Source organism: Tursiops truncatus, chromosome 16 (assembly GCF_011762595.2).
Source record: "Tursiops truncatus isolate mTurTru1 chromosome 16, mTurTru1.mat.Y, whole genome shotgun sequence".
Classification (NCBI taxonomy): domain Eukaryota; kingdom Metazoa; phylum Chordata; class Mammalia; order Artiodactyla; family Delphinidae; genus Tursiops; species Tursiops truncatus.
In genome coordinates, this window is record NC_047049.1 from 44,814,901 (window position 1) to 44,938,295 (window position 123,395).

The window sequence follows — 123,395 nt, forward strand, 5'->3', positions numbered from 1 at the left end:
TCACCATGGAAACATCTCCACCTCTGGGAAATAATGAAAATGGCTGGTATAGAGTGAACTAGATTTAAAAAACAAGACAGAGTTAGCGCTGAGAGAGGAGTGATAAAGGGATCATTTTAATTAGGAAGTAAGAGGTCATATCACCCACAGGGGTTATGCGGATGTACGTAGGCACCATTTACAAATCTAATATTGAAGTTGAGCTCAGCAGTTTGGAGTACCTATTAACCACACTCCCGTGACATGCACCTACCTGGTGTACATACATTGAATTTTGCTACAAATAAGGGCGCTCGTCCTGCACGGCTGTTGTTAAACGTTTACCAGCCAGCATGCTATTGTCCCAGAGCCCTGTGTACCTGCAGGAACTGTTGACCTTTACACTGGAAAGTGGTATGGTTTAGTCCATATCTCTGAACGACCCCCTGGCTGTAGTGTGGCATCTGGAGTGGCAGGTGGAGGGGTCAGAGGGGGGGAGGTCAGCTGGCTGTCAATGGCACGCATCAGAGGATAAGCAGGCAGCCCTGCGGTCAGCCACAGACACAGGGGTGATAAAAGGAGGCAGATGAGGGCAACGCCAGGAAGTGGGAACAACAGGGCTCCTGCTGACCTGGGAAGAGCTGAAGGAAAACTGGAAGCAAAGTCTGCTCTGAGGTTGTGAATCTGAGTGATGGGTAAATAGTGATGTCATAGAAGGAGATTATACTGGGGACCAGGATCGAGAAAAGATGAGTCTCTCTGAGCTGTTTTGAAATCAAAGTAATGGGTGGTACCCCATGACCCTGAACATAGGGTGTCAGCCAAGCAGAGATTGGAGGAAAGGTGTCCGTGTCCTTCGCTAACAGATCATCTCCCCTGCTCAGCATGTTTTCACCTTGTTTTATGATCTGAGCATCAGAGCTGGAAGAATGTTTGTGACCCTCAGACCCTCTCACCTCATTGAGCAGATGAGATCATTAGGAGGTAAGCAGACCCCAAACCTGTCACTCCCAGGCCAGCTCCACAACCCTGACACACCCCAAACCCAGGGCTGGGACAGGGGTCTGTTAGCGGCAGGACTTGCCCTGTCAGCAGAGGGCAATTTGATCTGCCATCAGCTTCGACAGGACAGGCCCTTGTGCTGGACACAGGGGTGAAAGTGGAGGTAAAATGTCATTCCCAGGGAGCTCCAAGGGCAGGCAGGAAGCACCAAAGGGAGAAGAAAGCCACTGCGAGGGGCCCGAAGGTTAGCCTGGAGCCGGCTCTCACCTCCTGCCCAAATGTGCCCGGGCTCTGGCTCTCAGCCACCCTGAGAGGGACAGGGCGAGCTTCCACTCAGGCCCAGGACTGAGAGGCAGAAGAGTCTGGGTCCAGCGGGAGCAAAGTAAGAGAAGAGGCCACATCTGTCCAGGTACCGAGGTGTGCTGGGGCGGGGTCAAGGCAGGGCGAGGCAGCAGGCTAGGAAGAATCCAGCCACTTCGAAACAGGTGACTCCAAGGGGGAGGCCCTGCAGCCACCAAAAGAGTGCCGGTGCTCAGGGGGTGGCTCTCCTGCGGCCATTTATCCTGGTTTGGAGCATGAAAGGCTTCCAATTTGTGGGGTCCCCACTCGCCCATCCAGGCTGAATACAGGGTGGCAGAGCCAGAAGGAAGAGAGGCACATGTCCTGTGTCAGCCCCCCACCAGCTCAAAGAGAATAGGTTGCATCTTCATTTGTTATAAATGTCTCTTGTGTGCCAGGCACTGTTCCAGGCGCTAGGAATACTGGGGTGAGGGACCCCACAAAGTCCCTGCCCTGAGAGAATGCATATGCTAGTGGAGGGGAGACAAATAGTAAGCAGGCATACAAATGAGAATATGTATGTATGTGTTAGGGAGAAACTAAAGGAGAATAACAGACCCTGGACAGATTCCTCGCACCCTGTTTACTCACCCGTAAAATGGGACTGATGTCCCCCCAACAGGACCGTGGTGAAGCACAGGTGGGACGTGATGGGGTCCACCCCAACCCTGGAGGGAGGGTGAGTGAGGCAAATTCAACCACTGGCGCTTTTGCCCTTTTTTCTGTGGTCAATATACATAAAATTTACCATTTTAAACATTTTTAAGTGGCTTTTAGTACTTTCACAATGTTATGCAACCGTCACCACCATCCAATCCATCCCCAGAACTTTTTCATCATCCCAACAGAAACTATACCCGCTAAACAATAACTCCACACTTCTGCCCCCAGCCCCTGGCAACGTCTATTTTACTCTGTCTCTATGAATTTGCCTGTTCTAGGACCTCATAAAGGTGGAATCATACAGAATTCGTCCTTTCGTGTCTAACATTTCACTTAGCTTCACCTACAAGAGGAATCACTGGATCTTACAGTAATTCTGTGTTTAGCTTTTTGAGGGACTGCTGTTTTCCAAAATGACTCCCACCAGCAGTGCACAAGTGTTCCAATTTCTCCACATCCTGGCCACACCTATTATTCTCCATTTTTTTTAGTAATAGCCATTCAAGTGGGTGTGAAGCAGTCTTTTGCTCTCTTTTATATAATCACCATAATTATTGTCAGAATGTTTCCTGCATATATGTTCGTGACATGCCTGCATTGCTCTGTGCACTATTCATTTATAGTACACATGTTTGTCCGGGGTTGTATACACCAGCCTCTGCACTCTATACCTTATGGGCAATTTAAGGCATCGTCAAAGGTCTTCCCAAATGTATAACTGTCTCTATGCTTCTTTCCATGGAAACAGAAGTGTCAGGGGACTGGCAGCCTCTATAGAGAGCTTGGTATTGTGTCACTTTCAGACCTAGGATGTTGAAAGCCAGTCCTAGCCCTCTCCTCCCCCATCACCCTGCCACTCCTGTGCATGCTAAACCCTGTGCCCAGGAGGAAGGCAAGGCCAAGGGCAACTCACCCAGGCTTCACACTTATATTTATGAGCCATTGCTCTTTTTCAAAACAACTGGAACCTACGTGAGTGGGTAAAGAACAGGGGAAATAAAGAGCCTTTAAACAGTCTCTGGCCAGACTCACCTGGTCCCCCAGATCTGATCCTCTGTGATCCTCAAGCTCAAACAATGAATAACACAGGTCCTGGAGCGGGACAAACTCACAGGTGTAATTTATATCCCAAAATCCAAGCAAGAGCCAAAGAGCAGCCAGGCCTACAGATGTAAATCCCAGCTCATTCATACGCTGACGTTCCAGGGTCTGAAAAAAAAAGCAAGAAGATGCTTTCCTGGGTAAGAGTTCCACACAGCGAGGTCTTGAACTCCCAGGGAGGAGCACTTCCCGGCCTTCAGCGAAAGCGAGGCAGAGACTGGGGGAAAGACGTCCGTGTCCTTGGCTACAGGTCGTCTTCCCACTCAGCAAGTTTTCACCTCGTTTCACAGTCTCAGGGTATCAGAGCCAGGGGGATGTTGATGATCCTTAGACTTCTCACCTCATCACACAGATGAGATCATCGAGGCCCAGGGTTTCCATGCAGTAAGAAGCCCCAAGCCTGTCACTCCCAGGCCAGCCCCTTGACCCCAACACGCCCACCAACCTCTGTGAAGGGCGGCACCTATCCTTCCTCAAATGGGAGACTTTGAGATCATTGTTGACACATCGGTTTTGTTTTATTTTTTAAACTGACATTTGAGTCCCAGCTGATTCTTTTAGCAAGAACAAAACGTTGACATGCCAATGGGTGGGTTCAGATATGAGACCCCCTTCAGTGCAAATATGAAATACATCATTATGAATTATGTATTTCATAATGATGTATTTCATAATGATGTATTTCATATGGCAGGCTCAAAAGGAGAAAAGCCAAACACTGATCATAAAGCGACTAGAAACTGAAACTCCTCCTGTGAGGCAGGAGAAACTTCCTTGGAAGAAGACAGGGCCAGCTTCCTGGAAGCACACACACACACCCCCCAAGCTCTTGGGACCAGAGAGATGGAGTGACCCCACTGGGGAGGCCCACAGCCGTCCTGAGTAGCAGCTACACCTCTGCTCCATGAGTCCCCTGTGTTCAGGGATCCCTCCCAGGTCTCATATTGGAGGGCCTTTCTTCTGCTGCACGTTTCCTTGCTGGACAAAAATAAGAGCCAGTTTAACAGAGACAAAGGAATATTCAACTGAGCACTGCCATGTGCCCAGGCTGGGCCAGGAGCTTCACGCCTTGAATCTAAAAGGTGAGACCCCCCCACCCCACAGATGGAGCTGAACCTCAGACCACACGCTGCCAGCAGAAACACCTCCGTGCCCATTAGACCCTGGCCTCCAACCCTGTCTGAGTTCTAATGCCTACAAGGCCCAGGCTGATCTCAGGAGCTGGTTTAGGGCCCTGAGGCTGCCTGCTCTTTGTTGTTGCTGTTTCCCAGTTGATCCTGATGTGCAGTCAGGATTGAGAGCCACTGTTGGACCAGCGGTTCTCAAAAGTTACCTGAGGAGCTTTAAAAAAGGGTACTGAGCCTGAGTCCACCCCCCCATCACCCCCATCCCCGCACCGACGTTCTGACTGAATTGGCCTGAGGTGCGGCCCGGGCATTAGGATGTATAAAACTCCCCAAGTTGATTCCTCTGTGCAGTCAAGAATAAGACCCAACGTCTTAGGTGACACTTCGGGAAAGAGAGTCTAGATTTCTCAGAAAAGTCCAAGGACCCCATCCTCTTGGTGCTTAACCCCATAGGGTTCTGCCCACCTCATTCTCCAGGGTCAAAATCTCTGGTTTCACCTGCTCCTCAAACACCCTCCCACACAGAGAAACCTGCAGCCGGGGCTACAGAGGTCGGGTTGGCCTGTGTCCTGCACTGGAACCGCCTCTGAGGCTCTTCTGCATCCTGACTTCCCTCAGCCCTGTGTGAGCTGTGAGCCCAGCTGGCTTCCCAGAAGACCCTGCCAGAGGCCTTTCAGCTCCTTCTGGTAGATTTTCTGGGTTATGTTACCCTTGTAAGGCATTAGCAGCCTGACTTCTGAGGCAATCAAGTTCCCAGTCTTCCAGGGAGGCCCCAGTGACTGGGAAGCGCTGGCAGCCTAAGAAACCTAAGCACAACGCAGAGACGGTCCAGCCCAAGAGCACAGTGAGGCAGGGAAGGATGGCTGATCTGGAGCCGGAGGTCTCATCAGAGTCACCCACAGGGCTTGTTAAACCCCAGATTGCTGGGCCCCACCCCTAGAGTTTCTAATTCAGTCGGGTGCCCGGGTTGGGGTGGTGGGGGCAGGATTTGCATCTCTAACAAGTGATTCTGCTGCTGCTGGTCCAGAAAGCATCCTTTGAGAAACACTGGTCCATAGGCTGCTGCTTTCTACCTTTCTCGCAATTGCAGTTTTCCTCTAAGGACTCCCTGAAAGGCTAAATAAAATGCGCCAACTTCTTGTGCTTTGGTTCCTCTCCCCAATCTTCTGTAGAAGTCAGAGTATGCAGTGGAAGGATGGACAGTGTAGCAGGCAGAGTAATGGTCCCCCACAATGCCCATGTCCTAATCCCTGGGACCTGTGAGGGTTATGTTACACAGAAAAAGGGAAGTAAGGTTGCAGATGGAATTTAGATAGCCAGAGCTATCCAGGTACACCCAGTGCAATAGCAGTGGAGCCATTTTCCCATCTGGGAGAGAAATGAAACAAAAGAAGAAGAGATTCAAAGGTGAGAGGGACTGGACCACATTTGACGGCTTCGAAGATGGAGAAAGGGGGCCACAAACTAAGGAATGTGAGTGCCTTCTAGAAGCTGGGAACAGCCCTCAGCTGACAGCCAACAAGGAAATGGGGCTGTCAGTCCTACAGCCACAAGGAACTGAGCTCCGCCAACAACCTGAATGAGCAAGGAAACAGATCTTCCCACAGAGCCCCCAGAAAGGAACCCAGCCCTGACAACACTTTGATTTTAGCCCAGTGAGACCTGTATGGGGCTTCTGACCTCCAATACTATGAGGTAATAAATTTGTGTCGTTTTAAGACACTAAATGTGTGGGAATTTATTACAACGGCAATAGGAAATTTTTACAGAAGGGGTGGAAACAATAACTGGAACTAACACTTATTGCATGTGATTTAGTTATCACAATGGCTCCCACTGGGTTCAGTAAGGAGAACCATGTACCTGGGTTCCCCACATGTACTCAATAATTGGGCTCCCATTGAAGCCTCAGAACTTTGTGGTTTTACATCAGAACCACAAAGTGTGCTGCTTCTGTTCTGTGTGTGTGCCCTGGTGCAGTCTCCTCTGTCTCAAAGTTTCCAGAACCCCATTCCAAGGTAGTATTTTGGACCAGATAAAACAGGTGGGAATTATACAGGTAGAAACTGTAGGTGGAAGGAACAGAGGGGTGAGGTATCACAGGAAAAGCAAACAGAGGAAAAGTGAGGCTAGCTTTTAAACTTGAGAACATATAAGTAAGGAGCTGACAAAGGAAGAGGTCAGAATGTGAGACTTGATCCCAAGTGGAAGATTATGTTGGCATCCCCACTGCCTTAATGCAGCCTCTCCCTGGAAGCCTCCAGTGATGGGACCTCGCCGTGCTAAAGACAGCTCGGCTCACCATTACGCAGCTCACAGTGTGAAAACTGATGGAAACTTCCCAGCAAGGAAAAAGGGATGTGGGTCTAGTGTGGTGAGGCACATGGTGAATGTCATCACCGAGATGAGGAAGGAGCCTGACTCCACCCACGCTCCTCCCCAGCCAGGGACAGAGCCCCCTGTAACCAAGCAAGGAGTTTCCTGTCCCTTGGCCTCTACATGGGCTACAACCATGACTGATGTGGGCCCAGCAAGTCTCACACACGTGCTTCAATATCTGTGGATGGCATGGGGCTGGCATCGTCTGGAGCACTTTGTCCTCTCCGTCACTGAAGCCTCCACATCTGTGGCTTCAAGTGCTTCCTGGAAGCCACTTCTAAGGAGCCTCCCTGGATGGGCTCAGCTCTGTAGTTTCTCTCCCATAGCACTAAGTTCATGCAGCTTTTATACAATAGTTTTTAACTATATACAACTTCATTCTCTCTGTACCACCTAGCAGTGGGCCTTCCATATATAGGCATTCTATATATTTTTGTTGGCAGGTGCACAATTCCAGTATATTTTTAGCCTAAAAAATCCATTAGTTAGAAGCATGCATGTTATAATCCTGTTGTGGTAATATGTTTTTCCATATATGCACAACAATATAACTTGAAGGATTTTCTCTAATATATTAGCGTCTGGAGGGAGGTACTTCCTTAATTTTTATCCTTGTTTCAAAATACACTTTTATTTTTGTCTAAGTAATAAAAAAGTAACCAAGCTTAATATGTCAAGAAATAATCAGTCTTAATAAAGCAACAATAACAAACAACTATTTGTTTCTCTAATTCCTCTCCCCAGTTCCACTCCCCAAAGACAAATGTCAACTCTTCTTGCAAATTCTTCTGATATTCACTTTCATATTTTTGGTAATATGCATGTTGCAGTTTTTAACTGATCAGCTGTAGGCATGAACTTGTGACATCCTCCTCACTACCTCCCCTCCCATCTTCCAAAAATATAATCATTCTCGATACTTGTTTTCTTCATTTCTGAGAAACTCTCTTGTGCTACATCTTCAATACTTTTTTTCCCCTTGCTCTGTCTGTCTGGAACTCCTATAGGTCAGTAGATGAACCTCAGCCTTTCCCTTCTTCCTTTGTCTTTTGTTCTACTTGATTTTAGCTTCCAACCGTTCTATCATTTTTGTTTTCTTTGCTTTATTTTGTTTGGGTTCTGTTCGTTTTTCTTTTCAAAATTTTTATGCTCTGGTTATTTTTTCATTGTGTTCTGTCCTTGTTTTATAGATGTAACATATTCCCATGTATCTCTCAAGATGGTAATAAGAGGGTTTATTAGTTTTAAGTTTTCTATGCTTCCTACATTGCCTGCACCTTCTCTCTGAGCCCTCTTTTTCTGTTTGTTTTAGGCTCTCTTTGTCACGTTGGCACCTTCCTCAAATATCTCATGGCCCTGCGCTGTCCTTATACCTAGGACAAGGTACTGCAACAGTAATTGGACATGTTCTGTGGAGATTTCAAGGATTTGTGGGTTTCATCAGAAGGTCAGTAGAATTTTGGTTCCTCATAAGTTAGGGCCCAGGTCTTCCCTGGGGCTATTCATACTCTCCAGAAAGAGTCCTCCAGCTGCCTGCCTGGGGATATAGGTCTGCCTGCTACTATTCTAGAGTTAGGGAGGAGAAAAAGTCTGAAGAGCCCACAATTCAGCACAAGTCTGACTTTAATCCTTGTCTTCTGTCCTCTGCTTTGCCTAGCCTTCCAAGGCCTGACACACTGCTACCATTCAGTTCATCTGGAGAATAAGCCTCTGGTCTCCACTGGCTGGGGAAGCATGAGAAGGGCAGGGCAGAGAGGAGGGATGGGGGTCCCCAGATGATGTGGGTGCATTGGGTCTTCGTTGCTGCGCGCGGGCTTTCTCTGGTTGCGGCGAGAGGGGGCTACTCTTCTTTGTGGTGTGCGGGCTTCTCACTGAGGCAGCTTCTCTTGTTGCAGAGCATGGGCTCTAGGCGCGCAGGCTCAGTAGTTGTGGCTCGTAGGCTGTACAGCACAAGCTCAGTAGTTGCGGTGCATGGGCTTAGTTGCTCTGCGGCATGTGGGATCTTCCCGGACCAGGGCTCGAACCCGTGCCCCCTGCATTGGCTGGTGGATTTTTAACCACTGCGCCACCAGGGAAGTCCCTATTTAGTGACTTTCAACTATCCACTCATTTTTAGCCCCACGCCTGACCCTTGTTCTTTAGTTCTTGGTGTCCCTGGGTGCTGAGCCACTCAGGGATTTGCAGGGTGAAAGGCACACTGCTGACAGGAAAAACCTACTGCAGGCAAGTAGCTCGAAACTTCCCATGTTCTGAAAACTCAGTTGCCATGCCTCCGTCCTTCACTTGAATCCTCCTCTCTGCTCTTACCGTGTGTCCTTGGAGTGAACACTTTTTAAAATTCTCACGCTGCACTTTGATGGGGGCGGAGGGGAGCCAAATGTCTACCACTAAATAGCCACGTTCACCTGGAAGCCCCTGTGTTTTCAAAAATAAACTCTTTTTTAGTTATATCAGAAAATATATTTTTTTGGTATGTGACCAATTGGGTGATGTTGGGTGACTGAACAGAAACAAATGAATAAAACATGATTTAGTATTTATAGGAAGTTACAAATGACTTTGGTTGAGTTATGAACAGAATTCTCATTTTTCCTGACACAGCCTTGAACATCTTTTTGTAATTTAAACTACAAAATCAAAATGTTCAGAGACACAATCATTAAAAGCACTGACACGGAACGGAAATTGTAGCTCTCCCCTCCTAGTTTCACTCCAGCACTTACATTTCAGGGTGGGTGTGGTTTTCTGAGAGAGCACAAGCTGGACTCTCATGAAGGAGCCTGAGTTCTTTCTCCTGAGCCTCCCTTGGGGCTCTGATTGATGAGGAAAGCCCGTTCCTCACAGCAACAGCAGAGGGAGACCCTGTCCGAAGCGACTCTACGCCTTTGACTAAAATATTGTTTCCGCTGCACATTGGGGCCCACTCCAGGGAACACTGGGCATTTAACCTCCTAAATGATACAAACCTGGACTGGTATTTAGTCTCACTGTGTCCCCTGGGAGGACTGATGTCAGAGACCAATTTCCAGAAGTCTGTGGTCATCAAGAAGGCCAAGCCCATGGAATGTTTAAAACCTTCCACAGCCGCACCCCATAAATCTGTGTCTTGACAGATGGTCCCAGGAGCCCAAGCTGCACCAGCAGGGCCATCTGACCACGTCTGATGAGGCTTACTCAGCAAAGCAGGCGGTGCCTGTGTCAGACCCCCACCAGGAATAGCAATCCCTCACACTGTCAGTCCTCTCTTTCAAGATGTCTTCATTGAAATGGACTTCAGGCTATAAAGACGTCAGCCTCAGTGACTCAGAAGGATCTGAAGAGTCCAACTGCTTCATTATAAACACAGAAAAACCAACACCCAAGAAGCATGACCTAACCAAGCTCACACTGATCTTAGAGGCAAGTTGGAATTCACCCCCAGGTAACCTGGCCTGAAGACCACTGTGCCATCCCTCTGCCAGAACCAGGGTGTCAAAATGACAGTTGCCAAAGCCCTTATCTGAGCTGCAGCGGGGACAGACCCATGCAGCTTGGGTAGCCCCTCTCCACCCCATTTCAGAGCAGATATCTCACCCCACCCTGCACAGGCAACGCCTGGTGGACCCTGGGCAGCTCTATCTCCCTGGGAGCACAAGACTTGCAAGAAAATCATTAACACAACCCTGCACGCAAGCTGTGCACAGATTCTGGGTACCCCCTGCACTCTAAGGGAGCAAACACAGACTGCACCAAACTCAGAGAAGGAGGGAGAGATGAGGGGCAAAGATGAGTTTACCTGAAATGTATCAACTGCACACCCTCACACTCTTGGGTATGTGGCTTTGCGTACTTCCTGCTTTTTTGGCTAAATTGATCCTAAAGAAGTAAAATATAAATAAAGGATCCCCTTGAACAAGTGTCCTTCATTCATTCAAGCATCTACCATCCCTGAGTCCACAGAGCTTGTCGGCTGGTGGGAGAGGGCAGCACTAAGAATTAGGGAATAATTCAAACACAATGTGACCGGTCCTGGGGGCCTGGGAGGAGAAGTAATTGACTGTGGAGATCAAAAACAATTCAAGGAGGTGCTACTCACCTGGACTTTCAGTGATGAGTGTAATGGTAATGAGGAGGAGAGACTATTGCACAAGGAAACAAGATATTACAGAGAGAACAACATGAGGAAAGGCAGCATGAGTGTGTCTGGTGGGGCTGGGGCTGAGACCCCAGTCAGTCTGGAGAAAGAGAAGAAGGGAGGGGGCAAAGATTGGAGAAATGGCGTGGGGCAGCTTACAGAAGGCCTGGGATCCTGGACTGAGGAGTTCAGGATTTCTTCTTTAGGCAGTGGGAACTCTTTGAAGGTATTCAGCAAAGTTGTAACTTGTGAAGATCTGCAGTCTCCACCAACAATTCAGGCATAGGATGGAGGCTGGAAGACCAGGCTGTGGCAGTTAGCTGAGCAAGAAATGATGAGGGCGGGCTTCTCTGGTGGCGCGGTGGTTGAGAGTCCGCCTGCCGATGCAGGGGACGCGGGTTCGTGCCCCGGTCCGGGAGGATCCCACATGCCGTGGAGCGGCTGGGCCCGTGAGCCATGGCCGCTGAGCCTGTGTGTCCGGAGCCTGTGCTCCGCAACGGGAGAGGCCACAACAGTGAGAGGTCTGCGCACCGCAAAAAAAAAAAAAAAAAAAAAGAAAGAATGAGGGCTAAGCTCAAAGATGACTAAGAGTAACAGACAAGAGGAGGCAGATGAGGAGAATTACAGTGTAGAATTAGAAGAACTGGGGAAAGCGGGAACCTGATTTTGATGTGTCTAGCTATGGTGACTAGACTAATAATGAGGCTAGTATCCAGGATGTTAAACTCAGGAAAAAGGGAAAGAATGGAGTGGAAATACTAAGTTCAACTTGGGACATAATGAGTTTGATGTATAATTGACCAAATTACAGGTGGAAATTTAGCTCCACAGCTAAGGAAAGGAGGCTTGGGCCGGAGGGCCTCCCTGGGAATTATTCTCATTCTGGTAACACTCAAGCCAGGCAATTAGAGAGAGTGGAAAGCGGATGAGAGAAAAGAGGGTTCCAAAGCATGTATGAGTTAACTCTCGATGAGTAACAGATTACCCTAAAACTTAGCAACTTGAAACAACAAGCTCAGCTGGGGGCGGAGGGGGTGGTGTCTGGCTCGGGATCCTCCTATGATTATAGTCAGACGGGGCCTGACATCTGATGATTCAACTGGGGCAGGGGGTCTGCTTTCAAGCTCACTCACATTGCTGCTGTTGGCAGGAGGTATCATTTCCCCAATATGTGTCTTCTCAGTAGGGCTCCTCAGGAAACGGCAACTGGCTTCCCCTGAGACAGAGAAAGTGGCCAAGGTAACGTCTCTCATAACCTAACATCAGGCTGACATTCTACCACTTCTTCCGTATTCAGTCACACAGACCAACCCTCCCAATGCGGGAGAACACCACACGAGGGTGTGAATACCAGGAGGGGAGATCACTGGAACCATTTGGAGGCTGCCAGCCACAGATCGCCACCAGGGAACCAGCAAAGAAAGAGGACTCTGTAAAGGACACACGGGAAAAGGAAAGAACGCAAGCCCTAATGCACGTAGGATGATTGCCAAAGGATAATGTCATAGGGGGGTTGTCCAGAAGGAAGGAAGAGTTAACAGTGTCAAATGCTAAAAAAATCCGAGAGGTGGAGTTGAATGAGCACAACAATTAGGCCCCTGGGTCTGGCGGCAGCTGCCAGGCCAGCATAGTTGCAGTGACGTGTACCCGGGTAGAAGCCACATTTTAGTAGGTGAACAATTGAACAGAAAAAGAAACAATGGGAAGGAGTGGTAAATTTAGAGCACTTTCAAAAGTCTAGGTGGTGAAGGGAGGAAAGACTGCACGTGGCTTGCAGGGGAAAGCAGCGTCTTGCAGCATAGCTTTGCTCTTAGCTGTAGATGAGTAGATGGGAAAGGTGGAGGCAAAAGTGGAAGACATGGTTCCAAAGGCTCAGGAGACACACAAGGACAGCGACTGAAAGCACAAGTGTGAGGACTAACCCCGCTGCCTCCATCGGAAGGAAAGGACAAGTGAAGGGGAGGATGCAGTTAAGAGGAATGCAAGGGGTTTTGGGGTGCAGGTCTGAGGGTCTATTTTCTTCTGCAGACACTGAAATGAGGAGTGAGGTGACAGGGCATCTGAAGAGGTCAAAGGCTTAGACCAGATCCCGGGATTTGTCTCCAGTGCCAGGCCCTTGCTTGAGTTATGCCCGTGAGCTTCCTACTATTTTGCTGAAGTTTCCTCACCCCCAACAGATGAAGATTCGTATACACCCGCATTTCATCTTTTCCTGACTTATGCTCCCCAGAGCCATCCCAAGCGTCTGGAATTTTTTTGCTGCTCTTAATTGTGCACAATTTATGGCTATCCCATATAGTGAGGAGTATCTGTGAAGTATCCACTTATAGCAATACACAGAAGCCCTAGACAAGACCCAGGGACAGCTGCAGCCCACCACTGGAAGCATTCATTCCCATGGACCACCACTGGGAGAACAAGATGAAGAGCTTCACCAAGCCCACCTCTGCCTCCTGGGATCCAGGAGCAGTGAGGAAATCAACACCAAGCTTCCACCCAAAGGCTTTCTGAATGATCTGCCCAAGGGTACTGGGATGGTGTCCTCTCTTGGGGCAGCTCTGTGACAGAAGCAACTGTAAAACCAGAGGGGGCAGTAGAGGGGACCAAGCTGAGACCACTGGACTCAAAATCTCCTCATTTCTGTTCTGTGTGAGCTTGAGCAAATGCACTTAACCAAACATGACTCAGTTTCCTCGCCTGTAAAATGCAAATAATATTAAGAATAGGGTGGTGTACATAGCATTTAGCACTGCGCCTAGCTATGACAGTCGTCACTGACATCATCACTGGTTCTCACAGCCCTGGAGTCAGGGCTTGGACTATTGTAAGTTTCTTGAGTCAACCTACCTTCCTATGGCTGCAACACAGGGGCTCCGGTTGTTGTAGCATGAAACAAAACAATACAGTAAGTAAAGCTCTGGATGAGCCCTGTCATCTCACTTTACCCTGGTTCTCTATGATGCTGAGGCCAGGCTGTGCCCCAGTTTGGGGTATCGTTGGTTCAGTGGGTGGAGTCCTGTGTTAACAAACCTGCACAGGGTGGGCCGCAGTGCAGTCAGTCTGTTCACTTATGCATTAGCTCCCATTTACTGGCATCTGCTCTGGACAGGTACTTTTGACATGCCACTTCTGACCCAGTAAGATAGCTAGTAGACCCATTTTACAGGTAAGGAAGTTGAGACTAAAAGAGAGTAAGGAACGTCCCAGACCACACAGCTGTTAATGGCAGAAGTGAGTTTGGAATCCATCCCTGCCAATCACCACACTGCTTCTCTTCCCTGGCTGGGCACCCAGGGCCCGCAGGCAGAAACCCCAGCTCTCTTCCTTTGAATTCTAGGTGGCATCGCTGGCACACCTCACAGTCCTTGTCTGGATTCTTTAAGGAATCATAATCATTTAGAATCACAGACTTCCGGGTCTGAATCATCCAATCAGTGCTTGAGAATTGCCCATCATGTCACCTCCCCCCACCAAGTATTCACGTGGGCTCCAAGGAGCTTATTATCTCCTGCAACAGTTCATCCTACCAATGGGGGAATGATGGCTGGAACACCTTCCCCTACTTGGAGCTAAAAGCTTCCCCCCATAACTTCCAGCCGCTAGTGCAAGCTTGGACTCCTCAGGATGCAATAACAATTGAAACAACGCTTTCTATGTATGAGATCCAGGTCACACCATTGTCTGGAGCAGTGGGGTCTCTAGCACTTTGCTTCTTAGGCACTGTAATCTGAGACTCCCTTTTTGTTATTCAGAGTACTTTTCCACACTCTTTATGCAGATTCCTCAGCCCTGCTCGGTCCTTCCTTCTGTCCTGTCCCCTTCTCGGCCTTTCACAAGCTGCCTGGGCAGTCCCCCAATTTCCCCAGGAAACGCCCCTTCTCTTTTTCCTCTGGACCCATTTGCGACTGCAAGGTCAGACTTGGATGTCTGGGAGCTTCTCTGCCTTCTCAGCCAGCTTCTATTTTAAGGTCTCTGGCCCCTGGCTCCTGGCAATATTTTCTCTGAATTCTGAAAGGTCTAATCGGTCCCAACCAGATTTCTCCTTTCCCCGTGGAGCTCCACAGATCACTGAATCGTAGTAAGAGGGGTCATAAACTCTGCCAGAGTCTTCTTTGCAGTTTCTTGAAAAAGGGCCCTCTCTGGGGTTCCTCCACATTTTACCCTTATGACAGGCCCTACACCCCCTCCTCTTCCATCCCTCTTAGGGTGCAACCCCGGTGAAGCAAGGGGACCCTCAGGGATGGAAGAACATTCCTAATGCTCAGCCCCTGTAGTTCTCAGTCTCTCCCAACCTAAGCCCAGTGCACAAAAAAAGAGCTTCCCAAGAGAAAGGCTGTGGAGAGAAATGGAGCTTACGTCAACCGGCTTACCAGCAAGGAACAGGTGAATTTAGCCAGCTCCGTAAGGACATCGGGTGCCCGGTACTGCTGGTTATGCCATTCACCTCATCTCCTCAACACCAGATAGCACCGGCATATCCAAAGGGAGAGAGCGCAGCCCGTCCTCGGGCCGCACGTTAAAAGTCAGAGACGCTTTCCCAGCAACACAGCAGTACCTGCCCCTTCCAGGCTCTTTGACCAGAATTGGGTTACACGCTTATTCCTAAACCAAAGTTGCTAGGAAGGAGAAGCTGTAACCAGGACCAGCGGGCTGAACAGACCCCGCCAACGAAGGCCTGGAAGGACACCGTGTCTCCTGAGCACGGAGGGGCCAGGTTTACAGCATAGTCAGCTGCTTTAGCAAGGAAGAAGCCAGGTGTGCTGTGGGGCACCCAGAGCTTCCCACAGAGCTCAGGAAGAACAGGTGCCTGAAGGACGTGAGCCACAGGCTGCTGACCCCAGGCCCCAGCACCTCCACCTGTGCAATTCAGCCTGTGTCACAGAGGCTCAGGTACCAGCATTGGGGGAGAGGTGCGAGAGTGTCAAGACCTGTCGAAATTGGGAAGTTTGGAGTTGATGAACATAGTCTGCTATTAAACTCAGTCAGCTAACCAAAGAAATAAACACATACGTCAAATCATACATTTTTAAACTTGATCTTAAAGATCACGTGAACACAGAAGTTCTTAAACTCATGCAACGCAGGAAAATTAGTAGTCTTTCTGGAACACTATGAAATCTTGATCAAATTCATCAATCAAATTAAAATAATTTAACGGCAAAGAATATTTATTATATGAGGGCTTACGCATGCTCAACAAAGAAAAAAGCAAAATGGACCATGCCTGAGTTTTCTATTATTAGAATTTAGTTTGGAATTTTTTTCTCCTCCTTTGGTTGTTTTTGATGTCTACCCCATATGGCCAGAGGCATAAAAATTCCAGAAAAATGCCTGGGAGGAAAACTAAAACTTGTTATAATTCAATCCCTTGTGTCAGTTAGTAAAGTAAGAATTAGTAAAAGCCCACCATTGTCCAATTTTAGAGGATAGGCTTCTTGGAGCAGCTCTCAGAACGTGCTTTGAGAACCACCAATCCAACCAAATCTGCTCATTTGTTTTCTGCAAAAGTTACTAAGGCTCACGCATATCTTTGGGTTTCCCCAAGGTCACCTAGTTAATTGTTGACATAGCAACTCACCTCCCAAAGATTATAGTAATTTCCCACATCACATGTCACGGATGCATGTCAGGGATAAAGAAAAGTCCGTGTGTGGCACTGGGCCTGAGCTAAGCATGTCTGGTCAGACTCCAAATCTGCCACAGACTTGGAAGCTTTCTAATCCACCTAAATACAGCAGAATAGAGGCTTGGAACTCATTTCAAAAGTTGTTTCTGCTGGTGATTTAAAGACACATCCCTCTCTCCCATACACACACAAACACAAACCTGCATGTACACTGGGCCCTCCAGACACTGACTCTCAGACCCTGAAGGCCTCAGGTCCAGATGCAACTTTCTCTGCGCCTTTCTGCTACCCAGTAGGGCACGGCCTGGGCTGACTCCTTGGCTGGCTCCCCCCTCCCAGCCAGAAACAGTTAATTGTCAGCTCCACGCTGCCTCTAGCCCAGCCCTGATCTGCCTGATCTCAGACAGCCACGCTGGGGCCGCAGCAGCTCCAGACCAGGCCCCGGCTGCGCGGAGCAGTGGGGACATTCTTCCAAGGTAATGATTAAGCTGAGCACCTGGCAAGCTGGGAAAGTGAGCCCTATTCACACCTCGGCCAGGCTGAGGTGGCCTGGACTGGTTTGGCAAGAGCCCGGAGCTGGTAGCCACAGCCTCCCGCTGCACACAGGCCACCTGGAGCATCTCGGGCCAGAGCTTCGGCTGCCTGCCTTTCTGGGACCCTGCACCATGAAACTGCAGGTGTTCTGGACGGGGCTGGAATACACCTGTCGTCTCCTGGGCATCACCACTGCTGCAGGTAGGACCCCGCCCCTCAGCTTTGGTCCTCTGTGTACTGGGCACAGCAGACAGGACTGTCCAAGGGGTGGGAGCCGGCCAGCGAGGGATGGGAAGAAACACCTGGCCACATATTCGTCACTTTCTTTCCCCAAACCCCAGAAACACTGCTCTTCAAGGCAGCAGCAGGTGCAGTGGAGAGAGCCTGGGGCTGGGATCCAGGGGTCTGGTACAGAATCTCTGCTTGGCAACCCACCATCCCTGTGACCTTGGGAACCCTCAGCATCGTCATCTGTGAAATGAGTTGAAAGAGTCTGCCCCACCTCCTTGGGGGCTGTTGTGAGGTGGAGGTGGGAGCTGAAGGTGAAGGTGTAAAGGGCTGGGCAAATGTAAGAATCGGCTGCCTCACTGCACAGTCAAGGGTCACTGGAGTGCATCTTGTTTTCTTCGAACCACAGCCCCACTTCATGGAGAGAGAATTCCCAGCACACGGGGCAGGCTGAGCTAGAGAGCTGGACACAGAGATCCCAGGCTTCCCTTAAAACACCGGGGGTTTGGGGGGAGAAATGGTTCCCCGTGCTGGACTGCTGTTCCTCACCCAGCCTGATCCGGGGGCTGCTCGACTTGCTGGGAAGACAGATGGTTACAGTAGTACCTGCACAGCTGTGACCCTGAGCTCTGCCTGCTCACTTCCCCAGCTCGGACCCGGACCCTAGCCCGAGCCCCGCACGTGGCCAGGATCTATGTTGGGGAGGTGAGCAGGCAGCATTCTGAGCTGTGGCTCTGGCCCCCACTGTCCCCTGGGGACAGAGAAGAGACACCCACTGCCGATCAAGTCCTTGCCCACCATTACACACAGTCTTACGAATGGGTCTTGGAAAATGGGAAATGGCTCCCAGCTCAGACCCAAACAGTGCTGGTTCCTACTCCAGCCCTGTTGCTCACCGATGTGTGCCATTGGGAGAGCCACCTGGGCCCTCTGGGATCACGCTTTCTAATCTTTATGATAGAGATAACTGAGTCTGCTAGCCAGGTGTTTTGGAGAGTCGAGGATGCATGAACTGAGCATAGCTAAGTAGAACTGAGGATGTAAACCTTTTGGGAGAAGCCCCAGGACATACTTCAGAGCTCAGTGGGGATCTGTGTCATTCCCTGGGTTCAGGGCCAGCTTCACTGCTATGCTGGCCAGTAGGCTCTTCTAGCAATTAGCCCTGACTTGGCACAGGGAAGCCTGCTGTCAATGGTCTAATACCACCCCTCCTGTTACAAGAAGGAGTACCTAAGTTCAAATAGGGGCAGTGACCTTGCCCAAGGTCATGCTACAGGTCAGAGAGATAGCAGGCCTGGAACCCTGATGGCTGTTTTTTGTTTTGTTTTGTTTTGTTTTGTTTTTGTGGTACGCGGGCCTCTCACTGTTGTGGCCTCTCCCGCTGCGGAGCACAGGCTCCGGATGTGCAGGCTCAGCGGCCATGGCTCACGGGCCCAGCCGCTCTGCAGCATGTGGGATCTTCCTGGACCGGGGCACGAACCCGTGTCCCCTGCATCGGCAGGCAGACTCTCAACCACTGTGCCGCCAGGGAAGCCCTGATGGCTGGATTTTTTAAAAGGCCAGGACTCTGCCCAAAGAGCTCCTTCTTCCCAGGGCAGGAAGCCCCATCCAGTGGGCACCAGGACAGGTCTGGAATTGCTCTGCTGAGGGCCCTGAGTAAATGAACGAGTAGGGGAGCCAGGTCCAGCCTCCATCAGAACCACCTTGTCATCTACATGAGCTCCAAGGTCCCTAAATGCCCATCCTGGGGAAGGGACGTTAACCCTCAGTAGGGTTTCTGTGTCTGTGTCTGGGGTTTTAGTCCTCATCTACCACCATTGATCTTGACTACACCCTGCCCTCCTCTATGCCTTGGTTTCTAAATACGTAAAATGCACCCCTTTCATCTGTCAGAAATCACAGTGACACTTCCCCCTGCCACGCTCTGCCCAGAGGGGAGACCTGGCTCCTGTCGGGAAGCTGTTTTAAGAGGTATATAAACTTTTAATGGATTAGCTACAGACAGTTTAAAGTCCAATTTATCCCAGCCAGTGGAAGGGTCTGCAGCCACACACACACACACACACACACACACACACACACACACACACACGCTACACACACAAACTTCTCTGAACTACAGCCCTTATCTCTGTGCAGAGGGCCACTGTTAATGCAGAAGACGGTCCTCTCCCTTGATTTTGATATAGGATCCAGGCTAAATATAGGCCACTATATTGCCTTCTAATGGCCAGGCTTTCCAATAATTGTGTTTGGGCTTTCTAGAGTGCTGGGAGCAGGTGGGAAGCTAGAAAGAGGGGCTTTAGTCATCTTGGGAAACTCTCGAGTTTCTTTCAGCGTCACTGAACTGCTGGCCTATTTCCAATGTGTAAGATTTGCAAATTCCTTATTCTCTTAAGCCTCTTTTTTGTTGAAATCCTCTGTTAAGAAGTCCAGACCTCATTTATAGGGGCATTGCTGCTAGAGAGGAAATCAGACTTGAGACAGAGGCTGTCACTTTGCAGAAACTCTGGGAGACCTAAGGTAGCCCTGGTCTGCCTGTGGGGAGGAGTGTGGGTTGCCTAGAAACCAGGAAAAGCGTGTGACCCAAGGTCACCCAGAGTGTCACCTGCAGGGACCAGGCAGCTCCTGATCCAGCAGCCCCTTCCTGGTTTCCCTTTCCCTCTGCAGATGGATCTGAGGCTGTCAGCAGCTCTAAAGGCGCCAGGACCTGGGGACATGCACCAGGATGGCAAGGCCCAGCGGCTGTGGCCGAAGCACAGCTCACCTCTTCCTCCCCATTCAGCCCTTTTAAATGAAGCTTCATTAGGATGTCCAGTGGTCCCAGGGGTCATTGCTGTCCCACCCCCATGACCAGCCCCACACCATGAGTGGGCGCAGACAGAGCATTGCCACCGCCAAAGAAGGGTAAACAGGCCTTGCAGATTGCCCCCGGGGCAGAAGTGTTTTGAAAATTAGAAAATGAGGCAATTCTCTCCCTTTGAAGTCGTAAGCTTTCCAGGTCATCACAGACCCACTCCTCCTTATCTGACTTACACTTGGCTGGTGTCATTCATTTGTATCCCCTGCCTGGCCATGGAAGGCATTGGGTGTCCCTCTGTTGCTGAGATGTGGCACCAGGAACCACCCAAAGAAAAGACACAACCGGGGAACTGCACTGGAGCAGACTGGAAGCACTGCACACCTGCCAGTAAACATGCCGGATCCCTACGTGCCCATCCCTCTGGCAGGTTCTCACTGTGTCCACCTGAAGACAGGGTCATGACATCCGAGTCAGAGACTCAGGCCCCAGGGGAGGCTCAACCCTGTGTTTCATTCTCATTAACTGTCAGGAGGGGGGCACCTGGGAAAATGGGTTTCAACTGAGATGGGAGCGCTGAGGCCCAGGGCGCACTTCCTCCATAAAATTAGAAAGGGGCCTATCCAGCGAGGTTGGTCCCCGTCCTGTGCTTGGAAGGCAGGACTGGCTTCCCTTTGCACCTCTGCTTTCCTCCTTATCCCCCAGAGTGAATCGCCATAACTTCCTCCCCAGTCCTCAGCCCCTGCCCCAAGCCTGCAGAGAGAGGGTGGGAAGAGCTCCCTGTGTCAGGGTAGATTCTACACCTTGAAGGCCCTCCAGATCTGGGCTGGGGTACGGAGGGAGGTGAGGAGATTCATTTCCCTGGGCCTTGACCCTGGAGAGAAAGCCCTCTCCTCACTGCTGTGTCCTTGCACAAGGACAGGCCTGGGCTTCCCGCAAAGAGGAACTGCTGAGGAAATGTCTCTGGGCCCTGTGGGGAGGCCTCTCAACTTTCCTCAGAGCAAAACTCACTCAAGCTTCTCGGGGGCGTTTTTTCACTCTTCCAGCCTCTGCTCTTGATGTAACAGCTGCTCATGAACATTATTACCTGAGTATCTATCGTGACCCTAGCTCAGGGCTACATGTTTTAAATGAAGTATTTCGTTTCATCCTCATAACTACCCTTTATTTTTTTAACATCTTTATTGGAGTATAATTGCTTTACAATGGTGTGTTAGTTTCTGCTTTACAACAAAGTGAATCAGTTATACATATACACATGTTCCCAAATCTCTTTCCTCTTACGTCTCCCTCCCTCCCTCCCACCCTCCCTATCCCACCCCTCTAGGTGGTCACAAAGCACCGAGCTGATCTCCCTGTGCTATGCAGCTGCTTCCCACTAGCTATCTATTTTACGTTTAGTGTATATATGTCCATGCCACTCTCTCACTTTGTCGCAGCTTGCCCTTCCCCCTCCCCATATCCTCAAGTCCATTCTCTAGTAGGTCTGTGTCTTTATTCCCATCTTACCCCTAGGTTCTTCATGACCTTTTTTTTTTTTATAACTACCCTTTGAAGCACCATCACACTCATCCTCGTCCCCATTGCACTTGCGGGGGAACTGAGGGCTGGTTGGTGAAGTACCTGGTTCAAAGTCTCACACTCAGGAAGCAAAGAGGCAAGATTTCCATTGATGACTCTCTACTCCTGAGACCCTACTCTTCATCAGCATGCCTTCCACCTAAATCAGGCCAAAGGATGTGTCTTTCTATGTCTTGGCGAAATGATGGGTGCAGAATGCAAGACGCACAGAGGGTACCAAAGGGGCTGGCTGAGGCCACGCTATCAGCCTAGTGCCCCCACCATCGGTCAGTCCTGACCATGCACAGCCTCAGGCAGGTGAGGCCATGGTGAGAGTGGACATAGTTACACTGAAGCAAAGGAAGGACTGACCAGACACTTCCTAAACCTAAAGACACTGATATTCTTCTTATCTGCAATATTATATGATATTTTCTTATTGAATGAAATTTCTTTAAATTCTAGAGTGCTTTACAACTTTCAAAAGTTTCACACACATGATTTCATATAATCCCATAATAACCTTTTTTTTTCCTTTCCCCCTACTCCTATATTGCCCTTCTCCCCTTCCATCTCCCCACTGGTAAACACTAGTTTGTTCTCTAAAGCTGTAAAGTCACTGATATTTGATCCAACTGCTAATTCTCTGTCTGTGAATGATTGCCAAGCATGCTTTGACTGGCACCACCACGACCATCTCCAGCCAAACCCACACCTGGACCTCATCTGGGGACAGACAAATCTGCACAAATTTCCAGAAGGAATTATCGCAGTAGGACCTTCCATGTATGGGTCCAGAGGTACATGACTGACAACTTGCTGTAAAGCCATTATCTTGCTGCAGCCCTACCAGTACCTGTGAGGGTCGAGTGCTGAGCTAAATCCCATTTTACAGATGAGGAAACTGAGGCTCAGAATGTTTAGGTAGTTTGGGAGAAGTTACACAGCCAGTAAACAGCAGATCTGGTGTTGGAGCCCCAGTCTGCCCACTCACAGGGCAGTGATGCAGCGGAACATCTGAGGGCTGTCGGCACACAGCTCCCAAGAGAAGGGCACCACTCAGCCAATGAGGACAGGAGCCGGGCTTCAGACAAAGCCATTTTAAGCAAGTCCTGCTTGCCAGAAATCAATTACTTTCGATCAACCTGGGATCACTTAGGAGTTTTGCTTTGTTCCAGGTTTTTGACCCCTTCACCTCTTCTCTACATAAAGGACAGAGCCACATTCCTGACAGCCCCATTCCTTGCCACATTCCATTCAAATGCAGGCTTATTAATATAGTCTAGGATAAAAGAAGCATTTAAACCCAGATGTTCTCATTATTATTTAAAGAGTACAACAAATGCATTGTTTGACTTTAGCCCCATTCAAAGCTTTCAAAAGAAAAAAGAGAATGCTTCTGAGGCAATCGTCTTGGGCCTTCCTTGCTGATTTCCAGCCTTCTTAAATGTATATCTCAGTGACCACCTCCTGCCATCTCAGGAAGCTTCGTGCGCTCCAACACGTCCACAGGTGGGTTTATTACCAGGCAAGAACGAATTGTTTTCAGATCCTGTGAGTGGATGTGGACTGTTTTCCAGTCTGATTGTCCCAATGGGCAAATGAAATACCCCCACCTTAGTTCCACCCTCTTACCACTGGAAGATAATATAATTTACTTCAAGCATTTCTTTCTTTACTTATTTGTGCCTGTGTCCTCCTTCTTAGATTTAGAACAAAAAATCTGGATCTCCACCTAGGATTCATTTATCTGACAAACATTGGCTGAGCCCCCACTTTGTGCAATGTAGACACATAGATTAGGATGGTATGACCTCTAACCTAGAGAAGCGCATGAGGTGACCAGGGAGACAAGCTAGTAAATACATATTCCAGCGCCAAACACTGCAGCCTAGTGTTTGAGAGGGTGAATTTGTGTCCTTCTCTACCACTTAGTAGATGTGTGACCCTAGGCGTGTCAGCTAATCACTTTAAATGTCAGTTTTCTCATCTATGAAATGGGAATAACAAGTGCATCTGAGCTCTGGGAACGTGAGCATTCAATGAAACAATGACTAAAGCAGCAAACTTCATGGCACCTAGATTCTCACTCAGCGCTGGTTAATTTTAGACGAACGTGCAGGACACAGGGATGGCACAGTGTGAGTAATGAGACCTTCTTGCAGGATGGAAAAAGAAGAAAGATCAGAGGAAAGGAACAAGCTAACATATGACCCTGGAGGCTGGAAGGGGAGGAAGGGGCTAGACTATGAAAGGTCTTAACGCTGAGTAACATTTTTCTTCACATTTTGCGCTTGGGTCATTAAGATCATCACACAGCACATTAGTTATTTCTGCATCACATGTAGTGATGAAACCAGAAGAAAGATGGTAGCCTCATTTTATTCTTCATGAGCTGACAGTTCTTTTAAGATTTTTCTTTAGCTCTGTGCAACCATCTGAAGAGGGCTGTTATCAAAAAAGAATGTAGTCAGGAACAAATGGCTGATGCTGGGGAGATGGAGCCCTCCTGGGGCTTTCCCCTGAGCCTTCCTAGCTTGCCATAGGCTAGGTAAAGGTCGGGTAAAGAAACATGTAGAGACATGGATGGACCTAGAGACTGTCATACAGAGTGAAGTAAGTCAGAAAGAGAAAAACAAATACCGTATATTAACGCATATATGTGGAATCTGAAAAAAATGGGTATAGATGGTCTCATTTACAAAGCAGAAATAGAGACACAGATGTGGAGAACAAACGTATGGATACCAAGGGGGAAAAGGAGAGGGAGTGGGAAGAATTGGAAGATTGGGATTGACATATATACACTCTTGATACTATGTATAAAATAGATTGCTAATGAGAACCTACTGTATAACACAGGGAACTCTACTCAGTGCTCTGTGGTGACCTAAATAAGAAGGAAATCCAAAAAAGAGGGCTTATATGTACACATATAGCTGATTCACTTTGCTGTACAGTATACACTAACACGATATTGTAAAGCAACTATACTCCAATAAAAAAAAAAAAAGAAAGAAAGAAACATGGTATGTGTAGCATGGAGAGAGACCATTTGGAGGCACGGTCATTGTTTTCTAGTGCCGGGAAAGCTGCATGTGGAGGAGTGAGCAGATACATTCTCTTTAAATGCAAGAAAGAATAAGAATCAAATACTTCAGCCAAATACTGTGACCTGAAATCAAGACCTAGAAGAAATTTCCCCTTGTGGGTCTCTGCAAGAAGGATGCTGTTCTGCCTGAGGGTCAATATCCTCGATGGCATCAGCAAAGGTCTGCAGAGTCCCTCCACGTAAACGATGTCATCAGCAAAAGGTGGTGTATTCGCCCAGATGGTTTCATAACCTTGAATTTTATAACCTTGAAGGAAGAAATAATATCTATGCTACACATCCTTTCCAGAAACTTGAAAAGGAGGGAGTACTTCTCAAGTCATTCTATGAACTATCATTATAGTGATACCAAAACTAGAAAAAGGCATGATGAGAAAAGAAAACTATAGACTAATACCCCTCATCAACATAAATGTAAAAATTCTAAAAGTTCTGACAAATCAAATTAAAATATATAAAAATATAATATACATAACCAAGTACAGTTTATCCCAGAAATGTAAGGTTGCTTTAATATTCCAAAATCAATTTATGTAATTGACCATATTAACAACTAAAAACGAAAAGCTATATTATTATCTAAATAGATAGTGTTTCCCTGGGAGTGGACGGAAGCATTGGAAGGTAAGATTACAAGGATATAAGGAAACTTTTGGGGTGATAAATATGTTCACTATCTTGACTGGAGTGATGGTTTCCCTGGTATACACACATGTCAATACTTACCAAACTGCACATTTTAAATATGTGCAGTTTGTTGCATGTCAATTATACCTCAATAAAGCTGTTTTTAATAGTGGATGTGTCAGTTATCTATTGCCAGAATAATGCTGTGTAACAACTGCAAAACCTTAGTGGCATAGAGTAATAAGCTTTTATCATTCACACATCTGGGTGAGTAGGTTAGGCATCTCTGCTAACGTAGGCTGGGTGTACTCACCTATCTGAGGGTCAGACAGCTGTTGGTTTGTCTAGAATGGCCTTGGCTGGGATGATAAGGTCCCTTGTGCTCCAGCAGGCTGGCCTGGCCATGTGCCCATGATAATGGCAGAGGCATGAGAAAGCAGGTCCAGTTCACAAGCCCGTTTCCCATCTGTGCTTGCCTGGTACCTGATAACATCCTGTTGTCCAAAGCAAGTCACATTGCTGAGCCCAGATTCAAGGGAAGGGGAAACAGACTTCTCTTCAGTGCAAGGGACTGCAAAGTCATATAACAAAGGGTGTGGATACCAAGGGGGTGAAGGCTTGCAGGGCCATCATTGCAATCTACCACAGGCACTTTGGCCAATCTACAAGGCCAAACAAAATAGTCCTCTTGGATGGTCTACTATAGTCGATAGTAGAGAATCCAGTAGAGAATGAGGACTCTCTCACCTTCAGGAAATTCTCCCTAAGCAGGCTTGTGAGTGGGTTGGAGGGCACTGAGGGCCACCCTATACTCTAAATTCTCTTCTAACTGAATATCTAGAATTTTCTTCTATAAAATCTTGGCCTTTTCTCATAGTGTCTCTGAACCCTGGCGCATAGGTGTCCCCTGAATGGCTCTCAACACACTGGTAAACTTGCCTGCCAGGCTTAGCATCTGCCACAACTTCTCCTGAGTTAAGAAACCTGCAGCTACTACTTCATTGTCTCATTGGATTCTTAGCAACTAGTTCCAACATCTCTGTGTTCTTAGAAATGGTGCAAACCTAGCCTTTGCGTCTACAGTCAGCTGTGACCCCCTTTGAACCATCCGCAGCCATTGTCATCAGATCAGTGTGTCCCTACCTGAGATGTCCCTACAGACACTAAGACCAGTAGGAGATATGCTATAGCTGAGGATGAAGAAAAGCAATAAATACGACGTGGGGAGTTACGAGGTGCCCTTAGCAGCAGTGAATATGACATACTCACCCAGCTCCCCAGTCCTCCAGGGCCAAGACCACTGCCTGGCATGGAAAGTCAGTTAGCGTGGCCTCTAGTGACCTCTGTGAAGTGTCCTATGTTGCCACCAGGGCTCTGCACTGAATGCAAGACAGGTGTCAAAACTCAACCCAGTGATGGAGTCAGAACAGATAAGCTACAGCCAACCATGACATCGGCCCTGAGGCAAAGGTAGCACGAGGCCAGAAGCCTTGGAGATAGCCCTTTAGCCATTAGTACCACAGACAGGCCCCATCCTCAGGAGCACACAGGCCCTTAGCAGGCTGCACAGAGGGGCTTAACACATGAGATGTACTGAGAGATGGGGCTTTGGGCCACTTGTATCAATCAGGCCTGCAGAAGGGACCCGAGACAGGAAAATCAATGAACAACATCAATACATAGAGAAGAGCTCTTGAGCCACAATAAAAACATGTATTAACGGAAGGAAAGGATAAGAATAAACCCTCCCCTTCCCCTGAGACTACTGATGGGAACAACCTGCCTCTCCTAATAACTCCATTAGCCACCATCTACATTCGCACAACTCTCTATAATTTACTAAGCCTGAGGCTCCTAGTCAGTTATGCGTGTTGTATCATCCCCATTTTTCTGGAATAGGAAGCAAGGAAGGGAGTTATCGTTTGCTTGAGGAGCCAGGACTCTGCTTTTCTGATCAAGCCGCATGTTCTCTGTCACAGCACTGCACGCCCATAGCTTTCATCGACCCACACTCTGGACCAGAGCCTCAGGATGCCCGAAAGATGCTCCGGTGTGTGCCTGGCCCAGGCCTGCACCACAGGTCCAGAATCTCTGATCCCTGCTAAGTCTGAACTATAACCAACAGCTCAGGAAGGCAGCTCAGAAGAAAGCCCTGGTCTCTGGGAGAAGAAACTACTGTGCTGTGCTTGGACTCGGCCCAGACAGGAGGGAAAGAAACTAGAGGCCAGGGAATAAGACGCAGAGGACAGGCTTGTCCGCAGATGCTGGTTTCTAACCAGACGCCAGAAAAGATGCCTCCCTGGAGACAGGGAGGGGAAGTGAGATGGAGGGATGGGCCAGACTATGCCAGGGTGGGCTTGTAATATGATTCTGTTGGGTTGGGATGAGGGGCAACGTGATCCTAAGGGACAGACAACAGGGAGGGATGGAAGGAGTCTGAGGCCCCTCCGTGGGGGTGCAAAAGCAGCACAGGTGGCTCCGCCCAGCACCTGCACCCCCCGTGGCACAAAGAACAACGCCGCCCAGGATCAAGGCTCTTCTGGGGCAATTCTTTCTTATGGAGAAGTTGTTATAATGAAGCCCTGATTCTGGGGACATGTATGGCATTTGTCCCCCATCTCCATTCTCAATCTCATCTCCTCTGTCCCCGGGTCCAGCTCAGGGCAAGGGCCACAGCGTCATTTGTTGGGGTGAGTGGCTGTTGTAGATTGGCCCATTTTGCTCAGAGCTAGAGCCCTGTGAAACCGCAGAAGACGAGATGGAAGCACAGTCTAGGAATAGCTGTCAGGAGACACCACGGAGCCTGGGCAGGCAGCTGCGGGCAGAAGCTGGGTCGAGGCCACAAGCAGACAGACGGATGAGGGGGACAGAAGCATTGCCTCAACCTCACATGGTCTGCCTCTGAGAGCATGAGCCCCAGAACTGGGAGGATCCAGTGGGGGACCCTTTGGCCCCAGTGTCAAAGGGACTTATGGCCTCCCATGAGAACCCCCTACAGATCTCCTGGCCTGAGGGGTCATGTCTCTGACTTCACCCCCTTGCCCTCCTCCCCCTACCAAAGGGCATATCTCTATCCCTGGGCTTGCAGAATCCAGCATGTTTACTGTTGGTTGAGAGCTTTTGGAAGAGTGACCCCACTTTCCTTGATGCAAAATGGGCTACCTGGAGGCTGGGAAAGCTGCCCGGGCCAGAGGTAGAGGGAGGAAGGAACTTGTGTGTATGGGCCACATGACATCTATGAACACAAATCCCAGGTTTTCAGACCTGTTTTTTTCCTCCAATCCAAGCAACAACTCTAGGAGATACAACGAATTCTCCCCATTCCACAGATGGTAAACCCAGCTCAGATGAATTAAGTACTTATCCACCGTTACCCACACGGAACTGGGATTTCAACCCAGCTCTCTCTTTTCCCTATTGTTATTCTCATTTTTTAACTGCAAACTGCTTCTAGAGTGTTCCTGAAATGCCCCTTTGACTATTGACCCTCTGTTTCCATCAAAAGACGTCAAAATAGCATTCCATATGCCAAAGGGGTGCAAATCAGGAAAAGGGGCTGAGTTCCCAAGACCCCTTCTTGCCATCTGCTGGTCATCGCCAGAATCCCATGCAAATCTACAAAGATTACGAGGTGGATGAAGGTCCTGCCTCGCCCCAGAAGTGAACAATCACAAGCAACAGCCTTGAGCAGAAGACCCCTTCCCCGGGCTGGACTGGATTCTTGTACAAAAGATTGGTGATTTCACTGAGCACCGGTGATGTGCTTGGCATTAATTAATTTACTGAATCCTCAGAGAGATTGGCTCAGCTATTAACTGGCAAATGGGAGACCGAAATGCAGGACCCGACCTAGGCATCCATGATTGGTTTGTTTGTTTCTTTGTTTTACTTATACTCCCTGTGCCTCAGTTTCCTCTTCTGTAAAGTGAGGGTAACAGTACTAGGACTGCTATGATGATTACATAAGTTAATAAATACTTAGTGCTGAGAACAGGACAGGAGACACAGTGAAAACTAAATACATGAATATTTGCCTGCATAACACACACACACACATACACACACACACACACACACACACACACACACACACACACACAGGTCGACAGTGGAAACCAGGAAATGGCCCATCGCCTGGAGCCAGAAGGCTCAAGTTTGCTCTATCGGTCCTTTGTTTTCTAGATGTGTCCTTGGGGGAACTATACAAGGTAACTGAGCCTCATTTCCGTCCCTATGAAATGGGGAGTATAGAACTCCCTGTGCTGCGGGGCTGCTGTGAGGAACCAGGACGCGTGTGACCGTTGTGTATCAGCCACTGAGTGCTCTACCGGTCACATTAACACTGCAGAGGGGAGTGAGGCTGTGTGGCATCCCTGACTCCTCACCTGGGACAAGCCAGCAAGTGGCTGGGACCTGGAGAGGACAGTGTCCTCCACCGCCCTGGCCCATAAGCACGGGGAGCGCTGGAACCCCCATCGCTAAGAATACATAGGCACCCCCTTCCTCGATGGAAGAGCTCTGTCCCCTTCTCCCTGAAGTACTTCCGCATCCCCCCACGAAAGGAGGGGAGGAGGTGCTGGCACCTGAGTGAACGGCTCCACCCTGCATTTCAGGAGACAGCATTTCCGCAGTGGGCAAAGGGCTCCGGCCACCTGAGCATGGGTGCTTACACAGAGAATCCGCCAGGGAAAAGAGGAGGCATCAGGCCCGGGGAAGCAGCCCCCCGCGCGGCAGAGATGACGGGCCACACACGGGCAGCCGAGAACAGAAGCTCAGTCCCGCCATCTTTGACTCTCTGGGAGGCAGACGAGCTAAAGTCACTGTTCGGCAAATACCAGCGTGGGTCGTCAGAGCCCAGAGGGAGAAACGTAGGGTGCGTGGGCTGTAATCAGTTAGGGCCAGAAAGAGGTCTGAGGGGTGGGTCACCACGGCGGGAGGAACATCTGCGTGCTGTCCGTGGAGCGTTTCCATCAGCGGGCGGATGGGTCAGGGCTGCGGCTGGTTGAGTGAAGCCCTGAGAGTCAGGAGACAGCCAGGACCCAGCAAGTCCACACACGTGGGTCCAAGGTGGATTTACACGTACAAATGCAAGGTCAGGTATTTGAGCACAGACACCAACTGCCAGGAAGAGACGGGCGGAAAGATGAGGCTGAGCCGCATCTCGTGTCCCAGCAAAACCCCAGGGGCTTAATCCGCCCGGGGTCCGAAGTGATGAACCAGGAGTGCGTGATGCAGCCGCCAAGCCAGCAAGTGAAAACGAGGGCACGGAAAGAGCAAGAACCGTGATCTGGGCAAAGGGAACACAGGTGGGGGCAGGTCCCATGGCCAAGCTCTAGGGCCCAGAAACACAGCCCACATGGGCCTACAGGATGGTAAGGGCCCTTGAAGCCGCTGCATGTGGAGGACACCGGTGGAGCCCAGGGCTTGGTGGCCTGTCAGTGTGGGCTGTTTCAGGGGCACTAAAGGGGTGGCAGCATGACCAATGTGGACAGAGAAGGACAGGCATCTGCTCTGGGAAGACTGGATTAAAAGGCCTCTGGGGTGCTGCATGAAACCCCTCTGGTTTCCAGAGACCAATCCTGAAGGCTCCTTGCTCCCTTGCACCTTCCCAGCTACAGCTCCCTGTGTCACATGGAGAGGAGCCTACCCTGGTGCCCAATCCCCAGGAGAGGGCTCACTCCATGTCCAAGGAGCCTGCACAAGGCAGTGCCGTGGCTGGAGCACCTGGGCCCACTCTTCCCTCCTCTTCTTCTCCCCTTAGTGTTGATCGGCGTGGGCACTGAGACCTTCCTCCAGGGACAGTTTAAAAGCCTGGCTTTCTATCTGCTGTGAGTATGTGTGCATGTGCCCTCCCTGCCTGTATGTTCTGTTCCAGCTCACCCCAAGTCCATCTGCTGAGACTCACCCACAGCATCCCCCCATCCCACACGAGCTCCATTCCGTCCCAAAGGTGAAAGGAGTAGAGGTGGCTTCTGGAATATCCCTTTGTTGGGAAGGACTTTAGCCAGATCATCTTGTAAATCAACCAACTAGCATCCCATCCATCCATCCACCCACCCATCCATCCATACATCTATCCATCCATCCATCTCTTCAATCATGTCTTTATTCAGAAAACAATAACCAAGCTCTTGTTTTAAAGATTGGGGAATCAGTTCAAAGGACTATCTATTTGAGCTCCTCTACACGCCAAGCACAGTTAAATGTTTTATTTACCTTATGTCCTTTACCTTTGACAGCATTACAGAAGAAGTGCATATAGTCCGTTTTGCAGATTAAAAACAAAAAAAAATTCAGAGGGAGTAAGCAGCTCAGCCCACATCACCAAGCCCATGAACAGCAGGGCCCAGATTCATCCACCTGGGTCCCTTCAGTGTCTCAGCCTCTGTCCTTTCTCCTCTGCCAGCTGCCTCTACAGACGCCCCCTAGTGGGAAAAAGATCGCTGTGCAGTGGTATCCCAGAGGGATGAGGAGAGCCTGGGGTCCCTGCGGGCTCTACAGCCCAGCTTCTCAGCAGCTCCATCCTAAGGGAGCCTTGGCCTGCCTGCAGGGTCACCAGGCTGCATCCTCTGCCCCCCAACTCCTCCCCTCCATACCCACCCTCATCACGGTGGCCTGGTCTATGTCCTAAGGAGCCCTCCTGCCCCAGGGAGCCTCTTTGGTTTGCTACATGGATCACACCCCATCCACAACTCCGTTCCACCCTTCTGGCCCATCTCCACACTGCCACCTAGAAACCTGGTCCCTCTGTCCACCTTCAAGGGATCCCAGAGTCTCCAGCCCACACTCCTTTGCCATCTTCTGGCCTCCACCTTATTTCTTGTCACTCAACTTACACCCCAGGAGCTTCTGTCTTCTTCTCAAACTCACCCACATCACCTCCCCTCTAAGCCATTGCTCCATCCTGTAAAGTACACGAGTGCCTTCCCAGCCACTCTGGCATTCCCAAAGCCTGTCATTCCTCCCTGCATTTCACCCTGGGAAGCCTCCCCGAGCCTGGAGCCCCTGCTGGCTGGAAGGGGCTTCTCCTTGCTCCGAAGGGCCTCCACATCTTACAGAGCCTGTGCCTGGCCACGGTGCACTGTCTGCCTCGAATCCAGAAGCAGGGCGGGCCTTCCTCCTCTCCACATGGCTGCCTAGTTCACCCACAAACATCCACTTCGGGTAAGAGGTGGAGGGTATTATCCTATGGAACAGTCCAGATCCATGGCTGGTTAATGCAGACTGTTTTCTACCCAGAACCCTGCCTCTTCCTGACTGCTCCGTCCCTGTGCTGAGGGGACACTGTGCCCATCTGGTCACTCTGTGGTCCAGTCCTAGACGATGTTTCTTCCACCCTCAAGACCCTTGCCCCTTACTGTAAACTAGTCTATGTTCTCCACCCATGCCCTGCTCTTACCCCTTGGGATGGGCACCCATTGCCCACCTGGCCCATCCCTCCTGCTACTCACACCCCACTCACTCCGCAAGGGACACCCAAAGGCCCAAATGTCCCTCCCTCCTCTTTTCACTCCTTCTTCCACTTATCCTCCTCCCATACTCACAATCTCCCCCACCCCTGCAGATCTCAGAGTCCTGCCACTGTGTTCTCTCCGTCTACTGGAGCATCTCCCCATAAGACTGTCACTTCCTGCTCTGTGTCCCCAAGGCCAAGCAGGGGCCATGGCCGCGAGTAGGCACCAGTAGGAGCGGACCTGTCATTGGTTTTCTCCGGGCTTTTCTCCACTTCTCCTCTACCCCTGCTGCCTCCTGTCTTCCTCCTTCCAAAGAGGCCCCTCAGCACCTTCCTCACACTTACCCACAAACGGTGGCTGAAGGGTGCACATGGGTAGCATGGAACCCTGAGCAGAGGCCTTCGTGTGTAGGATGTTGCTACAAGGGCAGGGCTCCCTGCTTGGATTCACTGCCTCATCTGAGTGGCCCAGCATCCCTGGCCTCAAGAGGCACAGCCTCTGTAGCACCAGTTGGGAAGTCTGAATGAGCCACTCTATTCCCAAAGCCTCAGTTTCCCCCTCTGCTCCAAGACATAGAAAAAGGCAATGTCACTTGTTTATCAAAGCACATGCTCTGGGGCTTCCCTGGTGGCACAGTGGTTGAGAGTCCGCCTGCCGATGCAGGGGACGCGGGTTCGTGCCCCGGTCCGGGAGGATCCCACATGCCGCGGAGCGGCTGGGCCCGTGAGCCATGGCCACTGAGCCTGTGTGTCCGGAGCCTGTGCTCCGCAACGGGAGAGGCCACAACAATGAGAGGCCCGCGTACCGCAAAAAAAAAAAAAAAACACATGCTCTGGTGCGCTTGGTAGGCATACAGGCTCTGCAGTCTGAGTGCTGGGTTCGAATCTTGGCCCACTACTGATCAGCTATGTGACCATAAGCAAGGGGCTTGACCTTCCTGTGCCTCAGTTTCCCCAGCTGTAAACTGAGGGTAATCACAGTGATTTAACAAAAATCATTAAATGAATTGGTATTTGTAAAGCCCTTAGAAATGTACGCCATGTATTCATTATGTAAATTAATTATTACCATTTAAAAGCTGAGGAGAAAGAGCTAGGCAGATACTGGGAGGCACAGAGAAAGTGGGAGAAGGTAGGGATTAAGTACTAAATGGTCAGAGGGAGAAAGAGAGAAATAACTAACATTGTCAAACGGACAAGAGAAGAAAGGGGGAGACCTCCAAGAGGCACTAGCCTGTGCAAAGGCCATGTGGCACCTAACAGCTTCATGTAGGGCTTTCAAAGGCGTGCTAAGAAATTTCATTTCTATAGGCCAGTAAGACCCTCCAATAAAAAATGTAAGTTCCCCTCCAAAGATTCTGATATATACAGTCTGGGGCTGGCCCAGGAATCTCCAGGAGATTCTGACTGCAGGATCCCCAGACCACACTTGAAGCAGAGGAGCCTTTGAAGAAGTCTGGATGCGGAGGAATATCAGATTCAGAAGGAGCCCTCGGGCAGCTTGATGGTGATAGATTGGAGGAACAGAGGCCAGGAGGTGAGGGTCAGGGAGTCAGGGAAGCCAAAAGGGGAAGCTGGTATAAGGATTCAGGGGGCAGTGTCCAATTCAGTACAGGTGAGACCAGAAAGAATGGGAGTGATTCTCAGGCTGTCTAAGGAACACAGTCAGCCCCTGCTGGTGACTGTTTGGATGATGAGAAGGCAAGGGACCCAGCTTTAAGGCTCAGACAACCAGCAGTCGGTGTCAGCCCTGGCGACACTGGGTAGAAGGATGTGCCTGCCGGTGTCCAAGCAACAGTGTAGGGGACAAGTTTGTCTCCCCTGCTGGCCTGCAGCTCCCTCCTCTATCTCTGGGCCCCGGCCCAGCCCAACCCAGCACAGGCCCTGGCGTCCAGGCAGCTTCTGGTGCCTGTTGACTGGGTGACAAGATTAGGTCAAGAAACTCCTGGTCAGTTGTTCGGCTACACAGAGGCCCAGGAGGCCAAGGCGCTGGGAGAAGACAGCCGAGGGAAGTGAAGGGAGGGTCAGAGGGTACCCGGCCTCCCTCACCTGCCTCCGCCACAGGTTTACAGGAGCCGCCGTCTCCGTGAGTGAAGGGGCCTACTTCGTGGCTCAGCTGCTGGCCATCTGCTTCCAGTAAGTAGCCTCCAGAGCAGCCCCACTCCCACCCCCAGCCCCAGACACTCCCAGATGCCTCCACCCACGAGACCACGACCCGGTAGATGTTCTGCTCCCGAAGCAGCCACGGACAGGTTCCCTCCCGACCCTGCCACGAGCCCCAGCCTGGACATGGGCTCAGGTTCGTGGAGCTCAATGGTCCCCTTTTCCCTTCTCACAACCAGGGAGCGGACTGACTCATCCATTCAGGGCCTGACCCCCCCTCCAGAGTCCCCCGACAGAGTCCATCCCCATCCTCAACCAGTCACTGTACCCCCCGTCTGAGTCATCTACCACGGGGCGAGTACCTTGCGGAAAGCCAGCTTGGAGCAGCCAGAGCTGGGTTTGAGAACTGACTCTGCCTCCTGCTGGGACCCAGGGACAAGTCAGGGCCTGCCTCCATGCCCGTTTGTGAGGCAGGAATGCAGATTTTTCAGAATCTTGGGAAACCACATGGCCACAGAGGCCTATACCTCTGCCCAGTCATGCTCCGTTCATGGAAGCTGTCATCAGGGTGGCCAAGGACTGACCCCTGGCCACAGTTCTCAGAATCTAGACAGTTGGGTCTCTAGGTGGTCAGCTAAAAAGCCAGGCTTCAAATCCAGCTGTCCTGGCATCGTGCAAGGCCGCCCTGAGGCAGCAGGCCTCCCCCATTTCTGCTGAATGTCACTGCTAAAGGACCTTTGCAATTTCTCAGGGCAGGGCAGGGAGGTGCCCCGGGCCTGAAGGGGCAGTTTACCGTCTCTGGAGTCCCTCCACTCCCAGCCAGGGTTTGTTACAAAATAATGACCACCAGAGGGCACCAATGAGCCGTGGCCGCAGAATGTGGGAGGAGGGCTGTGCTCTGGTCCAACACGTCATCCGCCAGCCCACACCACTCCCCCAAAGCCAGACTGGGCAGGAGGTGGTGTGCAGAGCCCCGCTCCAAGCCAATTCAGAGGATGAAGGAGATGGACCTAAAGGCAAACACTTTCCTCCTTTGCAGCCTGGAGATAGCTCCCCTAAGGAAAACTGCCCAGCATCAGGCCTCTGCCAGGCCCACGTGTGGTCCTTGCATGTCAGTTAACAGAGAAGCCCCCTTGGGACAATGCCATCTCATGCCTAGCCAAGGCTCCTTTGAGTAGGGTGCAGCTGGATTCCAGCCCTCTCACCCATGTGGCCAGGCCCTTTGTGCAGTGCACAACCCTTACAACTGTCCCAGCCAGGTGTCTCCTGTACTGCACACTTTCTGCACTACACTGTGGACTTCCCAGTGTGCCCCTGAGTCTCCTACTCTTCTCCCCACTGCCTTTGCAGCATCCTGAGAGCATTTACCTTCCTCCCCCCTGGGCCAAACAGGCATGTCTGGGCTGCATTTCACAAAATTGCTGGAGACCCTCTGGAAAGGCTCAGGCAAGGCCCCTAACTGTGGAACCCACAGTGAGGTCTTCAGCCTCTGGGGGTGTTCAATCAGAGGCCACTGCAGGGAACATGGTCATAATAGGACCCAATCCCAGACTCTGATGGCTTTATATATTGCTGGGGCTTTCCTGGGTCGCTGCCTACTCCCTGCCAATCCTGGACTTCCTCCCCCCAGGTGTCAGCCAGGGTCCCTGGCCTACAGAGCAAGGGAGAAGGCCCACTGGCTGGGCTGCTTCCAGAGGTTCCTGGCCTACATGCTGCTCTCTGTGGCCTGCTTCCTCCACCCTGTCCTGGTCTGGCACGTGACCATCCCAGGTAGGAGCTCCAGGAGGTAGTGGAGGCAGGCAGCCCCCACTGCAGGTAGGCTCTGAGCAGAAGGGGCTGCATCCCGCTCTCATGGACCTGCAGTGATGCTGGCCCCAGGGCCCCACTAGCCCCTCTGCCCTTTCTAGCATAGAGCATAGGGATGAGGAACTGATCAAGTGGTAGGAAAGTCCCAAGAAGTGCACCTTTCCTATAGGCGTCCAGAGGCTCTACCCACAAGAGCGAACTGACCTTTTCTCCAATGCTTGTGTGCGGTCTGAACTTTCAGAGGGAGCAAGATAGTCACTTCTCCATCCAAACCCTTCTGTGCCTCCTTAGCACCTACCCCTTCAAGTCCAAACTCCTCAGCCTGGTTTGAAAGGCACACCAAATGGGATCCCCAAAGACCCTTGCAACTCCGTCTTCTTCTCCCACCCCATTCGCCCTGCTCGTCAGCCCAGGTTCTGATCTCAGAAGCCAGCACTTGATGCTTCCACCTCCTGTGCTTTGACAATGATTTTTTCTGCTAGGACCCTTCTCCCTCCTCCTTAGCTGTGAAAACTGCACCCCTCCTCACAACCCATCTAAAAGTGCCAGGAAGCAGACCGCCCTTGGAGATGAGGTGGAAAGGTGGAGCCTCCTCTTCCTTCCTGCTGTTTCTCTTAAAGTACCTGTCGTGGCCTCTCAGGGACACCCCGTGCAGCCTTCACTCCTGAGCTGCCGAGGCCACAGCGAGCCACGGCCCCCCACTCCTTAGAGAGCGTGAGATGCATGGGACGCCCTGGCCCTGGCAGGCAGGACAGCCACCTTCACCCCTTCCTCTGGAAGACAGAGGGACCCCTGGCCTGGAGGCTGCATGAGGGGCCAGGAGGGGAGCCAACACTGTGCCAGCTGTACCCACAGGGATTTGCCATTTCCTCCATGTTTGTAGGGCAGCGGGCAGTAAAGCGGGATCTCCCCACTCCTGGGAATGGAGGGAAGCCCAGTTCAGCAGTTGGGCCCAGTATCCAACATAGAGTCCAGGTGTGTCGAAAGCATTGCAGGTCCAGCCCCAACAAGCCGCCCCCGAGAGGGAGGCTGAGCGTGGTGATGGGAGGACAGGCGGGCAGCACCAGGATCGGCTGTCAGCAAGAAGGGGGCCTGGGGCACAGGGTCTCCTGGATAACTGTCAGGGTGGGGGCCCCAGCACAGCACTGGCCCCACTGACATCCCCCGGCCAGGCATCAGGCCTGCCACACGGGTCTGATGTGGGTCTCTGAGGACAAGTCAGGCGTGAGGGCTGCAGCACTGGGGACCTGAGTGTGGCCACACAGGCGTGCCGCAGTGGCCCTCTGGGACGGTGGGCGTGGACAGCCTCTGGCTTTTCTCCAGGACTCGTCCAGCATCCTGACCTCCCAGATCTCTTCCAGGCTCTATGCTCATCATCACTGGCCTGGCCTACTTCCTGCTGAGCAAGCGGAAAAAGAGAAAAGCTGCCGCAGAGGTGCTGGCCCCCCCAGAGCAGTACACGGACCCCTCTGGCAGCGCCGTGAGCACCACCGGCTCTGGGGACACTGAGCAAACGTACACCTTCCATGGGGCCCTCAAGGAGGGGCCTGGCTCCCTCTTCATCCACATGAAGAGCATCCTGAAAGGGACCAGGAAGCCCAACGCCCTCCAGCACCCAGATGCCCTGACGGAGCTGACTCTGGAGCCAGCTGACCCACTGGCCAAGAAGAAGCAGGTGCACTTTGAGGACAGTACGGTCAGAATGATCCCGGACCTGGCCGAAGACCTGAACGATGGGGACAGCGAGCCAGAGGAGGTCACCTCTGATACCGCCCCCATCATCCCTCCCCCCGAGGCCCCACTCTTCCTATCTTCCCTCGCGGGCACCAGCCTCTTCTGAGCTGCTTGTTCCAGGCTGGGGGATGCTCAGCAAGGGGTCTGTATAGATAGACAGCCCTGCCTGCAATTTCCTGATGTCCAGGGGCCCTGCGGGGAGCTCGGGGTCTTCACAGGTCAGTTCTTCAATGGCTGACCAGACATCCCCACGGTAGCTGGGCCTCTGGGACCATCGAGCAACACGACAGGTCCTGCGGAGACCTTGAGGGTGGCTCCAAAGAAGCTCGCACTGCCTCGAACCCTCACAAGTTTCTCTCTCCCAGACATGGAGCGGAGAAATCCTTGTGCTTTCCCTGAAGGAGAACATCATTCCCACTTCACACAAGGCTGCGTCAGTCCAGAAGCCCTGGGGCTTCTCTTGCTCCTGACACAGGACCCAGCACTCAGCAAGGACTCACGGCCCATCTCATCTCTGATGTAACATTTCAGCTCTGAAAGGCCAGGGACGCTCTGGCAGCTTACACGTCTCAGAGGCAGGTGTAGACTACAGCTATGGGTCCTGAACTCCAACCGAGGTGGTTCAGGACGGGAGCAGGGAGAAAAGGCAAGGCTGCGAGCCCTCAGGACGGGAGCAGCGCCGAGCAGTGGGCCGAATTCTCTGCGCGCTCTGGGGCTGGCGCCGGGCAGCAGGAGTCACAGAGCGACTTGAGACAATGCGGCTCTGTGCTCACTGCAGGGAGGGCCAGGCCAGATGAGCAATGCTCCTTCCAGAAGCATCGCTGAGGGCTCCCTACATCCTCACTACATGGGCTCTCAAGATTCCAAGTAGATGATGTAAACTGAAAGAGACTGAAATCTGACAGTCCTCAGCCGTGAATGCCAACACACAGGACAAGGCGCCTGCTGTATGCAGGGACCGCAGAGGTGGTGCCCTGGAGACTCACACAGCACGGAGACATCGCTCTGCCCTGCTTGGTGACTGTCGGGAGGATAGGTGAGAGATCTATATTTGTTGAAAATGGGAGCGAAGGAAGGAAGAGATGGGAAAAGAGGGAAGACAGGAAAGTGGGCAGGCAGCAGGCTAGGTCTCTGCCACGGGGCCACGGAAGTGACAGTTAACCCAGAATGAACAAAGAAAGATGAATCGGATACTCAGTGAAGGATGTGCAATATGTGTTTCTACAAAGTGTTCTGTGGTCCGTGGGATCGTTACAAGGCAGAGCAGACACATTATTCTTCACAGGCAATCTTAATTAATCAGAAATTACAATGCTTCTTCATTCGTGCGTGTGAGCAAACACCAGGGTTCTGTAGAGCAAAACTTAGAGCACATGCTTTAAGGTCTAGATTAGAAACGTGTGCTCATTCTTGTACACTTTTCAACATTCCCTACAAGTTATTTTGCAAATGTATGGAAATAGCCAAGCAGGAGCTTGTATCAGTTTGGTGCCTAAATGCAGCAGGTATCCCAAACAAGTAGGCTCCTCCCTGCAATAACCCAGTTCTTCTGTAAAACCAAGTGAGAAAAGACATTCTCACAAGCCTTCAGAGGTGGAAGCAATAGCGTTGTTTCTTTAGCCGCCGCCCAGGAGGAAGTTCAGGGGCTGAGAGTCACAGCTGGGGGAGGATGAGTAATATGGAACATGGGTCTGGGTAGGCAGGGATGGTACCTGATTCCGAATGGGCCAGGTGTCCCAGGCTGGCCTGCAGTGCACAGAAGGAGTCCCAAGTGGGGAGGAGCCAGGGTCCCCACCTGTCATGTGGAGAGGAGGATACGATGGGCACAGACATCCTCGTGGCACAGGCCTCTGGGGAACCTGACGGTCCTGCCCCATTCTCAGCCCGAGTCAGCAGAGCTGGATAGGTGAGTAGGCTGCAGGAAGCAAACTGGGAAGCATAATGTCTGAGCTTTCAGACCCCTTTTAATAAACACCTCTGCTATAGCAGCGTTTGGGATGTGTCTTAGAGGTGAGGCGGGCATTGGGAGTTCTGGGTGATACGCGTGTGATTCTGAGACATCTAGGCTTCCTGGTGGCTGCCGTCAGTTAAGGGAGGCTGCTGGGTATGCTGCATTAGAGGCTGAGGCAATTATGAGTTTACCTAGGTTAACAAAGTAAAGCTCTTCCACACTCTTACTGCTGACCCCACCCCCTCCCCCGAAAAAGGGTCTGGGTGAGATCATTCAAGAGACCAGAGCCCTCATCTCTGTCAGTGGACCAGGCAAGAAAGTGACACCTTCCTCAAAAGCAGGCGACTACCACGTGTCTCCATTTGATTCTCAGCCCAAGACGCTACAACCACATCCTTAGCTACTGCTGTCCCTGCAAACGTGTAATGACACCCATCCTTGCTGAGAAACAGAATAGAAGGGCTGACCTTGTTGCAGCCCGCCTTCCTTTGTCAGCAGAAGGCAGAGCAGATGTTGCGTAGACGTAGAACAGAGCTATTGGAAGTAGAGCCCTGGGCTGGGGATCATGAAATCTGCCCTTAACACGTTGATTGACCTGGGCCAAGCCCCTTCACTTCTCTGGTTTCGGGCTCTCCTAGTAAGTGGGAATAACAGCACTTCTCTCAGGATGGGTGCAATGAGTCCTCCAAGAAAGATGGGGAAAGTACTTTTCAGATTACAAATCACCCAAGTCGGTGTGAGCGCATGTTCCTATTGCTGTGGGGACCTCTCAGTGAGGAAACCCCAAAGTAAGGAAACAGAAAACATCACCAAGGCTTATCTCCAGGGCAAGGCCAATGCGGGTCTCAAATCCAGATCCCAGGGCTTGAGCCTGGAAAGGGTGTAGATACCACCCTCCAGCTTAGAGAGCCATAGTGGACCGCCAGTCACGGGGAGCCACGCCCTGGCAGGTCACCCAGGGTTCCAAGATCTCTCCCACCAGTCCGAAAGGATCTTTTTAGTTTTTAAAATAACTTGGTTGAGATATAATTCAAGTACCATAAAATTCACCAAAGTGTATAATTGAATGTCCTTTATTATATTCATGATCGACCTCACCACAATCTAAGATCACAACATTTTCATCGCCCCTAAGAAAAGCCTGTTACCCATTAGCAATTATTCCCCACTCCAATCCACGCCTATGCTAAGCAACCACTAATCTGCTTTCTGTCTTTATAGATTTTCCTATTCTGGACATTTCATGTCATTCGAATCCTGTATTGTAATATGTGGTCTTTTATAACTTGCTTTATTCACTTAGCATAAAGTTCTCAAGGTTCACCCATGTTGTAACATGTATCTTTATTTTATTCCTTTTCATGGTTGTATAATAGTCAATTATATGGTTATACTACTTGTGTTTATCTATTCATCTGTCGATGGACGTTTGGGTTGTTTCCATTTTGTGCCTATCATGAATAATGCTGCTATGAACATTTTCATGTACAAGTTTCTGGGTGGACATATATAGTCATTTCTTTGATATCTACTTCGGGGTTGAATTGCTTGGTCAAGTGGTAAATCGGTGTTTACCTTCTTAAGAAACCGCCAGTTTTCCGAAGGGGCTGCACCATTTACCATCAACAGTGTATGAGGGTTCTGATTTCTTCACATCTTCACCAACATTTGTTATTGTCTGACTTTTTTATTATACTCATTCATTAATTATGGTTTTGATATGCATTTCCCTAATGACTAACGGTTTGGGGCAACCTTTCATGTAATTATTGACCATTTATATATCTTGAGAAATGTCCATTCAAATGCTTTGCCCTTTTAAAAAAATTGGTTTATTTGCCCTTTTATTTTGAATTGTAAGGGTTTTTAACATATTCTGGATACTAGACTTTTACCAGTTACATTATTTGCAAATATTTTCTCCCATTCTATGGGTTGCCTCTTCACTTTCTTGATAGAGTCCTTTGAAGCCTTTTCTCTTTCTTGCCTGATTTCCCTAGCTACCACCACCAGTACAACAGTGAATAGAACAAGAGCAGATATCCTTATCTTGTTCCTGATTCTTGGGGAAAGCATTCTTTCACCATTGAATACGATGATACCTAGGTGTTTTGTAGATGTCCTCATGAGGTTGAGGAAGTTTCTTTCTATTTCCACATTGTTGAGTGATCCTATCACGAAAGGTTATTCGATTTGTCAAATGCTTGGGGCAAAACTGTAATGTAAAGTGAACGCTGGAGGGAGAGGGAGCCCCCATGTTATTAGCCATCCCTGCCCAGAGTGGAGTGCCTGGAATAATTTCCAAGAGATAGAGCTGAGAGGGAATACGGGAAGGGGTAGTGGTTCAAGCGCCATATACCCTCCCTGTTCTCACCAAGATTTAGTAGATTTTCTTGAATGAATTTTTCTCTGTTTGCTACATGCTCTTAGGACAATTTCCAGAGATTTGAAATAATTGATACTTTTAATTTCCTCCAGTTAAATAGTTGGTTTGTAGGGAGAGTGTCCCCCCAGCTCCTTGCACTGCCAGTCCAGAAGTCTTGCTCCTAATTTTTTGTGCCATGACCATGAAGAAATGGGATGCATTGATGGGAACTTTGACCATCAAGTGCACAAGATGTAGGCTGGAGCCCTAGATCTGCTTTTCACCAGCTATGTGGCCAGAGCTCGTGTAACCCTTCTGAGCCTCCACTTCTCCATTTGTAAAAAAGAAATAATAAAAGTACCTACCTCCAAGAATTGACTGAGAGTCAAATATTATGTTGTCAGTGAAGTAAAGCACCTGGTTGCTGGCAGGGGCTCAGTAAGCATCAGCTCCCTGGCCCTCCTGGTCCTTGAGTGCTCCCTTCTTGGAATGCGGGTGCCTACAGCCATTCTGGAAGCGTTTGCCAGCTCCTTTCTGCAGGCTGCATGTTATTGTCTCGAAGTCCCACCTACCCTTTCAGCTCAGCCTAGAGCCAAAACCTTGCCAATGGTATATATGTCCCGGGAACACACTTGAGCCTCTTTTCCTGGTGTTCTACCCCATTCCACACCTCACTGATCTCTCAAAGGAAACATACTATTTGATATATCCAAATGGGAGAACCTCTTGCACCATCCCCTGCCTGCACAAAATTTCAAGCTTTCTCTGCAAACTGGTCAGTCATCCAGCCTGCACCTTCCCCTCAAAACCCTGGGATAAGCTGGAGATTAGAGCTGCCATCCTGTCGATGGCAGGAAAAACTACTGCTCTTGGGAAACAAAGAGGGCCTGTCCCTATTGGCTGGCTAGGGGCTGCCCCCATGAGATCTGCCTGGCTGGTTATTTTATCGTCGTCTGGAGAAGAAGGAAAAACTGGTAAGTCAAGACCTTTGCACAGGAGAGAAGTGGAATTCAGAGAAGCCAAGTTTCATTTCAGTGGAACATTATGTTGTGAGTTTCACATTATGATAAGGGTGAAGACACTTTATAAAAAGAAGCTTCCAGGAGGCCAGGAGAATGGTCCCACTGGGCTCTGCTTAGATTTGGGGCCTTGGGTCATTCCTCATATGTAACGTGAGAGAATGAGGTCATCTCTAAGGGTTCTGCCAGCTCCAAGCCTCAGGGATGCCCAGCTGGGCACATTAACAGGGAGTGCATGCCCAGACTTCAGAACAGGTCCAAGGAAAATCCAATATTGAGTCTAAAGATAGGCTGTGTGGTTTTTGTTGTTGTTGTTTTTTAACAGCATGATCATCCGGGAAATTTGTACAACCTCTTAAGACAGAGATCTGGGGCAGCTGGGAGCATTAGAACTGCGGGAGTGCACTGACGTATACTGGGGCAGGTGCAAGAGACCATCCAATGAAATGTTTACCACCTAATGGATATTGAAAGCCTTTGTGAGTCTCAAATCAAATTCCTCTTTGAAGGGAAGATGACGAGTAAATAGGCAATGCCGGTGATGATTCATTTGCCCCTAAACAGCTGCTTCTGTCTGAGGCTGCACGCGGTACACAGTGGGGATGAGGGGGCCTGAAGCCCACTATCGCTTCAGTATCCAGTTTCCAGGAAACTCGGTGAGATGTTTGCAGCTCCCAATCGCATGTTCCTCTTTCCAAAGTGGAACACATCTCTTTTCGATCAGCAGCACCATTATAAACTTAGAGAAAATGGTTGCTAGGGACAAGAATCCATTTAACTCAACAAATATTCATTAAACTCTTCCTGGGGGGCCAGGCACTATGCAAGGTGCTGGGCTAAAGGGGTGAGTCGAGCTTACTGTCTGACCCCATAGATGGAAGTGTGGCCGACTTAAGGCAGATATAAGCGTTACAATGAAATTGCAGACAATGTGCCACGAGACATGAATTCAGAGGGAGACCTAGGAAAGTAGATTTGTGTTGAGCTTCAGAAGAAGGACTAGAATATTACCAGGTATGTAATTGTCTATCCTGGGACAAGGGGAGCATGGCAAAGTCCATCAGAATCTGAAGCCAGCCGATATGTTCTCCATACATAACAAAGAAGATTTTTGTGCAGTACAGAAAGCGTAAGGCAGAGAACCCTATCAACAACAAAGACAATAACAACGGACAGAAGTGACGTGAGTGTGTGGGGGGCATTCAGTGCTTTGCAGGTGCATTCTCCTCTAATCCTCACAGTCTATGAAGCAGGGTCTTTTACAATTACATGTCGCAAATGGGAAATCATAGCATGGAGAATTTAGTAACTTGCACACTTGGCTCACAGCTAAAAAGCCATAGAGCCAGTATTCATTCCAGACTCCAGCGCCGAAATTCTTTATTTTTTAATTTTTTTTTCATTTTTATTTTTGGCTGTGTTGGGTCTTCATTGCTTTGTGTGGGCTTTCTCTACTTGCGGTGAGCAGGAGGTACTCTTCGATGCAGTGTGCGGGCTTCTCATTGCGGTGGCTTCTCTTGTTGAGGAGCACGGGCTCTAGGCGCGTGGGCTTCAGTACTTGCAGCACGTGGGCTCAGTAGTTGTGGCTCATGGGCTCTAGAGCGCAGGCTCAATAGTTGTGACGCACGGGCTTAGCTGCTCCGTGGCATGTGGGATCTTCCCGGACCAGGGCTCGAACCCGTGTCCCCTGCATTGGCAAGTGGATTCTTAATCACTGCGCCACCAGGGAAGTCCCCGGAAATGAAATTCTTAATGCCATCAGGAGAACAAAGTCTTAGATTGGCCACAGACCTCATCAACCCATAGCCTTGACCACGCCCCTTCCCCTGGGCCTCTCTCCCTTGTGTTTTGAAAGAGAAGGGTGTTGACCAAATGACCCTAAGGTGCTTGACATCTAAGTCACTTGAGATTGACTTTTCTCAGGGGTGGATGGAGAGGAGGAAAGGAACAGGGAGGGAGAAAGAAAGTTTAGGGAGCTAGCTTAGGTGGGACGAGGCAGAAAACCAGCTCCGCACTGAGGCTGTGACTGTGTTTACCCCATTTTTCACCCTGTGTCTGCATGCCCAGGAGCAGTTTCTATTCTGAGCATTAAACTCTCCCAACCCCAACACAGAGAGAGCCTGAGCAGTGCTTGACTCCTGCCCCCGGCACGGTCAGTGCCATGCGGCTCACGCTGCCAGAGGCCTGGCGCCTTTGGGGTTTTCCCTGGTGGCTGATGGGCCTGAGCCAAGCCTGGGAGCTGCGCCAGGTCCCGCCACGCGGCCCGCCTCCACGCCCAGGACAAAACTCCCAGCCTCAGCAGGGTCTCCCCCGCCATGCAGGTGAGAAGTGGCGAAGCAAACATCTCTGACACTTAGGGAGGCAGCATCAACACCCAGGCTACCCTCTGGTTTCCCTCCAGAGGCCCGGGGCTCCTGCGGCTTCTGCTTGCTGTGCTCCAGTCCCTGCGGCTTATAAAAAAAGGTCAGCAGAGAGAGACGAGCCGGCACAACCTCCCAAAGTCCCCTTGCTCCCCTGAGCCCAGAGCCCCCTGGCTAACGCCCCCCAGCAGCCGGTGGGAGGTCTTTCTGGCCTCAGGACCTCACGGCCGCTCTTCATTTCTCCATGGACCTTTTCAGTTCCCATTTCTCTGGCTTGGGCAGCCCCCTGTGCTCACAGCCAGGCCACTTTTCTCTAGCCAGGGTCCTCTCCCAGTTACTCAGAGCATCCACCCCACTTCCTTGGTGCTCAACAGAGGCCAGTACTCTCCTGACCTTCTCTCCATCTGTTGTCCTCCCCCTCCCCCTTCAGACCTGGCTCACTCATCACAAGACAGTGACTTTGCTCCCTGGAATGGGCTGGCCTTGTCTTTGGACGCTTTCCAGTCAGGGCAGGCATTGCCGGACTTCTTCCCAGGGGCACCGTTGATCCCTTGCTTGCTGGTAGAGCCTGGATTTTCACAGCTGATCTATCTCCCTCCCTTCGACCAGCCATGTGCTTCACCCTGTCAGTCACAAGGGTCCATCCTCTGCAGCGCACCCCTACCCCAGCAAGAAGTGAGAGGGGGGTGGCCCAGTACCTTCTGGAAAAGGTTTCCTTGCTATTAAAATGACCCTGACTGGATGACACCCTTCCTCTCCTTCAGGTGGATATGGTCATGACTGCTGAGAAATACAGGAACCATGTGCAAATATGAGGGGGAACTTAACCACTATGCTGAGGATGAGTGCAGAGACGGGAAGAACTTGGGTCCTTGAAAATGTCTTTGAGATACTGACTTAACCAACCATGGAACTACCCATTTTGAGGGCTTTTTACTGTGTGAGATAAGAAAATCCCCTTTGTTTGGGTTTTTTATTCCTCACAGATGAAAGCATCCCATGTTAGAGTGTAACTTACCCACACCCTTTGCCAGGTTTTGCATAAAGAAAATGTCCTATATCAACCCCAAATCTTTCTTTACCCGTGGACTAAATGAGGCCCTCTGCCTGCTTTGATAAAGTTTTACTGGAACGCAGCCATGCCCTTCTTCTACAGAGTTGTCTGTGGCTGCTTCTGCTTGAGTAGTAGCAAGAGAGACAGCATGGACTACAAATAAGAAAATATTTACTATCTGGCCAACTCCTATTTTACACTCAGTAGGCCAATAGAGAAGCAAAAGTTCCTCAAAAATTGTCACAGATTGGGCTTCCCTGGTGGCGCAGTGGTTGAGAGTCCGCCTGCCGATGCAGGGGACACAGGTTCGTGCCCCGGTCCGGGAGGATCACACATGCCGCGGAGCGGCTGGGCCTGTGAGCCATGGCCGCTGAGCCTGTGCGTCCGGAGCCTGCCACAACGGGAGAGGCCACAACAGTGAGAGGCCTGCGTACCACAAAAAAAAAAAAAATTGTCACGGATTATATATAGGTACATGAAAACATGAAATCCCTAGGAAAGGAGGCACTGTCACATCCTAAAGTGTCTCAAATGCCAAGCATCAGGCCACAACCTGCCACAGAGTCTGTCCCGAGAAGGACATGAGGGGATACAAGCTGCTGGTCAAACTCACGGGTTGTGATGGTTAATTTTCTGCATCCACTTGGCTAAGCCATGGTGCCCAACTGTCTGGTCAAACACAAGCCTAGACGTTGCTGTGAAGGTTTTTTTTTTTTTTTACATGGGATTAACATTTAAATCAGGAGACTTTGAGTTAAGCAGATTTCCCTCCATAACGTGGGTGGGTCTCATCCAATCTTAAGGCCTTAAGGGAGCCTTAAGAGCAAAGACTGAGGTTTCCTGAGGAAGAAACAATTCTGCTTCAAGACTGCAACATAGAAACCCTGACTGAGTTTCCAGCCTGCTGGTCTGCAGCTTTCAGACTCAAGCCTGCTACATCAACTCTCACCTGAATCTCCAGCCAGCTGGCCCTTCCAGAAGATTTTGGACCTGTGAGGCCCCACATTCACATGAGCCAATTCCTTTAAATAAATAAATAAATCTCTCATCTCTACCTATCACGATAGGGTATGTAATAAATATAATATAATGTAATATAATATAATAATATAACATAATACATATTTCCTATTGGTCTGATTCTCTTAAGAACCCTATTACACTGGTCATTCTAATTCTGTCCCATCTGTAAGGCTGACATCTTAATTATTACAATGAGAGAGTTTTCAAAGTGAAGAACCAGAAATGATTCCCAATGGACACAAAATTTAAGAATTTTAGTAATTCTATGGCGCCATCCTTTCTTAAACACCCGGGACCTTAGTTTATAGTTACACATTTGGGGAAGGAAACTTGGGAATGGACAGCCTCTGTCACATCAGGGGCTAAACAGAGGTGGCTTTGATGGCAGGTTCAGAGGTAAGGTCAACTCAGCTGAAACATCTTTTTAAACCCAGGGTTTACGGGTCAAGTCTGGCCAGCTTGCCCCTTCCCCACTGGGGATGTTTTACATTCCTCGGGAAGCTGCATGCTTAGAAGAAGAGGTAGAGGAGCCCGCTCTTCCCTCCAGGACACAGTAGCAGCCACATTCTCTAGCTGGTGTGTCTCCCCAAAGTGCCTGAGGAAGATCATTTTGAAATTCACAACCCAGGAGCTGGACAAACGGCCCTTGTTTGTCAAATGCTCTGTGCTCTCTCAAGGTTCCTTTCTTTTCCATCTAGAAGGTCTCCACTTCCTTTGGCTGCTTAATATCCTGGCTTGAGGGAAGGTCTTAACACTTCTTAGTTTTCAGCCTTGAGTATCAGTCAGTATCTTGCTATTCATAGAAATTCTGGCTCCTAAGCAGCAACAGACTCTGTGTGGAGGGAAAGCCTTACTGAAGACATTCTCCTTTGAGAAGTCTTGTCCTGTAAGTCCTCCTGCCCTTGTACTGTTTCATGACCAGCCACTGTGTCCAGTAAATGGTCTTGCTCTTTGCTAAATGAATCAAAATATTAAAAAAAACATAAAGTCATTTTCTACTATTAAAATCATAGTTACAATGAAAATGCAGTTTGCTCAGGAATTTTGCATTGCCAGTTATTTTCATCTTATTTTTAAGACGTTATTAACTCATGGCCATTACAATATCCATTCATAATAATCGACTTTCTAGCAGCATCCTCCAGGGGCATAGCCACATAGAAGGTGGAAGAACATATGAAATGCAGGTGAGTGGGGAGGTGACACAGGTCTGGGGAGGCGCAGGAAGGCAGGGAAAATCCAAACAAGTGGAGAGATGTCCTTTCCCTAGCCTTCTGATTTGTACTGTTGGATGAACCAAAAAAAAAGTATGTATGTCCAGTGTCAGGAAGATAGGGAGGAGGGGGTGAAGAGAAAGATCTTTGACTTACCAACAAACCAGACCTGTTTATGTTCTCTGTCTGTAGATGTTCATGCCATCCTTGTTCTCATATATTTTTTTCGAGCAGATCTGGGGCCAATTTACATCCTCTTCTCTGGACCAAGTGGAGAAGGGACTTGAGATAAGCTGTTATTCTTCCTCAGAAGGAAGTTTCAGCAGCAGTCTTTAGCTGTATCACCTTTTAAAGCAAACTCTCTTCCTCCTAGGAAACCCAGTGCCTAAGCACTTATTAGTTCTGCAGAATGGGATACAGAAGGTTTTCCAAAGCATAACTTAAAGAACAAACAATATGGTGTGTGTGTGTGTGTGTGTGTGTGTGCACGCACACAGGCACACATGCATGCCCGTTTAAGGAGAAGGCACTTATATGGCATCTATCACTGAAATTTATGTCCATTTGGAGAATAAATTCTCATTCCCAGCCCACCTCTGGAATGGGTTGCAGAATTCCATATATTAACCTGAAGTTATTATATTTATGCTAACAAATGGAGTTAATGAAAACCATTTCACATAGGAAAGAAAGGTAGATGGTATGCAAATAATTTGAGAAATCATCTGAAAACTGATGGCAAATCCTGCTGCATGTTAAGATCATGCAATGGGATGACCTTGCTACTCAAGGATTCCACCAAAACAAATGGTGCAAGAAGCATTCTGTAAGTGGCCTCTTCCTCCTGATGGGTTTAATAAAACAGAGCCCATTAAAGATAAAGAAAAGCTGCTTGGTTTAAATTGGATCTTACAGATCTCAATCAAGTACAATCATCCAATTGTTTTCTAAAGAATACACATTCAGAATCTGCAGACTTTTTGAAAAATTGCTTTAAAAACTCACTTGTTCAGAATCTTATGTTGGAGAGAGTAAAGGGGAAAAATCATACAAAGTCTTCCATAAAAGACCTTAGGCAATTAACCAGTAATTTTAATTCAAACTCCCCTTTACTGTTTTAAGGGAATGGCCTTGAAAATAATCTTCATTATTAATATTATTTATGTTAAAATACATAAGCCTATTTTTCCTTCAAGACACAGAGAAATCTAAATTGCGTCTCAACAACATGTGATTATACCGAGTCATTTTCACGACGTGCCTCTCAAAGCACCAGAGGGAAGAAAGCAATTGCTCAGTCTTCTTGGAACGGTGCCCTACTGCCAAGCAGCTTCAGGCGAAAGCTGAGCAGAGCACCCTGCCCCAGGGGCAGCCTTACCCGATGCAAGAAGTCACATGTGTTTGATCAGACTCAGGCTCCTTTCCATTTCCACACGTACAAATCAAATATAAGTTTATTCTCTGTGGCTCTTTCTTAGCTAAAAATGTTGGCTCATGAGCGCCCCCGTTTGGCTTTTTATGGATCTTACAAGTCAGTCTGGCCTGTTCACAAAATAATTTTTCTAAAGACTTTCTGATGCAGGAATGCTATAAAAAATGAGACTGCCCAAGATAACAGGATAAATGCTCTATTCCCTTAATGGACTCCCAAAGGCCCCCTTTATTGGGGTGATGCCCTGGGGGAAGTAGTCTTGCAGAAAATTCTGTGGCCCCAGCTTCCCTGAGGCCTGATCTTCCCATAGAGGTAGATATTGTTCTACTCTCATTCTCTGGTGGCACAAACATGACCACCAGGGCCACCAGGGGGCAAACCCAGATTCCATGTCCCCTTGGATGGGGTAATGAGCCTCCCCAAGTCTGTTTTCTTACCTGAATCTTGCAGAAAGGAAAAAAAAAATCAGTCCTACACCAAATGTTGATTAAACACCTTGACATTCCAGGCAGAGTCAATATCTAAGGAAACAGATATAATCTCCTTCCATCAAGGAGCTCATGATAAAAGAAATGAAATACACAGTGTGCCAGAAAATAGTATTCATGGGCCAGGGATGGGCATTTTAGATAGTGGGCCAGGGAAGACCTCAGAGAAAAGCAATTTGTGTAAAACCTGAAGGAGATGAAGGAGGGAGTCCATGCAGATGTTTGAGGGGAAAGCTTTCCAGGCTGGGGGAATAGCATGTGCAAAGGCCCTGAGGTGGGAGTGGGCCTGATATGTGGGAAGACGAGTGTGGTCAGAACAAAGAGAGGGAGGGGAAGTGGGAGGAGATGAGGTCAGAGAGGCAATAAAAGGGGCAAGATCATCTAGGAAAAGTGAAAGTTAGCAAACTATAGCCCATGTGACACATGTGGCCTATCCTGTTTTGTTAATAGTTTTATTGGAACCTCAGCCATGCCCTTTGATTTGCTTGTTATCTATGGATGCTTTCGAACCACAACAGCAGAGCTGTTAACCCACAGAGCACTTAACCCACAAAGCCTAAAATATTTACTATCTGGTCCTTTACAGAAAAGACTTAACCAACCTCTGGCTTAAACCAATAGTGGTTTATTTTTCTCCATGGTAGGAAGTCTAGAGTAGGCAGTGAAGGCGTTATGCAGCAACTCCATGATGTTAAAAAAGACCCAGACTTCTTTTATCTTTGTGCTCCCCTAGCTTTAGTATGTGGACATGTTTTATCATAACCTCAAAATGGCTGCCAATGCTCCAGACATTACACATTTTCCACATTTGAGACAGAAAGGCAGGGAAAGGGGGTATCTATCTGATCCTTCTATCAGGAAAGCAAAAGTTGTGTTCACTCTCCCACAGCACACTTTTCCCTATCTCTTGGCCCAGAATTGGGTCATGTGACCACTTATAGCTTCAAAGGAAGCTGAGAAAGCCATGAAAAAGATTGTCAAGACTGACTTAGACACTAGCTTTCAACCTCTTTTGACTGTGGCCCACAGTGAGAAACACATTTTATATTGCAGCCTAATACACATAAATGAAACATAGTGCAAACAAAAGTTTCACAAGACACAACTTACATTTACTATGTGTGCTATACACTGATATTTTCTATTTTTTTAAATACTAGTCAAATCACCTACTAACTTAATCTCATGATACACTGTTCGGTTGTAAGTACAGTATGAAAAATACAAGTTGTCATGATCCTTCCCCAGGGAGTGGCACATTGCTGCTCCAAACAAGTTGCTCACCCTTGCTCTCTCCCTCTCTGTCTCTCTCTCTGTCTCCCTCTCAACTTTTTTTTTTTAAGTATTGTTGATTCACAATGTTGTGTTAGTTTCTGGTGTACAGCAAAGTGATTCAGTTACATATATATATATATTCTTTTTCATATTATATTCCATTATGGTTTATCAAAGGATATTGAATATAGTTCCCTGTGCTATACAATAGGACCCTGTTGTTTATCCATCCTATATATAATAGTTTACATCTGCTAATCCCAAACTCCCAGTCCATCCCTCCCCTATGCCCCCTTCCCCTTGGTAGCCACAAGTCTGTTCTCTATGTCTGTGAGTCTGTTTCTGTTTCGTAGATAAGTTCATTTGTGTCATATTTTAGATTTCACATGTCAGTGATATCATATGGTATTTGTCTTTCTCTTTCTGACTTACATCACTTAGTATGATAATCTCCAGGTCCATCCATGTAGCTACAAATGGCATTAGTTCATTTAATGGCTGAGTAATATTCCATTGTATATATTTACCACATCTTCTTTATCCATTCATCTGTCAATGGACATTTAGGTTGTTTCCATGTCTTGGCTATTGTAAATAGTGCTGCTATGAACATTGGATTCATGTATCTTTTGGAATTCTAGTTTTCTCCAAATTACTGGATCACGTGGCAACTCTATTTTTAGTTTTTTGAGGAACTTCCATACTGTTCTCCATAGTGGCTGCATCAACTTTCCTTTCTTTTCCTTTCCTTTCCTTTCTTTCTCTCTTTCTTTTTTCCAAAGAAGGGAATGGGTACTGGGTTGGCAACTAACCGTATACACAACACCCACCATAAGTGAGCTGCGGGTCAAATACAGTTCCATTGAATACTGAAGGAAAAGGTGATTCTCCTTCTGAAGGTACTTGACGATGGACACTCATGGTCCACGTGAAATGCGGGTAGTAACACCCAACTCCCCAGGAATGTTGAGGGGATTGTGTGGGATCCCTGCTGTAAAGCAGCTAGCGGAGTGCCTGACACACAGTGGGAGTGCCGGACACATCAGGTTGCTTCCTCAAAGCCAATCACCACTCCAGGCTAGTCCTGGCCCTGATGCGAACATCAGCTTCACCCACACTCTCAGGTGCTGGAGGGCGCCAGGGAAATTGTATCCTACCTGGGTGCTGTGTCTACTTATCTTACTGGGCATGAATGAATGCTCAGAGGTTGAGGGCTATGCTGAATTTTACTTACTGTTAAAAAAAAAAAAAAACAACTTTGTGAAGCACCCAATTTTTGTCCTCAGCTTTGAGGATCAGACCTTTGGGCTATGCAGGAGTGGAGGTCCCCAACCACTGGGATGCCCTGAGCTGGCAGAGGTTGGGCCACTCTTCACGAATTCATGTCAAGGCAGAGCTGAAAGATCCCTACCTGGCCTGGTCATCTTTAGCTCCTTCATTTTTACAGGTAGGGAAACTGAGGCCAGAGCGGTTGCAACATGGCAAGGTCATGCAGGAAGTAGATGGTAGAGACCAATCTCTTTACCCCCAATCCAGCAACCCTAACAACAACGATTAGCCCAGCCTCTCTCAAGTGGGGTCCAGGGGCTCAAAGACTCAAATCCCAAGCTGAGTTTTGCCTATGTGGGCACCTGCCTTTTTCTAAGAGGTCCATATCTGATTCTAAAATGGCCATGTGACTGTAAAAAGATTAGGAACCACAGACTGAACGAAAGTAAAATGATTCACGTTGGGGGAGGGAAGGGGAAGTCCCGAGGTCAGTACTGGGATAGTGACACAAAACAGAAATTGCAATTGTTTCCATCAGCCCCTTCCCCTTCCCTGTTACCCCACACCCCAGAATCACTGAACTGCTCTAAGTTCCCCAAAAGGCCTGTGCCCTTCTGTCCCCTCTGCCTCTGCACAGGCAAATCCTCCTCCAGCAGGCAGTAACCGGCAGAGAAGCTTATCTCCACTTAATCATCAGAGGATCTGATTTCTTTTTTTTTTTTTAAATGAGATTTGATTTTATTATTTATTTATTATTTGTTTGTTCGTTTGTTTGTTTATGACTGCATTGGGTCTTCCTTGCTGTGCGGGGTCTTTCTCTAGTTGCGGCGAGCGGGGGCTACTCTTCTTTGTGGCGCGCGGGCTTCTCATTGCAGTGGCTTCTCTTGTTGCCACGCACGGATTCTAGGGTTCATGGATTGTGGCACACGGGCTCAGTAGCTGCTCCGCCGCCTGTGGGATCTTTCCCGACCAGGGATTGGACCCGTGTCCCCCGCATTGGCAGGCAGACTCTTAACCACTGCGCCATCAGGCAAGTCCAGGGTCTGGCTTCTTAAATCGAGTGGAGCTCTGAGAGGCCACAGCAAGCAAACAGCCGGACGGCACACAGGTGGCCCTTGAGCAAAAACTAACATCGCTCAGGTTCTACTGATAACCTCCTCTTTCCTGACAGGCACACTAGTACTTGCGGGGCCCGCACTGCGACCTTTGTTGGAAACCCAAGGTTGTCCTTTCCCCCAAGTTCCCTGTCCTTGGTTTGCATACCGGACCCTCCCGACCGAGTCGGGGCTGCTTCCTCCGCGAGTCTCCAGGCGCCCTCTGTGTATTCCGGGGACACCCCGCAAAGCAGACGCCCCAAACCTTCCCCGAGGCCTCTCAGACACCGCCTGGAGCGGACCCTCCCGGCGGTGCGTGGGGCTGGGCTGGCCGCACAAGGTGACGTGACGCCATTGGCCGGCGCGGGGCGAGGGGCGGGGAGGGGCGGGCCTGACGCTCCAAGCCCCGGAGCAGTAGGCGCTGCGGATGCGTCTCCGGTGACTGCGAGGGCAAGGCACCAGCAGCGGCTTCTGGACAGCGCGATGAGTGGACGGTGAGTGATGCACGGGCGAGAGAGTTCGGGGCGTCCACGGAGCTCCGACCTCCGCCCACCGCCCGAGCCCAGGACCTTCCCAGCCAGGGGCTCCGGAGTCTGGGCACTGGTGCCCTTGGCTGCCGCGTGCAAAGTCCCCTCCCTCTGCCAGCCTGGCGTATTGCGGGCCTCGGGCCCAAGGCTGAGAGTGAGCACTGCGCCAGGCATCTCCTCCAAGGAGAGGGCACTTTAGAGGCTAAAACCTGAGCACAGCAGGTGTATGCGCGGCAGCAGGCTACATCTTTGCCCACCTTGTCTCTCATCTTGGCCAGTATCCTAGAAGCATTGATCTCAGAATTGGGGGGAGAGGCTCGAAGTGCCTCTGGCACAGTTCTCAGATTTCATGGATGGAAGACCATGAGCACCAAGATAATAGCAGAAGCAGGGCCTCACAATTGCTATTTATAGAGGATTTGCCTTGTTCCCAGACCTGTGCTAAGAGCTTTAGCACCGTATGCCACCTACTTCTCACAGCCTTGATACTTTCATTATCCCCATTTTCAGATGAGAAAACTGAGGCTTTAAGAGTTATGGAATTGTCCAGTTTTACCCAGATGAGTCAGTGGTGGAGTCAGCATTTTAACCCAGGGCTTGTTATGCCAGGTCTCATTCATTTCACCCACTGACTTCAGAGCTCACCCTGCCAGCCACTCTGCTCACCCCCGTGCTCCTGACTGTGTCCTGCACTTCCCACTCCAGACAGATGCCTTTGTTTTTATTCATCTGGCCTGGGGGAGTGAGGGCCTTCTCTCACACCAGGATCAGTGCCAGGCCAGTGCCAGTGTTTTCTTGAAACACTGAAAAGAGAGCTGTGAGTAATCCCACTTCACAGAGGAATTAAATAGGGTCACAACAGGTGAGGGCTGGGATTCTGGAATTTTAGCCCAAGCAGGTTGGACTCCAAAGCGATGTGCTTGCACTTGCAGGAAGGATCCTCACTGGCTTCTATCTAGTTTAACTGCTCACGGCACAATCAAGATTTGTTGCCAGAAGCCATGAGTAAATATTAACTACAGCTAAAATGCCAATCTGCCTGCCCCCCCACCCCCGCTCCCCTGAGTAATTCCTGAGCTGCTGCCAGCAGGGTGGGAGGTGCTGGGTGGGGGGCAGGGGGTGTACTGGGGAGGGAGAGGACAGGAAGGGGAAGGGAGAGAAGAGAAGATGAATTCCTTAAACCTAGGTCACAAAATTGCTGGCTAAGAAGTTGTGATGGGGTGTGTTTCAACACTGTCGGTACGTTTTCATTAGTTTTTGTCATTATTCCCTCTGTGTGTAGTGCCTGTGCTTTGAGACTTTACAGGGAAAGTGAGATTGAGGCCACAGATTAAAGTGTTAGTGTGAAAGCCGGGAGGTGGGACCATATTTCCACCATGAGACTCCAGCAAGTGGCCTGGAGGTTGAGAATAGAGTGAAGTCCAGGGTCCCCCCGGGTGAGGGTCAGCTGGACAATGACCCATGACAACAGAACATGAACAGAACTCAGGCGTGTGTTATAGCTCAGTTCCTGTAAATGCAAAGGCTCAAAGGGGAGACTCTGATTACCAGAAAGCACTCTGGACTTGATCTTGGTTTTGAGAGTGAACTCAGCCAGATGTTGTGGCTCACAGATGCTCCTGCTGAGGACTGTCATCCTATCTGAGTCCCAGGTTCCCATCTCCAGAGCCTCACTGTCTCTCTGGAGACCCTGACTCCCACTATGACCTCTACTGGGAACTTCTGTTTATCATGGGTGAACCCCATATGAGGCCCATCTCACCTGTTTCCTCATTCACCTTCACAGCAGTTAGTGATTCAGCTCATGAGGAACCTGAGGTTCAGAGAGGGAAAAGGGACTTGCCTAAGGTCACACAGCTAAAGAATCCCAGAGCAGAGCTTTAAACCCAGATCCTTGCAAAGGCTGGTGGTTATTCTCTCACAGAGTGCACTGAAGAAAATATTTTCAAGTTGTTTTAAAGTAAATCAAAATCAACTAGGAAGTGGCTGCACTTCCCGAAGCTTCTGCAGTTTTGTCACTCTTGTTAAAGGGGAACTTGCAGTTTGCTCAGTCTCCTTTTCTGGCTGTCTGACCTCCTTCCCCAGGATGCACTGCTTAGAGAGATTTGGAACCCCCTTCCCTTGCCTTGCCTGACCTTGGGGGGTGGAGTCGAGGGTGTCATACAGCCCCATAGCCAAAGAGCTAGGAAGAGACCTAAAGACGCTCTGGTCCAGCTGCCAGTGCAATCCTGGCTAAACTGAGGCCCGAGAGATGTCACAACACATTGAAGTCATGTGCCAAGCTGATACCCCAGCGAAGCTCATATCCAGACTTCTCTCTAGTATGCCCCTTTGCCTCCTCTCCCTTGCTGTGGCACATTTCAGTAGAAGTTCTTAACCTGGGACCTGCAGGTCCGGGAGCACATGAGCAGGGGCTTACTGATCCTTCTGCAATGGTGTGCAAATTCAGTGTGTGTATGTGTGCAAATTCAGTGTGTGTATGTGTGCGCACACGGGCATGTTTCTGGAGACAGTGTGTTAAGCTTTCAGGAGACTCCAGAGGGCTCCATGACCCAGAATATTCTGAGCCGAACCGCGTCTCACAGGAAACCACCTCCAGCAGCTGCGTGCAGCGCACAGGTCTGGTGCAGTGGGTAGCGCTGGCTGGGGGGATGAGAGGACGTGGGGGACGAGGAGGGGCAGCGATTTTGTGCACCCAGTGCAGCCCTGCAGCAGCTGGCACTGGGCACTCGGAGGGCCGGCACCTCTGGCTCCGGGCCATTGGGATATTAACCAGTGGTCATTCTGAGTACCTGTTTGGCCCAAAAAGCATAGCTGAGAGGATTCCTTTTTTCCTAGATCTCTTCTTCCATAGGCAAGAGCTAAGCTCAGTCTGGGGAGGGAGAATCCCGCGGGGCCAGGGAATATGTATGTAAGGGGAAGCAGTAGGATGGGAAATGCTTTCTTGCCCCAGGGAGCCAGGCCTTGAAAACGAGGGCAGAAGCCAGAGACCTGGCTGCAGGGGTCTGGTTGCAGCACTGCCTCTAGGTGGCGACTGTCAGAAAGCTGTAAGGAGGGCCAACCTGCCTGGATGCAGAGGCCCGGGCTGTTCAGAGGAAGAGCAATGGTGTCAGGGGGCCTGGTGCTGGGATAGGCTCAGGGAGAGTGTTGGTGGAAGCCCAGGACCTCGAGGGTGGGGACGATACAGTAAAGGTGAGCTGGGGTCAGGGGGTAGACCAAGGGGAAGGCGGCAAGTGGAGGTAACGGGTGGCTCTGCAGCTGCCGTTCCTGCTCTCCCTCGACTCCAGCTGGACTGTGCACAACGTCCCCCTGGGCTTCCAGCCACCAAGGCTGGGGCAGGGAGGGTGTGGCCAAGCCCAGGGGGTGAAGGTAGAGGAGCGAGGAAGGGCAAGGACAGCAGTGTGGAAGGGGATGGAAGCTGCAGCTGCTGCGTCCCTGCCCGCCATCCGCATCCCAACAGCTGGCTTTCTCGGCAAAAATACATTGCCAAGGGGTGGGCTGTGTCTGGCCAGACCCCCTCTCAGAGGCAGCTGGTACTAGCAGGCACTACAGCTTCTTCCCTGGCCAACCTCCTGCCATTTGCCGGTTAACAGGTGCTAGCTAGGGAGGGCCCATTTAAAGGTTCATTGTTTTCTGCGCCACCTTCCTGCTGGCCCTGGCTGGCATTTGAAAGGTGCAGCCACGGACTGCAGAGCAGGGGACTCAGCCTTCACAGGAATGCCTGGCAGTGTCACCAGCAACTGCCCTTTCCCTAGGAACCTCCGACCTCCTTCTGGTCTGAGCAGCCTGGGCTGAGAGGCTCCCAGCTGTGCCCCCACGTGCTCCGTCCTCTTTCTTGGACTCGCCATGTCACGGTCTTTACATATTTGATTTTAATCCTGCCTAAAGAAGAACTTCAGAGTCATAATTTTATAAGATGTTAGAACAGAGGTTACCAAGCACTCAGATTTCACAGACATCCTCAGAACGTTTTAATTTGGATGCCGAAACATTTTCCACTTTGCCGAGTTAGAACAACAACAACCATCTATCATTGCCACTCTTTTATGAAAGAGAGGGCATCGTAGGACTAATAAGTAGGCAGCACGTCGTCTTGAAATAAAAGGCTTTTGAACGCAGTGGATGCAGCTTCATGAAAACGCCACTGCGTTAGCTTTCTTTTTCTCCTTCTGCCGTTAGACGGTAGGAAGTGGGCTGTAGTGATGGCCTGAGGAGCCGCAGAGCTGCCTGCTCCCATAATAAGCAGCTCCATGACCCCAGAAGAGGAAAGATGGGCCGCAGCTTTAAAGGCTTCATTGTCCTTTGTCCCAGACCAAAGGCCAGGGACAAAGCGAGGGCAGGCAGCAGGCCCACTGTCCTCAGCAGCCCCTCCTCACGGCTGGCAGAGCAGCTGCTGAAGTGGAAAGCGAAAACAATCCACTGCCTGTTCACTGGGACAGGTAACCAGGGCTGGCTTGCTGCCCTGGGGCCCCTCCTCCGGGGGACAGGGAGCCCTGGCGCAGCCCTGGCGCAGCCTGAGTCCTCGGGTTGGGGACAGAGCCTCCTCCAGCCAGGGAAGCAAGTGTGGAGGCCTGAGCTCTGTGCCCTGGGGCCTGGGGGAGGGGAGCAGGCTGGGACAAGGAAGGCTGGACTCCCGAGAGCCACAGGGCTTGGCCTGCGCAGCTGCACCTGTCACTCTGTGCTTTGCAGCCTGCGCCTGGGTGGTGGTCCAGCCCATCCTCTCCCCGACTCCTGCTTCAACCAGAGCAGCCCCGCTTTAATCCGTTTGTGTGTTAAGCTTCTCCTAGGGCTTTATTTAAAGATAAGATTGTCCTTTTTTAAAAGGTAGAAGAACGCTCCACTGGAGATTCATTTAAGTCCTGCCCAATGCATGAGGACGGTGAGTGTTTAACGGGCGGTTTCAGGAACACGTTCCAAATGGAGAGAAATCTCAGCTGGCTTTCTTCCCGGGGTCTGTGTGCCCACTGTCCCTCAAAGCTCTCTCATTCAGGTTACCCCCAGGATGCCTCTCAGGTACACATGCAGCTCACTTGAGAACCGGACAAGACACTGGGAGTATCAAAATCAATGAAAACCTCCTCTACCTCCAGTCGGGTAAAGGAGGCGCAAATGCAGTGCTGGCATTGGGAGAGGAATTCTGAGAGTGACCCCAGAGCTCAGGTCTGGAACACAAGGAGATGGAGGTGTTGCCGAGTTGGGGTGGGGGGATGGGATATGTGAGAACCAGAGACCATGAGACTGGCTTCGGGCCACGCACATGACGGATGTCAGAGGACACAGCAGTATGTGGTTCTCTCAAAGAAGAGATTGTTTTTCTACAGAGCAAAGTTCTCCCCCCCCCCATAAGGCTCACACCCCGCCCGGCAATTTGAAAGAACCCTCAGTTCGTTGCCTTCCCCCAGCCTTGTTCACTTATCTCCTTCCCTCACCTGGGATGGTGTACCCCATTCTCTGTCCCTGCCACATAAGCTGTTTACCCTACGAGCCACCTTCTCCTTTCACTTTGCTCTCTGCAATCCAGGATGCTTCTGCACTTTCCTCCTGATTCCCTCTGAGCTATCTCCCCCAGCTGATGTCACCCAACTCCAGCTGGAGACACTCGTTGGTTGTGTCCTTTAAATAAGCAGGCTCTTGAGGGCAAAGCCTTCCAGAAGGCCATTGCAGGGAGCCTCTCCTGTGTTACTCAGCACAGTATTATCAAAAGCCCTAGGCAAAGCCGCGGATGGGGCTCCCTGCCACGCACCTCACCTTCAACCAGAGCAGCCCCTTTAATCTGATTTGCATAACTGTTACATTTGAACAAAGAGTTCTACAGTTGAGAAAATTTCTAACTCATTGGAGATCGATATTCTCATTGTACAGATGGGAAAATCAAGGCCCAGAGAGGAAAAAGCATGCAACTGAAGCTACACGGGTCTTTTGCAGCTCCCAGCCCAAAGCACTTTAAGAAGCATCTTCTATTAATAACTAATCACTGCTTGATATAGAGAATTCCCCTTGTAAGTGTCCCTTCTAAATAGAGCAAAATGGGCATATTCCCCACATGCTTTGGGAGAAATACAGTGTTCATAAATGGAGTCATGTCATGCGTCAGCAGTTATACACACACACACATACACACACACACACACACACACACACACACATATACATACATGTATATATTCATTTTAACTTTATTCTTTACCGAATCAGTCAGGATAGCCTAGGTTATGCTGCAGTAACAAATCCCTGAAACACAGCAGAGGTTTATTTCTCTTTCCCAGTCCACATTCATTGTAGATTGGCAGAGGCAACCACAGAAGCACTCTGGGACCCAGGCTGGCCATCAGGAAGCTGTACTTACTGGGACATGTGGCTTTCTGGGTCACCACGACAGGGAACAGGAGAGCCGCAGGGTCATGCATTGGCTCAGATGCCCTGGCCTGGGAGTGACAACAACACTTCTGTTTGCAGAGCTAGTCACATGGCCCCATAGCTGCAGGGGGCTGGGGAACGGGAGCTATCATGTGATCATTCCAGGGGCAGTAATTGTCTCTACCACAGTCACCCAACTTTAAACAGTAAAATGTAGCCCATAAAAATCCAGATGTCTGGCTTCTCGTGAAACACCAGAAGATCTGCCCCTCTGGAAGAGGAATGTGTCCCCAAGTGCCCTGACCAGTGTCCCTCAGCTGAGTCACTTCCCTGGCCCCTGGAGACTTTTGCATGATTTATTCCAGCTGTGTATGCACAACTCTCGAAAGTTGACTTTGGGGGACCCCATGAGGCTTTCTGTATTCGTCCAATGATTTAACAGCCATTTGTGGACCTCCTGCAGCGTCCCAGGCTTGCACTCCTTGCTGGAAACAAGTGGTGAGGCAGAAAAGCAACATCCCAGCCACACCACCCTCCTCCTCTCCTGGGAGAGTCCAAACAAGAGGCCGGCCCTGCAGGGGAGAGCCGAGAGCAGGAACTAGGCCAGAGAGGAGCTGTTGCTGCTACTGCTGCAGAAGGGGTCTGCTCCGGCACGGGCTGCCTGGCAAGCGACGGTTTAGGGTGTAGGACAAGGACAACGCTGGGTTCTGAGCAGAGAATGGCTGTAAAAGCCCAAAGGGGAGAAAAAGCATAGAACCCATTAGGGGAACTGTGGAGCTCAGAGCAGGACGTGGGGGGAGTGGAAGAGAAGCTGGCTACAGAGGAAGGCAAGAGAAAAATCATAGAGCCCATTAGGGGAACTGTGGAGCTCAGAGCAGGAAGTGGGGGGAGTGGAAGAGAAGCTGGCTACAGAGGAAGGCAAGAGAAAAAACCATCTCTTGTTATTTCTGGGTAAATCCAGCCCTTCCCATTATGAGCTGGCTTAAAGCAAGACAGTTGTGTCATGGACCCACAGAAACGGTGTTGACGGAGAAACCCAGCCTTGCCCTGGGCTGAAGCCAGCTTCTGCATTGGAAGCATTTGAGGAAGGACCCAGAGAGGGAGCCTGGCAGATCACTTTTTCCACAGGGTATCTGAGGTGCTGAGGAACCGAAACCCTATTTTGAAATAGGCCAAGAAGAAGGCAGCTGGGAGTCCCCAGCTCCAGGCCCCCACGGTGCCAATGCCCTGTGCCCTACAGAGGTAGGGTTGGCTGCTGGCCACAGCCGGGGGCCTGTCCTCTCTGCAGGCCACAGTTTGCCTCACTGTAGACTCAGGCAGAGGGGAGGAATTTAGGGGATGATTCTGATGTCACTGGGAAGCCCACCTCTCTCAAACCATTCCCCTTCTCTACGCCAGCCGTGTGTCCCCTGCCTCCAGAGTCAGATGCTCATTCAGGGCTGATGTGGCCACAAGAAGGCTGGCACGTCTTGTTTGTGGGTGGATCAAGCCAGCAGGCAAGAGTGTGCTGGGCTAGTCAGAGTCAGCGCCCCTCTGCCGCGACGGGCTCTGCTCTGAGGTCACCGATAACACGGCAGTTGGACCTGACCTTGACCACCTCCCGCCCACCCCCAGTAGCACTGGCACACACACAGGTCAGGAAGACGCGATTGAGCCAGGTTTGTGTGAACAGATGTTGGGGGTTTTTTGTGAAGGAGCCAAGCAAGCTCCATGGTGTGAAAGACACACTGTGTGCCCTGTCCGTGCCACCTCCCAGGGTAACTAAACCCCTCAGATTACTAGCTGCAACTTGGGAGAAGGGGGGGTAGAGGCAGGGTCAAGGTTAGAGTATGCATGTGTGTGAAGCTGGGGCTCAGTGCCCGACACATAGTGGGCCTTGATAAGAGAGTGCTCGGCCAGAATAACGCAGAGACAGAGAGAAGAATCTATACGGAGGATGCCAGCAGGGTAGAGAAAGCTCTAGCGGATTTCCCCTCTGTGAAAGAAACCCAGGAGGGCTTGGGAAGCTCCACAGACGTTTCCAGGTTGTGGATGAGAAGAGATAGAGACAGTTTCATGGGTGACTCCACGAACAATCCTATAGGATAGAGGTTACTCCATTGTACAGATGGGAAAATGAAGGGTCTGGGGGTTTAAGTTACTGTCCGATTTCAGTATAGAGAAGGGGCTAAGAGACCAGCATCTGGAGTCTAGATGCTTGTGTTCGGTGACTTCGCCATTTACTCACTGGGAATCTTGGGCCAAGTACTTAACTTCTGTCCCTGTTTTCTCATCCGTGAAATGGGAATAGGATGGCACTTACCTCATAATGGTGTTGTAAGGAATAAACAAGATAATTCATAGAATATGCTCAACAGTCTCCAGCATGTAGTGAACATGGTACCTATTAGCCCGTCCCTAGGAGAGCTGGTCCAGGTGTGTTGACTCCAAAGGCAGTGATGGGGGGACCACCTCAGGCTCTGTGGAAATGGAGGAGAAAGGCCAGGGGTGACTTAGAGGTTTGAGGGAGCAGTCAAGGTAGAACACATCATTCAGGGTGTCCATCAAGAAAAAAAGCATATAATCTGAAATATTGAGGAGACTGATTGATTCCTGGTGATCATGAAGAGGTTTTGGGAAGGGGGCTGATAGGGCGGTTCTGACCTTGCCCTGCCAGGGCTGACACGTGTGGGTGTGGGGTCCCATGAAGTCCTCTAGGTCTGGCCCTGTACCTGGGGGCGGGGGTGGGGTGGGAGTGAGGTAGGGGTTGGGGCGTGGCCACGTGAGAGGGTGGGGAGGTGGGAGGTGAGGCAGAAGCTGCAGCCTCTGCACCAAGGCTCCGGCGCCACCCTGGCCATCACTCCTCCCAGCTTAGGTGTCTGTGGGCCCTCCTTTGTCTACCAGCAGGTAACTTCCGAGTCTGCAGACAACAGCAGAAGATGAAGGAAGATTGTCCACCCAGTTCTCACGTGCCCATCAGCGACAGCAAGTCCATTCTGAAGTAAGCCATTGTGAGCAAAGAGGGGTCTCCATGCCTGCCTTTCCCCCGTGGCCACTCCCCTGCCATGGGCAGCCTGTGGGTGGAGGAATTCTGGGCACTTTTTGTAGATACAGTGATGCGCCTGCCCCAGGGACAGTGATGAGAGCACTTCTTTTTGAAGTGCTTTGGAGATCAAGGATCAAGGCATGAGTCTGACCCCCGCCTCCCTGGGCAGACAAAAGCAGGAAAGCGTGACAGTGCCTGCTGTGAACCTGCAGAGATGGCGTTTAATTTATATAAAAACTAGAGCAATACTAACATCTTATTGCATTAAACAGTTCAGGGAAAAAAAAACCCTCAAAACTAGTTTTGAGTTTTTATTAAAAAGGTATATTTTTCTCAGCTTATTTTTATTTATTTTATTTTGTTTATGATGAGACTCCTGGTCTCATCATAAAAAACTGTTTGGGATACTTTTCCAAGTTCATTGCTGAACTAAAGAAAAGTGTATTTTTTCATTTTATCTTGCTTTTCAAGTCCTGAGTCCAAGTATTTTCTAAATTTGGGTAGCTCCTATCTGCCATTCTGAAGACAAAGCAAGCCTCCTTGAAATGGACTAGCTTTTGCTGAGGACCTGCCCGCTGGGGTCCTCCTACTAAAGACCCTGAGAAAACAGACAGCGCTCCCACACCATCATTTTCCTTATTTAAATCCGATAATAAGAACAATGTAACAATATTAAATATCATTTTGAAAAAAGTCATAATAACAACCATACATGATTTAGATATGTTATACATGTACGTATCCTAACAATTTTATATTCAGTGTTTGCACACTTAATAAGCACAGTGAACATGCAGTATTGAATCCTGCATTGTTAATGCCATTAAGTTGTAAATGGGTGCCCTTGTCAGTTACCATCACCCCACATCACACAGGGCTGCACAACAGAGCACCAGAGCATGTTTTTCTCATCCAGGCCCTGGGTTGCTCGAGTGTGGGTGAAGGCAGTACCTGAGAGGTTCAAGAGCATCTCTGTCCAGTAGGGGAGCCACCAACTACATGTGGCTGCCGAGCACGGGACCTGTGGCTGGAGAGATGTAGTGAATATAAAAGATGCTCCAGCTAACGAACATTTCTTACAAAATAAAATAACGAGCAGAATCTCATTAATAATTTTTACATAGATTTCACGTTGACATGATAATATTTTAGATACACTGGATTCAATAAAATGTTATTAAAACTAATTTCCCCTGTTTTATTTTCCTTGGTAGTATAGCTACTAGAAGATTTAAAATGATGTGTGTGGCTTGCATTGCATGTCTATTGGACTGCACTGCCCTGCAGAGCCCAGCTTGGGTACAGGGAGCTGTCCTCGTTTTCTCTCTGCCACACCTCCGCCAAGGCACAAGCTGTGGCTTTCCCTTTATCCTGGGGAGACAGCATTTGGACAGAGTAGCCATCCTCGGGCCTTCAGGATCTTACTCTCAGGGGCTGTCACCTTCATCCCATGATCACACGTCCAGGAAGTCAGGATGGGGAAGAGGTACCCTGGTGGTACCTTCATAGCAGCCACCCCAGACCCTTGTAGGAAGAAATATGGGGAGAAAAAGGAAGCCTTTAAAATGCCAATTATCCAAGCCCAAGTGACTTATTCTGAGAAGGTGACTCAGAAGTAAGGTACAGGGAGATTGTCAGGAACTCTTATCTATAATAGTGAAATTGTGCAAACACCCTAGAATTACAATAGCGTGGGCCCCTCTGTGAGTTTTGACCTGGACCCCTCTGTGAGTTTTGCTTCCTTCGCAGCCCCACCCCGGGCTTTCCAGGAGCGCTGATCTGCGAAACTCCTTAGAAGACCAAAGGGTGTGTGTCTGATGGCAAAGTCTAGTCTCTCAATGGATTATATGTTGTTGGCAAAATGTGTACATTTTGCCCATTTTACAAATGAGGAAACTGAGCCCAGCGAAGCCAGATGCCTTATCCAAGGCCCCACCACATTCCAAGAGCATATGTGTGTCTTTACCTTTTTTAGGTCAGAGCTCTTAAGCCTGCTGAAAACCTACAACTGCTACCATGAGGGCAGAAGCTTTCAGCTGAGACACAGAGAGGTAAGGCCCATTTCTCTTCTTTTTCATAGGGTCACCATTTATCCTGGCTTGCCAAAAATAGTGCTGCTTTATACCTGTTAATCAAGGGTAATTCTAAAGACCATTTCCTTCACTCTGAGTGTCCAGTTTGGATAATAAATTGTAAGGTCACCCATCCCCTGAGTTGGGGACCAGGTTATCTCCTCTGAGATCCCTGCAAGGGGTACTGAGGGTCGGAGCATCCCCGTGAGAATGCAGAGCCGATGGAAATCCCCTTGTGGGCCTTCTCTTTCCACCTGGGACTTTTGTTTTCGTGAAGGCCGGGACATTGGAGTCTGAAATCTTTGAGACCGCACGGTCCAGTGCTTCCTCTGCTCATCCCAGCATAGATGAGGAACTCAGCACAAGGCCCTGGCTTGCCCAAGTTCACGGGGCAATGCAGGAGTGAAAGCAGCCTCTCTGTGCTTGTCAACCAAGAGGAAAGCCTTGCGATAGAGGAGAGCTCCCCAGAAGATGCTTACAGGGCCAGGAAGGTCCGCACTTGAGAGGCAGGGTAGGCGTGGGGAGTGGACGACACTGGAGAGCACGGGTCAGATCAAACCCAGGGCAGCTGTGCAGGGATGTGGGCTTGGTACACCCAGACCCTTCCTGATTTTTCAAAGGAAGCTAGGTATCTGGAATTTCATGTGGAATTCCCAAACCTCGAAGCACTGTGTGGCCGAAACAAAACAAGCCAAATACAAGCACGTGGGCACCAGCTGGACTCCAGGGAGTGGCCAGCAGGGCCCAGGCTCGGGGAGCTGCTCACCAGGCAGATCAGGTGAAGGCCTGGTCTTGCCACCCACCATCTAGAACTTCCAAATCTTTCACATGGGAGTCCTGGTCGGGATACTGGGGCATTTGAAAAGCCAAAATGGGCTGTCTTTTCGTGATCGTGATTAGGCTTTATTTTGGGAGGTTTCCACGGTTGAGATCGGGTTGACTCTTGGAATTTTCTCTAGCCCATCAGTGTCTGGCAAGGGCCAGTGGCCTCTGAGTTCCCCTTCTGTTGTTGAACATAGGAACGGACAGTTCAAGCCCCGGCAACCCACAGAGACTTCATGCAGGCGGAAGCCACTCTGCTCACTAATCTCGCTTCCATTAGTTCTTCAAACAACCACACATCCCCTTCTGTAATTACTAGAACAGAGGGTGAGCCCCGAGGTGCAGGCAGCTCTGGGCAGCAGGGGGATCGCCAGTCAGTGTCAGGGAGGTGACCTCCATCAGCCAGGCCAGGCCAGGGTCACACAGTTCAGGAGCCTGGACAGGAGGGAGGCTGCTAGCTCCTGGCTCAGGCAGTGCTAGGCTGCCTGTGACAACCTGGAATGACACAGACCTCACACTCTGCCTCCCCTTGACCCACCCACCCTGCGTGGGGCCTTGGGACCAGCCCTGACGACTTGTTCCCCACCCCTCAGAACTTCTGCATGCTTCTGTGTTCGCACTCCTCTGCAGAGCAGCCTCTGACGCCTGTCTCAGCAGCCCGCCCTGGCCCAGCTCCTTACTGCTGCCCGCAGGGCTCTCATCCTAGCATCCCGCTATCTCTGCTTTTGCTGTCTCTTTTCTTACTTGAGTGATAAGCCCCTAGACCTGGGCCAAGTGCCCTACTAGTCCTGCATCCCCTCGGCTAGGCATGGGGCGGTACCTGTGCATAGGTATTAGATAACTAACCAGCAGATGCAGGCCTGGAGCAAGTTGGGATGAGTCCTGAGCCCCAGCGTGCTGGGCAGTTTTGATCTGTGCTGCTAAGTGAGGAGTTGGGCCCACTTCAGTTCTTGTGCTGAAGGCATGGGGTGGGGTCTTCTGACTGGACCCTGTTCCTCAGCTCTGGGCCATCCAGGGATTGCTCTAAGATCATGATGGTTCTCAACATGTGGTCCCCACACCAGCAGCTTCCGCATCACCGGGGGACTGGTTAGAACTGCAAATTCTTATCACCCTCCTTCCCGCAGGCCTGCTGAATCAGAAACTCTTCACCCTCCCAGCTGTGTTTTGACAAGTCCTCCAGGGGATTCTGATGAAGGCCAAGTCTGAGAACAGCCAGTCTAAGAGCTTGATCTTGGCACTTGGGATTCCCCAAAACAATCCCCTCTGTTGGAACAGCTGAGTAGGGAGAGGGACAGGGAAGCCCCAGACCTGTTTGTGTGATGGAACAGTCCACATGGAGGAGTGTAGGACCCTGCAGTGGGGAAGAGGCACTCCTGCTGGCCCCAAAGGCAGGAACTTAACATCCCACAGGCAGGGATTTTCATATTCCTAACCCTAAAGAAGGTGTGAGGGTCTGACCTGATCTCATTGGAGCTGGAAAGTACCTTTCAGGAACCTTCTGCAGCTTTAACAGCCAAGGTGTGCCTGCCTGAGGGAGCGTGTGTCTTTGGGAGGTGACCGCCACCATAGAGACAGGCTCCCGGCTTGGGAGTCGGGAGTTCTAATGCTGAAATGCGTGACATCTCTGGGTGACTCACCCACCACCCAGCGTCCGGGGCTCTGCAGTTCCTCAGGTTGCTGACCTGGGACCTTCTGGGCCTCAGAGACTCATAGTTCCTAGAACTTGCTGCCGGGCCACCTGAGACTGGGCTCTCCCGGCACTGCAGACGCTGAGGGCAGGGCAGACAAGAGGAGCTTTGCCTCTGTTGTATTTATTGTAGTACAAGGGCATTGTGAGGGAGGAGTGACCATTTTCCAAACAAAGAAACTGAGACTCTTAGAGTCTCTGGCCCAAGATGACCCTGAAGGAAGTCAGAGGCTCTGGCGTGGCTCCAAGGCCTGAGCAGAGACGTGTATAATACAGCGATGCCATCGCCAGCATTAAGCTCTGGAGGTCTGTGGAGGTCTTGACTGAGTAGGACTCACCAGGACTCAGGGACTCGGAAAGCGGTTTGTGACCCCTGCCCCCCAAGCTTGATCCCCAAGCTAAGCGTGGGGAGCTCAGCCTCGGGTATGCCCTCCCAGCGCCACAAGGGGCTCTGCAAGAGACCCTCCCACCCAGCTTGTTGTCTCTGGGCCTGCCCCGGAGCAGCCTCAGCCTGGCTGCTACAGTTTGGGGCACTTTCTTGTCCACTGTCTCATCTGGGGCCCACGGAACTCAGAGAGATGAAATGTGTCACTGGCAGGGGGCACACCCTGGGGCAGGCATTTCCCTGTGAACTTTCCCCCAGCTTCTACAGAACTAGGAACAAAGGATTCCCGCTCAGGAGGCAGGAGCAGTAGCTTCCTTCATTGTAAACCTTGCCTTTGGGATCGTTTTGCTTGTTTTACAATGAAAAGTGTGATCAACTGGGAGCAATTGTGCCTTTTGAAGAGAGCAAAGCATTTTAACCAGGCTGGTTGGTGCCTCTACAGAATAATGGACCACCCCGGAAATGCCAGTGGGCAAATATATCACTGCTGACTGTGTGAGCTGGAGGCAGTAGGGCCCTGGTGTCCTGGTGTGTGGTGTGTGGCCGCTGCCAAAGCCAGCCTCCCACCCCGCCCCGCGCTCAGCTCTGAGTAGGCTCAAAGCTCCCCCTGGTGGCGTGAGCGCACACTACACCCAGTGTAGGACCTCAGCCCCTGGCCCCCTGCACAAGTGCAAGAAAGGGAAGGACCTTCCCTCCACCAGGGGTCCCCTTTCCTCTTATAATGATCCCTCTTCTTCTAAGGCCTGAAGGCAGGAATGACAGGGTTGACAGACAGACCACCGGTTCCTGGTGAGTGCTAGGCCCGTGGATGTATTCCCTGGGGGTTCCTGAGGGCTTTCCAGTCTGTCTCTCCAGGCGGGAGGGGCATTTGTGTCCCTTCCCTGTCTCAGTGGTGGGTGGAAGGAGAATGAGACTGCTCCATAGGGCCCCACCACGAGGACTTTCTGTTCGGCTGTTCTGTCCTCAGGAGCTTGGGACACTGCCAGAAGCCCCTTCCCCCAGCCCTTTATTCATCTTTTTTTTTGGCAACTTCTGAAGGTGCCAGTAGCTTCTTTTACGTCGGGGGTATTAGCAGAGGAGCCCAGAGCCCAGGAATCTCCTTGGCCCTATCTGATCTCCCCAAATGCAGCAGTGTGATTTCTGAGCTTGGGGGGATTAGCCAGCGTCATCCTAGTTTCACACCGCGTTGCTATGAGGCTGGCGCAGTAAGCCTGACCCGTCCAGTCACCAGCCAGGCACCCGCTCAGCAGGTCAGCCCTCCTCACCACCTCCTTAGGACGTTCTGGCCAAAGCCTGCCCCACACATATTTGCTGGAGAAAGTCAGGGACCCAGAGGCTTGAGTCAACCAGAGACACAGCGGTTGTGACAGTTTTAAAATTTGTATACAGTGCTTATAACTCCATCTCCAAGTTCATTTGTACCGTTTCCCCAACCACTGTAGGGTATGAAGGACAGGCGTTGCTGTCCCCATTTTACAGATCGGGAAACTAAGTAAACTGCTTGTCTGAAACTTTTTCTTTTAAATTCACGGTTTACATTTTGCCTCCCCACAAAACACATAAAAGAGGTCAGGGCTTCCCTGGTGGCGTAGTGGTTGAGAGTCCGCCTGCCGATGCAGGGGACACGGGTTCGTGCCCCAGTCCGGGAAGATCTCACATGCCGCGGAGCGGCTAGGCCCGTGAGCCATGGCTGCTGAGCCTGCACGTCCGGAGCCTGTGCTCCGCAACAGGAGAGGCCACAGCAGGGAGAGGCCCGTGTAGCGCAAAAAAAAAAAAAAAAAAAAAAGAGGACAGATAAATATTGTAAATGTCCAAAGCAATTTTTAAAATATTTTAAAGTCAGAAAGAAAGAAAGAAAGGAAAAAGGGGGGAAGGGAGGGATGGAGGGAGGGAGGGAGAGAGAGAAATGGAAGGCAAAGTAGTTTGCTAGCCCACAGGGCAAGGAGGTGGGGGAAGCTGAACCTGGCCATGAGCTTGCCCGTGGCCCCAGCTGCATCCTCCCCCTCTCCTCTGTCCCTCCCACGCTGACCAGGGCGGCCAGCTCTGGCTTCGCCCAAGAGAACAGGGCAATGAGGTCTTAAGCCTGTCTCTCTGAGTTCTCTGGTGCCTCACCTGTCTTCCTGAGGAAAGCAATCTGCCCCCTCCCCTATCCCTCACCCTCACCTCCTTGCTTGCCAGATGCCCCTGGGAACTGGGATTTGCCAGGATGTAGGGACCCAGGGCTGTGGGAGACCCATGGACATGTGGAGTGAGGCCCTGGCCCCTGAACTTGCCCGAGAGCAGGGCACCTGGACAACACCCTGAACTTTGCCCCACAGAAAAGTGGCCCCTGGGTGGAGGCAGGTAAGGGTGGGGACGGGCGGGGACAGGGCCACCTGGCCCAGTTGTTTGGTGCCCTGCAGGCTTAGCTGGTGCAGGTTCTGTCTTGGCCGTCAGCGTGGGGAAAACGCTCCCCACGACACAACAGGACCTGTGAGGTGGAGCCACTGAGGTACCCGCGGGTGGCCCAGTGACAAGTCCCCCAAAACACAGCAGGTGCATTTGCTGAGACCCCCAGTTTGCTCATGGGCCTCTTGGGGGGAGCAGGGGTGTGGGGAGCCACGGGGCTGACTTGAGAGTGCCCAGGGCCTGGCTCTGAAACCACCAGGGCTGAGGCCTTTGCTTCTCCTCTCCCCCCACCTACTCATTTCCCCACCTGTGAGGCAGCCACGTAAACAACAGGTACTCCATGTGTGGGCTTGTAACATGCGCCCCAGGATGTATGCGCGTTTTAGCCCATTTACTCATCAGCACAACCTAGGAGGCAGGTCCCATTAATTACCCCCATTTTACCTGTGAGAAAACCAAGGAAGAGATGTTAAAATAACTTGCCCGAGGTGATCAGCCAGTTAGGAGTAGTGCAGACGGGATGCGTATCGATTGCCACATCATGTGAGATAGGCTCTTATTTGGAGCAGGGGTCTCACTATGAGTTGCCAAAGCAGGAAGCCTCTCTGCAGAGGCTCTGTTCCCTCCCAGAGACCTGCCAGGGGCGGTGCCCACCTGGGGTGGGGGGAGGGAGAGGGTGGAGAGGTGATGCAGACCTGTATGTGATTTGCAGAAGTCTTTATTGGGGAGGGGTCAGAGTTCATGGATCACGGGGAGGTGCAAATAGAGAGTTCTAAGGATGCTGCTGGGACGGGGGCTTGTTGGGGAAACTGCATCCTGGCCAGGTTGCCCAGAAGCCTGGGAGCACTGGCGCCAGTCCCTCTGCGGTCTCAGCAGAGAGTGCCCTGGAACCCTGACATCACTCAGCCTCCCTCTGGGGGCCCCCCGGGCCTTGCCACTGTCCGTCTGTCTGCATGAAGCCCAGGGGTCAGCAGAGGATCCAGTCCTCCTTGGCATGTCCCTCCCACTTGGCCGATTTTCCTGAGACTCCCCAAAGAGCCAGTCCAGAGGGTCCACAGTGCTGGCCCCGGGCAGTGTGGGCTGCTGGCCACTGAAGCGGGTGGTGATGTCCTGTAGGGACCCAGTGGTGCAGCTCTTCTCACGGGAACGGGCTGGCCGGTGGGGTCTACTGGGTCGGACCCTGGCTGCAGCCTCATCCGGCACTGAGGTGGGCTGCGCCAGCTGACAGATGGACTTCACGTAGTCATCCAGGCTAGGGGAGGCGGGGGGGTCCTCTCCAGGCCCACCGGGCAGCATCTCCTCCAAGGTCTCCCGAATTGTGGGCAGGTGGGCCACGGAAAGCAAAAGCCGGGACCTCATGGCTGCCGGCCACAAGGAAGCAGCAACCTGTTGGTTGACAGAGGACTGGGGTGAGGGACTAGTGTGCCATCCTGACAGCCTTCCTGCGTCCCCTCCCCACCTGAGGCTGCCTGGGTGAATCACGTGTCTGAGAGCAGTTTAAAGTCTGCAGATCCAAGACCAGGCTCGAACTCCTGGGCTCTTCCTGCTAACATTACTTAAGATTCTATCATTACTGTTGTTCAGGAACCTGTACAAATCAGAGAACCCAGCCTCACGGACTGGAGTCAGAGGAAACCTGGGTTTAAAACCAAACTTAGCAGTTCCTGACCCGGAGTCCTTTGGCAAAGTCACCTCTCCAAGCTTCCACTTACTCATCCATAAAATGGGGTTAAAAATACACCTCTCAGGGGCGTTGGGAAAAGCTTATGGAATGACACCTCATGGGAAATTCCATTATGAATATAAAGCCCTCCGCAGCTGTTGTTAGCAGTTAGCTGCATCCTGGTCTCTAACCCGCAGGGAGGCTGTGCGTGTCCCAGGCTGAGAACTGCTTCAAAGATACCCAACGCCTTTTTGTTTTACCTCAAACCAGAGGGCAGTTGCTGTCTCTTACCTGTAGCTGAGGAGGTCTGGGGGTAGCAGGGGAGCCGGATGAGCAAGGAAGTCCACAGAAAGCCCCCAGGAAGCTCAGAGCAGAGGGATCGGGGTCCAGTAGTTGGAGCCCTGTGTCCGGCGTCAGATTGCTGGGAGGGGGACGACGAGGAAGATGTGCTACGGCCCCTGCACGATGTGCCACTGTGCAGAGCAGAGCCCTCCCTGAGCTGTCTGGCGAACCTCGGGGCCTGGCAGCTGCTTTTGTACCTTTCCACCAGCAATCAGTTACCGTCACACGGGCCAAAAATAGCAGTTCTCAGGAAGGCTCTCAGAGGAAAACAGCTTGGCGGGCGGGGCCTGGCCCAGCTTGGAGCAAGGCTTTGCGCCTGTGGGCCGTTCTGGGAATGTTTACTCTGCAGGGCAGGGGTGGGGTGGCCACTGGGAGAGGCAGAGGGCTCCACTGGGCTCCCACAAGCAACCCTAGGGTCTGCCACCTCCGCCTAGAAGTGTTCCCCACTACACCTTACACTAGTACCCTGCAACCCCAGGACACTCTGGCCTGGTGCTCGCTCTTGTAGAGCTTTGGGCCTGCACCTGTGAGGGACCCTGCCAGACACAGCGATGCAGGGCTTAGCCTGGAGGCGGCTAAGGCCAGGCTCCCTGGGCCTGCTGGGAGTTGGGATGTGCCCACCTTCTTGTGGAACCAGGGGCAGCCTGCAGGGTCCTGGTCTTGCTGCTTCCCAGATGTGGTGCTTTCAAATGATAACTGGTTTGTTTCTTTGTTCCCCAGGTATCTAATTAGTACTCCTGTGCACCAGTGACTGTTCTAGGTACAGAGGACATAAGCAGTGAACAATCATTGCGTCCTAGAGCTTAGCTGTTAGTGAGGGAAAGAATTAAGTACTCAGTGGATGGGTGCTGTGATGTTGGGTACTGATTACAGCTGCAAAGAAACGGCCAGCTGCGCTGTGGTCAAGGGGTCGGGAGGGTCCTCTCTAAGAGGGGACATGGAGCAGAGAACTGAACAAATGAGGGTCGTGTGTTCCCAGAGGAGGGGCAGCATGTGGAAAGCCACTGTGGCAAGAGTCTGCTGGGCAGGGGACAGCCAGGGGCCCATATGACTGGCCCAGGTGGGGAGAAGTCGGTGGGTTTGGCATGGACACTGGGTTTCCCTCTGAAGGGGATGGACAGACACTGCGGGATTTGAACAAGGGTGCAAGAGTCTGGCTTCTGCTTTGAAGGATTGACTTTGCCGCTGTGCGTGGGCTAAAGGGCAGCTAACAGGGAGACCGAGGAACACCTGGCCAGCGTTGGGAGGCCACTGCTAGTGTCCAGGGATGAGTGTGTCAGCACAGGAGGCAGCTGGGGGAGAGGCAGGTGACCCTGGGAAAGCCCTTGTAGAGAGCCAGCACCGTGCCCTTCTCAGACAGACCTCACGTCATCCACCTAGCCCTGGGCCCACCTGGAAGGTACCTGTCTTATTCCCACAGGCAGGGGATGGAAAGCAAGTCACTGAGACAGAAGCTCAGGTCGGAAGTCTGATTGCTGGACAGACCCTAGGTGCCGAGGCAGGCGGGAGGAGCTGGCAGTCCCAAGTTCATGCATTCTGGCCAGAGTATTTCTCATGGGCCAAGGCATGCGGCCAACCCGTGATCAGGATTTCAGTTAAACATACCAAGTCCCACCTCGGCTCTTCCATCTGGATGCTTCTGTAGAGCCTTTGTCTGTTTCTCTGGCTCTCTTTGAATTCATTAGCAATTAGCAAATAAGCCAATAGGCTGAACTGAGGAGTTAAGTGTTGACTGGGATAGAATTAGGGGGCCCAGGTTGATTTCCCAACTTGTAGGAAGTCCAGGCCCCGGGACCTGTGTTCTCGTCCTGTTACTTCCCCACCTGCGTGGTGAGGGCTGCCCTGGAGGTCCCTCTTCTCTACTTTGGGCTTCTCTGATTTGATCAGAGAACGCTGCAGGCTGACAGGGCCTCCCCTCCATTCTGATGGAGCCAGGCTGGGGGAGCAGTAGAGCAGTGGTAGGGGGCTCAGGTTGGGCGCACCCATGCCGCTTGTGCAGGGACACCAGGCCTGAGTCACGTCAGGCCAGCTGGTCCCCAGCATAGCTTAACCCTGACCTCAGAGGCAGCAGCTCTGCCTCAGCCCTTCGCTTCCCCAGAGCAAGTCCCCCTGCCTCTTTCATCATGGCAAGGTCCCCAGAGCCTTCATACAGCAACTTTGGAGGTCTGGCCTCAGTATGTCCAGCCTTGCTGCCCCTGCCCCAGCGGTGCCCCCAGAGCATCAAAGGGTCTGGGGCTGTGTCTGCTTCATCTCCTCCACCCAGAGTCCATCATGGGGCTGGTGTCCATGAATAAACATGTCCATGAATGAACACACCGAGATGTGTTCCTGGTGGGGCAGAGGCTCTCTCCAGCGACCTGTCAACATCTGATGGAGGCGTGTGAAGCTAAGTCTGAAAACAAAGACCTGAACCCCACTTTGGGTTTTCTTACTATCCCCACGGGACCTTTAACTGCAGTGGATAAATCTAGTCTTTCCTTTACAGTTACGTATCTGTTACATATTACATACATACAGTTCCAGATCTTTAGTTACATATCTGTGCCTGTGTAGCATCAGTGGTTATCAAAAATAGCTCTGGTTTTGTTGTTGTTGTTGTTGTTGTTTGTTTTCTTTTTTAGCAAACAGTGCAAGGCCATTTCAGAAAGCTATGTGTATTTTTGATAAACTTGAACAGAGGAGAAATATTTTCTCCGTGTATGGCAGGGTGTTTTAAACTATTACTAACTAACCATGAAATCGACACTGCAGGACACCTCTGTAAGCACTGCCAGGGATATGACATTTTCCACAAGGTCCCTCTTCTCACAGGGCTTTTGATGTCAGCAAGGAGAAAGAAATGGCATTTGTGAATCTAAAATGGTGCTTGAGATGGCTTTGGGAGAATGACGATTTAAGTTCATTGCCAAAAGACCAGTATCAAAGCAGATTAGGAGCACATAGCTGGGAAGACCTAGACTCTGTGGAAGCGTGAAGCTGAGAAGGTTTCTGGCAGGTGCTCTGAGGGTGCAGACAAAGCAGCCTGGCCAGACACACATGTGGGAGTGATGAGGCTGGACACAGGGAGCCTGGAGGTGGTAGCGCTCATACAGGAGCCAGAAATAGGTCAGAGGAACAGAATCAAGGACCTGAGGGGAGCAAGTGGGAGCTGGCTGAGGGTGCCTCTGGAGGACTCTGTCGATTAGGACCCCAGGGTTGGTGGCAGGGGAGTGGCCATGCCATCTGCAGACCTTGGGAAATGAAGGCTGGTCGGGGACGCGGGCTGGGAGCTGATGTAGATATTCTGAGTGTGTGTGCCAGTGGTGGGACACGGGACTGTCCATATCCCAGGTGGTGAGGAAAGCAAGACTGGCCCTCAGGAAAGAAGGCAGCTCAGTAATCTGGGGGTGGGTTCAGGCCACTATGGGAACAGTGTGGGGACTGTCCTAGTCCACCTCTGCTCTCGTGGGCATGGGATCCAGTGCCCTCGGCACATGCCCAGTAGGGCCAGCTGACCGTGGGTCCCCTGCCCAGGTGCAGCAGTGGGTGGAGAGGTGCCCTGTGTTGCACTGGTGTCTGCACAGCCGTGCTTCCCTGGAACGTGTTTCCTTGCCGCTCTGTGGATGTGCCTGCCAGACAGCGGCCGTGTTCCTGTGGGACACCTGACTCAGCCGCCCTGTCCCAGACCGTGCGCCTGGGCGGTGGAAGGGCACGCCTCAGGCTTCCTCTCAGCCCCGGGCCGCGTGCCTTGGAGCACATAGAAGTTCGTGGGCCTTCCCCCAAAGGAGGACAGGACGCCAGGGAGGAGAGGGCGTGTCTGGGGAGGCCTGAGTGCACGGCGAGTCCCGTGGGCAGGGGCTGAGTCCTGAGGATGGGTGGGGAGGGTGGGCAGTGACCCCTGAGCGCGGCTGCTCTGGGGGAAGAGGCTGACCCGTGTGGATCCCCACAGGAAGAAGGGGCTCTGATCATCGAGGGGCTCCTCAACATCTCCTGGGGACTGAGGCGGCCCATCCGGCTCCAGATACAGGATGACAGAGAGCGCGTGCACCTCTCCCCCGCCTCCTGGGCACCAGGACACCCGTGAGTGCCAGGCTGGGTGGGGCGGGGCCAGGTGGTCTCCGTGACACCCGTTCAACCCAAAAGTATCGTTTGGGGTGTCGGGGGTGGGGGAAGTTGCTCTCAGCCTAGCCCCATTCCCATTTGGGGCAGGAGCATGGCAGGATAACCCAACCTCATCCCTGTCACCCCGTGACGTCCTCAGCCCATGACCTCACCTGCCAACCTGCAGCCTCACCCCCAGGTGGTCCTTCTCCATGACAACCAAATCACCTCCCTCTTGGAGAACATTCCAGGCTCCCCTCACCTCTGGCTGTGCTTCTCAAACTTGCTTTGTCCGTAAGAGAGAGAGGGCTCTGGGGGGGGGGGGCTTCCAACACCCTCTGCAAGTTAAGCATCTCAGCATCTCCTGTTCTATGTTAAAAACGCACACAATTTTAGCCTCCTCCTGCTCTGCTTTCATTCCAATATCAGAATTTATTTTTATAAATTTATCAGAATTTAATATCAGATTTATTTAACTATCAGAAGAATGTTTCGATCAGGATGAAATGGCTTTCTATCTGCCTTATCGTTTTAGTGGACGTTTGCCTCTTCCCACCCCACCCCATAGACGGGCAGTTTGCTGCTGCGTTTTGCTTGCTTCTGCATGTAATAAATCCTTCTAAGAGTCAGAAATTCAAAACATTTTCCCCTTCAGAAACTGAAGTAAAGTTGCTTCTCTGAGAGCCCTTAACACATTGACACCCCTGGGGCGTCCCCAGGTATCCCTGGTCACTCATAGCAAATTTTGAGCCGCACAGACTTAGAGCTTAGAGTTTGGATGGGCTCCTTAGAAAGGAGGGTAAAAGTGGTCACACGCGCAGTCTCAGACAAGGGCCTGCAGAGGCCTCTCAGCATTGGGTTGGATGCTCTGTCTGCTCCTTGCAGGTTCCTCCTCACCATGTGGCTACTTCCCATCACGCCCATTCCTTCCCCAGCCCACCACCAGCTACCCTGGCTTGGAGACCACCCTGCTCAGAGGCCTGGAGGTTGGCTCCCTCGAGGTTGCTGCTGCCCAGCCCCCGCAGGCCTGAGGGCAGCCCAGAGAGCCCCCTCGGCATGTGGCCGCAGATGCCAGCTGCCTCAGCCCAGCCCCCAGCAGCACCCGGGCACTGTGTGTGTCCCTGTGTCCATGCAACGGCGCCCAGCACAGTACACCGGGTCTTCAGGACAGACTCCCTCTCCTTCCAGCAGACACTGGGGCAATCCTTTGCCTTTCTTTTAATCTTTTACGTTGACTTAATATGAAATCCTGGCCTCAGCTCTGCCTGCCCTGATTCTTGCCTGTGTCCTGTCCCCAAAGGCAGCCAACCTCTTCCCTTTGACCTGAGCTACTTTTCTCTGCCTACAGCCCTCTGAGCACCACGATTGTCTCTTTTCAGAAAGGAGCCACCTCTTCAGGATGGCAGAGTCACTGCCCAAGAACCAGGCGCTCAGGCCGGACCCAGGGAGGAGAGTTCCAGAGACAGCTCAGGTCAGGGGGGCCCTGTCCTGCTCATCTGGGGTGGGAAGGAAGGGAGGGGTTGGCTCATGACCACCGTCTCTGAATATCAGCTTTGTGGAGTAGCAAAGAATGGCCTGTTTCCCTTCAGCTGCAGCCCCTGCTAAATCCCTCCTTAACCCGGAAGAGGCTTTCTCATCGACTCCTCACCGAGGGAAAAGGAATCAGAGGCTTGCAGAGGTGATGTCGTTTGCCTGAGTCCCTGCAACACGCACCCTTATAGAAAGGAGAGAACATCAGCAGAGGGTGCGGCTGCCTCCTGGCCTTGCAGGCATCTGGGACCTCTTCCCCACACACTGGGATCCATCCCTGTGTGTCTGTCCTCTCGGTGCTCTCCCCTTGCACTCAGTGAAGGGCTTGTCCCAGAGGACAGGGCTGGGGCTGTCAAAGTCCTGCTCTGGATCCCTGGAGACGGAGGCCCGGAGGCTTATGGCCATGTGGCATGGTGACACAGGTTATCCTGTCTGGGGATCACCTTTCCCATCTGCAAAGTGGGCATCACGCAGGCTGGACCCCAGCCTCCGACTCAGGGACAGTGGTCACATCGCCGTCTGCTGCAGCCCAGTGCTACAGGGAGCCACGCTCCACACTCGGGACCACCACGGGAGCAGTTCTGTCACCACCGCCCTCACCCCAGCCTGACCCCCTCATCCACTTCTCACCACAGAGCCCGTGGAGGAGGACGAGGAGACCCCACAGCTTATGCGGACCAAGAGCGATGCAGCCTGTGTGATCCAGAGGCGGCCCAGGTGCCGCGCCCCCGGTGAGGCCCAGAGGATCCGGCGACATCGGTTCTCTATCAACGGGCACTTTTACAACCACAAGGTGATGTCCCAGCCTGGCCTCTCCCCTGGGCCCTGAAGCTGAGGCCACAGGGAACAGCCCCAAGCACGGGTGTAACCACTGGGCCTTCTGTAGGCCGGGCCCCGTGGCGGTCATGCCAGAATTCACCCTCACCATGGCCCTGTGTGCAGATGTGGTCATGCCCCTGCCCCGATGGAGAAACGGGCTCAGGAGGAGAACTGTCTCGCCCAAAGTCACATCAAAATATCATTCCACTTCATGGCCCCAAAGCCTGTATATTTTCCATCACACACTCACTGTCAATTCATTCTCAAAAGTTGCATGGAGGGCTTCCCTGGTGGCGCAGTGGTTGAGAGTCCACCTGCCAATGCAGGGGATGCGGGTTCGTGCCCCGGTCTGGGAAGATCCCACATGCCGCGGAGCAGCTCGGTCCGTGAGCCATGGCCACTGAGCCTGCGCGTCCGGAGCCTGTGCTCTGCAACAGGAGAGGCCACAACAGTGAGAGGCCCACGTACCGCAAAAAAAAAAAAAAAGTTGCATGGATATTTGGAAAGTGATACCAAATTCACTTTTAATCAGGCGATTTTCTATGAGGTTTCCACCCAAGCTCAGTTGATATGGGAACGTCCTGTCCCCTACTGTCATTTCCACTTGGTAGATGAAGGCAACTAGGTTGAGGTGTGCCCAGGAGCACGTGTGTCTGTGTCCCAGAGAACCCACACTTCTCCTTATTCCCAGCAATTAGCCTTTTGTCCAAGTATTGTACTGACCTCAGGAAAAAGAGCTCCTTCCCCAGATGACATCATTCCGTAAACAAACCAAACTGTAAAAGGAGAAGTTGATTACTATAAATGGCACGAGTGGCCGTGTGGGTGAGGCCCTAGATGGGAGTGTCCTGGTAACAGAGCCACATCCTGCAGCACTGGGAAACTGGAAGCCAAGGTTTTTAGGTTAAGCAGCTGCCTTCTTGATAGGTGATGACTCGTGGGAGGGGAAGGGGAGCCTGGGCAAAGGGAGGTCTCAGGGTCAGATCTGAAGGACAGTCCCCCAGGTGAGGTCTGCTGGGAGCCATTCAAGCCACTCTTGGGGTGCCCTGCACTTCGGGATGAAGAATTCAGCAAGGCAGCTGAAAGGACCCTGCTTCACCATCAGGACCTCCCTCCACTCCCTGCTAGGTTTGCAGTGAGTGTTCATGAGGGACAATAGGTTATCTTTACTAAATCCAGGAAAACCCAGGACTATTTGAGAGTAGTTTCCTGAGAGAGGGAGGGGGAGGCAGGGCTGAAGTTAAACAGAGATTAAGAATGTCTAGATTAGCCAAAGAACCCACCGTCTGACTTGGGTATTCTTTAAATCTTGCTCCAAAGGGGTTTTGTCCTTAAAGTGTTAAGTACCATGTGCTAGTATTTGAATATATATTGATATGCTATTTTAAGGGATTACTCAAAAATTTAGAAAGACTATTTGCACGGGTTTAGGCTCTTTCTAGTTCTACATTCCTAAAAAGGAGCTTTTTGCTCCATGACTCAGGGTACCAAATAGTGGAATTTGTCTTCAGTACATTCACCTCTACTCTAAAGGAGTCATCTCTAAGAGGGGTGTTGGGCACATTAAATCTTACGTTAGTCATTCGAAATGTCACAGGGACATGGAGATGTCTGAGCACCCTGTAGCCTTTGAAATGAACAAATGAACAGTGAGGGCTTTCATCACAGCCTTTCATGTCCATTGGAGCCATCCTGCCAAGAAGGGCTTCTTAGCCAGCCAGCCCAACACTCGATACACTACCCATTCAGGCCCCAGTAAGGGCAGATTTTCCCCCAGTCACAGATTTACCTGCGCCGAAATGTAGACCCATTCTTCCAGGCAAATTGAGTACCTGCCAGGACAGGAACTAGTGTCTTAGGCATGTTGGACAGTTGATTCACATCTCCTGGATGAGTAAGGGGCTCCCTCTTTTTCTCCCTGCGCTACATGCATTCAGAATCAGTGTCCCTAGAAATCAGGCAACAAAGTACTTGAGCCACAGGCAACAATTAAAAAAAAAAAATTCCTAGAATTAACTTCCTGGGGTTGTTATTCCAGGTTTTATTTCTTAGAACTGTACCCTATTGCTTCACTCAATTATTTTCCAAAAGTGTTCTTATTCACAGCAATGTTGGCTTGATTTCCAGACTGGGTCAAACTTAGTACTTGTTTTCACTGCTTTGCCCTGGCCTGTTAGATTCAAATGTGTTCTGTGAGGGGAAAACCACTGTGGTTAGAGATGGGAAAACAGCCACGGTACCCTTGTTCCTATATGGAGTTGGTTGGTATCTTCTTGAGAAAAAACTTCAGGCAGAAGAAACACTAACAATGTCTTATTGACATGACCTTTCTTCTCCTAGAAATAGCCTGACTTCTGTATTCCATATTTCTTAGAAACTGAAAACCTAGGCTGGCTTTCTGTATCACCCAGAGGCATTCTACATTTCACTGTGCAGAAGGCAGGTCCAAGTTTGAGTCTGGCTCTGGTACTCGGGGACCAGCTGCAGACGCTGAACAAGTCCCTCGCACACCCCGAGCCCCTACTGGGAAAAGCAGAGCTAGGGCCATACGGGAGGAATGTGTGAATTGGAATTTGGAAAGCGAGGAGGAGCTTACCCACACGGAAGTCAGACACGCAGGGAGGCCCCTGTGCCACAGTGGTGAAGCATGGGGTTTGGGGCAGCTCTGCCCTTTCTAGATGGGTGATGCTGACAAGCCCCTTAACCTGTCCAAGCTTCCATGTCTTTCCTAAGAAAAGGGGACTAGTGACAGGTACTTCTAAGGGCTGTCGTGAGAATTAAATCAAAGATTATATATAAAGTGTTTAGCAGGTTTCCTACCTAGCTAGTGATCATTGAGGACTCAATAAGCCTCAGACAATGCCCTGGTTGACTTTCACGGATGGTGTCTCATAAACAAAGGCAAGATACCTGTGAGAATGTCACGGGCCCCCATAACTGTGCAGAAGCCATGTGGCTAGAGCACAGGGTACTTGGGAGGGAACCATGTATCACATGTGCATAACATGAGAGGAGCCACGGATGGCACTGTCTAGGCTGTGGGACATGCTGTAAGACAGTACTTCTCAAAGTGTACCCTACAGATAGCATCACGGGGCAGTTTCCTCAAATGCAGATTTTTTTTTTTTTGCGGTACGCGGGCCTCTCACTGGTGTGGCCTCTCTCGTTGCTGAGCGCAGGCTCCGGACTTGCAGGCTCAGCGGCCATGGCTAACGGGCCCAGCCACTCCACGGCATGTGGGATCTTCCCGGACCGGGGCATGAACCCGTGTCCCCTGCATCGGCAGGCGGACTCTCAACCACTGCGCCACCAGGGAAGCCCTTGAATGCAGATTTTGATCCAGGAGTCTGGACTCGGGGGGCCTGAGACTGTAGCTGACAGCTGGTCCAGAACACACTTTGAGTTGCAGAATTTTGAAAGGTTGTTCCTCTGGCCAACAGTGTGGGTAATGGATTGAAAGGGCGGAGACTGGAAGGGGAGAGTTGAGAAGCTGATGCAGTGTAAGCGGAGGGCCTCACCTCAGGCACCACTGGGAGCATGGAGAGGAGTGGACAGATTGGAGAATGTTCAGCCTTCGGATCAGCAGACACTTGGTGATTTGATGGATAGAAAGAGTGAAGGAGAGACTGGTTCCCCCAACCCCTTGTGAGTTACTTCTACGGCCCTGGTTCCTGGAATCCAGAGAGCTGGACCTTATAGCTTTGTAGGCATCTTCCTTAGAGGCCTCTGTAAGATGTGAGTTGTTACAGCTTCCCTGTGCGTGCCCAGATCTGGGCATAGCTCGTGTGTGGATCTTTGTGGATGGATAGACGCAGGTGTTCCCGAAGCTCAGGTTCGCCTACTGCTCCAGCCTGCTCAGCACCATCTGGCCGACAGTATGCCCAGACCCTGTGTGATGTCAGCCCCGTGTCCCCTCTGGACTTGCCCTGAACTGCCTCCCCGTTCCTGTACAGACCTCCGTGTTTACTCCTGCCTATGGGTCCATGACCAACGTGAGAGTCAACAGCACCATGACCACCCTGCAGGTCCTCACCCTGCTGCTGAACAAGTTCCGAGTAAGTCTGGCCACAGACGGCCCTGCCCCAGTTGCTGGTGGTTTGCTGTTCTGTTGGGGGAGGGGGCTGGAGAAAGCCATGGCTCCTGGCTAGAAGGATGACCAAGGTTTCCTCAGCTGAGCTGGCATCTCTGGGAATTTAAGCAGAGAGAGGGGAGGGTCCCTGGGGATTTGTGTGTGTGGCACTGAGGATGTGGTTACTACCAGGGGTCCCTTTCTGTCTCTCCTGTCTGGAAAAGCCGTGGTCTGACTTCCTATTACTACCTGTGCAGGTGGAAAATGGTCCCAGTGAGTTTGCACTCTACATCGTTCACGAGTCTGGGGGTAAGTGTCTGCCTTTGCTTCCTGATCATAAAAACAAAAGTCCCTGTCCATTTGGCAAGCTCACCAGCTGTGCTCCTTCTCTGAGGGCTGGGCTGGCTTGTGCAGCGGGCACGCGGCAGGTGCCCTCCTGGCCTCGGGACATGCTATGCCCCCACCACGAGCATCCCTCCCAGGCCCAAATCCAGGCACACTGTCATCCCTTTGAGAATCCCACCAAAACCATATGGTAAGCCACTCTCTCCAGTAGGTTCAGCAGGGAGTGGGGAGGAATGTGCATCTGGGTCTTCAAGGTGGAACAGAAGCCCCTCGCCCACTGAGAACTGCTGTTGCAGAACTTGTACTGCATGGCCCTGTGTCCAGTGCTGCACAGCACAGGTCTGATAACTGAGCAGGACTGGCCTCCCCAAGTCCACTTCCCCATTCCCCGCTCCTTCAGCCACGGTTCCTCTCGGAGCTGGGCCTTCACTGAAGGACATGATCACACATCATCAGGGCAGTGTCCACCACACAACACCTGGCAGTGTTGCCAGGCCCCCTGGACACCTGTCTTCCATTACGTTCCTGTCCTGGAACAAAGAGACACAGAGATGCCATGAATTTTGTCCACCGCTTTCTTTTTCAGAGAGGACAAAATTAAAAGACTCTGAGTACCCGCTGATTTCCAGAATCCTGCACGGGCCCTGTGAGAAGATTGCCAGGATATTCCTGATGGAAGCTGACTTGGGCGAGGAAGTCCCCCACGAAGTGAGTGAGAGCTGAGGCTCGGGGAGGCCTGCTCCTGAGTTAGGGGCTGGGGGACAGCATGGCGGACCCCCAAGGGCTCTTAAGGTGACCTTGGGCAGAGCCCTCTTGGGCGATGCTTCCAGGGCCCCCATGGCCGTTCTGAAGGACCAGTACAGTATTGGTTTCAGCCCTTCTTCTTCCTGTCAGCCACCACCAGATGTATCAGCTGGCTCAGGGGAGATAAGAAGTTGGGTCTTAGAAAACCATGGCCTGGCCTTTCCCCCTCAGACAGATAGAATCTTTTCCTTCGTTGGAGCGTGGTTTGTTGTCATTGCATTAAAGCCCACAACAAGGGCTCCTTAACTAGGGCCTAACTAGGGCTTATGGAAGGGACCCTATGGAGGTCTGTGTCTCAGGACAGCCTGAGTCCTGGCTGGGCAATGGGCACATTTCCAAACTCCCTGCACAGAAAAGGACTGTAGGGTGTGGACCCCAAGGAGAAGGCCCAGTGACCCTGTATCCCTTGAGCCATTCAGACTAGTGTAGTTTCATTCCATTGTTAAAAACAATGGCATTCCCACCGCCTCCACCCCACCCCCAGAGAACACCTAGTGTGACTCCACTCACTATTGAATGCTTTTCCTAAAATTCAGCTTAATCTTTCCTCCCAGCGATCGTAGTTGCCTTTGAGGTAAGAATGGGCTCCATCCTCCCATCCTGGTACACACAGAGCAGTGCTGGGCGTGGGAGGAAAGCAGGACCGCCTCTTCCTTGGATTTAAGACTGCTGAGTCAGCCACTATGGAAGCCACGAGGAAAAGAAAACACACTTTGGCTTCTAATTTAAAACACATTAAAATGTTCTTGGATTTTCTAGGTCGCTCAGTACATTAAGTTTGAAATGCCGGTGCTGGACAGTTTTGTTGAAAAATTAAAAGAAGAGGAGGAAAGAGAAATAATCAAACTGACCATGAAGTAAGCAGCACTTAAAGAGCCAGTCGTGGGTACTGAACGTCAGGGCAAGTCTGCAGGGCAGAGCACCCGGGCCCGCGGCTGGGAGGCCTCTCTCCTCCAGGTGTGCCAGGTGTCCTCACGCAGCTCGGGGACACCTGCTAACCCTGGCTCCCCAGCACCTCCCTCTGACCCCTTGCTCAACACTGACACCAAGCTGGGGTGACAGCCTGCCAGAATAGGGGGATGCAGCCCAGACCACTCCTCTAGCCTCGGCAATCTCGCCAGCACAGGACAGGCACACGCTGCTGAAAGATGCCCAGGAGAGTCAGGCAGGAGCACGGGTGGGCCCTGGACCAGGGCTGTGCGTTCTGCTGGTGACATTGCTCTGGAGGAACAACCGAGAGGGGGCCTGCTTGTGCACCTTCTGCCTCGCCTGGGCCTTTCACGCTAGCCGGAATTCTAGGCCTGTCCCAAAGCAGCAGTTATTGGAACTGCCTGCACCAGCTGATGTTTGCAGGTGCAGGGGACCAGTTCAATGGAAAGGTGAGCAGGTGTTACCTGCTGGCTCCTGGGGAAGCTACCTCAGGGCCCGGCTGTGTGAGGTCAGCCAGGTTGCACATCCCAATGATCTGTCTCTCCCTCTGCAGGGGAAGCTCGGTCCCAGAGTCCCTCTTAGGCAGGGAAGGAGAGAGGCTGCTGTGAGGGCCCGCGGTCAGGGGACTGGTTCCGATTCTGGCATCTGGCTGAATGATTCTTAGAAAGGCTTCTATGTGTGCAGTCAGGCCCCATTCAGGCAGTCAGCAGAGACCTCGATCAGAGGAAACAGTCTACATGCAGTCAGCAGTGTCACCGTGGCTAGAAAGGACTTGAGGGTCACCTGGTCAGCCTGTTCAATGTACAGAGAGGAAACAGCGGCCTGTGATAAGGAGGCAGCACCACGTGACTGCAGAGCCAGGGCTTGAACGCAGGCTTCCTGATCCCTACTTTGCCGCCCTGTATACTCCAGCACACTCCTGTCTGTACTGGAGAATCTTTTTTTTTTTTTAACATCTTTATTGGAGTATAATTGCTTTACAATGGTGTGTTAGTTTCTGCTTTATAACAAAGTGAATCAGCTATGCATATACATATGTCCCCATATCTTGTACTGGAGAATCTTTGGAATAGAAAGATCACTCTGCTTTGAAGCTTGGCAGGCTCTGCAGCCCTGTTTGACTGCTCCTCAAAGCCAGTGGTCTTGTGGGATGTGGGCCTGGCTTTTCCCTCTCCTGGCAGAGGAGAGATAGTGGCCACTAATCAGCTGGTCAGGAGCCGTGGGTCTCCGGGCCCAGCATCTATGTGCTCCCTTGCTCGCCCCCTCCCTGTCCCCTCCAGTAGCAGTAAGTCCTCTTGGCTGTGTCTCCCTCCAGGTTCCAAGCCCTGCGTCTGACGATGCTACAGCGCCTGGAGCAGCTGGTGGAGGCCAAGTAGCCCACCAGCACCTGCCTCTTCCGAAGCCCCCAGCAGCCAGCGCACTCTGAGCGCTGGTGGCCGGGCCCTGATTGTCACACACATTGGTCACACTGGCTGAGGAATCCAGCACCCGTGTTTCTACCTGTCCACCTGCCTAGGTAGCGTGAGTCCCATGTCCCTGCCTCTTGGCTCCAAGGTGAGCACTCACAGTGCCCAGACCTAAGCCTGAGGAGCCAGGAACTTGCTGGGTGGGGTCTGCGTGTGAGACTGGCCTGGGCCGTGAGCAGCCCTGAAGCTGTGACATGGGCCACTTATGTAGCTGCATAGCATGGCCAGTTCTGTTCACTCCACACGTCTCCTGCTCACGGGAGCAGGACATGACCTTGTTGCTAGGGCGTGGGCTCCATCTGCTCTCCCAGTGCCCAGCCCAGAACCACAAGCCCTTATCCTCATCAAACACATGAGCCACTCGACCCCTGTCTGCCCTCGTCTCATGCTGCCACTCAGAAACTCCGCTGGGTAAAGCAAGGGCTGCCAGCGGGTATGGGGTGTGCGATGCTCCCAGCCATCACTTCACCATGGCGTCCCTGGCCCTCGAGCCTCTGATGTCACTCCATGAGCCTCACATAGCCCCGTGCCCCGGCAGCAGAGGTCAGACTGGGAGTAAGACCACCAGCAGCCCATCTTCTCTCTGCAACACTCACTCTGAGCTTCCTCAGCAAGACCTGAAGGGATTCTTACAAGGAGCTCGCTGCCAGAAACATGTCAGTTTGATCACATTGAGGAGGTGACCCGCGTGGCATTGTAAAGGATGCTGCCAGGGTGCGTGCGGGTCCAGGAGCTGTCCAGGGACCGCCGGCAGTGGCTCGGGAAGGCCGCGCTCTGCCCCGTTGCTGCTCTCCTCGGACACCTGTGTGCCTCCTGCCCTCTCTGGGTGTGCGTTCCTCCTCTCTCAATACTTCCCATCAAAGGGCCACCAAGGGAAAAATGTCTGTTTGAGGAGAAAGGGCTTTGAATTCCCTGGGGCCAGATGCAGAACGATCTGGGTTTGTGAGCTGATGGAAAACATCTGGAATGAACAAGAAGGCATTTGCAAAAATTGTGTAACAGTTTACATTGGTCATGTGAGGTGTTTGTCCAAAACAGAGCAAACTGAAGACCAAGTTCTCCCACTGGGGCCCATGGATAGCGGATTTAAAGGGAAAAAGTATAAAGTCTCCCAAATACAGAAATTCAATATGAGGGAGATTCCCTCGGTGCCTTGTGCAGCGCCCATAAAGAACAGAGCCTGGGAGCAGCCGTGCCAATGGAACCCACCGTTCAGGGTGAACTTCGCAACAGGATTGCCCCGACCTGGCACAGAGGCAGGCGCAGAGACGCCCAGGGGAGGGTCCGCTGTAGTTTCTGCTGTCTCTGCTTGCCTTTGGCAGCATAGTTTCCTGGGTACTCAATAAAGGTGTGAGGTATTGAACTGAAGGAGTTAGGTCCAAGCTTTATTTTTTGCTTGTGTGTGTCCACCCTGACCTTCTGACCCAACCTCTGACACTCCTGTCCCACAGGCCGCGTGGCCAAGTTTGGCAGAAGAGCCAAAGCTGAGCCACAGCCCGCGGCTCATGACACTGACACGACTCCTTCCTTTCCGTGCACATGCTTGGGGCTGGTGTGGGGCCTGAGGACAGAGGCAGCTGCAGGGCCCAGAGGAGGAGTCATTGGTGGGGGTCTGTGGACAGCCTGGACAACAAGCACAAGGGTCACCCCGAATCGCAGAGTCCCAGCATCAGGAGGACCTCGGGAATCTTGCAGGGCTGGGGGCGGGGCAAGGTGACAGGGTCTAGGAGAGGGTAGAGAACGACTCAAACAGGGCTCCTCGGTAAAATAGTGAAACAGCTCCCAGACCGTATTTATAAGCTCAGGTCAAGCACAACTGTTGTCCATTGTTCAGCAGTAATTGAGGGACCGCCTTGTGCCAGACCTGTGCTCAGCCCTAGAGGGACAAAGACAGAGCCATGCTGTGCCCTGTGTTCAGGGGTCTCAGACAAGACCTGGGAGAAGCAGGCCACACACCCTGGATGGTCAGGGGACCAGCAGGGCAGAGAGATGGTGAAGGTCCCTGGAAGGAGGCCCAAGGCTGAGCCCGACTTGCCTAAGAGAGTGTGTGTGACATTCTAGCCTGAAGAGGCCTGCCAGCCCTGGAGCAGACAGGGCTTGGCACATGGGAAGCCATCAGATGAAGAAACCCTCTGTAAACATCCCCAGTTTTGCTTTTGGGGTTTTTTTTCTTTCAGTTGTTACAATATTACTTCATTTAAGGCCTATCTCGATACGTGTCACTTGTGAAATAGAATTATCAAAACTAACTTCTGAATAACATAGCTAAGAAATCACTAACAAGTTGTACAAAAAGGGGAAAATGTACAGACATACCTCAGAGATGTTGCAGGGTTGGTTCCAGGCCACTGCAATAAAGCAAATATCACAATAAAGTGAGTCACACAGATTGGTTTCCCAGTGCATATAAAAATTACATTTATGCCCTACTATAGTCTAAAGTGTACAATGGCATTTTGTCTAAAAAAACAATGTACGTACCTTAATTTTAAAATACGTTATTGCTAAAAAATGCTAACAATCATTTGAGCCAAGTTGTAATCTTTTTGCAATAGAAACATCAAAGATTATTGATCACAGATCACCATAACAAATATAATAATGAAAGGCTTGAAAATTGTGATGTCAACTGAAAAAAAAACACAACCTAAAATTTGTGAGTTATGTTTTATTTGGGGACCTTACTGAGAACTATATCCCATGAGACAGCCTGTCAGACAGCTCTGAGGAACTGTTCCAAAGAGGTAGGGGAGGAACCAAGATATGCAGGAGTTTTTGCTTAAAAAAAAAAAAGCCAAACATGTAGTTGAACACCAAAACATGACTGCTGACCACAAAAAGCAGAAGTCTCAAGTTAATGATTTTAGTGCCTTTTGGTGTATGGGAAGATGCAAGAGTCTGGGTTCATTAAAATTATTCCTTAGATACGCATCTTAACTATCTAGGGCCAGTATCCTGTTTCTCTCCATCCTAAGCTGCCCTCAGGGTGCACCCCTTGGAGCAGCTGCAGTGGCTGATGTCTTGATAGCACCAACATTTCTTGTTTACTGAAATGGCTGGCTACATTTTTTTTGTCCACAGTGAGAATTACCAAAATGTGACACAGAGACGCAAAGTGAGCAAAGGTTATTGGGAAAATGGCACCAATGGATTTATTCAATGCAGGGTTGCCACAAACCTTCAATTAAAACAAACAAACAAAATGCAATACCTGTGAAGCACTATAAAGCAAAGCACAGTAAAACAAGGTATGCCTGTGCACTTCTGCAATCATCTGGGGCGTTACAAAACTTTTCATCAACACTACTTGCTTTTCAGAGGCAATTTGAAAAGCTGCTAATTCAGCTCACCCCGACTTTCTCTGTTTGGCTCTGCGGTTTCCTGATGGTTTGTATGGGAGTTCCATGTGCCTCTCTCCACAGAGCATAGATCATTTGTCATATGTTGCTTAACTCACTGGTATCGCAGGTAGTAAATGTTATCCAAAGATAAAGTGAAGAATTCCTGTGATGAGTGTCCTCTCCTAAAACAGGACAGTCTTCCCAGGTCAGGCCTCCGGAACCAGGGAAAATCATAAACACAGGATAAAATCAACGTGATTGCAAAAGAAGATCTGAACTCAGGAAAAACAGGGTGATTTGCCCAGAGCAAATTACCAGAAGGAACCAAAAAAGAGCTTGTTTTTCCCATGGTGATAACCATATGCTACCTGCTTAGAATGTTTACAAGAAAATGGATTAAAGACCTTCCCACTGTTAAAATAATGCTGTTTGTCCACCCAGGATACATCTGGCCCCTTAGTCCTAGGGAAACAAAGCACGAGGCTTATCCTGTCGGATCAGGTGATCTGTGGAGAAGCTGGCAATACACAATGTGCCCATGTGGGCAGGACACAGATGCCCTGCAGCTGCAAAGCAGCAGTGGGATATTTTTGTCAGGTGCCCTGCTGGGCAGCAGCCTCCCTGCCCCTCAGTCCCTCAGCCATGATCGGGCAGGAAAGGCAGTCGGACTCAAGCCTTTCCAAATGTAAAAACAGCAAGTACAAGTGCTGTATTTAGCCCCCATGAGCTGTGATTGTCTGGGAGAAAGCCAGCTGCTGACCCGCCCTTGGACTCCCAGCATTCGGGTGGGGCTCTGCTCCCTCCTGGCTGGGCTTTTAACAGAGATGTTTTCTGCAAACTCAGGAATGGGAATTCCCAGAGTTTCCTTTCCCAGAGAACCCAAAGGAAACAGAAAGCAAAGTCTCAGACTTGGTGGACAGAACCCTTGTTCAGGGGCCCTTCATGGGAGATAGACTGCTCCTTACTGCACTTGGCCCTTGGACCACACATGTGACCGGCTTCTTTTGCATTGTTGCCAAATGCAGACCCAAGGCAGCAGTGCTCCCTGTTGAGACAGTGCTTTTTGGTGTGTGTCTCTGTCTGTCTGCAAGGGAGTGGGGTGCAAGGGACAAAGCCATAGTAAAAGGAAGCTGTCTTGCCAAGACTGTTCTCAGCCCAGAAGCCTCTTCTTCCTAGAATGAGCCCTTCAAATACAACTGGGCTCAGGGACACACTGGACCCCACTGCGAGCTGTTTCCCAGAGGAACCCCAGCCATTAAGGGATCTGGCCTCTCTTGACCCAGTTTTCCCAGAAAGATCTTCTATCAGGTTAGGTGAATATCTGGGGGTATGTTAGGTTTGGGATGTCCATCACACGTGCAAATGGCATTGAGTAATTAACTGGATATATAAATCTAGAGTTCAGTAATATTTGCATCCCAAGGTTGGACTGGAGTTACCAGTTAGGGAGTCTTCAGCGACTACAGATGGTATCTGAAGCCATTAGACTGAAGGAGTTCTGCAGGCAAACGAGGGCCCGGAGAGAAGAGAGGAGATGGGGTGACCCAGCACAGGTTAGGTTGGCGGAGGAGGAGGTTGGCTGTAAGAAATGAGAACCAGGAGAGATCATTACTAAAGAGAAAAAAGGGGGTGTGTTGGAAATCACGAGACTTTGGAGCCATTCCAGTCCTTGGCCATCCACTTATACACTGTCTGAACTCGAGCAAACTTCTACCCTAAGCCTTGGTTTCCTTACCTGTAAAATGAGTATGATCGTTCCCATTTTGTAAGGGCTTTTTGGTATAATCAAGTAAGTTGACTCATGAAAAATATCGGGAACAGTTTAGGCTGTCCAAAAGTACCTCTATATAATAATTAAACAATATTTGTAAAAGAATGAAGTCTCAGGGTGGGATAGACTGGTGTTGCGTTTCAAAAGCCGTGACACACAGGCTGCAGCTCGTCGGCCCTGTGGGTGGCTCCTCCATCTCAAAGGTCTTGTGGTCCTGGGGGCCACAGGACGCCTTCCAGGGGTAGGAGAGGAAAACAAAACGGCAGGAAGAAACGAAAAGTTGCTTTTTTCCGCTGGGCCCGTGAGCATAGAGGGTCACTCCGCCAGGATCCTAGAGCGACCGCGCGGCGCAGGCGAACGGCTCGGCCTGCACTTCCGGTGGCGCGAAGGGCGCGGGGCGAGCGAGCGAGGGCGGCGGCGGGCTGGCGCGGTGAGTGGGTCGGGGCCTCAGGAGCGCGAGCTGGCCGCTGTGGGGCGGTGCCGACTGGGCAACGGGCTGCCGGGCGCGGCTTCGGTCCTCAACTCCCGGCTGCCGCGAGGGCTCTGCCGTGGCTGGCGCCGGGGGCGGAGGGAGCGGGGCGGGCCAGGCCTGCGAGGAGCGGCAGCCAGAGGCCTCGGGAGAGCGGAGATCTTAACGGAAGCCCGGGCGAGTTGAGGCCAGAGGAGGACAGGCCCGGGATCGTGAGCAGCATTCCTTACGCCCTCCATCAGTCGCGTGTCAGGATAAAACAGATTGAAGCAAGCGCTTGGGTAGCACAGGGCTGTTCTGAGCGACTTACAGATTCATTTAAACTTCTAACACCATGATAATGTAGTGGCCTTATTGTCATCCCCATTTTATGGACGAGAAAGCAGGCACATTCCAGTGAGGCGTATTCGCATGGCCAACAGCTCGTTTCACTCAAGTTTCCCTTAATACCCGCACTTGCTGTGAAATGAGGCTGAGCACCAGTCGGAGCGCTGGACTTGGCGTTGGAAGTTGGGGCTGCAGTCAGTTCTGCCACTAAGAATACAGGCTCTGGGGTTAGGCTACTAGGGGGTGGGAACCTGGCCAAAGTATACCTGCCTTTCCTTAGAAATGGAAGTAAAATGAAGATAATCCCATAAAGCTGCTCTGAGAATTAGATAGCCCAGTGACTGGCACCCAGGCTGCCTGTTGGTATGATTTCCTCATCTGTAGTGTTCTAGATGGTTTAGATAGTCTCTGAGTTTCCTACTAGAACTGACTTCTGTAGTGTTGAAAAATAAACGTGGGGTGTTTTTCACTGTATAATTACCATTATAGCTATTTTTGAACACCAACATCATGTACCTGACATACCTCCTTGTAATAGATGTTCTATAAATATTTACTAAAGTTAAGAAATGAGTAGTGCTCTCTCTGTAGTTTTGTGTTGTATGCAGTTTGCTTTTTCTGATACTTACCTTAATTGCAGCAGATATACTTAAATACACGAAGTCTCAGCACTGTCAGGCCTGGAGTCTCAATTATACAATAAGATGATGGAAAGGCAAGAACAATGATGTAATTTTTGTTTTCAGTTATTTGCTTTGTAAGCTTGTGTGCAGAGACCCAGGGTAATTACTCCCATTTTAAAGTCTACTTGCTGACAATAAGATGTGGAAATTAGTTCCAATAATTGCATTACCTTTGCAGTCCTAGGTTTTCCCACATTGTCACCTTTGGACATTTGGACATTTCCCACATTTGGACTTTGTGCTTCTTTGGTTGTGGCCATTATTTTAAGTAACCTTATAAGTAATTAAATGAAATTAATTTATTTGAAATTTTGAATTTTTGTAGCATGTGGGTATTTTTAAAATTCCATCCTATTTTTACCTGTAAACTTACTTTCCTCCTCTTCTTGTGTTTTACCTACCACCTTTTATTCTGTTTCATTACACTATCAAGTAAAAGTTCTTTTGAAATTTTCCTTTCTCAAAAAAAATTCATTGTTTCAAGTTTTCAAAGAATTGCCCTCTTTCTTGGATCATTGGAATCTAGAGGAAATAATTACGAAATATCTCTTCATTGACATTTTCCTCATCCAGTATTTATTGAATAGATTCACAGAAATTTTCCACTTCTTATAGAGTAGTTCTTACATTCAAAACAACTTATGCTACAAAGTTAGAACTCAGTTGTTCTCTAAAGCTGTGCAAGTAGAACGGCTAAACAAACAAGGATAAACAGAAATAGTTAACAAAGTAGTATGATTTGTCATTTCTTTCTGATTTGGACACCATAATGAGTCACCCATGACTGTAAGTTTAACATGGGAGTAAATATTAAAATATAATGATAATCTATTACCCAAATTTTGATTGTCTTTTGGAGTTCTTTTATTCCTATTAAGATATTACATTGTCTCCACTTTTTAATCTCATTTGTTATTGTCCAACAAAAATTTAGATTTCATATTATCACTTTTTCTTTTTTTTTTGTCCTGTCCCAATAGACAAAAACTCCAAAGGTAAATTTGGTTATATTTATTATGTTTGGACTCTGGAATTATTAGAATTATTTTGCAAGTATTTTTTCCCAGAATTGTCTTTGTTTTTATTATTATTTTTATTTATTTGCGGTACGCGGGCCTCTCACTGTTGTGGCCTCTCCCATTGCGGAGCACAGGCTCCGGACGCGCAGGCTCAGTGGCCATGGCTTACGGACCCAGCCGCTCCGTGGCATGTGGGATCTTCCCAGACCGGGGCATGAACCCGTGTCCCCTGCATCGGCAGGCGGACTCTCAACCACTGCGCCACCAGGGAAGCCCGTCTTTGTTTTTATATATATTGAATACATTAAAAAAATTTTTTATTGGAGTATAGTTGCTTTACAATGTTGTGTTAGTTTCTACTGTACAGCAAATACATATATACATATGTATATATACATATACAGCAAATATATATATATACATATATCCCCTCTTTTTTGGATTTCCTTCCCATTTAGATCACCACAGACACTGAGTAGAGTTCCTTGTGCTATACAGTAGTTTCTCATTAGTTATGTATTTTATACATAGTATCAGTAGTGTATATATGTCAATCCCAATCTCCCAATTCATCCCACCCGCCCCCTTTCCCCCTTGTGTTCATGTTTGTTCTCTCTCTATGTCTGTGTCTTTCTGCTTTGTAAATAAGATCATCTATACCAATATTTTCAGATTCCATATATATGCCTTAATATACGATATTTAATTTAAAAATGGATGCAGTTTTGATGGGCTGAAGAGATATTAAAGTTGAATAATTAACAAATCATCTATAATTTGTTTTTTTTTTTTTTCTACACATAGAAAATTCTGAGCTGTGTAGCTCTAGGAAGTGAAATATTCATTCAGAAGAAGAGTGTAGACTCTTAAGAATACATTTGGCTCTTCACCATGCGGTTAGGAAAACCTAAGGGAGGTATATCTCGGAGCTCGAGCCAAGGAAAAGTCTATGAGAACCAGCGCAAAACAGGCCGGCAGCGGCAGAGATGGGGAATGACTGTTCGCTTTGAATCAAGCTTGAGTAGACTGAGAAGAAGCTTGGATGAGAAGCCTTATAAATGTGTCGAATGTGAAAAGAGTTTCAGTCAGAGCTCAACTCTTTTTCAACACCAGAAGATCCATACTGGAAAGAAATCCCATAAATGTGCTGATTGTGGAAAAAGTTTCTTTCAGAGTTCTAATCTCATTCAGCATCGACGGATCCATACTGGGGAAAAGCCCTACAAATGTGATGAGTGTGGAGAAAGGTTTAAACAGAGCTCAAATCTCATTCAGCACCAGAGAATTCATACTGGAGAAAAACCCTATCAGTGTGATGAATGTGGCCGATGTTTCAGCCAGAGTTCCCACCTCATTCAACATCAGAGAACCCACACAGGGGAGAAACCCTACCAGTGCAGTGAATGTGGCAAATGCTTCAGCCAGAGCTCTCATCTTAGGCAGCACATGAAGGTGCACAAAGAAGAGAAGCCTCGTAAAACCCGGGGCAAAAATATTAGGGCAAAAACTCACTTAGTATCATCTTGGAAAGCTGGTAAAGGAAGGAAGTCAGTGGCTGGTCTCCGCTAAGTAAAGGGCACTGCAACAGCCCTCTTTTAAAAATAAAAAGCATTTCTTTTAGAACTGGAGATATTTTTTAATAGTGCACTTAAATACTGTATCCTTTCCTAGCATGGAGACATTGGGAGTTTAATGACATTGGACTGAGAGAAATTACATTGAGTCCAGCCTTCCTTATTTTTTATGTAACTTGGAGTACAAAGAATTGAAAATGTGTTTTGAGAGAATATAAGCTTGATCTCATTCGAAATTGCTTCTTGCATCATTTTGACAAAACAGTCATGTTTTGATGACACGTGTAGAAGTGTAGTTCCAATGACTACTCAGTTTCAGGAATTTCTGTGGAAGGAATACTTAAAAGGGAGAAGAAATTAATTCCATTAGTTTTGGAGTTCTGTAGTAGATGAGATTTTATGTTTGTAAAGTTTTGTAGTGTATTAGCCATTGGTTTGTACGTATGACTCAAGATTCAACATATTAAAATGAATTCATGTTCACAAATTTTTAATCAAGAAGGTGCATCACTCTATGTTAGCTTTCCTTTGTTTCTTTCCTGCTGCTTATGGATAATTAATTAAAGGAGTAGAATTTCCCTGTTTTTCACTAAATTCTTAGTAAGTGATACTCTAGAAGCCAAAGAGAGAACTGAATTAGACCGCAGGTCTCCTATTCCTGCTAATACTATCCTTTGTGATGGTGTTACGCCATGTCACTTGTTTTCCAGAAATTAGAATGGATTTATGTTAGTCCATCCCCATGGCTTTGACTTCTCTTGGCATTCTCTTGTGCTCTGGCAAACTGAACTAGCCTTTTAGATCTATGAATAAATAATTAAACCAAAATTATTTTTCCAAAGCCATCTCAACTTGCAAATTAAAAATCTACAATTTACTTGCCTCCCTGCCTTCCCCTTTGAGAGCTTCATATAACCCTGATTATCTTAAATGTTTGCCTGTAGCAAAGTGAGGTTTTTAAAAAGTCAAGTGTTGGTGCATTGTAGCTCCTTTGAAATCTAAGTTTAACTTTTTCTGAGTTATATGAATTATTTACAAAACCAAACAATTTCTTATCTTTCATCAGAACAATGCCAAGTACCAAACATTTTGATTAGCCTTCAGCTTAGGTTTTAATTTCTATTGAATGCTAACATTCTTCTGATTTTTTTTTGTATCTTTCAAATCATAGCAGTTCCTGCTGTACTCATAATGACAGTTATCCATAAAAAACTTTTTTAAATGGAGTATTTTGGATACTACTACCTTCTGTTTATTTTTCTCTTGGGAAATTGTTTTGCTGTAGTAGGCAACATCTAAAATCACAGCCTTTGGAAGAATCACTTATTTTGTCTGTCTTTGATTGTCTCATACTTGAACTTTGCCTCCCTCGTGGCCTTGTATTTGAGTGCAGAGTCATAGAAGATGGCTTTGTTGACAGCATTTCATCCAATAGGATATCCACAAAGTGTTTTGTGAGTACAGGCATGCCTTGGAGTACCACAATAAAGCAAATATCGTGAGGAAGTGAGTCACTTGAATTTTCTATTTCCCAGTACATATAGAAGTTATGTTTACACTGTACTGTAGTCTATTAACTGCAATAGCATTATGTCTAAAAAACAATGTAATACCTTAATTAAAAATACTTTATTGCTAAAAAATGCTAACCATCGTCTGAGCCTTCAGTGAGTCATAGCAGTAACGTCAAAGAACACTGATCACAGGGCTTCCCTGGTGGCACAGTGGTTGAGAGTCCGCCTGCCGATGCAGGGAACACGGGTTCATGCCCCGGTCTGGGAAGATCCCACATGCCGCGGAGCGGCTGGGCCCGTGAGCCATGGCCGCTGAGCCTGCGTGTCCGGAGCCTGTGCTCCACAACGGGAGAGGCCGCAACAGTGAGAGGCCCGTGTACCGAAAAAAAAAAAAAAGATCACTGATCACAGATCATGTAACAAATATAACAATAATGAAAATGTTTAAAATATTTCAAGAATTGCCAAAATATGACACAGAAAAATGAAGTGAACAAGTGCTGTTGGAAAAATGGCACCAATAGACTCGTTTGATGCAGGGTTGACACAAACCTTCAATTTATTTAAAAAAAAAAAGCAGTAAGGCAAAGCACAATAAAACAAGGTATACCTCATAAAGTGATCACAGTTATCTTTTACAAAAGACATTGTTTAGATTTTACTGATCGACTTATTATGTCTTCAGAGGCAGAGAAGCTATTGAATCAAATCTGAAATTGTCAGTGGCAAAAGTATTACTCCCACAAATTTAAAGGTGAGTTCAATTTTATTTTGGCTTGAGTCAGTACTCCTGAGAGAAAGGGATACCTATAAAGGGCAAGAACCATCTAATAAGTTCCTAAGGAAAATGTAAGTATTTGTATGCTTTTTTTTGGCAGGTAGTGGGAGTACCTCTTCAAAATAGAAATTCGTAGCCACAAACAGTATTTATTCTCATGGTAGGGAAGTAAAGTGCTGTCATTCTGTCGAGAAAATAAATATCTGTTGAATACTGGCCATGCGTAAAAGACTGGTAGAAAAGGTAATTTTTTTTTTAAGGTAATACTAAAAATACAGGTCATGAATATACAGTATGACTGCCATTCAAATTGGGAGAATTTACATCTGGTACAGGGAAGAAGGAAGGGATCTTGAAAGGGTTGACATTTACATTAGGTTAGGGAATAGAAACCCAAAAGTCTGTAGAGGCCAGGTAGCTAATGTAAATGAAATGAGAAGAGCTGAGTGCTGTAAACTGAAATGCACATGCCCATCTAAAAGGATAACCCTGACTCAGTTTTAGCCAGTTAATGCCATGCAGAGATTCTGGCCCAGATATGCCAGGTCTTTTGATTTTCCAAGAGAAACAGATTTTAAAGTTCACAACACTTCTTAACCAGTTTGCCACACCTGAATTGTATTTTGAAGGCTCTGTGTGTGACTGTGTCTGTGTTGGAGGAGGGGGTGGCAGAGGGAGAGAGCCTGGTATGGTGAGAGGCAGAGGTACATGATGGAGCGGAAGCTGCATAGCACAGAAGAATCTGCTCAGAGAACAGCAGGTGGCTGCTTTATTGACAGTCCAGTTTCATCTAAGAGTTGTGAGAGAGAAGGCTGGAATGGGCCTCCAGCAGAGCCTTAAATATCAACATTAAGAGTGAAATGGTTTAATAAGATGGGATGCATGAAGGTTTTTGGAGCACAGGTTAGAAGGTAATGGATGATCCAATGAGAAATAATAGCCAGCCAGAAGAAAAATCTCCCAGAAGAGACCCACTTGGCTCACTGGACCTACAAAGCTTCACTTCCTGCCTTGGGGCACAAGTCACCTTTCATTCCCTGTCCCACACTTAATGACATCAACTCCAAACTGCTCTGTACCTTTGCTTATTCTGCTTTGACTAGTATATATTTCTGAGAGTTAGGCCTCCAGAAAGTAGGCTTTGAACCTTCCTTAGATGTTCTTCCTTTAACTGAATTGTAACCATCTCACTAGACAGTGAACTCCTGGCTTATAGTAGTCATTCAATTGAAAGTTTTAATGAAGAAAGGCCAAGAAGGAAGTACAGAAAGAAGGTTAGAGAAAGAGGTAAGAATTTAGTTCTGGAAAGTTTTTAGGTTGGCTGTCAGCTTCCGTGGCAACCTAGCTAGAGTCCCACCTAGAACGTCATTTTCCCTGTCTGCCATCCCTCTCCCTCTTCTTCAGTCTTCTCTATTCTTTGGAAAGCCCTTGCTCATTGCATAATTCATTCTTCAGCCTTGCACATAGCACACACATTTGTTGAATGAATTAAATAGGTAGTGAAAGGACAGATGTATAAAATACCATCAAACTCTAAGCAATCAGATTCTCATGGTCTGAAGGAACCTGGGAAGGCCACTTACCTCATCCTCCTCTAAATTGGATGATTATTTTGTGATGACCAGATTCTTCTATTATGTTCTTTGAAGTATAAAATACACATAGAATCTATATGGTTTTAGAAAACTAATGTCATTTTCAACTTTTAAGTCACCCAAAACTCTGTGTTTTCCCCCTTAAAAGCATATCTGGAACATTTTTAGGACTTGGCAGACTTTAAAACAGACTTTTTTTTATATATCAGTTTTGTGACCAAGCAATTCCATATCCTCCACAAGTCAGTGAAGTTTTTGGGAAGAGATGTGAAGTTGGTAATTTGGAGAGACTTCTCTATATGATTTGAAAGGTAGACACCTGGGTCACAGAGACCACTTGGTGTCCCTGAGAGTCAAGGGTACTCTTGTAATAGTCCAAGTTGAAAGAAATGTTTAAAGCAGGGCTATGGAGTAGGGAGTGCAGGGAGGAAAGAAGTAAGAGATACTGTGGTAGCAGTGGACAGGCCTGGAGACACATCAGATTTGAGGTGCAAGCAAGAGAGGAAACAAGATGATGGAGGTTTCCAGCCTAGGTGACTAGGAGGTGTGAGGGAGAAGACGATTAATTTGCTTTAGGAAGTGCTGATCTTGAGATGCTTGGAATATCTGGGTGAAAAATATAACGGGAGATTGAATATCTGTGTCTGAAGTGTAGAAGATATTGAAGAAGGAACTCAATATTTGTGCCACTCTTTGCCAGATGCTTTATATACGTTAGATGTATACTAGTCTGCTTGGGCTGCCATAACAAGATATCTGACTTAGTGGCTTAAACAGCAGATGTTTATTTTCTCACAGTTCTGGAGACCAGAAACCCATGTTCAAGGTTCCAGCAGAGATGGTTTCCAGTGAGGAATATCTTCCTACGTTCCAGACATCTGCCTTCTCACTTGGCCTTTCCTCACTCCATGCACAGGAGCAGAGAGAGAGATTTCATTCTCTAGTGTCTCTTAAAAGGATACCAGTCTAGTCCTATTAGATTAGGACCCCACCCTTCTGACCTTATTTAACCTGAATTCCATCCTTAAAGGCCCTATCTACCAGTACAGTCACACTGGGGGTTAGGGCTTTCCCATATGACTTTGGGGAGGAAACAATTCAGACCCCAATAGATATTTCCTATTATAAACAGAGAATTCTAGTAATTTACTCAACGTTAAACAGGACCAAAAGGTCCATGTCCTTTTGAATGCCCCTATTTAAAATCTTGTTACCACATCCTAGACCATGTGAGATGAATCCACTTTTATGGCTATCAGAAACAAAAGTAACAACCCCATCCTCTTTGACCTCAGAGAGAGAGGAGACATGAAGAATAGGGACAATAAGAATGAGTGTTGACTCTATACACAGCCTTCAGCTCTCCTGACTCCCTGGCTGAGTCTACCTTGGTTGCATAGATTCCCATAAGTCTGGATTTATTTGTACCTTAAGAACCAAAGGATCATGAGAAGACAGGGAAACACACAGCAGATGAAGGAGCAAGGTAAAAACCCACCAGACCAAACAAATGAAGAGGAAATAGGCAGTCTACCTGAAAAAGAATTCAAAGTAATGATAGTAAAGATGATCCAAAATCTTGGAAATAGAATGGAGAAAATATAAGAAACATTTAACAGGGACCTAGAAGAACTGAAGAGCAAACAAACTGATGAAAAACATAATGAAATTAAAAAGTCTCTAGAAGGAATCAATAGCAGAATAATTGAGGCAGAAGAACGGATAAGTGACCTGGAAGATAAAATAGTGGAAGTAACTACTGCAGAGCAGAATAAAGAAAAAAGAATGAAAAGAATTGAGGACAGTCCCAGAGACCTCTGGGACAACATTAAACACACCAACATTTGAATTATAGGGGTTCCAGAAGAAGAAGAGAAAAAGAAAGGGACTGGGACTTACCTGGTGGCACAGTGATTGAGAATTCGCCTGCCAATGCAGGGAACATGGGTTCGAGCCCTGGTCTGGGAAGATCCCACATGCCGCGGAGCAACTAAGCCCATGCGCCACAACTACTGAGCCTGTGTGCTAGAGCCCGCGAGCTACAACTACTGAGTCCGAGTGCCACAACTACTGAAGCCTGTGTGCCTAGAGCCCATGCTCCACAACAAGAGAAGCCACTGCAATGAGAAACCCGTGTGCAATGAAGAGTAGCCCCCACTCGCTAGAAAAACCCACTCGCAACAACAAAAACCCAATGCAGCCAAAAATTAAAAAAAATTTCAATTAAAAAAATAAATAAATAAAAAGAAAGGGACTGAGAAAATATTTGAAGAGATTATAGTTCAAAACTTCCCTAATATGGGAAAGGAAGTAGTTAATCAAGTCCAGGAAGTGCAGGGAGTCCCATACAGCATAAATCCAAAGAAAAACGTGCCAAGACACATATTAATCAAACTATCAAAAATTAAATACAAAGAAAAAATATTAAAAACAGCAAGGGAAAAACAACAAATAAGATACAAGGGAATCCCCATAAGGTAAACAGCTGATCTTTCAGCAGGAACTCTGAAAGCCAGAAGGGAGTGACAGGACATATGTAAAGTGGTAGATGGGAAAAACCTACAACCAAGATTACTCTACTCAGCAAGGAACTCATTCAGATTCAACAGAGAAATTAAAACCTTTACAGACAAGCAAAAGCTAAGAGAATTCAGCACCACCAAACGAGCTTTACAACAAATGCTAAAGGAACTTCTCTAGACAGGAAAAACAAGAGAAGGAAAAGACCCACAATAACAAACACAAAACAATTAAGAAAATGGTAATAGAAACATACATATTGATAACTACCTTAAATGTAAATGGATTAAATGCTCCAACCAAAAGACAGACTGGCTGAATGGATACAAAAATAAGCCCCGTATATATGCTGTCTACAAGTGACCCACTTCAGACCTAGGGACACATACAGACTGAAAGTGAGGGGATGGAAAAAGATCCCATGCAAATGGAAATCAAAAGAAAGCTGCAGTAGCAATTCTCATATAAGACAAAATAGACTTTAAAATAAAGACTATTACAAGAGACAAAGAAGGACACTACATAATGATCAAGGGATCAATCCAAGAAGAAGATATAACAATTATAAATACTTATGCACCCAACATAGGAGCACCTCAATACATAAGGCAAATGCTAACAGCCATAAAAGGGGAAATCGGCAGTAACACAATCATAGTAGCGGATATTAACACCCCACTTTCACAATAGACATATCATCCAAAATGAAAATAAATAAGGGAACACAGGGCTTCCCTGTTGGTGCAGTGGTTGAGAGTCTGCCTGCCAATGCAGGGGACACAGGTTCGTGCCCTGGTCCGGGAAGATCCCACATGCCGTGGAGCGGCTAGGCCCGTGAGCCATGGCCGCTGAGCCTGTGGGTCCGGAGCCTGTGCTCCACAACGGGAGAGGCCACAATAGTGAGAGGCCTGCGTACCGCAAAAAAAATAAATAAATAAAAATAAAAAATAAGGGAACACAGGCTTTACATGATACATTAAACAAGATGGACTTAATTGATATTTATAGGACATTCCATCCAAAAACAACAGAATACACTTTCTTCTCAAGTGCTCACAGAATGTTCTCCAGGATCATGTCTTGGGTCTCAATTCAAGCCTTGGTAAATTTAAGAAAATTGAAATCATATCAAGTATCTTTTCTGACCACAACACTATGAGACTAGATATCAGTGACAGGAAAAAATCTGTAAGAAATACAAACACATGGAGGCTAAACAATACACCACTTAATAACCAAGAGATCACTGAAGAAATCAAAGAGGAAATCAAAAATATCTAGAAACAAATGACAAAACACAATGACCCAAAACCTATGGGATGCAGCAAAAGCAGTTCCAAGAGGGAAGATTATAGCAACACAATCCTACCCCAAGAAACACAAAACATCTCAAATAAACAACCTAATCTTACACCTAAAGTAATTAGAGAAAGAAAAACAAAAAAAACCCAAAGTTAGCAGAAGGAAAGAAATCATAAAGATCAGATCAGAAATAAATGAAAAAGAAATGAAGGAACCAATAGCAAAGATCAATAAAACTAAAAGTTGGTTCTTTAAGAAGATAAACAAAATAGATAAACCATTAGCCAGACTCATCAAGAAAAAAAGAGAGAAGACTCAATAGAATTAGAAATGAAAAAGGAGAAGTAACAACTGACACTGCAGAAATATAAAGGATCATGAGAGATTACTACAAGCAACTATATGCCAATAAAATGGACAACTATATGCCAATAAAATGGACAACCTGGAAGACATGGACAAATTCTTAGAAAAGCACAACCTTCCGAGACTGAACCAGGAAGAAACAGAAAATATAAACAGACCAATCACGAGCACTGAAATTGAGACTGTGATTAAAAATCTTCCAAGAAACAAAAGCCCAGGACCAGATGGCTTCACAGGCGAATTCTATCAAACATTTAGAGAACAGCTAACACCTATCCTTCTTAAACTCTTCCAAAATAGAGCAGAGGGAGGAACACTCCCAAACTCATTCTACGAAGCCACCATCACCCTGATACCAAAACCAGCCAAAGGTGTCACAAGAAAGAAAATTACAAGCCAATATCACTGATGAACATAGATGCAAAAATCCTCAACAAAATACTAGCAAACAGAATCCAACAGCACATTAAAAGGATCGTACACCATGATCAAGTGGGGTTTATCCCAGGAATGCAAGGATTCTTCAGTATACACAAATCAATCAATGGGATACACCATATTAACAAATTGAAGGACAAAAAACATATGATCATCTCAATAGATGCAGAAAAAGCTTTTGACAAAATTCAACACCTATTTTACGATAAAAAACTCTTCAGAGAGTAGGCATAGAAGGAACCTACCTCAACATAATAAAGGCCATATACGACAAACCCACAGCCAACATGGTTCTCAATGGTGAAAAACTGAAAGCATTTCCTCTAAGATCCGGAACAAGACAAGGTTGTCCATTCTCACCACTATTATTCACCATAGTTTTGGAAGTTTTAGCCACAGCAATGAGAGAAGAAAAAGAAATAAAAGGAATCCAAATCGGAAGAGAAGAAGTAAAACTGTCACTGTTTGCAGATGACATGATACTACACATAGAGAATCCTATAGACGCTACCAGAAAACTACTAGAGCTAATCAATGAATTTGGTAAAGTAGCAGGATACAAAATTAATGCACAGAAATCTCTGGCATTCCTATACCCTAATGATGAAAAATCTGAAAGAGAAATTAAGGAAACACTCCCATTTACCACTGCAACAAAAAGAATAAAATACCTAGATATAAACCTACCTAAGGAGACAAAAGACCTGTATGTAGAAAACTACAAGACACTGATAAAAGAAATTAAAGATGATACAAACAGATGGAGAGATATACCATGTTCTTCACTTGGAAGAATCAACATTGTGAAAATGACTCTACTACCCAAAGCAATCTACAGATTCAATGCAATCCCTATCAAAATACCAGTGGCATTTTTCACAGAACGAGAACAAAAAATTGATACTTATTATCAAAGACAAAAAGCAGAGAAATAGAAGTGAAAGTTCTATCAGTTCCTCTCTATGGCTCTTCAAAGAATTGATAATGTGAAGTCATAGAAAAGTGCTGCCTGCTGAATGCACACAAGGTCATGAGTTTGTCTGCATCAAATCGCGAGGACTGATTTTAAAAGATAACATTATGGGAAAGCAAGAGCTTCTTCTCTCAACTAAGGGAGGCACATTGGTGCCAGTTCCCACCAAAAAACCCAAAATCTCAGTTTCCAGGTCAGTTTAAGGAGAAGAATGCATTTGTTCTGAGAAGGCAAACTCCAAGCAAGGCAACACTCAGCAGGGAGGGATGATCTACCTGGACCAAAAGGGCTACAGAGAGAGGACCAGCTGCTTAGATAGAGTTCAGATGGATAAGATGAACAGAGCCCAAGACAGGGGACTCAACTGAACGGGAAAGAGAAGAAGTGATCTGAAAAAAATGGACCTGATTGAATTTGAAGAGCAGGAAAAAGAAAAAGAACATTGGGTCTGAAAGAAGATGGGCTTTGGGAGCTGGGAGAGAATCTAGGACTAAGGAAAGGTTGATGATCCATCTCTGTCAGGGAACTCCCTTTTTTGGCCTTTCCTGAGTAGGGATGGTGTCACTCAGGAGCCTGAGGCTTCCTGAGATTAACGGGATCTACTTTAAATCAGGGGCCACTGAATGATTTCTCATTTACCCAGCCCAGTTGATTCTTCTCAGTAGGTCATTTTTACAGTCAAATCCACAGCGGTCCCAGAGGCCTCTTTCTGTGTGGTCACATGTTATTTAGCCCCCACTTACCCTTTCCAGTTAACCACTGCAAACATCACTCTGAGCCAGGCAGGGGTGAGGAGCTGTGACATCTCAGCTTCCTTGGCTGCTCCTATCCTCAGTGATCACTCACCAATAGCAACATCTTAAACCTGCATAGCACTTGATATCATTGTCTTCAGTTCTCTCATTCAGTCTTGGCTGCATCTCTAGGTTGATTCATTGTCCTCATTATATTTAGAAAGAAACTAGAGCTCAAATGGATTGAGTGCTCTGGAAGAGCCTGGATATGAACCCATATCTTCTTCCCCCCAGCTCAGGGCTCTTCCCACATTACACACATCTCTGTGCATCCACAGCACCATTATACCACACCGTGTAATGCAGCCCCCTTCATGCCTTTTCTTTTTATATTCACCAGCATGGGTACTAGGGTCTTCTTAATTGGGTTATCAGTTTTCTAAGGATACAAATCAAGTCTCATATTTCTGCTTTGTCAAATGAGTAATGCTCTGTTAAACACTCGATACTTGTCTAAGTATTTTATTTTTTAATCCATTACAAAATATAGAAAATATAAAATTATAAGAAACCAAGATGAATAACACAACATATGTTCTTCATGGCATGTTGAAAACCTGTTAGTGATCAGGGACCTCTCTGGTGGTCCAGTGGTTAAGAATCCGCCTTCCAATGCAGGAGATGTGGGTTCCATCCCTGGTCGGGGAACTAAGGTCCCACATGCCATGGGGCAACTAAGCTCATGCGCCACAACTAGAGAGAAGCCTGCTCGCCACAACAAAGAGCCTGGGTGCTGAAACAAAAGATTCCATGTGCCGCAACTAAGACCCAACGCAGCTAAAAATAAATAAATACTTTTTAAAAAAGAAAGAAAATCTATTAGTGATCATACTGAGTCATTAGTGGTAGTTTTCAAAGCCCTATTCATTGCATAGTCTCTGAGACCACTGAGGGCTTCAACATGTTTTTTTTGTGTGTCAGAATCCCATTAGAAGAGATTAGATTTGGCTTCTACCAACCTATGTGCCAATGCCACAGTCAGCCTATGGTTCATGAAATTCTTGAATTTCATGCCCCAAATCATTCTGCTTCTGATGAATGACAATGAGAATACTGGATGAAGAACCATCCAGTTAAAAGGGATGAACAACTCATCCCTTTTAAATCAATATCAAATTGTACTCTCAGCTTCCATCTACAATAGCAAACAATATGTTTTTCTTCAATCCCAAAGATTCAGTTATACACTCATAACTTGCTTCTATCATTTTTATTGGCCATAATAAAGAGAATCAATTTTTTAGTCCAGTTAAACATGGAGGATTTGTCCACCCAGTTGTATTCTGAAACACTGGGAGGGTAGCATTGCCTTCTTGCAATGCTGTGTAACTTTTAGAGCTAAATCATCACAGTTGATTTGAGAACAAAGTAAAGGAAGAGTGAGAAATCGCAGGCATTTTTCTAAATGCATAGTCCAGGGTTTAAAGTTGAAATTTCTACATTCAAAACAAAGCAGTGATTGCACGTCATACTCATCAAACTGTATGCATTAACTATGTGCAGTTTTTATATATCAATTATACCTCAATAAAGCTGCTAAAACAAAGTGAATGATCCTATACATTTCACCTTGAGAGTTACTGAGAAGAAAAGGGAAAAACAGAAACAACAGTTTTCATTAGAATCAGAAACTATTTTTGAAGTCTAATTGGCTCCAGAGGAAACACTTGGGGTAAGATACTAGGAGTAGAAGATTTCTTTGGGGCCAGTGGTCACCTTTAAGAAATTCATCAGATCTCTAGGTTGATACTGTCAGAATCAAGTTGAATTGTACCACATCTAGCTGGTGTCTGAGAATTGTTTGGTGGTGTGGGGAACCCTCCCACACATCAGAATTGGCGACCAGAATCCTAAGGCCCAAAAGATAATAATGAGTTGGCCATATGATGAGTGGGGCAGAGGAGCTTTTAAGAATGAGTGACTGGGGGGCAGAAGAGGAACCAAGATGGTGGAGTAGAAGGACGTGCTCTCACCCCCTCTTGTGAGAACACCAGAATCACAACTAGCTGCTGGGCAATCATCTACAGGAAGACACTGGAACTCACCAAAAAAGATACCCCACATCCAAACACAAAGGAGAAGCCACAATGAGACGGTAGGAGGGGCACAATCGTAGTAAACTCAAATCGCATAACTGCTGGGTGGGTGATTCACAGACTGGAGAACACTTATACCACAGAAGTCCACCCACTGGAGTGAAGGTTCTGAGCCCCACGTCAGGCTTCCCAACCAGGGGATCCAGCAACGGGAGGAGGAATTAATTCCTAGAGAATCAGACTTTGAAGCCCAGTGGGATTTGATTGCAGGACTTCAACAGGACTGGGGGAAACAGAGACTCCACTCTTGGAGGGCACACACAAAGTAGTGTGTGCATCAGGACTCAGGGGAAGGAGCAGTGACCCCAGGGGAGACTGAACCAGACCTACCTGCTAGTGTTGGAGGGTCTCCTGCAGAGGAGGGGGGTGGCTGTGGCTCACCGTGGGGACAAGGACACTGGCAGCAGAAGTTCTGGGAAGTACTCTGTGGTGTGAGCCCTCCCAGAGTCTGCCATTAGCCCCATCAAAGAGCCCAGGTAGGCTCCAGTGTTGGGTTGCCTCAGGCCAAACAACCAACAGGGAGGGAACCCAGCCCCACCCATCAGCAGTCAAGCGGATTAAAGTTTTACTGAGCTCTGCCCACCAGAGCAACAGTCAGCTCTACCCACCATCAGTCCCTCCCATCAGGAAACTTGCACAAGCCTCTTAGATAGCCTCATCCACCAGAGGCAAGACAGCAGAAGCAAGAAGAAGTACAATCCTGCAGCCTGTGGAACAAAAACCACATTCACAGAAAGACAGACAAGATAAAAAGGCAGAGGGCTATGTACCAGATGAAGGAACAAGATAAAACCCCAGAAAAAAAACTAAATGAAGTGGAGATAGGCAACCTTCCAGAAAAAGAATTCAGAATAATGATAGTGAAGATGATCCAGGACCTCGGAAAAAGAATGGAGGCAAAGATCAAGAAGATGCAAGAAATGCTTAACAAAGACCTAGAAGAATTAAAGAACAAACAAACAGAGATGAACAATACAATAACTGAAAGGAAAACTACACTAGAAGGAATCAATAGCAGAATAAATGAGGAAGAAGAACGGATAAGTGACCTGGAAGACAGAATTGTGGAATTCACTGCTGCGGAAGAGAATAAAGAAAAAGGAATGAAAAGAAATGAAGACAGCCTAACAGACCTGGGGGACAACATTAAATGCAACAACATTCGCATTATAGGGGTCACAGAAGGAGAAGAGAGAGAGAAAGAACCAGAGAAAATATTTGAAGAGATTATAGTGGAAAACTTCCCTAACATGGGAAAGGAAATAGCCACCCAAGTCCAGGAAGCACAGTGAGTCCCATACAGGATAAACCCAAGGAGAAACACGCCAAGACACATAGTAATCAAATTGGCAAAATTAAAGACAAAGAAAAATTATTGAAAGCAGCAAGGGAAAAATGACAAATAATATACAAGGGAACTCCCATAAGGTTAACAGCTGATTTTTCAGCAGAAACTCTACAAGCCATAAGGGAGTGGCATGATATACTTAAAGTGATGAAAGGGAAGAACCTACAACCCAGATTACTCTACCCAGAAAGGATCTCATTCAGATACGATGGAGAAATCAAAAGCTTTACAGACAAGCAAAAACTAAGAGAATTCAGCACCACCAAACCAGCTCTACAACAAATGCTAAAGGAACTTCTCTAAGTGGGAAACACAAGAGAAGAAAAGGACCTACAAAAACAAACCCAAAACAATTAAGAAAACGGCCATAGGAACCTACATATTGATAATTACCTTAAACGTGAATGGATTAAATGCAGCAACCAAAAGACACAGGCTTGCTGAATGGATACTAAAACAAGACCCACATATATGCTGTCTACAAGAGACCCACATCAGACCTAGGGACACATACAGACTGAAAGTGAGGGGATGGAAAAAGATATTCCATGCAAATGGAAATCAAAAGAAGGAGGACTTATACTCATATCAGATAAAATAGACTTTAAAATAAAGAATGTTACAAGAGACAAGGAAGGACACTACATAATGATCAAAGGATCAATCCAAGAAGAAGATATAACAATTATAAATATATATGCACCCAACATAGGAGCCCCTCAATACATAAGGCAACTGCTAACAGCCAGAAAAGAGGAAATCAACAGTAACACAATAATAGTGGGGGAGTTTAACACCTCACTTACACCAATGGACAGATCATCCAAAATGAAAATAAATAAGGAAACAGAAGCTTTAAATCACACAATAGACCAGATAGATTTAATTGATATTTATAGGACATTCCATCCCAAAACAGCAGATTACACTTTCTTCTCAAGTGCGCACGGAACATTCTCCAGGATAGATCACATCTTGGGTCACAAATCAAGCCTCAGTAAATTTTAGAAAATTGTAATCATATCAAGCATCTTTTCTGATCACAACGCTATGAGATTAGAAATGAATTACAGGGAAAAAAAAGTAAAAAACAAAAACACATGGAGGCCAAACAATACGTTACTAAATAACCAAGAGATCACTGAAGAAATCAAAGAGGAAATCAAAAAATACCTAGAGAAAAATGACAATGAAAACACGATGATCCAAAACCTATGGGATGCACCAAAAGGATTTCTAAGAGGGAAGTTTATAGCTATACAAGCCTACCTCAAGAAACAAGAAAAATCTCAAGTAAACAATCTGACCTTACACCTAAAGGAACTAGAGAAAGAAGAACAAACAAAACCCAAAGTTAGCGGAAGGAAAGAAATCATAAAGATCAGAGCAGAAATAAATGAAATAGAAACAAAGAAAACAATAGCAAAGATTAATAAAACTAAAAGCTGGTTCTTTGAGAAGATAAATAAAATTGATAAACCATTAGCCAGACTCACCAAGAAAAAGAGAGAGAGGGCTCAAATCAATAAAATTAGAAATGAAAAAGAAGTTACAAAAGACACCGCAGAAATACAAAGCATCCTAAGAGATTACTACAAGCAACTCTATGCCAATAAGACAGACAACCTGGAAGAAATGGACAAATTCTTAGAAAGGTATAACCTTCCAAGACTGAACCAGGAAGAAACAGAAAATATGAACACACCAATCACAAGTAATGAAATTGAAACCGTGATTTAAAATCTTCCAGCAAACAAAAGTCCAGGACCAGATGGCTTCACAGGTGAATTCTATCAAACATTTAGAGAAGAGCTAACACCCATCCTTCTCAAACTCTTCCAAAAAATTGCAGAGGAAGGAACACTCCCAAACTCATTCTATGAGGCCACCATCACCCTGATACCAAAACCAAAGATACTACAAAAAAAGAAAATTACAGACCAATATCATTGACGAATATAGATGCAAAAATCCTCAACAAAATACTAGCCAACAGAATCCAACAGCACATTAAAAGGATCGTACACCACGATCAAGTGGGATTTATCCCAGGGATGCAAGGATTCTTCAATATACGCAAATCAATCAATGGGATACACCATATTAACAAATTGAAGAATAAAAACCATATGATCATCTCAATAGATGCAGAAAAAGCTTTTGACAAAATTCAACACCAATTTATGAAAAAAACTCTCCAGAAAGTGGGCACAGAGGGAACCTACCTCAACATGATAAAGGCATATACGACTAACCCACAACAAACATCATTCTCAATGGTGAAAAACTGAAAGCATTTCCTCTAAGATCAGGAATGAGACAAGGATGTCCATTCTCACCACTATTATTCAACATAGTTTTGGAAGTCCTAGCCACAGCAATCAGAGAAGAAAAGGAAATAAAAGGAATCCAAGAAGAAGTAAAGCAGATGACATGATACTATACATAGAGAATCCTAAAGATGCTACGAGAAAACTACTAGAGCTAATCAATGAATTTGGTAAAGTAGCAAGATACAATATTAATGCACAGAAATCTCTGGCATTCCTATACACTAATGATGAAAAAGCTGAAAGTGAAATCAAAAAAACATTCCCATTTACCATTGCAACAATAAAACAAGAATAAAATATCTAGGAATAAACCTACCTAAGGAGACAAAAGACCTGTATGCAGAAAATTATAAGACACTGATGAAAGAAATTAAAGATGATATAAATAGATGGAGAGATATATCATGTTCTTGGATTGGAAGAATCAACATTGTGAAAATGACTCTACTACCCAAAGCAATCTACAGATTCAATGCAATCCCAATCAAACTACAACTGGCATTTTTCACAGAACGAGAACAAAAAATTTCACAATTTGTATGGAAACACAAAAGACCCCGAATAGCCAAAGCAATCTTGAGAACGAAAAACGGAGCTGGAGGAATCAGGCTCCCTGACTTCGGACTATACTACAAAACTACAGTAATCAAGACAATATGGTACTGGCATAAAAACAGAAATATAGATCAATGGAACAGGATGGAAAGCCCAGAGATAAACCCACGCACATATGGTCACCTTATCTTTGATAAAGGAGGCAGGAATGTACAGTGGAGAAAGGACAGCCTCTTCAGTAAGTGGTGCTGGGAAAACTGGACAGCTACATGTAAAAGTATGAGATTAGAACACTCCCTAACACCATACACAAAAATAAGCTCAAAATGGATTAAAGACCTAAATGTAAGGCCAGAAACTATCAAAGTCTTAGAGGAAAACATAGGCAGGACACTCTATGACATAAATCACAGCAAGATCCTTTTTGATCCACCTCCTAGAGAAATGGAAATAAAAACAAAAATAAACAAATGGGACCTAATGAAACTTCAAAGCTTTTGCACAGCAAAGGAAACCATAAACAAGACCAAAAGACAACCCTCAGAATGGGAGAAAATATTTGCAAATGAAGCAACTGATAAAGGATTAATCTCCAAAATTTATAAGCAGCTCATGGAGCTTAATAACAAAAAAACGAACAACCCAATCCAAAAATGGGCAGAAGACCTAAATAGACATTTCTCCAAAGAAGATATACAGATTGCCAACAAACACATGAAAGAATGCTCAACATCATTAATCATTAGAGAAATGCAAATCAAAACTACAATGAGATATCATCTCACACCGGTCAGAATGGCCATCATCAAAAAATCTAGAAACAATAAATTCTGGAGAGGGTGTGGAGAAAAGGGAACACTCTTGCACTGCTGGTGGGAATGTGAATTGGTACAGCTACTATGGAGAACAGTATGGAGGTTCCTTAAAAAACTAAAACTAGAAATACCATATGACCCGGCAATCCCACTACTGGGCATATTCACTGAGAAAACCATAATTCAAAAAGAAAACCATGACTCAAAAAGAGTCATGTACCAAAATGTTCATTGCAGCTCTATTTACAATAGCCAGGAGATGGAAACAACCTAAGTGTCCATCATCGGATGAATGGATAAAGAAGATGTGGCACATATATACAATGGAATATTACTCAGCCATAAAAAGAAACGAAATTGAGCTATTTGTAATGAGGTGGATAGACCTAGAGTCTGTCATACAGAGTGAAGTAAGTCAGAAAGAAAGAGACAAATACCGTATGCTAACACATATATATGGAATTTAAGAAAAAAAAATGTCATGAAGAACCTAGGGGTAAAACAGGAATAAAGACACGACTTACTAGAGAATGGACTTGAGGATATGGGGAGGGGGAAGGGTAAACTGTGACAAAGCGAGAGAGAGGCATGGACATATATACACTACCAAATGTAAGGTAGATAGCTAGTGGGAAGCAGCCGCATAGCACAGGGAAATCAGCTTGGTGCTTTGTGACCACCTAGATGGGTGGGATGGGGAGGGTGGGAGGGAGGGAGACACAAGAGGGAAGAGATATGGGAACATATGTATATGTATAACTTATTCACTTTGTTATAAAGCAGAAACTAACACACCATTGTAAAGCAATTATACTCCAATAAAGGTGTAAAAAAAAAAATTCATATGGTACCATGAATAGCCAAAGCAATCTTGAGAAAGAAGAGCAAAGATTGAGGCATCACACTTTTGGATGTCAAATTATATTACAAAGTTATAGTAATCAAAACAGTACGGTACTGGCATAAAAACAGACACATAGACCAACGGAACAAAAAGAGAGTTCAGAAATAAACCCACATATATATGGTCAAGTAAACTATGAAAAGGGTGCAAAGAATACACAATGTGGAAAGAATAGTGTCTTCAATAAATTATGTTGGGAAAACTGGATATCCACAAGCAACAGAATGAAATCAGATCCTTATCTTACACCATATGCAAAATCAACTCAAAATGGATAAAATACTTAAATGTAAGACCTGAAGCCACAAAACTCCTAGAAGAAAACATAGGGGAAAATTTCCCTAACATTGGCAATAATTTCTGGATGACACCAAGAGAGCAGGGCAACAAAGGTAAAAATAAAGTAGGACTACATCAAACCAAAAAGCTTCTGCACAGCAAAGGAAACAATTAACAAAATGAAATGACAACCTACTGGATGGGAGAAAATATTTGCAAACCATATATCTGATAAGGGGTTAACCTCCAAACTATACAAGGAAAAAGGAACTCATATAACTCAACAGCAAGAAAAAAAAAATTCAATTTGAAAACAGGCAAAGGTCTGAATAGACATTTTTCCAAAGAAGGTTAGCAAATGGCCAACAGGTACATGAAAAGGTGCTCAACATCACTAATGACCAGAGAAATGCAAATCAAAACCACAGTGAGATACCACCTCACACCTGTTAGGAGTATTAACAAAAAGACAAGAGATAACAAGCAACGGTCAGGATGTGGAGTGAAAGGAACTCTTGTATATTGCTGGTATGTAAATTGGTGTAGCAACTATGGAAAACAGTATGGAGGTTCCTCAAAAAATGAAAAATAGAACTACCATATGATCCAGCAATCCCACCTCTGTGCATATCCAAAGGAAATGAAATCAGGATCTTGAAGAGTTATGCACTCCAATATTCACTGAAGCATTGTTCACAATAGCAAGATATGGAAACAACCTAAGTTTTGATGAATGAATGAAGAAAATGTGATATATATGTGATGTATATATGTGTACATATGTATATGTGTGTGTGTGTATACACACACACACACACACACACACACACACACACAAAGGAATACTATTCAGCCATAAAAAAGGAAATCCTGCCAGTTGTGACAACATGGATGAAACTGGAGGACATCACGCTAAGTAAAATAAGCCAGACACAGAAAGCAAATACTGTACGATCTCACTTCTATGTGGAATCTTAAAAACTCAAACTCAAAGCCATAGGGTAGAGCAGTGGTTACCAGGGGCGGAGGTAGGGAAAATCAGGACAGGTTGGTCAAAGGGTACAAACTTTCAGTTACAAGATGAACAAGTTCTGGATATCTAATGTACAGCATGATGATTATAGTTAATAATACTGTTTTGTATACTTGAAATTTGCTAATAGAGTAGATCTTAAGTGTTCTTGCCAAGCCAAAAAAAAAAAAGGTAACTATGTGAAGTGATGGATGTGTTAACTTGCTTGATTGCAGTAAGCATGTCACAATGTATTTATACACCAAAACCTGATGTTGCACACCTCAAATATATGCCATTTTTATTTGTCAGTTATACCCTAATAAAGTTGGAGAGATCAAAAACCATATATACATATATATAGCTTTCTTCAATAAAAGTACAAAATATTCAGGAATAAATTTAACAAAATAAAGTGCAATGAAAACTACAAAACTATTAAAATAAATTAGAAAAGATTTAGATAAATTGAATTATATCCCAGTTCCTTGTTTAGAGGACTTAATATTGTTAAGATAACAATATTCCCCAAGTTGATCTACAGCTTCAGTGCAATCCCTATCAAAATTCCAGCTTGCTTTTATTTTTTGCAGAAATTGACAAGTTGATCCTATAATTTATATGAAAATGCAATAACACAAAATAGCCAAAACATTCTTGAAAAATAAAGAACAAGGGCAGATTCACACTTCCCAGTTCAAAACTTACTATAAAGTTACAGTAATCAAGACAGTGTGGCACTGACCAAAGATACACATATTGGTCAATGGAATAAAATTGAAAGTCCAGAAATAAACCCTTATATTTATGGTGAATTCACTTTTTACCAAGATGCCAAGACAATTCAATGGAGAAAGAATCTTCTTTTTAACAAATGGTTTCAGGACAACTGGATATTCATATGCAAAAGAATGCATTTGTATCCCCATATCACACCATATATAAAAATTAGCAGAATGGATCATAGGTCTAAATGAAGACTCAAATGACAAATTTCTTAGAAGAAAACATAGGAGTAAAATTTTGTGACTTTAGCATAGGCAACGGTCTTTTAGATATGTTACTAAAATCACAAGCAACAAAAGAAAAACAAATATATATATATATATATATTGGGCTTGCTCAAAATTAAAAACTTTGGTGCTTCAGATATAACCATAAAAAAGTGAAAAGAGGGCTCCCCTGGTGGCGCAGTGGTTGAGAGTCCGCCTGCTGTTGCAGAGGACGTGGGTTCGTGCCCCGGTCCGAGAAGATCCCACATGCCGCGGAGCGGTTAGGCCCGTGAGCCATGGCCGCTGAGCCTGCTCCTCCGTTTCCTGTGCTCCGCAACGGGAGAGGCCACGACAGTGAGAGGCCCACGTACCGCAAAAAAAAAAGTGAAAAGACAACCCACCAAAGCAACAAAATATCCAGCCCCTTATCAGGAAGTATGAAGACATACAACTCAATAATGAAAAGAGAAATACTTTCTGGAGGACTTCCGGGAAGATGGCGGAAGAGTAAGACGCGGAGATCACCTTCCTCCCCACAGATACACCAGAAATACATCTACACATGGAAAAACTCCTACAGAACACCTACTGAACGCTGGCAGAAGACCTCAGACCTTCCAAAAGGCAAGAAACCCCCCACGTACCTGGTTAGGGCAAAAGAAAAAAATAAACAGAGACAAAAGGATAGGGACGGGTCCTGCATAGGGACGGGTCCTGCACCAGCGGGAGGGAGCTGTGAAGGAGGAAAAGTGTCCACACACTAGGAAGCCCCTTCGCGGGCGGAGACTGCGGGTGGCGGAGTGGGGGAGCTTCGGAGCCGCGGAGGAGAGCACAGCAACAGGGGTGCGGAGGGCAAAGCGGAGAGATTCCAGCACAGAGGATCAGGGCCGACCGGCACTCACCAGCCGAGAGGCTTGTCTGCTCACCCGCCGGGGCGGGCGGGGCTGGGAGCTGAGGCTCCGGCTTCAGTCAGAGGGCCGGGAGAGGACTGGGGTTGGCAGCGTGAACACAGCCTGCAGGGCGTTAGTGCACCGCGGCTAGCCGGGAGAGAGTCCGGGGAGAAGTCTGAACCTGCCGAGGAGACAAGAGACTCTTTATTTCCTGGTGCGCGAGGAGAGGGGATTAAGAACGCTGCTTAAAGGAGCTCCAGAGACTGGTGCGAGCCGCAGCTAAAAGTGCGGACCCTAGAGACAGACATGAGACGCTAAGGCCGCTGCTGCCGCCACCAAGAAGCCTGTGTGCACGCACAGGTCACTATCCACACCCCCCTTCCGGGGAGTCTGTGCAGCCCGCCTTTGCCAGGGTCCCGGGATCCAGGGACAACCCCCCCGGGAGAACGCACGGCGCGCCTCAGGCTGGCGCAACGTCACGCCGGCCTCTGCCGCCGCAGGCCCGCCCCGCACTCCGTGACCCTCCCTCCCCGCGGCCTGAGTGAGCCAGAGCCTCCGAATCAGCGGCTCCTTTAACCCCGTCCTGTCTGAGCAAAGAACAGACGCCCTCCGGCGACCTACACGCACAGGCGGGGCCAAATCCAAAGCTGAGCCCCTGGAAGCTGTGAGAACAAAGAAGAGAAAGGGAAATCTCTCCCAGCAGCCTCAGAAGCAGCGGATTAAAGCTCCACAATCAACTTGATGAACCCTGCATCTGTGGAATACATGAATAGACAACGAATCATCCCAAATTAAGGAGCCGTGTGGATGAAAGGCTCTTGGTGCTGCAGCCAGGAGTTAGTGCTGTGCCTCTGAGGTGGGAGAGCCAACTTCAGGACACTGGTCCACAAGAGGCCTCCCAGCTGCACATTATATCAAACGGCGAAAATCTCCCAGAGATCTCCATCTCAACGCCAGCACCCAGCTTCACTCAACGACCGGCAAGCTACAGTGCTATGCCAAACAACTAGCAAGACAGGAACACAACCCCACCCATTAGCAGAGAGGCTGCCCAAAATCATAATAAGTCTACAGACACCCCAAAACACACCACCAGATGTGGACCTGCCCACCAGAAAGACAAGATCCAGCCTCATCCACCAGAACACAGGCACTAGTACCCTCCACCAGGAAGCCTACACAACCCACTGAACCAACCTTAGCCACTGGGGACAGACACTAAAAACAACAGGAACTATGAACCTTCAGCCTGCAAAAAGGAGACCCCAAACACAGTAAGATAAGCAAAATGAGAAGACAGAAAAACACACAGCAGATGAAGGAGCAAGATAAAAACCCACCAGACCTAACAAATGAGGAGGAAATAGGCAGTCTACCTGAAAAAGAATTCAGAATAATGATAGTAAAGATGATCCAAAATCTTGGAAACAGAATAGACAAAATGCAAGAAACATTTAACAAGGACCTAGAAGAACTAAAGATGAAACAAACACTGATGAACAACACAATAAATGAAATGAAAAATACTCTAGATGGGATCAATAGTAGAATAACTGAGGCAGAAGAACGGATAAGTGACCTGGAAGATAAAATAGTGGAAATAACTACTGCAGAGCAGAATAAAGAAAAAAGAATGAAAAGAACTGAGGACAGTCTCAGAGACCTCTGGGACAACATAAATGCACCAACATTCGAATTATAGGGGTTCCAGAAGAAGAAGAGAAAAAGAAAGGGACTGAGAAAATATTTGAAGAGATTATAGTTGAAAACTTCACATTTTGTTGTGAAGCTGAAACTAACATACCATTGTAAAGCAATTATACTCCAATAAAGATGTAAAAAATAAATAAATAAATAAAAAATAATGAAAAGATAGATAAGCTAAAATTTTTAATGGGTCAAAGATCTGAATATACATTTCTCAAAAGAAGATATATTATTGGCCAATAGCATGAGATAAGATACTCAACATCATTAGAAAAGTGCAAATCAAAACCACAATGAGATACCCCTTCACAAAGAGTATAATGTGTTGGCGAGGATATGGATAAAATGGAATCATATATTGCTGATAAAAATGTAAAATGGTACAGCCACTTTGGAAAACAATATGACATTTCCTCAAAATGCTAAAAACATAGAGTTACCATATGATCCAGCAATTCTCCTCCTAGTTATCTCCCCGAAAGAACTGAAAACATATGTATACACAAAAGTTTATACATGAATATTCATAACATCATTATTCATTATAGCCCCAACTCAAACTTCCATCATCTGATGAATGGATGAGCACAATGTGGTGTATCCATAAAATTGATTATTATTCAGCAACAAAAAGGAATAAAGTACTGATACTTGCTGCAATGTGGATGAATCTGGGGGGGAAAATGATACTAAGTGAAAGAAGTCTGTCACAAAATGGCACATATTGTATGATTCCACTCATATGAAATGTCCAGAATAGGCAAATCTATAAAGCAGAAAATAGGTGTGTTTACCCTGACTGGAAAGATGACGAGGGCAATGGGAAGTGACTACTAATGGAATGATGAAAATATTCTGAAATTGATTGTGGTGATGGTCTCAGAGCTCTCTGAATATTGCTAAACACCACTGACTTGTATGCTTTAAATGAGTGAATTGTATGGCATGCTAATTACATCTCAATAAAGCTGTAACAAGGAGGGAAGGAAGGAAGGAAGGGAGACGGGGAGGGATGGAGGGAGGAATGGAGGAAAGAAAGAATGAAAAGCATGCAATGATGGACTTTAAGGCAGTAGATGATCCCACCTATGTTAAAGAGAAATAATTCTAGCTAGAGAATTGGGGAACTGGTGGGGGGATGGGAGTTAGACTAGAGGTAAAGAGATTAGGTAGGAAGCAGTCACTACAGTCCATACGGGAGGTGTTGAAAGCCTGAGCCAGGGCAGAGCAGTGAGAACAAGTTGGAGATATTTTGGAAACTATCCCAAGGTGGCAAAGTTTCTATGAAACAAACATTCCGTGTTCTGCATGAGAGTAAATGGCATGAGTATAAATTAACTCAGTGCTTGGGGAAGTAGCTTAATAACGTTAAAAAGGTCTTAAAATGTTCGTACGCTTTGGCCCATTTCTAAGTCCCTATATTAAGAAAAATATTTTTAATGTTTTAAGCACAAAATATGTACTATGGCATTATTTATGCCCTCAACCTAAATGCCCAAGAATAGTGGACTAATTAAGGAAATGGTGGTATATCCATACAATTAAATATTACACAGTCAATGAAATACTTAAAACGTGAAATTATATAGGAAAATATGTTATAATATTAAAGAAAATGGAAATAAAACAGGAAATTGCACTTACAATGTGCTCTAAATGTAAAAATGTCTAATGTAATTAGTAAATGTTTACTAATTGTTTTTTCTGCATATTGTTATGAGTTTTATTTGTGTATCAAACTTTATTTTCTAAAAAAGATAGTTCATTACTTTCATCAAAAAATATGTTGTATTTCCTTTTTTTAGCAAAACAATAGCCCTATTATTCTTAGATTTGAAGGACAATTCCATAGCCATCCTTCACACCTTCTCCAGGGTTTCCTGGAACATATATTTTGCGTGGCAGGGGTTGGATCCCACTTTTGTGCTATCTTCATCCACCCTATCTCAGCTGTAGCCCGAGTCTTTCATGTCCTACAGTTTGATTCCCAGAGAATCCCTCTGGTGTTTGTCCTTTGATAAATAAAGCCAGTCCCACTGAAATCTGCCCTCATCTCCCACCTGTAGAGAATGGCAAGTACTCACTCTCTCTCTGTCCAGAGTGGTGGTCCCGTCAGGCAGAGGAGAAAGCGGGACTTGCCACCAGATGGAGCCCAGGCTCCCAGTAATGGGGAGACTGCCTTGAGCCTGCCTCTTTGCCCGTCCCCAAAAGTGAGTGTGCAGAACAGGTGACTTCATGTACCCACCACCTCACGTGGAATGAACTTATTTTTAAATTCAGTTCAACTCATTACTGAATGTGTACCACAGTCAGACCCAGTTCTGAAGCTGGGTACAGAGGACGTGTAGGGGAATACAGAAGACTTCCGAGATCAGGTCACAGCAGTTGGAAAGCTTACCACCCGCACGAAGCTTCCTTCTAGTGTCCAAAGCCTTTTACTACCATGCCTTCCAAGCCTCGCCCATCATCAGTTAGAAAGCCGATAAAAAATTTTTAAATAAATTAAAATATTAATTAAAAGTAAATGATAGCCAACCAATTACTCTGCCAGGCAGCGGGTTTTCCAAGTACCACCTCTAACTCATGGAACATCCTTGCTGTGGAGTCCACATCTTCTTCCCTAGGACTTCCAGCCATGGTTCTATTCCCAGAAGCCATCTCCAAACAAGTCTACCCCCTTTCCCATTACACGCCCAGCCTCCCTGCCCCCGAGTTCTGCAACCCCTCGCCTCCGAGCGCATCAACCTCCTCCAGACAACCCCTTAGGTGTCCAGATTCGGGTTTTCTTATCCTGGCCTCCCTCTCTCTGGCTGCCCTCCTCCCACTACACACTGACAATCTCCAGGCCTAAGTGT

General features: G+C 48.3%; 4 protein-coding genes, 1 long non-coding RNA gene and 1 other non-coding gene across 10 annotated transcripts; 3 read left to right on the forward strand and 3 right to left on the reverse strand.

Annotated features, from left to right (window-relative positions):
- The first annotated feature begins 16,995 nt into the window (after positions 1-16,995).
- TMEM72 (transmembrane protein 72) lies at positions 16,996-38,623 on the forward strand. Its single transcript, XM_033841639.2, has 5 exons — positions 16,996-17,065; positions 30,953-31,019; positions 34,709-34,780; positions 36,378-36,517; positions 37,915-38,623. The coding sequence occupies exons 1-5, from the start codon at positions 16,996-16,998 to the stop codon at positions 38,391-38,393; spliced, it is 828 nt and encodes a 275-aa protein (XP_033697530.1). The 3' UTR covers positions 38,394-38,623.
- Positions 38,624-55,200: 16,577 nt separating this feature from the next.
- RASSF4 (Ras association domain family member 4) lies at positions 55,201-89,513 on the forward strand. Of its 5 annotated transcripts, none has more exons than XM_019933204.3 (11): positions 55,201-55,325; positions 64,602-64,695; positions 66,716-66,791; positions 78,031-78,161; positions 79,562-79,653; positions 80,348-80,505; positions 84,485-84,586; positions 84,858-84,909; positions 85,532-85,653; positions 86,509-86,606; positions 87,995-89,513. In XM_019933204.3, exons 2-11 carry the CDS (start codon positions 64,634-64,636, stop codon positions 88,053-88,055), a joined length of 954 nt encoding a protein of 317 aa, XP_019788763.1. In that variant the 5' UTR covers positions 55,201-55,325; positions 64,602-64,633; the 3' UTR covers positions 88,056-89,513. The 5 variants fall into 5 exon arrangements, with proteins under 5 accessions (XP_019788763.1, XP_033697483.1, XP_019788833.1 ...); XM_033841592.2 differs by having other exon boundaries at positions 55,248-55,325; positions 64,599-64,695; XM_019933164.3 differs by lacking the exon at positions 55,201-55,325 and adding an exon at positions 60,195-60,237.
- DEPP1 (DEPP autophagy regulator 1) lies at positions 72,800-77,864 on the reverse strand. Its single transcript, XM_073793339.1, has 2 exons — positions 74,052-77,864; positions 72,800-73,483 (listed from the first exon to the last, which is right to left on the reverse strand). Exon 2 carries the CDS (start codon positions 73,454-73,456, stop codon positions 72,830-72,832), a length of 627 nt encoding a protein of 208 aa, XP_073649440.1. The 5' UTR covers positions 73,457-73,483; positions 74,052-77,864; the 3' UTR covers positions 72,800-72,829.
- On the reverse strand, positions 80,974-93,359 carry LOC101322569 (DEPP autophagy regulator 1). Its single transcript, XR_012326531.1, has 5 exons — positions 93,222-93,359; positions 91,496-93,065; positions 90,462-90,493; positions 86,260-89,868; positions 80,974-85,475 (listed from the first exon to the last, which is right to left on the reverse strand). It is a non-coding gene; the product is annotated as a DEPP autophagy regulator 1 (transcript).
- A 3,287-nt stretch (positions 93,360-96,646) lies between these two features.
- Positions 96,647-98,835, forward strand: ZNF22 (zinc finger protein 22). Its single transcript, XM_073793338.1, has one exon. It carries the CDS (start codon positions 96,647-96,649, stop codon positions 97,322-97,324), a length of 678 nt encoding a protein of 225 aa, XP_073649439.1. The 3' UTR covers positions 97,325-98,835.
- A 544-nt stretch (positions 98,836-99,379) lies between these two features.
- On the reverse strand, positions 99,380-119,210 carry LOC141276649 (uncharacterized). Its single transcript, XR_012326532.1, has 2 exons — positions 118,846-119,210; positions 99,380-118,267 (listed from the first exon to the last, which is right to left on the reverse strand). It is a non-coding gene; the product is annotated as an uncharacterized lncRNA (long non-coding RNA).
- Between the last annotated feature and the right edge of the window lie 4,185 nt (positions 119,211-123,395).

Coding starts and splice junctions, on each gene's coding strand:
- TMEM72 (XM_033841639.2), top strand. CDS start 16,996: ATGAAACTGCAGGTGTTCTGGACGGGGCTGGAATACACCTGTCGTCTC. Junction 31,020..34,708: donor AGCCTGGCTTTCTATCTGCT/GTGAGTATGTGT, acceptor CCTCCGCCACAG/GTTTACAGGAGCCGCCGTCT. Junction 36,518..37,914: donor CTGGCACGTGACCATCCCAG/GTAGGAGCTCCA, acceptor GATCTCTTCCAG/GCTCTATGCTCATCATCACT.
- RASSF4 (XM_019933164.3), top strand. Junction 64,696..66,715: donor GACAGCAAGTCCATTCTGAA/GTAAGCCATTGT, acceptor TACCTTTTTTAG/GTCAGAGCTCTTAAGCCTGC. Junction 80,506..84,484: donor GGCACTTTTACAACCACAAG/GTGATGTCCCAG, acceptor GTTCCTGTACAG/ACCTCCGTGTTTACTCCTGC.
- DEPP1 (XM_073793339.1), bottom strand. CDS start 73,456: ATGAGGTCCCGGCTTTTGCTTTCCGTGGCCCACCTGCCCACAATTCGG.
- ZNF22 (XM_073793338.1), top strand. CDS start 96,647: ATGCGGTTAGGAAAACCTAAGGGAGGTATATCTCGGAGCTCGAGCCAA.